Consider the following 122,679-nt stretch of genomic DNA (forward strand, 5'->3'; position numbering starts at 1 on the left):
AGCTGTGCTCCGCCGCCGGCCAGGCTCCTGGCTGTCAGCACCCATGGCCAGCAGGATTGTTGCAAACTCTGTCACTCTAACGGCTGATAAAGACCCACAAACCACTCGCCTGCAGCCTAGGCTCCTGGTCCTGATAAGTTGGGCCTGTCAGCACCGCGTCCACACCTTCTCCTGGCTCAGCTTCCCCAGGCCCATCCCTGCTCTGGGCTTCCTGTTGCCTGTTTACAGCCAAGCCCTGGCCACCGTGCCTAGGCCAGGCCACAATCACCTTGAGATGACCCTAGGGAGTCAGGCTTGCGGCAGCAGATTGGGAAGGACAATTTGCTCCGGATGTGGAGGGGGTCCAACTGTCATGGACACTTTCTGCCCCAAGTACTGTTCGGGCCTCTATTTGCAGACTGGGCCATGTGGGATTCTGACTGTCTGAGGTGGTTCAGCACCCTCCCAGCCAGCTAGACCAGGGCTGTGATCTCAACCCCAGCAAGACTGGGCCACAGCTTCCCTGGTGGCTCAGCTGGTAAAGAATCCTCCTGCAGTGCAGGAGACCTGGGTTTGATCCCCAGGGTTAGGAAGATCCCCTGAAGAAGGGAACAGCTACCCACTCCAGTATTCTGGCCTGGAGAATTCCACGGACTGTATAGTCCATGAGGTCGCAAAGAGTCGGACACGACCGAGTGACTTTCACTTACACACAAGACAGTACTGGTAGTCGTAACTATGGAAGGGGTGCCATCTGCTTCTAGTGGGTAGAGGCCAGGGATGCTGCAAAGCACAGGACAGCCCTGTGACAAAGAAATTATCTGGCCCCAGGCTTCCCTGGTGGCTCAGTGGTAAAGAATCCACCCAGTGATGCAGGAGACATGGGTTTGACTCCTGATCTGGGAAGATCCCTCATGCTGCAACTAAACCTGTGTGCCACAACCATTGAGTCTGTGCTCTAGAGCCTGGGAGCTGCAACTACTGAGCCCACGTGCCACAACTACTGAGGCCCAGACGCCTAGAGCCTTTGTTCAGCAGCAAGAGAAGCCACCACAATGAGAAACCGTCGCATTGCAACTAGAGAGTAGCCCCCGCTCACTGCAACTAGAGAGAAGCCAAGCAGCAAGGAAGACCCAGCACAGCCAAAAAAAAAGAATTACCTGGCCCCAAATGTCAACAGTGTTGAGACTGAGAAACTCTGAGCTGGACACCATAGGGGGCAAAGCCTGGAAGTGGGGTCTGCAAATGCCTCACCCAGAAATGCAGAAGCCAAGCCCAGGCACTTCCTGGGAGCCAGGCAGAGCCCTATCCTCAGGTACCAAATGACTTGGAACAAGTTAGACTACAGCAGCATCTTCCCGAGACTGGCCCCACCAGGTCCTGCCCTTCCCTCAGTCATCAAATTCAGGTACATCCTGACCTTGCAGCCTCTTAGCTGAGTTCCTCCTAGGAAGGACATAGGAAATAATAGCAGCTGTTTTCCTGAACTCCCACTATGATGTGGGCACTAAGCCAGGCATTTTACATCCTCTAAAGTTTCTACAAGGGGCTTCCCTGGTGGCTCAGATGGTAAAGAATCTACCTGCAATGCGGGAGATGTAGGTTCGATCCCTGGGTCAGGAAGATCCCCTGAAGAAGGAAATGACTACCCACTCCAGTTTCTACACAGCAACTCCAGGAGGGAGGGGTTATTACCAACCCCTTATAACAGACAAGGAAACTGAGGCTCAGAGCTGTTACTTGATTTACCCGAGGTCACTGTTATGGCCATATTGAAGCCCCAAACCCTAGTACTTGAGAATTACCTTATTTGGAGGTAAGGTCTCTGTGGGTGCATGCTAGTCATGTCAGTCATGTCTGACTCTATGCTACCCCCATGGACTGTAGCCTGCCAGACTCCTCTGGCCATGGGATTCTCCAGGCAAGAATACTAGAGGGGGTTGCCATTTCCTCCTTCAGGGGATCTTCCCATCCCAGGGATCAGACCTGTGTGTCTATGTCTCCTGCATTGGCAGGTGGGTTCTCTACCACTAGCGCCACCTGGGAAGCCCCAGAGTCTCTGTAGAGGTGATCAGATGTAAATAAGATCTTTGGGGTGGGTCCTGACCCCATAAGATTGCCCTCTTCATAAAAGGGGGAAATTTGGACAGAAATGTGCACAGATGCAGACCTAAAGGCAGAGATCGGGGTGATGCACCTACAAGCCGAGGAATGCCAAGATTGCCAGGAAACCACCAACAGCCAGGGGAGACACGAGAGACTACCTCACAGCCTGCTGACGCTGTAATCTTGGGCTTCTGGCTCCAAAACTGAGACAAGAAACTTCTGTTGCTTCATCCACCCAGTTTGTGGTGTTTTGTACAATAGCCCTCAGGGGACTGATACAGTCTCACAGCTGCTAGGGGTGGGCCCCTGGTGCAGCTCTAAACTGTCCAACTAAAGGCAGCCTCTGACCACGTTCCTATTACTCCTCTGGGCCAGGTGCCCTAGCACCCAGCAGGTCCTTTAAAGCAAGAATTTGGCTGACAAAGGTCCGTCTAGTCAAGGCTATGGTTTTTCCAATGGTCATGTATGGGTATGAACTTTGCACCATAAAGAAGACTGCATGCCAAAGAATTCATGCTTTTGAACTGCGGTGCTGGAGAAGACTCTTGAGGGTCCCTTGGACTGCAAGGAGATCAAACCAGTCAATCCTAAAGAAAATTAATATTCCCTGAATATTCATTGGAAGGACTGATGCTGAAGCTGAAGCTTCAAACTTTGGCCACCTGGTGTGAAGAGCCTACTCAAAGGAAAAGACCTTGATGCTGGGAAAGATGGAAGGAAAAATGAGAAGGGGGCGACAGAAGATAAGATGGTTAAATAGCATCACTGACTCAATGGACATGAATTTGAACAAACTCCAGAAGACAGTGGAGGACAGAGGAGCCTGGAGTGTTACACAGTCATGGAGTTGCAAACAGTTGGACATGACTTAGTGACTGAACAATAACAACAAATTACGATTATTACTGTGGTATGACCCTGTCTTATGGTCCCAGGAAGACGGAGGGTTGGGCTATTGACGATAATTAAATATCATCTCTGGGCCCCTCTGCCCTGTTTCCCAGCAGCCCATCATGCTTCTCAGAGGTGGGAACAAGAGGACCTTGGAGATTCACCATCAGGTGCTGGGGCCTGCCCAGCACACTTTCCTTCACATGGTTCCCTGGGGAAGTCACGTGGTTGATCACACGCAGAGCATCAAGTGCTATCAGCAGCTCTGCCACGTTCCAGGGATTCTTCAGCCCCATGTGGGACCCAAGGGAGCGTGCAGTCTGATGAGAGCCTGGGCTGCCATCACACAGGATAGCTTTGCACCCCACCCACCCCCCATGCAGAATAACCTACCCTCATGTAGGTACATTATTCTTGAATCCTATGTCCCAGCAAGTGCCCTTGCCAGGCCCAGGGCTGCTTCCTCCAAAATCTGCTGCCAGATGGAGCATGTTTGCCTCCTAGTAGGAGGACAGCGCAGCTCAGGATGATCACCTCTAAGAGATCCTCCCAGGTCTCCTGCTTCCAGGAGACAGATCGGGTCCTCCTCCATCTCTGGGACTCAGTAAACATCTGTCAGCACCCACCACGATCCTAACACTGTTGTAAAGGAGCCCCCAAATGCCCCTGATTTCAGGGAATTTGTAGTCAAGAAAGAGAGAATGACCAGTTCATTTCTTTTGGTATTTTTCTTTGCTATGTTATCAAATGCTAAGGCCAGATCTCACAAATTTTCCAGCCAAAATCCAGAAATAAGTGGTAGAAAAATAACCAAGGAGGGACTTCCCTAGTGGTCCAGTGGTTAAGAATCTGCTTTGCCATGCAAGGGATGCAGGTTTGATCCCTGGTTGGGGAACTAAGATCCCTATGCCACAAAGCAACTACACCTGCACGCAGAAACTACTGACAATACACACTCACTCTGGAGCCTGGAACTAGAGAGTCGGTGTGCCACAATAAATAAATAAATATTAAGAAAAAAAAGAAAAATAACCAAGAAGAAATCCCTACACCATAAAATAAAAACTAGAAACACAGGTTGCAGGGAGGGGCTGGATTGGGGAAGGGGTGGCACATGACCAGCCTTTTGTTTTCTTTATTGTTTGAGAAAAAGTAACACATGTTCACTGTAATAAATAAGAAAATTGAGATAACTAGTGGGAACCTACTGTATAGCACAAGGAGCCCAGCCCAGCACTCTGTGGTGACCTAGAGGGGTAGGATGGTGGGGGTGGGAGGGAGGGGACATATGTATGCCTATGGCTGATTCATTTTGTTGTATGGCAGAAATAAATGTGTATGTGTGTTAGTCACTCAGCTGTGTCTCTTTGCAACCCTATGAACTGCAGCCCTCAAGACTCCTCTATCTATAGGATTCTCCAGGCAAGAATACTGGAATGGGTTGCTATGCCCTCCTCCAGAGGATCTTTCCAACCCAGGGATTGGATCCATGCCTCTTACATCTACCTGCGTTGGCTGGTGGGTTCTTTACCACTAACGCCACCTGAGAAACCCAGATTATTAAGCTACTCAATTAGTACATTAAATTACTGGGCTTTGCAGGTGGCACTAGTGGTAAAGAACCCGTCTGCCAATGCAGGAAATGTAAGAAATGCAAGTTCGATCCTGGGTTGGAAAGATCACCTGGAAGAGGGCATGGCAATCCACTTCAGTATTATTGCCTGGAGAATCCTATGGATAGAGGGGCCTGGTGGGCTACAGTCCATAGAGTCACAGACAGTCAGACATGACTGAAGTGACTTAGCACTTATAGACCTAATGGCATAATCATGTAACATAAAGTCCAAACCAAGACGCTTTTGAGCATGAACTGGGTGGAGTTAAACCAGATGGTGGACGCTGATGGAGAGTCTGGACACCCACATCTTAGAAGGAGTCATGAGAGGGGACCAGCTAAAGCTGAGTTGGATATAGATCAACAACTGAATACATCTTTCTGAGTGTTTCATGTATTTCCAAGCAGGTGATGGGAGGCCCTGGGGCAGGAGACACCTCAGGCTGGGATCTGAGCTCCCCTAAGCTCAGAGCCATCAGCCTTCACATCTGAGCAACTCCTGAGGAGACCATGGGGTTTCAGAGGTGACCGAGTTCCCAGGCTTTGGGTAAAACTTGCACATCCCCCTCAAGATTATCTCCTAGTTTTGCTTTGAAAATTCCAGCAGGACCCTGAGCAGTGATTCAAGTTTCACCTGCTTGTTTGCTCTGGTCTTAGAGATTCTCCAGAAATCCAGGCTGCGGAGCAAGGACAGGGTAAGGAAGACCAGGTGGGCTGGCCGGTAGGAGACAAGCTACCCCTGTGAGTGAGCCCAGAAGAAATTGCCCGCTGCCCCACTTCCGTTGCGCCCTCCCCCGCATCCCCTTTCAGCCTTCCTCGTGGCCTCCATCCTCCTTTACCGGAGCCGCCAGTCTGCAGAAGGATGTTCCCCAACTTCCAGGATCCTGCTGTCCAAGAGCGACCAGGACACCGCCCTCTCAGGTTCCACGTCAGCTTGACTGCAGGTGTTTCGAGCACCTATGCTGCGTCAGACGCTGGAATCACACAGCAGCAGCAGCAGCGGTACTATAGCCCAGTTTACCCAGGCTTCCATCCCCATGGGGACCACAGGCAATGGATGTGATGAGCGTTAGCAAGGAGAGAGGGTCACAGAGAGAAAGGAGCCTTGAGCTAGTGTCGGACTTTTCTGAGGAAGTAACGTTGAAATGGAATGCTTGAGGCTCAGCGGGGCAAGGAGGAGAGGTGAGCAGGTGGGCAGGCCTCATGGAAGGAACTCAGGGAGTTGGGGAATGGGAAAGAGGCTGTGAGGTTGGGTATGGGGTAAGAGGTAGGTAGGGCTGGACCTTGTGGGCCTTCTAGACTGTATGCCAAGAAGTGTGTGTGCGTGCTCCGTTGCTCAATCTGAATCTTTGCAACCCCAAGGACTGTAGCCCGCCAGGCTCTGCTGTCCATGGGATTTTCCAGGCAAGAATACTGGAGTGGGTTCCTCATCCAGGGGATCAAACTCGCATCTCTTGTGTCTCCTGCATTGGCAGGCAGATTCTTTACTGCTACACCCCCTGGGATAGGGCAAAAACCACGAGCAGTTGTTAAAGGACTTCAGACAGGTGTGGAGATAGGATCTAATCTGCCACCTTCCCTGCCCTAGGAAACAGCCTGGGACAAGAGCAAAGGCAGGTGACAAAGCCCTGGATCCCAGGCCAGGGCACTGAGGAGGGGGTGAGAGGAGCCATCTCAGAGCCTGGGGCCCACTAGGCCCCATCTCTGGCTTTCTTAGCAGCCACATCACTTAGGGTTGGAGTGAAGCCTCAGGACCGAGAGAGGAGACAAGGAAAGAAAGTTCAGAGTATGGGCTTCCCTGACCTGCAGGCCCAGGCCCTACACTGGTTCATATTCCCAGCCCAGGTCCAGGAGCCCCAGCACCGAGATGGTCACTTCTGAGCACCCCCCAACACACACCCCCAGGATGGAGCAGAAAGAATGCACTGGAGGCAAAGGAACAGTCAAAAAAGGAAGAATGCAGCCAGTTGGAGCTGGGACTGGGCGGTTTATTCCCCCTCGCCTTCCCATACGTGCGCTGGGTGCAGACAGGAAGCAGCTGGAACCAGCTCCAGAATTTTGCAGGCGGGGTGGGTGGGGGAGAGATGCCCGTGACCACCGGCCGTCGGGCGGTGCCGTTGGTCCCGCGGACTGACCTCACTGCCCAGGCCCGCGGAGCCCCTCCTGGGGTCACATTCCGCGCTGGAGAGCCCCTCTCCAAGGCCTTGGATGGCGCCAATGTCTTTTTAGGAACCAAGGGTCTAATTTTAGTGTCCCGGCCTTCGACACCTTCCTGAAATAGCTCCCTGTTTTCCCTCCCGGCCCTGCCCCTTCCTTGGAGAAGGTGAACCCCCTGCATCCCCGTGATCCGGGCTGGTGAGCGCGGGCCCACGGCCTTGTATGGGTCTCAGTAGAGGGACTCGTGTCTCTGTGGTCTGTTCCCAGTGACCCGACCCAGAGGGCTCTCCTGGGGAGGGCAGCTCAGTGCCCACCAGGCCAGGGGTCCCACCCAGCTCACTCCTGCCCTCTCCCTGTCCATTGGCCATGCTCGGGCATGTCACAGACCCGTGTGGCCCAAGCTCAGGTCCCCAGCCCCCTGGAAATCAAGCCTACTGATCCCCAGCCTCTGCCTGTGGGAACGGTGGGTCAGCAGACACCTTGACCCAGGGGGAGCTTCTGTTTGTCATTCTGTATGTTCTGTGCCATCCTTGTATCCATAACACTTATTAGTAGTATTTTCTGAGCACTTACTATGGTGTCAAGTGCTTCTCATGCATGATGTCATTTAATCTTCTCAACCACCCTGTGAGGTGGGTGTTACTGTCCCCAAGGAATGGAGCCACCAAGTCGGGGGGCACCCGAGATTGGAACTCAGGAGATCTGATCTCCAGCCCCCTGCTTCACTGTTCCCATGGCATCTCCACCCAAACACCCCCCTGTGCCCTCACAACAGCCCTCTCTCCCCCACCTTAGCCCCAGGCCCTTCCCTGGACTACTCCATTCAGATCCTTCTAGGCTTCCTAAGCAAGCCAGAAAGGTCGTCTTGCCTGCATGAAGTCACATAGCACACTAGTGGTGGATGAAGATTCAACCCCTGAATTCTAAGAAAAACAGGGTGTTTCCAGAAGGAGGCTGCAGCTCCGCTAAGAGATACAGATGTGTCGGCCACATCCGGACGAACAAGGTGGTCCCAGTAACCGCTGGGTGTGTGCATCTGGGCTGGGATATTTTCACCAGCAGCCCGCTCCCTGACAGGCCCATGTGCTCATCTGCAGAAAAGTTTCCTAAAGGGGCCACCAGCAGGCTGAGTGATGGGTGGCCAGGAAGCATGATTCAGCAGGCATCTGGGGACACGCCCCTGGGGACCCATCATCCTGCTAGGAAGTGGACACATGAAGGAGAAAAGCCAGAGAGGCCTTCCCAGGCCTCATCTTGCTGCATTCAGAGCCCAAACCCCACACCCACGGGTGTCTGCGAGTGGCAGCAGCTCCCTCCTGGGGCCCCAAGGCCCAGCTCCCTCCACGGGCTCCTGCCTGCATGCTGACCAGGCTCAGCAGTGACCAGGGTGGGGTGGGGGGAAGCAGCAGTGCAGTGAGTCAGGCAGGATGAGCTGCTCCCACCCAGGAAAGCACGTCAGGGCCTTGGGAAGTGGGAAGCACCTTCTAACCCCACACCATCCGGCTTTGTCCAAGCAGCCTTTGACTGTCAGAATAGGAAATGCAATTATTGTCTGAGTGGACCTTATGAAACCAATAACTTTCCTTACACGCTGCCACCTCCAGGGTGGGCCTGGCAGATGGACACACATGCAGGGTAGAGGGGGCGATGGGAAGAAGGTGGTCTTTGCTCACATGCCAGACTTTGAAATGGCCAGAGGGACTAATGATCAAATACTGGTAAGTGGGTGATATAAGGAGCATACTTAGCAAGCCAGGTGACAGACAGGACCTGACCTTTGAGCTAGGTGCTAAGGATGCAACAGGGCATGTGGAGAACTGTGGGGACCCAGAGCACCTTGTCTGAAGGAGCAGTTCAGTGAGCCTGCGTGCCATCTTGGGGGCGGACACTTCTATCATCCTGATGCAAAGAGCCAACTCATTGGAAAAGACCTTGATGCTGGGAAAGATTGAGGACACGAGAGAAGAGGGTGACAGAGGATGAGATGGTTGGATGGCATCACCAATTCAATGGACATGAACTTGGGCAAACCCTGGGAGACCCTGGCACGTGGCAGTCCATGGGGTCACGAAGGGTCGGACATGACTTGGTGACTGAGCAACAACAATAACAAGCTCTATTGTCAGGTGCAGAAGTAGATTCAAAGTCTTCTGAAAAATCTGATTTTTTAAAATCTGGGCCAACATAATACCAGTAAATTGTTTTATATTTGTTATATTATTAATAAATAGTATAATATGATAAAGTATTGTTATGTTTTATTTATTTGAAATTGGAGGATAGTTCCTTTACAGAGTTGTGTTACTATACGTATATATATTCCCCTCCCTCCTGAGTCTCCCTCCCACCCTCTAGGTTGTCACAGAGCTCTAAGCTGAGCTCCCTGTGTTATACACCAGTTTCCCAGTAGCTATGTATTCTACACATGGTAGTGTATAAATTATTATCACATTTATTTTACTATATTATTAGTATTTATTTGTAATGATGCCCTGAAAGTCGCTCAGTCATGTCCCACTCTTTCCGACCCCATGAACTATAGTCCGTCAGGCTCCTCTGTTCACAGGACTTTGCAGGCAAGAATACTGGCGTTGGTTACCATGCCCTTCTCCCGGGGAGCTTCCCAACCCAGGTATCAAACCTGGGTCTCCCGCAAGGCAGATTCTTGACCATCTGAGCCACCAGGGAAGCCCATTAGTAATGATAAGAAATTATTATTGTCATTACCATTATTACCACTGAGAGTTTCTAACAAAAGGTGTCTGCAGCCCTGGAGAGGGTTGGGGAGACGGCCTTTGCTGTGAAATTATGCTTTTCTTGTTTACAAAGTACATTGTCTGGTGTAATTGTCATCCCAAGCCTGGGAGCAGCCTGGAAACATCTGTTGTGCCCATCTGACAGATTAGGGAAACCAAGGCCCGAGACTGTAGCACTTTACAAGGGTCACACAGCAGTGGCAAAGCAGATACTTCGACTCAGGTCTCTCTGATTCCCAGAGGGTGAAGTCTGTGTAGTAAGGGAAGGTAGGGGTGCTGCCCATAGAAATGGGGGCCACTGCCTGCACTTTCACACCAGCAGAGCTGACCCCACGCAGTTACCTGAACTCCCGGCTCCCTGCTCTCAGCACCCTGGGAAAAGCTAAGGGTGGAGATAAGGTGGCCGAGGTGCTGATGCGGCATGTGACATGCAGATTTTTGCAGCTCCAAAGCCAGCCCCTACCCTCCCCGTCTGGCCAGAGGAATGCAGACGAGAAGGTCAGGTGATGGACAGGGCGTCCATGATGGGCAGATTCCAGTGTCAATCCCAGGGGCTCCGGACTGAGACCTGCCTCACTTCCGAGGCTACCTCTCCACTTCTGCGTTTCGTGTGTCTGACCAGCCCTGGCTCCTCATCCACTAAAGGGTCCTTCCATCATTGAGGCTCACCTGCCTCTTGGGGTCCCACAACTCTGAGGTCCCAGATGTCTCCCACTGGACTCATCTGTTCTCTACAGCAGGAGCAGAAAACTTGCTGTGAATCCTGCCTTTAAGACCAGATGGCATTATTGATGTCCTAAAGGAGACTCCAGAGCAGTTACTTGGAATCCCACCAACTCAACCCATTGATGCAGGAGACTCCAGCCTCAGAACACCCAGGACATAGATATTCTTCTAAAACACCTGTCTAGTAGTTTCCCTGGCTCTCTGCCCATCCTCCCTAGCATAATCACTCACTGCTGTTCCCCGGGTGGGCAAAAGTCTGTCCCAAGTGATGAGAGTCTGTTTGTCTTGGGTCCTGTCACTATCCTACCCTCCTCCCTGGGATCTCTGACTGGCCCTGGACATTCTGCTGCCCCTGCTCAGAAGCAAGCCCCAAGCCCCATGGTTTACCAGTGGGGCCAAACCCAGCCTTTCCAAAGGAGTGAAACTGAACCCTCACCTCTAGGACTGCTGTTTTTTCAGAAATCCCTCATCTTTTAGATGTTTTAACTTCATATATTACCACTATGATATTTGCCTTAAAACATCAAGGTTTTTTTTCTAGAAAGCAAATATTTTTCAAGTAGAGTTTTTCCCTCCAACCTGCTGTGAGAGAAGCAAGAGTTATTGAATGGGACTTCCCTGGTCCCATTGTACTTGTTTACAAAGTCCAGGGGTTAAGACTGTGTTTCCACCACAGGAGTCACAGGTTCAACCTCTGGTCTGGGAACTAAGATCCTGCATGCTGTATGGCCAAAAAAAAGGTATGGAAGAGTTACTGGAAAATCAGGGTGATGCACCCAGGACTCCCAAAGTGGGGACAGACATGAGTGTGGCCAGTAGTGGGCTTGAGGAAGTAGTTTCTGGGACATTCCTTGCTTGGCCCCCCAGTTCCATCTTACCAGGAGCTCAGTTCTATCCTTACTCAGGGAACGGCATAGAGTAGCAAGAAATATAGACCCCATGCTGGGCTCTGGCTGCTCAAGGGCCACCAACACGAGGCCTGGGAATGCAGAGAGAACAAGCTGACCACTTATTAGGATTTGGTGCTTTTGCATCCTGACCCATTTAATCCGGCCACTAACCTGAGCATTACCTCCATTCTGGGCTTCCCAGGTGGTGCTAGTGGTTAAGAACCTGCCTGTCAATGCAGGAGATATAAGAGACGTGGGTTCGATCTCTGGGTTGGGAAGATGCCCTGGAGGAGGGCATAGCAACCCACTCCAGTATTCTTGCCTGGAGAATCCCATGGACAGAGGAGTCTGGCTGGCTATGGTCCACAGGGTCACAGAGAGTCGGACACAACTGAAGCGACTTAGCACACACACACCCCCATTTTACTGGTAAGAAAACTGGTAAGGCTCAGAAAGATGAAGCAAGTTGCCCACACTCACAGAGCCCATAAAATCAGAGCTGAGATTTGAACTGAGGTCTATGTAACTGCAAGGTCTCTGCCCTTGCAAGGCACCCGGCATGACTCGGGGGAGACAGGGTGAGATTGGTTCTGACTACTGTGCAACTGATCCCAGACCAGAAGAGAGATGGGGCCTCCTGAACTATCTAGGAACTCCCACAAAAGGACTAAAATCTATCTCGCTTTATATTTATTTTATTTTATTAATTTATTTGACTGTGTTGCGGCACATGGGATCTTTTAATCGTGGCATGTGGGAACTTGTTTCCTGACCAGGGATCAAATCTGGGCCTCCTGCACTGGGGGCATGGCGTCTTAGCCACTGGACCACCAGGAAGTCCCTAGAAGCCCTTGTGAGTTTCCCTAGTCGGCCGGCCTTGGGCGGAGCGACTGTCCTATGTTCCCAACATCTGACAGGCCTGCTACTTCCCAAGTTCAGTTCAGTGGCTCAGACATGTCCAACTCTTTGCTACTTCCCAAAGTGAAGCTCAAATAGAGCCGGTGTCACCCAGGTGAACAGAGAGCCTTTAGCGCCACCTGCTGGAGATACAGTAGCAGCATCTCTAGTGGACCCTGCAGCCCCAGAACACGCCGTCCCTGGCCACTGGGGAAACTGGTTGGGGGGGTACGATGGACAGCAGGGAGCAGGGCCAGACTGCTTCTCAGGAGATTAGACCTACTTGATCCTATAAACGGCTGTGGGTTCCTCCTGCCAGAAACTTAGAAAGCTGCACCTGGCGCTCAAAATACACCTGACCTTGCAAATACAGATGGATGGATGGAGGCATGTCAGCTGCTGAAGGCCAGGCTAGGAGGAAGGCTAGAAAATTGCTGTATCATGGAAACAAGGCAATTTTCAGCAATTTTCTGCACAATGCCCTGGCTGTTTAAGTCCAAAGAGATGATTGGAGAGGCCAGCTGGAGACTCATGTCAACTCTATTTCTGATCAGCCTGAAATTTTCACAACAGTCATGACCATTAATGAGCCTATGGCCACTGCCATTATAAACCTCCCCTATCTTTCCTCTCCCAGCCTGAGTGTCTACAGGGTATCCACTGAGCGGGGGGCTGGGGTGATTGGCCCCAGGAAACCGGGAGAAGCAAGCAGCTCAGCTCCAGGGAGGGAAGGGAAGAGATCCAGGCTGTTCCCCACAGCTAACATCTCTCAAGTATGTCCTTTGTGTCAAATCATGCACCTACACACTGCACACGGGGTCTCATTGACCATGGCTGTGACCAACGAAGAAGGGAGGTTCATACCCAGAGGTATCAGTGTCCACACTAGTCTCTGTCTAGATGGAGGTTCCCATGACCCAGTCCTGCTGACCACTTTCTACTGTTCAAGCCACAAAAGAGGAAGCATGATGTAGTGGTCAGGAGGCAGCCTCTGGAGCCAGACTGCCAGTCCTGCTCCTCAGCGACCTGCAGTGTGATCTTGACCAGTAACTGGACTTCTCTGAGTCCCACATACTCTGCCTGTGATATAGAGGTTGTAACAGCACCTACCCAGGTCTTATTCCCTAGCTGGCACAGCCGGTGTCAGCTCTGATTGGTGACTCTGCCATATAGTTGTTACATTATTTTTTTAATGATTATTATTTATGTATTGACTGCACTGGGTCTTCACTGCTGCACAGGCTTTCTCTAGTTGTGGTGAGCAGGGGCTCCTCTGGAGTTGTGGTATGCAACTTCTCATTGCAGTGGCTTCTCTTGTTGAAAAGCAAGGGCTCTAGGTGTGCAAGCTGCGGTAGTTACATTACAACTCCCAGGCTCTAGCGCACAGGCCTTGTATCTGTGGCTCATGGGAGCCATGGCTCCCATTAGCTGCTCCATGGCCTGTGGGATCTTCCTGGGCCAGGGATCAAACCTGTGTCTGCTGCATTCACAGGGGGGGTTGTTTACCACTGAGCCACCAGGGAAGCCCTTCATCCCACGTTTGATGTGTTAGTTTTATTAGCATTGAGACTGCTAAATAATTCCTAATTTCCCTTTTGATTTCTTCTTTGGACCATGAGTTATTTAGAAGGATATTGTTTAATTATCAAATATTTAAGGCTTTTCTAGATAACTTACTGGTTTTGACTTCAAATTTAATTCTCTTGGGGTCAGACAACATATTCTCTAAGATTTTCATGTTCTTCCTTTAGTTCTGTCGGTTTATGCTTCATTGCACTTTGAAAGTCTGTTATTAAATAATCATTTAGGATTGTTATGCCTTCCCAATAAAATGATACTTTTATCATTATGAAATATCTCCCTTATCTCTGATACCATTCCATGCCCTAAAATATACATTGCTTCACATTACTACAATCATACAAACTTTATAATACCTACTAATGCATAATTTTCCATCCTTTCAGTTTCAACTATTTGTGTCCTTATATTTAAAATCTATTACTTACAGCAGCAACAAGCTGAGTCTTACCATTTTCATCCTGTTGGATAACCTTTGGCCTTTCCTTGGAAGATTTCATTCATTTAAATTTAATGTGATCACTGATATGGTTGAGTTTAAGTCTAGCATCTTACTATTTGTTTTCTATTTATTCTACTTCTTTGTTACTCTTTTCTTGACTTATTTCAGTCTAATTGAATAATTTTATATTCCATTTTATTTCTTTTACTAGTTTTTTAGCTATACCTTTTTATTGCTCTAGTGAATATATTATGCATTATTGATTTTCCAGAGTGTACCTAGAATTAACATTTTAGTACTTCAGATAAAAGGTAAATACTTTAAAACAGTATAATTCCATTTAACCTCTTCCTTTGTGCTCCCAGTTTTATATATTTCACTTCTAAATATGTTACAAACTCCAAAAAACAAAATCTCTAGTTTTGTTTTAAACAAGTGTCTTTTAAACAAATTAAGGTAATGAAAGATAGTTTAATGTTTGGCCCTATGCTTACCTTTTCTGGTGCATTCTTCCATGAACCCCAGTTTCCAAGTCATTCCTTTCAGTCTGAAGTACTTCCTTTAGTACATCTTGGGCAGTTCTGCTGGAGACAGAGTTTTCTCAACTCTTTTCTTGTGTGTCTGAAATAGTCTTTATTTTTCACCCCCATAGTTGAAGGATATCTTAGCTGACTATACAGTTTTGCATTCATAGTTTTTCTTCTTTCAACACTTTAAAGAGTCTTCAAGGCTCTGGTTTTTTTTTTTTCTGGTAAGTCCCCAGTTAGCTCCAAAATGACTTTTTATCATTAGCTAGTTCAAATCAAGATATAAAAAGGAACTTCATATTGCATTTTGTCATTATGGGGGTTCTTTTGTCCCTTTTAATCTGAACAGCTTTTTTCCCCAACACTGTGTGTGTGTGTGTGTGTGTGTGTGTGTGTGTGTGATTTTTGAAGGACTGGATCAGTTGTCCTAAGGAATGTTCTCATCATGAATTTGTCTGAACTTTTCCCTCGTGGTAGGTATTTCTCCCTCCAAATTTAATTTGTTCCTGTATCCTCTAAGCTTCTTGTAGACTGGACCTCAGATCTGTAAGATTCTGGACCTGACTAGATTTGTTTATCATTTTTATATTTTATATTGTCTGACATAAAATATATTGAACAACCTCTCTCCATCTATCTCATAAGTTTGGCAGGGGAATTAAAGGATCATAAAGTATTTCTCAGCACCTAGCTTAGAGCAAGTGCACAGAAATGCTAGCTAACGTCATTATTGTTATTCAGTCAGTTATGCCACTGCGTATGCTGCTGGCAGCCCACTGATTAAATGCTGACTACAGATGTATCTGGTCTTACTTTTAAGTTGTGAATTAATTCTCAAATTTTTTAAGTGCTGGAAATTTTAAATCAAATTCTAAATTTATAGCTTCTTTGGGAAAATGAGAAATAGCAACAATAGGTCCCTCTTTCTTCATAGCCTTGATCAGCTAGACCTAAATTGTGGGTGCGACTCTCAGAGGGGGCCCGCTTACTCCAGGTGACATTCATTGCCTCTAAGTCTATGAGGGCTTGTAACTTCTGGTCCAGGTTCATCCCGTGTCTTGTCTGAAGAGCTGGGACTATTTCTGAGGTCCTTCTCCTGTTGTTTCAGTACTCTAATCTTCAGGAAGGCTGTGATTGCCACTGCTGAGAGAAGTTCCACTTCAATTCAGCAAATGCTCATTGAGTCCTTTAACAAATCAATTAAAATAATTAAAAGCCGTTCTCGGCAACCACATTGTCAATATTCCAGGGCTTTCCAAAGGTTACTATCAAGGGCCAAGTGAAATAACCCTTGGGAAAAAGAAATTGATTCTATCAGTAAAGTATTCCATCTCATGCTAAAAAATGGACAAAACTACCAGTTGACCAAAGGTGGAAAAATAGGAAGGACTTGCTATGATTCGTAGAATTTATACTTTTGTATAAAATAAGACCAAGATAGAAGTGGCATCAGCATCATGATGGAGTGAGATGTGCTCTTTGTCTCTCCCCTTCAATGTACAACCAGTAAAACATTCACAGCTCAACAGAGGTACCTCTGCCCAACTCACCTGAGATTTCAACGTATTTGTACATCTAACAGGGGTGGACTGGAACACACAGAGGAGGTGGAACTAGGGGAATGGTAGAGGTGGCACCTGCCATCCCAGACTCCTGGTTGTAACAGCTGAATCTGCAGCCCCAGAGAACCCAGTAGCAACAGGGGAGGTGGTGTACACAACTCCAGCCTCCTGGCCCTATGAAGCAACTCCCATGGCATCCCTCCAGCTGTAGAGGTATCCATAACTCTGGTCCCCTGCCCCCACCCCTAGTGGTAAAGCCTAAACCCAACTATATGACAAGGGATGTGTCTGACTCTTTGCGACCCCAAGGACTGTAGCTGGCCAGGCTCCTTTGTCCATGGAATTCTCCAGGCAAGAATACTACAGTGGGTTGCCATTTCCTTCTCCAGAGGGTCTTCCCGACCCAGGGATCGAACCCAGGTCTCCTCCATTACAGGCAGATCTTGTATTGCAGGCAGATTTTGAACCACCAGGGAAGCCCTAGACATATGCATGACAAGGTATATGCACCCACAACCTGGGTTCCCCCCATCCTTCCCTTTCAAAGGCAGTGGAGCCTGACTCAATGCCCACCATCCCGTGTCCCAGATCCCGTGTCCCAGACAGAGATGCCAGTGACACCAGCAGCAGTAAGGCACCAATAGCCCCTAGAGGCACAAGCAGTGATAACGATGGCGCTGGATACAGAGGCAGTGGAGGATGGAAAGTGCTGACTCTCAAATATAACCTGAGGGAGCGAAGTGAGTGAAAGTCGCTCAGTCGTGTCCGACTGTTTGCGACCCCATGGACTATACAGTCCATGGAATTCTCCAAGCCTATTCTGGAGTGGGTAGCCTTTCCCTTTTCCAGGGGATTTTCCCAACCCAGGGATCGAACCCAGGTCTCCCGCATTGCGGGCAGATTTTTTACCAGCTGAGCCAGGGAAGCCCGAGGGAGAGCACTAACAAAACTCAAAAACAAACAAAAAACCCACCAACTTGTGCTGTAGCGCCACCTGCTGTAAAACAAAAGAAAGAAAGTGAAGTGGCTCAGTGAGTCCCACTCTGCGACCCCGTGGACTGTAGCCTACCAGGCTCCTCCATCCATGGGATTCTCCAGGCAAGAATACTGGAGTGGGATGCCATTTCCCTCTCCAGTAAAACAAAAGAAAGGCCTCTAATTTCTAATCTGTTCCGTTGTTAGAACGATATTTTTAAAAAAGCTTTATGGGGGTTCCTTAAAGCGTCTGCCTACAATGCGGGAGACCCAGGTTCGATCCCTGGGTCGGGAAGATCCCCTGGAGAAGGCAATGGCACCCCACTCCAGTATTCTTGCCTGGAAAATCCCATGGACTGAGGAGCCTGGTAGGCTACAGTCCATGGGGTCGCAAAGTGTCAGACAGGACTGAGCGACTTCACTTTCACTTGGCAGTCCAGTGGTTAAGACTCTGTGCTTCCACTGCAGGTGAGAAGTTCAATCCCTGATTGGAGAACTAAAATCCCACAAGTTGTGTGGTGCGGCCAAAAAAAAGAAAAGAGAGAGAGGTTGAAATGCTGTAAAAGAACCAAACAGAAATATTGGAGTTGAAGAGCTCAATAAAAGAGAAAAAGAATGCATTAGAAAGCACTGGAGATGAAGAAAGCATTAGAAAGCATTGGAAATAAAGCAGACCATATGGAAGAGAGAATTAATGAGCTCAAACATGGAAATGTAGAAGACACAAGTAGAAGAAAAAGTAGACCCACCATAAAAGGGATGTTGAATAACATCCTCTGATCTGAAGAGGAACTTTGAGACTGAAAAAACGGAGCAGGCAACTCCATAAAGAGCAATTATGATGTTTATTGTAGGTAACTGACGCCCAGGCAGGAGATTATCTGGAGGCATTTGCAGCTACACTTTGCACCAACAAAATGGGTACAGGGGGATTAAAAGAGGCCAAAGCTAAAATAGAACCAAGGCTAAAATAAATAAAAATAAACATCTAAAAGTAGAAACACATCTGCAGAGGGATGATTCCTCCCTCCCCACCCCTACCCCCCAGGGATCTCGTGACCTTTATTCCTTAAGGGCCATTAACCATCTGCATCAGTAAAAGGCATTCTTCCTGTTTCCTATCAGATAGACAAGGATTAAACTTGGTGAGGATCTTATCTGACCTAGATGCATTCCTGGTGGGTAAGCCAAAGATCGGGCTTGCAGAAATGGGACTGCGGTTTTATTAAAAAGGTGGAGCTGACAAAATGGAGTGAGAGTGGTTCGGCCACATAGATAGCCACCGGCCATCCGGGGTGAAGGGGCCGAGGAGGCTGGCCACCAGTAGCATGCTGACCTTCAGGCTGACAGTAAGAAGGCAAGGCTGCCCCTAGACCAGGGCCAGGGGAGGGAAGGGTTGGCTTTCGCCCTCCAGGAAGACTGAAATTGCTCAGAAACTGCCAAAGTATAGTCAAAGTGGGTGGTACTGTGGTACCTGGGTTTCTCCCCACCTTGGAAGCAGCTGCCAGGCCTAGGGCAGGAACATCAGGGTCACCACAGCAGCCAAGTCAGAAATATGAGGGGTTCCTGCTGGGTCTTCCAGGAGCTTAAATGGCTCAGGAATGATGCCTGAGAAAGGCAAGTTAGGCTCGGAGTTGTCAGGAGCCAAGGGCACATTGGCAGGGGTGGGTGGGGGGTGCAGGGAGACAGTCCCTGCTGCCATAACCACGTGTTGCTCACAGACTAAGTCTGATTTTTCCCCACCCCAGACATGGTGGGCACACACCCTCCCATCTCCACCTGGCAGAGGGCCTCCATCCTCTGGGCATCAACCTGCCCAGAATCAGGGCTCAGCATCACCCAGGAGGTCCCAGCAGCAGAGGATCTGCTCTGCTTGGAGGAAGCAGATCAGCAAGGCTCAGAGAACAGGCCTGCAGGACAGAGGCCCCAGTGGCCTGGTTCACGGCTGCCATTGGCCCAAGCTATTCTTCAAGTCCTCAGTTTCAAGATGACAGCCCCCACAAAGGTCACTGGAGAAACTACACAGATGGTCAGAATCCACATCTAACTGGCTCCAGGGATGAACAGGAGGCAGCTGGGGATGGAAAGCATCACTGAAATGCCCAGGATGGGCTGCTGGATACATCAATGGGGCCAGGGAGCCAGCAGTGGAAGGAGAAGCTAATGATTTTATAGTATTTTCCAGGGAGGGCACGGATATACGGAAAAGTCAGGAGCCCACATGAGAATCAGCAAAGGTCATGGATCCAGGACTATATCCAAGGTGACGGCCCTGACCAAGTGGCATTTCCTCATCTGCAAATCCCTAATGATGGTAGCATTTATCCCATTAAGTTGTGAGAAGAAAGGAAAGGACATGCGCCATGGGAGCGGCTCAATAAATGGGAATCTGTAGGTTATGACTGAGGGTGGGTAGTGTCATGGTTAGGGGATGGACTCTGGGAGTCTCCTGGATTCACATCCAGCTCTGCTACTTACCACCTGTGGGCTTTCACCACTGTCTGCCTGGTTGCTCGTTTGTAAGGTGAGGATGGTACTGATAGTACCAAACTTGTAGGGTTAGTTTAAGGATTAAAAGAGTTAAAAGAACTCAGGATAATTAACACTCACCTGGTCATCCAAGTGTCAGCTCATTCTCTCTTAATCTGAGGGTGGGAAGTTACCAGCAGCAAATTTCTTTTTTTTTCTAATATTTACTTATTTTACTGAATCGACTCTTGGTCATGGCACTCAGGATCATTGCAGCATCCGGGCCTCTCTCTAGCTGTGGCATGTGGGCTCAGTAGCTGCAGAGTCCCGAGACATGTGAGATCTTAGTTCCATTGACCAGGGATCAAACCCGTGTCTCCCATGTCTCCTGCTAATTCCAGACTCTTAACCACTGGACCACTAGGGAAGTCTCCCAGCAGCAAGTTTCTAATACTAGACCCTCCCTCTCTTAAGCCATCTTCTGAGAAATGAAGAGGAATTCTCTTATCTCTGACTAAACCAAATATAAAGAGGAAACTAAATGACTATAGGGTCACATCATGCACTCCCAAGCCAAGGCAAAACGGTTTAAATTCCTTGAGGTTTTTGTTCTACCCGCTCTGTCGGTGTGGGTGATGGAAAGTGAACTGGGTTAGTAGGTGGGAGCTGGGGTGGGGGCAGGGAGTGGGGAAACAGTGAAGTGGGAGGAAGCCGCCTTCCCCTGGATGTCCAGGGTCAAAGTCATACCAACAAGCACAGGTGGAGCTGCAGAGGAAGGGGGGGGGCCTCCCCTCCCCCGCAGCAGCAGCAGTAGGTTCAGGCCAGAGACTTGAACTCTGCAGGTTTCCTACCCTTAACAGGGTTTTGTTTTGTTTTGTTTTGTTTTTCCTGATTACGAAAATAACTTGGACTTCCCTGGTGGTCCGGTGGTAAAGAATCCACCTGCCAATGCAGGGGACACAGTTGCATCCCTGGTCTGAGAAGATTTCCCTTGCTGCGGGGGCAACTAAGCCCTTGAGTTACCACTACTGAGCCTGTGCCCTGTGCTGTGCTGTGCTTGGTCGCGTTTGACTCTTTGCAACCCCACGGACTGTAGTCGGCCAGACTCTTCTGTCCATGAAGATTCTCCAAGCAAGAATACTGGAGTGGGTTGTCATGCCCTCCTCCAGGGGATCTTCCCACCCCAAGGATCGAACTCAGGTCTCCCGCATTGCGGGCGGATTCTTTACCGCCTGAACCACCAGGGAGGACCAAACTCCAGAGCCCCAGAGTTGCAACTACGGAGCCCCCACGTGCTGCATGTACTGAAGCCGTGAGCATAGAGCTTGTGTTCCACAAGAGAAGACACCACAGTGAGAAGCCCGAGCACTACAATGAAGAGCAGCCCCCCACTCGCTGCAACTAGGGAAAGCCCGTGAGCAGCAATGAAGATCCAGCGCAGCCAAAAATAAAATAAAATTAAAACAACTCTTACTTACCGCCGGAGAAGGCAATGGCAACCCACTCCAGTACTCTTGCCTGGAAAATCCCATGGGTGGAGGAGCCTGGTAGGCTGCAGTCCATGGGATCGCGAAGTGTCGGACACGACTGAGCGACTTCACTTTCACGCGTTGAAGAAGGAAATGGCAACCCACTCCAGTGTTCTTGCCTGGAGAATCCCAGGGACGGGGAAGCCTGGTGGGCTGCCGTCTTTGAGGTCGCACAGAGTGGGACACGACTGAAGCGACTTAGCAGCAGCAGAAGCAGCTTATCGCTGGGAATAAATTATTATTAACATTTTAATGTTTATTCTCAAGCCTTTCATATACACACACACATTTTTTTCTACCTAACTGGAATATACTTTTGTATCTTTCTTTTTAACCGAATAAATGGTAAATATATTCATATATATTCTTTGGAGAAAAACATTTTAGTAGTTTCAGAATGGTGCATTTTATTGACCTACCACAATTTAGTTAATTGCCTAGTGCTAGCTGTTCATGTGATTTCAAATTTTACTTTCATTGTATAAAGTACACTTTTCCCCCAGGTATGATTTTCTATATTTGATTATTTGGGTCCATTTAAAAAATACTTTTGCTTGGCAAAAATGATAAACAGAAAGAAAATATTCTATAGACAGAGGAGCCTGGCGGGGTACAATCCACGGGGTCGTAGAGTGGAACACGACAGAGCACGCATGCCCCACCCCACCCCCGCTTCACACCGAAAACTGTTTTTGTAGCTGGATCAGGCTCAGGTTTCTAACCTTCTAAGTCTCGCCTCCGCTCTGCCCTCTGGTGGTGGTCTCTGTCCCGCACAAAGGGATGAACTATTTAAGGAATTTCCGGAAACGGGCGTGACGACTGAGAGTACATTTGCATACCCACAATGCACTGCACCGAGGACAATTTTTCAATCTAAAAATGGCTATATTCTTCTTTTTTCTTTGAATTATTTTCTCTCAAAAGTGAGAATATGTTCATAGAATTCCTGAGAAAAGACAGGTATGAACGGCTCTGTCAGTTAAATAATCACTATTACTGTGTTAGGAGTAACAGTTACCTGAGCAATGCGTGCCGCGAAGTTGGGGCATACTCTGGTTTCTCTTCAGATCGTATAAATCTTTCGCCTTTTACTAAAGATTTCCGTGGAGAGGAACAATTCTGAGTTTTTACCCAATTTTTTGAGGCCTTGCTTTTGCAAGGCTAATAATGGTGTCAAAAAATAGACTTAACTTGTTGGTGTTTAACTTTAACTCTGGACTACTGGGGGTTAGGTGACAGTTGGTGTTTGTCTAAAACGTCTCAAAGCAGCACCGCTCAGTCGGTGATGCTATTTAATCATACTGACAGATATGGGTGTGTTTAAAAGTAAATTTTAAAAGCTTAGGTGTATGTAACTCATTGACTTTCCTATACTATACTTGTGGAGGTTTTTTTAAAGTGATAGTTTAGCTCAAAAAAAAAAAAGTCCTAATTTTTAGCTTATTTGTTTAAATTTAGCCGTCAAGAAAGAATTTTGATGGTGCTTATAAGATTTGGCAAAACACGGCAGGAAGTGAGTTTTTAACGTGTCTCATTGGCCAGGACTGAGCTTCCTGTTCCCAGTTTGCTTAGCTGTAAGGTAGGTTGGGAAATGTAGTCTTTCCCTTAAGCAATCATGAGTTTTGTGAGATTTGCGCTGGCGGTAATAAACATGCCTGCTAATGCAGGAGAGTTAAAAGACACGTGTTGGATCAGGAAGATCCCTTGAAGAAGGGCTTGGCAACCCACTCCAGTAGTCTTGCGTGGAGAATCCCATGAACAGAGCAACCTGGTGGGCAATCCTTAGGGTCCCAAAGAGTCCGACGCGACCCAATCGGCTTAGCACGCGCACAGGAGAGAGGGGGAATGTTGTTCAGTTGCTAAATGGTGTCTGACTCTGTGACACACACACACACACACCCCGCCCCCGCCCACCCATAACTGTAGGATGCCAGGCTTCCCTGTTCACTGTGTCCCAGGAATTTGCTCAGATTCATGTCCATTGAGTTGGTGGTACTATAGAATCTTCTCCTGTCTGTTCCCCCTTCTTCTCCTGCCCTCAGTCTTTCCCAACATCAAGGTGTTTTCCAATGAGTCAACTCTTTGCATCAGGTGGCCAAAATATTGGAGCTTCAGCAACAGTCCTTCCAATGAATATTCAGGGACGATTTCCTCTAGAATTGACTAGTTCGATGCCACTGCAATCCAAGGGACTCTGAAGAGTCTTCACAATTTGAAAGCATCAATTCTTTGAGGATCTGCCTTCTTTATGGTCCAACACCCACATCCATACATGACTACTGGAAAAACCATAGCTTTGACTATACAGACTTTGTTTGCAAAGTGATGTCTCTGCTTTTTAATACACTGTCTAGGTTTGTCATAACTTTCCTTCCAAGGAGCAAGCGTCTTTTATTTTGTGGCTGCAGTGATTTTTGGAACCCAGGAAAAGAAAATCTGCCTGCTTCTGCTTTCTCCCCTTTTATTTGCCATAAAGTGATGAGACAGGATGCCATGACCTTAGTTTTTTAAATGTCGAGTTTTAAGCCAGCTCTTTCACTCTCCTCTTTCAGTCTCATCAAGAGGCTCTTTAGTTCCTCTACTTTCTGCCATCAGAGTGGTATCATCTTAGAGAGTGAATACTGGAGAAGAAAACCAGCTGTGTCTGCCCCAGTAAAGGAGGGAGAGAATCCATCCTCAAGTTCATTCCTTGGGCTCCATTTCTTTGCTTTCCAGGCTCCTCCCTGTGGTCACGGGCAGGGAGCCTCTCTGAGGCTGGAACAGGGTTGTGGGGATTACCCCTTCCCAGGGCCTTTTGATGTTCTTTTGTAGAGAACCAGAACACCAGGCGCAGGGAGCCTAAGGCAACTGCCCATAGTCTAGCCCTGCTCCACTGGGGAGGATAACTTACTTTCCTCTCCCTTAGACAAACTGCTCCTCTCACAACCAAATCTGTTCAAGCAGAACTAAATGCTAGTGGCCAGTGATTTCTTGGGCTCCGAAGGCCGAGAGTCTACCTAACACAGGGATTTTAACTTGCTTGTTCAACTTTGGCAAACAAACAAACAAAAAACCCTGTTGTAATGAGCACTCCTAGCACCCAGCTTACGTTCTCCAAACACCACTCTCGATTAAAAGCTGTCTCCTTGAAAAAAAAAAGCTGTCTCCTTGGAGAAATGGCCATCTGATTCTTGGGAACCTCTTCAAGATGCTGTTTCCTGGCTCATGGCTGGAGTCAGCCATGCCCAGACAGATCTAGACAATTAGCTGCTAAGATCAGAGAAAGAGAGAACTAGATACTCTATGCCCCCAGGTGAAAGAGCGATCTGCTCCCATTAAGTAATCTTGCCAGGAAAAATTGAAATTGAATCTGATCAAAACTAGATCTGACTACCAATTAACAGAAGAGCAGAGCACAGTGGAGCTTTTCTGCAGCGCTGGGGGGGGATGGATGCAACCAGTAAAGTCCTGACTTCAAGCAGCTGTTTGGGACAAACCACCAGATTTCTTCAACAAATAAATTGCAAGAAGAGAGAGAGAAGAAGGGGAAACTTATATGTTAATAGAGTTAAAAGCAACCTATCTCACTGTGCAGAACTTGATGGGATCCTGGTTTAAACAAACAGTATTCAAACTTTATTACATTTATGAGATGTCTTTGTTTTTTAATCTTAGTGGGTCTTTGATGATTTTAAGGAATTATTGGAGGATTTTGGATATGATTATCATATTGTGGCTACGGTTTTTGTTGTAACCTCCTTATACTTAGAAGTACATACAGAAATATCTACAGATGAAATGAAATTATTATATCTTGGGTTTGCTTCAAAATTATAGGACTACAAAAAATGTGCCCCACAAAAAAAATTATTTATGAAAAAAGTAATAATGTGAGTGGGAGAGAATCAGTTGATGGTTGTTAGACTTGATGATGGGCACACAGCTGCTTAGTCGCTTCAGTTGTGTCCAACTCTGGTGGAACCTATGGACTGTAGCCTGCCAGGCTCCTCTGTCCGTGGAATTCTCCAGGCAAGATTATTCTAGTGGGTTGCCATGTCCTCCAGGAGATCTTCCCGACCCAGGGATAGAACCTGGGTCTCCTGCACTGCAGGCAGATTCTTTACCACTGAGCCACCAGGGCAGACAGAGTTTCTTTATTCTATCAGGTCTACTTATGTATATTAAACATGATTCATAATTTTAAAGTTTTGAATAGATTTTTTAAAACAAATTTGTGATTGGTAACACACATGCTTCTGTATTAATAGATGAAATACTGAGATCTAGTGGCAAATTTCATGACTACCATAATTTCAAAGTCCATAATGAACATGAACAATATTTCAAGATGCTTGCCACCCCTGGGCGTGTCATGAATGTGTCTGTGATTACTGACAATGATGCAAATGCCTAAGTTAATCATGGAAGGAAAGGTTGAATTTCAGTTAGAACTTAGTGAAAAAAATTTTTTTTTCAATCCAGCTTTGCAGATCTCCTGAATGCTATCCCTGGAGCCCATGTATAGAAGCCCTGATTTACATTCCCTGGTCCCCAGGCACACTATACAAACGATTCCCCCTTGTGTGTGGCGAAGGTTTTTTATTTATCAAAGCACTTTCACATAGTCATTTATTTCATGGGAATTCCTAACCGTCTTCCGAAGCTGGAAGGTTTATTAGACCCATTTTACAAGTGGGAACCTAAAGTGTATACACTTAACTCACTTGTTGAAGGTTACACAATGATAATGACAGACCCGGAGACAGAATGCAGGTCCCCTAACTCCCAGCCCACTCCCTACTTTTTCCACATCCAGTGCCCATCCCCCAAGATGCTGCTTAGTTGCTTTTTCTCAAAGTTTTCCTTTGAGGGAAGCCACAGCTTTTCTCTCCTGAACTCACCCACTCACTCTTGTCTGTTTGGTCATCTCTCAGGAGCGTTACCCCGCTCAGCCCCACCCCAGCCCACCCTGCCCTGGCCACCAGCCCTCATGCTGATTCCTCTGGTGCTTGCAGGCAACCGGGAGCTCTGATTTCCAGCACTCTCCTTCACATACTAGCAGAGGTGATAATTAACCTGCCCCTGGGCGAGTGTGTCAACCCTGCAAGGTTGTCAGTGACTTCTGGCAAGTCTCTGTCACTGTGTCTCAGTTTCTGCTTTTGTAAAACAGGGTCATGAACTGTCCTTGGTTTTGAGGGAAGCTGTGAAGACTGGCTAAAGTCATGATGGTAACCAGGTGAGAGAAAGTGATCCATCCATGGGAGGAATTACTGCCTGTAAAGTTATCATTGTCATGGATTAGGGCCAGAGCCCATCTACCCCCTTGCTTTTTACAGATCGGTGAGGTGAACCCTGCCTCCTCTGCCTCGTGTACAATGTCAGGAATCTCTGTTCGTAGTTCTTCAGGCACTCTATCAGATCTAATCCCTTGAGTCTATTTCTCACTTCCACTGTATAATCATAAGGGGTTTGATTTAGGTCACACCTGAATGGTCTAGAGTTTCCCTGGTGGCTCAGACTGTAAAGAGTCTGCCTACAATGTGGGAGACCCGGGTTCGATCCCTGGGTCGGGAAGATCCCCTGGAGAAGGAAATAGCAACCCACTTCAGTACTCTTGCCTGGAAAATCCCATGAATAGAGGAACCTGGTAGGCTGCGGTCCATGGGGTCACGAAGAGTCGGACACGGCTGAGTGACTTCACTTTCTTTCTTTCTTTTGAACAGTCTAGTAGTTTTCCCTACTTTTTTCAACTTAAGTCTGAATTTGGCAATAAGGAGTTCATAATCCAAGCCACAGTCAGCTCCTGGTCTTGTATAGAGCTTCTCCATCTTTGGCTGCAAAGAATATAATCAGTCTGATTTCATTGTTGACCATCTGGTGATGTCCATGTGTAGAGTCTTCTCTTGTGTTGTTGGAAGAGGGCGTTTGCTATGACCAGTGCGGTCTCTTGGCAAAACTCTATTAGTCTTGCCCTGATTCACTCTGTACTCCAAATTTGCCTGTTACTCCAGGTATTTCTTGACTTCCTACTTTTGCATTCCAGTCCCCGATAATGAAAAGGACATCTTTTTTGGGTGTTAGTTCTAGAAGGTCTTGTAGGTCTTCATAGAACCATTCAATTTCAGCTTCTTCAGCATTACTGATCAGGGATTACTTGGATTACCGTGATATTGAATGGTTTGTCTTGGAAATGAACAGAGATCACTCTGTTGTTTTTGAGATTGCATCCAAGTACTGCATTTTGGACTCTTTTGTTGACTATGATGGCTACTCCATTTCTTCTAAGGGATTCTTGCCCACTACTAACTGCTGCTGCTGCTAAGTCACTTCAGTCGTGTCCGACTCTGTGTGACCCCATAGACAGCAGTCCACCAGGCTCCCCCATCCCTGGGAATTCTCCAGGCAAGAACACTGGAGTGCGTTGACATTTCCTTCTCCAATGCGTGAAAGTGAAGTCGCTCAGTCGTGTCCAGCTCTTCACGACTCCATGGACTGAAGCCCACTTGGCTCCTCTGTCCATGGGATTTTCCAGGCAAGAGTACTGGAGTGGGGTGCCGTTGCCTTCTCCGATTCTTGCCCACAGTAGTAGGTATAATGGTCATCTGAGTTAAATTCACCCATTCCAGTCCATTTTAGTTCACTGATCCCTATAATGTCAATGTTCACTCTTGCCATCTCCTGTTTGACCACTTATAATTTGCCTTGATTCATGGACCTAACATTCCAGTTTCCTATGTAATATTGCTCTTTACAGCATCGGACTTTACTTCCATCACCAGTCACATCCACAACTGGGTGTTGTTTTTGCTTTGACTTTATCTCTTCATTCTTTCTGGAGTTCTCCACTGATCTCCAGTAGCATATTGGGCACATACCGACCTGGGGAGTTCATCTTTCAGTGTCTTATCTTTTTGCCTTTTCATACTGTTCATGGGGTTTTCAAGGCAAGAATACTGATTTGGTTTGCCATTCCCTTCTCCAGTGGACCACGTTTTGTCAGGGATCAAGACCATCCCCAAGAAAAAGAAATGCAAAAAGGCAAAATGGTTGTCTGAGGAGGCCTTACAAATAGCTGTGAAAAGAAGAGAAGTGAAAGGCAAAGGAGAAAAGGAAAGATATACCCATTTGAATGCAGAGTTCCAAAGAATAGCAAGGAGAGATAAGAAAGCCTTCCTCAGTGATCAGTGCAAAGAAGTAAAGGAAAACAATAGAATGGGAAAGATTAGAGATCTCTTCAAGAAAATTAGAGATATTAAGGGAACATTTCATGCAAAGATGGGCACAATAAAGGACAGAAATGGTATGGACCTAACAGAAGCAAAAGATATTAAGAAGAGGTGGCAAGAATACACAGAAGAACTATACAAAAAAGATCTTCAAGACCCAGATACCCACGATGGTGTGATCACTCACCTAGAGCCAGACATCCTGGAATGCAAAGTCAAGTGGGCCTTAGGAAGCATCACTATGAACAAAGCTAGTGGAGGTGATGAAATTCCAGTTGAACTATTTCAAACCCTAAAAGATGATGCTGTGAAAGTGCTGCACTCAATATGCCAGCAAATTTGGAAAACTGGAAAAGGTCAGTTTTCAGTGCAATGCCAAAGAATGCACAGACTACTGCACAATTGTACTCATCTTACATACCAGCAAAGTAATGCTCAAAATTCTCCAAGTCAGGCTTCAACAGTATGTGAACCGTGAACTTCCAGATGTTCAAGCTGGATTTAGAAAAGGCAGAAGAACCAGAGATCAAATTGCCAACATCCACTGGATCTTTGTAAAAGCAAGAGAGTTCCAGAAAAACATCTACTTCTGCTTTATTGACTATGCCAAAACCTTTGACTGTGTGGATCACAACAAACTGTGGAAAATTATACAAGAGATTGGAATACCAGACCACCTGACCTGCCTCCTGAAAAATCTGTATGCAGGTCAGGAAGCAATAGTTAGAACTGGACATGGAACAACAGACTGGTTCCAAATTGGGAAAGGAGTACATCAAGGCTGTATATTGTCACCCTGCTTATTTAACTTATATGCAGAGTACATCATGAGAAATGCTGGACTGGATGAAGTACTAGCTGGAATCAAGATTGCCAGGAGAAATATCAAAAACCTCAGATATGTAGATGATACCACCCTTATGGCAGAAAGCAAAGAGGAACTAAAGAGCCTCTTGATGAAAGTGAAAGAGGAGAGTGAAAAAGCTGGCTTAAGACTCAACATTCAGAAAACTAAGATCATGGCATCCAGTCCCATCACTTCATGGCAAATAGATGAGGAAACAATAGAAACAGTGGCAGACTTTATTTTTTGGGCTCCAAAATCACTGCCGATGGTGACCGCAGCCATGTAATTAAAAGACGCTTGCTCCCTGGAGGAAAAGTCATGACTAACCTAGACAGCATATCAAAAAGTAGAGACATTACTTTGCCAACAAAGGTCTGTCTGGTCAAAGCTATGTTTTTTCCAGTAGTCATTTATGGATGTGAGAGTTGGACTATAAAGAAAGCTGAGCGCCTAAGAATTGATGTTTTTGCACTGTGGTGTTGGAGAAGACTCTTGAGAGTCCCTTGGACTGCAAGGAGATCCAACCAGTCCATCCTAAAGGAATCAGTCCTGAATATTCATTGGAAGGACTGATGCTGAAGCTGAAACTCCAATACTTTGGCCACCTGATGTGAAAAACTGACTCATTTGAAAAGACCCTGATGCTGGGAAAGATTGAAGGTGGGAGGAGAAGGGGATGACAGAGGATGAGATGGTTGGATGGTATTACCGGCTCGATGGACATGAGTTTGAGTAAATTCCGGGAGTTGGTGATGGACAGGGAAGTCTGGCGTGCTGCAATCCATGGGGTCACAAAGAGCCAGACAAGGCTGGGCAACTGTACTGAACTGAGGTGAACTCATAAACCCCAACCCTCTAAGTTTATCACTACTTTCTTCCCTTCATGGATTGTATACTCCAGACAAATGGATGTATTACTGTCCACTTGCCTCCCTTAACTTCCCCATTTCTGTATGCTTACCCATGCCCTGCCCACTGCCTGGACGATCCTATCCCACAGATTCACCTAACAAACACCCATCATGCTTTAGGAAGCCATCCCTGAGCCTCTAGTGGAGGTTAGATGTGCCAGCCCCATACTTCACAGCCCCAGTCACAGTTTAATTGTCCATTTTCTTATCTGTCTCCCCTTTAGACTGTCCATTCCATCAGCTCAGGGTCTGTACCTGACCTCTTTCCAATCAACAAGACTGCTAAGGGGATTTAGTCAAATACAGGGATTGAGAGCCCCACAGCAGATAAACGGGATTGGAGGTGTGTATGCGTGCTCAGTCACACTGTTGTGTCTGACTCTTTGCGACCCCATGGACTGTAGGCTGCCAGGCTACTCTGTCCATGGCATTCTCCAGGCAAGAATGCTGAGGCAAGTACCGTTGAACCTAAAGTCCTGAACAGAGAGACTTTTGGATTAGAAAACAAAGCATCCCTGCATAGAAGAAATTTGTGCAGCTCTGAGCAAATACACAAGCAGTTATTTCCAAAATACACCCATTGTGACTTGGCCAACTGGTAGGCGCCTCTAGTTCCTCTAGTTTTGGAGCTGACATCCCAGACTCCACAAATTATGTGACCTAGTGTCTTATCATCTTGGGGCCTCACTTTCCTCGTCTGTAAAATGGGAATAAAATTTGCCTTCCAGGGTAACCAGAGGCCTGTGCCTTGCTGCCAAGCATCTATTTCCTCTCCTTCCTGACAAGAGAACTCCACATTTCCTTTAGCTAACCATTCCTCTTCTGTGGGCTTCCCAGGTGGCACTAGTGGTCAAGAACTCACCTGCCAATGCAGGAGACATAAGAGACAAGGGTTCCATCTCTGGGTCAGGAAGATCCCCTGGAGGAGGGCATGACAACCCACTGCAGTACTCTTGCCTGGAGAATCCCATGGACAGAGGAGCCTGGCAGGCTACAGTCTATGGGGTTGCAGAGTTGGACACGACTGAAGCAACTTAACACACATGCATGTATGTACACATTATTCTCTGTGTAGTGGTTTGAGATTGACCCAGTGCCTAGCTCTGAGGTGGCCTGAATGGTCTAACCTAGTTAACATATCCCTTGCACCCTGGTCATGGTAATTTGCTCAGGCATGGGCTGTCCAATCAGAGGTGAACCTCAGCACTTTGGGTAGAAATGCTGGGACTTGGACTCTGCTGGCCTTGTTAAGAGGGCAAATGGCCATAACTGTGGCCATTTTGTTTCCACAAGCTTGGCCCATCTGAGGATGGAAGCCAATCTACAGGAAGTAGAGCTAAGAGATGGATCCTACTGAAATTATTTGATTCCTGCATCAAGCCATTCCTGAAGTCCTCCTAGACTATCCTGTTAAGGAACCAGTACTTTTATCTTGGTTTAAGCCAGTTAGAATTAAGTTTTCTATCACTTGCAACCCCAAAGTTTTAATTGAAATACCAGGGTTGAATGACATAAGGCATACAAATGTAATTCAACAAGTATTCTTTAAACACCCACCCTATGCCAGGCATTGTGCTAGTCTCTGGTCCATCCAGAGTGAAAAACAGGTTTAGCCAGTGCCTTCGTGGACCTTGAACTAGTGGGGAAGTGCCCAGCATGCAGATGTCTGTCAAAGGTAACCGTTGCCCGTTTTACACCCAAGGGTCAGATATATGCAAAGCCTGCTAAAAGAATCACCATGAACATTTACTGAGTTGAATGATTTTATTTGAAGCTTCCATTGGTCAAAGTCCAGAGGAGAGGCTCTAGGAAGCAGGATTGTGAGACTAGGTAGCTTGTTCATGGTCAGGCTGTTTGCTCAACCACCACCTGCCTGCTGAGATAAGCCTCCTTTCTGCAAGGTGGTAAGTGCCCTCAGCAAGTGGGGTGATCAGCCCAATCACTGGACCCCTAAGCTGATGGCAGAAGGTCAGACCACTGCTGCTTCTTGGGGTTGGTGGGGAGCTGAAAACAAGACCCCAAAGTGCAGAGTATCTTGTTCTTAAGGGTTTTTTTAAAGGTCAGGAATCCTTTTAAGGATCTGAGGAAAGTTACAGAAACTCTCCTCATGAAAAAAAAGAAAATATATACATATACATGTATATGCATATATACATTTTGCAATTCCAGGGATTCACAGGTCCCTTGAAGCCAGGTTACAGACTCTTGAGCAAAACTAACTCTAAAGATTTTTTTAATCTAAGATCCTATGAATGTTTGTATTCTTGGCTTATTATCACTTTGAAAAGTTGCATTCCCCCACTGGAAGAATATGCCTGTCTTAGTCCATTTGGGCTCCTATGGCAGAATACCACAGACTGGGTGGCTCATAAACAACAGAAACCTATTTCTCACAGTTCTGGGGGCTGAAAGTCTGAGACCAGGGTGCCAGCATGATTGGAATCTGATGAGAGCCCTCTTCTGGGCTGAACAGTTGTCTTCTCTCTGTGCCCTCACTCAGCAGGAAGAGGACTGGGGAGCTCTCTGGGTCTCTTTTATAAGGGCACTAATCCTGCTCATGAGGGCTCCACCCTCATGACCTACTCACCTCCCAAAGGCCCCTCCTCCAAACTTCATCACGTGGGGATTAGGTTTCAACATATGAATTTGGGGATCCCCAACACTCAGTCCATAATAGCATTCACAGGAGAACTCAACTTCCTTTTGGAAAAATTGCCCAGAGCTAATCATGGACCTCATGATTAGTGTCTTACTGAAGCAAAACCTTGTGTGCAGGCAGCTTATTTGTAAGAGCTCCCAGGGGACAGCAGAGGGAGACTGGGAGAGGGTAAAATGGAGGGAGTGAAAGCAAATCAAGGGTGTCTTCCTGAATTCTTCACCACTGTGGGCAGCAGGGGCCTGATCCCATCTGAGAAGCAGTTTAGGAAGTCTCTCACAATTGTCCACCCAGGGGATGGTGGAGGGAGCACTGGCTCCAACTCCCAAGGGAGAAGGGCTGCCCTGAGCAGTGTTATCCTTGGCCTGCTTCGAGGCTACACACATGCTGAGTGCAGAACAGCTTCCTGAGGTCAGAGAGAAGCTGAGGCCAGGTGCTGCCAGGAACCCACCTCGGGAAAGAGCTGGTGGCTGCAGGTTCACTCCTGCAACCATGGCAGGAGTGAAAAGTAGCCTACGAGGATGTGAGCTGGGGCATGAGATGCCAAGGAGCCTGTCGGTCTTCAGGGAGTTAATACATTTCCAAGCCAAAATTTTAGCTGCTAGGAAGTGCTGGATAGTATGCGATTACATTTTCCATACCAGGTGTCTGCCCCTGAAAAGCGACTTGACCTAACCTCTTTGGATGGCATCACCGATTCGATAGACATGAATTTGAGCAAGCTCCGGGAGTTGGTAGACAGGAAAGCCTTGCATGCTGCAGTCCATGGGGTCACAAAAAGTTGGACATGACTGAGCGACTGAACTGAACTTTCTCTGGTGCATTACTGGACCATGGGAGGCAGACCCACTAGGGTTATAGATGGCCTGCTCCCAACTGAGGCCAAACTGGAGGCACTGCAGAGGCTCATGGCAGAAAATGCATTATCCCACCTCATCCCACAGGGGCCATCAGAGGAATTCGAAGGGAGAGATGGAGTGTAGGGGCTGAGAGAGGCTGGGCCAATAGCGAGTCCCAGCTTACATCCCTGCTTGAGCTGTGCAGACTTGAGCAAATTATTTTTTTAAATTTATTTTTGGCTGTGCTGGGCTAGGTCTTCATTGCTGTGCTGGGTCTTTCCCTAGTTGTGGTGATGGGGCCTACTCTCCAGTTGTGGTGTTCGGACTTCTCATTGTGGTCTTTTGATGAGGAGCTTGGGCTCTAGAGCGCAGACTCAGTAGTTGTGGCACAGGGGCTTAGTTGCCCCGTGGCACGTGGAAACTTCCCGGACCAGGGATCGAACCCATGTCCTCTCATTGTCAGGTAGATTCTTTTTAGATTTTATTATTTTTGACTGCTCTGGGTCTTTGATGCTGCGTGGGTTTTTCTCTAGTTGCAGCAAGTGGGGGCTTCTCATCACAGTGGCTTCTCTTGTTGCAGAACACGGGCTCTAGGGCACACAGGCTTTGTTGCTCCACAGCATGTGAGATCTTCCTGGACCAGGAGTCAAACCCCTGGCTCCTGCATTGGCCAGCATTTTCTTTACCACTGAGCCACCAGAAAAGCCCTAGCAGGTGGATTCTTAACCAATGGATCACCAGGGAAGTCCTGAGCAAACTATTCAGAGGTCATTTCATTATCTCTTAAATTGGCACCTTAACCCTCAGCAACCTCCTCCCCCACAAGGCTGTGTTGATGTAAAATACCTAACGCCCGTGCTCGCTTCAATGAGACCTATAAATCACAGATACTCGTCTACTGAAATTAAACTTGCTAGGTCAGTATTTTCCAGGCACAGGTACGTAGCTCATTTTTACATGTACAGGAACCCACACCATGCCTTGCTGCAAGTTAAACAGGAGGAAGGGAGCCATGAAGCACTGCTCCTGTGGCCAAGTAGCTTCCAGTTGAATGCAGTGACTAGAGGCCACGTCACACTGTGAACCGCAGTCTACCTCGCCCCCTGCCAGCCAAGGGTCCCCTGGCTGGAATCAGGAAGCATTCAATGCTCTGCACCCTGAGAGCAGGAGAGGATGGTACTCAGGACTGAAGCATCTGGAAAACCAGGGCTACTCAGAGAAGAGCCTGAGGCAGTTTTTTTTTTCTCTCTCCCAGCTGCCTGCTGGGGGCCAGACCCTTGGGACCGAAACCAGGTGAGTCAAGCTGCTCAAAACACACACCTAGGAAGCAGGGTGATGGTCCCCAAGGTGGACTGCCATGCTCGGCATGGCCCCTTTGCTCCATTCTCCCCACAAAGGATTCAGACCTTAGCTTCCAGAACTGGCAGGAGGCCTGCATCCCAGGTGGCTCAGGGGTAAAGAACCCACCTGCCAATGCAGGAGACTTGGGTTTGATCCCTGGGTCGGAAAGATCCCCTGGAGTAGTAAATGGTAATCTGCTCCAGTTTTCTTGCCTGGGAAATCCCACAGGGCCTGGTGGGCTACAGTCCATGGAGCTGCAGAGTCGGACAGGACTAAGTGAACAGCAGCAGCAGTCCTACGGGCAGCAAGACCAGGGCAGGCAACTCCAGGCTCTTCAGGGCAGGCTGGGGGTGAGGCACCGCAGCAGGAAGGGACCTCGGTGACAGTCCTCGAGCAGCCCCCTCTGCCAGGACATGCAGCAAACTCCAAGGAGGGTGGCAGGGGCCACATCCACATGCTCTGAGGGGCTATTCTGAAGGGGAGAGGATGTGGGAAAAGAACACTGTCACCACAGTGGGGCCTTGTGCTTCGAATTCTCCCCCAGTCTGGTGACTGAGGAAGGTCTGATGTCTCCAGAGGTTTTAACCACACACAAACTGCTCACGGAAGTTTGAAAGAGATTTATTTAAAAACAGAACGACAAAAAAAAGCTTTGGTATTCCAAAACCCAACAATCAACAGTCACTGGAAAGTTAAACACCTCCCCTAAGGCCCAGAGGTACAAAACCACGGTCTCCACAGGCTCATGGTAAGGACACGATGTGCAAACCCCAGGGTGATGGAGACCCACCCTCTCCACGCAAGCAGCCTACAGGGCTCCAAACCTCCCGGAAATCACCGCCAAGATTCACTACCGAAGAGTGGATGCAAAAGTCATCTGGCAAAATCTCAACAATAAATTATTAATAAAAATTCATTCAAGAAAAGAACACATTAAATTAGGAAAAGAACACATTTTTTCCCAGACAAATCTTTTCAAAAGAGGGTCTATTTCCTGGGATAGAAGAAAGGGAGAAAGTGGAAGGAGTGAGTTCAATTTCAAGTATTTTCCGTACAGGTTCATTTTATTGAATCAAAAGCTTACAAAAAGTCCATCGGCCCCTCCCCTCCCCTCCCAGATGCAAACTCCTGAATATCCACACGCACTTCTGAGTCACTGGTGTCCCCCAACAAGGCACAAAAGGCTGGGTGCTTTCACAGGATCCCTTGTTCGCAGCAGCAGGACTTTCAGTGCTGGGCATCTTGTGCAAGTGGCGACTGAAAGCAGGACTGATGTCACTCAGACACTGGGATCTTCCTGTTCAACCAACAAGACAGGACATTACTGCACACGCCAACCCCAGTGGACAGCTACAGCAATCTTGAGGGAAGCAGGTGATGGGAACACCCTGCTAGCATCCCATCCTGGCTCCTGGATGACGGTGCTCAACCCAGAGACAGGCTACAGCCATCCTGGACTCAGGGCCTGGGCGTCTCCTTAGGCAGGTGCAGCAAATTCACAGGCTCTGCTCTGGCCAGGCCTGGCTTCAGGGGTGGGAGGTCACTGAGCAAGATCCGAGAAGACAGCTTGGCCTGTCCCCCTGATCAGCTGAGAACCATGGGTGGATGGGGCTAGGCCAGATTAACAGCAGAGAAGTCCACCACCCAGCAGGGAGAAGCAGCCCGCCCACCTGCTTCACTGAGGCTGCCAGACCCATGCAAATGCAAGGCAGCCCGTGACAGCCACCCGGGAAGGCCATCTGTACATTTCTCTTTGATCTGACTTCTGTGTTCCTCACGCTTGACAAGTTCAGACCTGCCTCTGATCCTTCTCCCACGCCTTTAGGTCAAGTGCTACTTCCTTCTCTGAACCAGAAGCCACTGGGAGCACAGACCTGGAGCTAAATGTACCCTCCACCTACCCTCCACCCCACTACAATCTAATGAAAGGAATGGCAGGCAGCCTCCCCGAGGGACACCCATCCCGAACTCCAAGACATGTTTCGATGAGAGTTCCACAGTCACCATGGCCCAAACCATGGCTTCCTGGGAGCAAAGATGTTTCAGGAAACAGGAGGGAAATGATCTTGTCCCGGCTCACTGCATGGGACTGACCTCTGAACTCGGTAAACAGGCTCTCAGGGGTGGGGGTGCAGATCTCATCAGCAGTTTAGGTAGAGGCTTCAAGTCCATCTAGGGGTTTGTGGCAGGTATTTTTAACTGTTGAGATTTAGGATGTGGTGACAGGCCTGCCTACGTCCCTGTGAGGCCAGCAGACATTTATCTACGCATGTCTGGATTCCACAGCTGCCCTTCCAATGGGCTCCTCTAAGAAGGTACTTTTAAATGTCCTCTCAAAGTATACCTGCTCCCCTCTGTGATGAGGACAGAAGACACTAGCTTAAAAGGACACTTCACAGGAGGGAGGTTCAAGAGGGAGGGGATACGTATACCTATGGCTGATTTATGTTGATGTATGACAGAAACCAACCCAACGTTGTAAAGCAATTATCCTCCAATTAAAAAAAAAAGGATATCCCACCATTCCCCCAGCCTCACTCTGTCCTAGATTTGGGACAGAATACAAGGCTGGGGCCCTGGGTGCTGGAGACACAGGGGCTTTCTACCTTATTCCTGAAGAAGGGCTTGGCGCCAGGCCCACAGTACTCATTGTAGATGAGCTTGAAGAGGAAAAGGTGGAAGAGGGTGATGAGGGAGGCCACGCTGAACCAGAAGAGGAAGGGCAGCCCCGGGTCCTGCTGGGCCATGTGCTCGTCGTGGGCCAGGATGGCCTTGAGGTGCAGCGTGTGCCGCAGGTCTTGCAGGTGCGTAAGGTCAGTTGAGATGTAGAGCAGCGGCGTGATGGGCTGTGTCACCATGACCGAGAAGGTGTGGCCCTGGGGCGCCGAGGTCAGCTCCACAGGCTCGTCCAGGCAGCCCGCTTCACAGGCGTAGATCTTGACGAGCTGGCCTCGGGACTCTACAGACACATGCAGGTATGGCTTGCCCTCAGTGTCTGCGAGCACGGCCAGGTTGATGTGGTCGTTCTTGTAGCGGATGCCGTGCAGGGCGTAGCTGTTGTGCAGCACATCAGGGTCGGCTTGGAACTGGAGGTGGTTCTCGGTGAACTGCAGGCCACCAAAGCTGAGCACCATGCCCTGAAGGATGCCGGGGGCACCCGCCCGCACCAGCCCCTTGCAGCCGCGCTTCTGCAGGGTCAGCCTCCACAGGTCCCAGAGCTGCAGGATCTGCTGGACGGAGGATAGGCGGCCTGGCCAGAGGTTCTCAGCGTGCATGGTGGCGTGGCCGCTGAAGCAGTGATCTTCATAGTTGAGCGTTGACTCCATCTGGTCCCGCTCCCTGTGGCTCAGGTCAGGGCTGAGCAGTGGGGCCGGGGAGCAGGACAGCATGTAGTACAGCGTCAGGTTCACGGTCAGGCCAGATGGAGTATGGGCATCTGTGATCTTCTTCATTTCCACACCTGTCATGCCATAAAGGTTGCATGTTAAGGAGGACCAACACTGCTGGGAGGCTGAGGTTATGAAACAAAGATCAAAAGCAGCAGAGCTGGGGACTTCCCTGGTGGTCCAGTGGCTAAGACTCTGTGCTCCCAATGCAGGGAACAAGGGTTTGATCCCTGGTCGGGGAACTAGATCCCACATGCTGCAACTCAGAGTGTGTGCTGCAAATAAAGAACCCACATGCTACAACAAAGATCAAAGATTCTGAGTACTGCAACTAAGACCTGGTGTAGTCAAATAAATAACAAGAGCAACAACAACAAAAAAAGCAGCAGAGACACAAAGTTTTTGTCCTTGATAAAAACAGCAGTTCTAGTCTCTCTAGAGTTCGGGGGAACATTATCCTGCCTGGCTTCCTCACATAACCACGTGGAGCCCCGAGGGCCTAAAACCTGCCAGTGGGGCTCCTGCCAAAGCCCAGAAGAACACAGACTTAGCCAAGCCTATGACGCCAAGTCAAAAGGCCAGTCCCCTGTCTCCAGAACGGTCACCTATGCCCTGGCCGGTCATAGGCTGCTTCTGTTTCCTGGGCTCATAACTTCAAACAACATCTGATCAGAAGAGCTCCCAGATTTGTATGAGCGCTAGCCTCAGGCAGCTAACCGCACATGTGGTGTCTCTACCTGGATGTCTGATAGGCATTTTGAACCTGACAAGGTTTGAATTCTTCCATTCCCCTCTTAATCCTTCCTTAAATCATCTCCAGACACCTGCTGGCACCCTCCCCACAAACTCAGGAGTCACCCTCACGTTCTCACTCTTCACTGCCAGTCCACTGAAAGCCCCAGTGGCTGCAGCTCCGAAAGTATCAGAGTCGTCCACCGTGGCCTCCACAGTCACAGCTCTGGTCCCAGCCACCCTCCCCTCACCTCGGCTCCTGCCAAAACCACCTATCTGGTCTCCAAATTCTACTGCCCCCTGCCCCCACTTACTGTCTATATGCTGAGACAGCAGCCAGTGGGACCCTTAAAAATGTGCACCAGGGACTTCCCTGGTGGTCCAGCAGTTAAGAATACACGTTCCAATGCAGGGTACGAGAGTCTGATCCCTGGCTGGGGAACTAAGATTCCACATGCCACGTAGCAACTAAGCCCGTGGGCTCTGGAGCCCACAAGCCACAACTAGAGAAAACTGCATGCTGCAACAACGACCTGGCTCAGCCAAAAAATAAGTAATTTTTTAAAAAAAAGAAGCCCAAGCCTGTCACCAGCTGAAACTGTGGGGAACTGAGGAAAGACTCTGGGGACGGGCCAGGCCCTTCGTTTATCCTTTACCAACTGATCCTTCCCCCCCCACCCCCAAGCCACTCTGCTCAAACCAGCCTTCATCTACAAGAACAAATAACAATAACACCTGCCCTTTATGCACTTCTCTCATAAGATTCTGCTAAATGTCCTCTAAGGTAGGCGTTACTATTATTGAATACAGGCCGAGAGAAAGTCAGTGACTGGTTCAAGGTCATGCAGATACTAAGTGGTGGAGCAAAACAGTCAGCCCCAGACCCAATGGCAAGCCCAAGTATGAGCCATCCCAGGAACCCTCTTCAGTGTCAGTTCTGCTGACTTTGCAGCGGCATCCCCAGGGTGGGCTGTGCTCACCCTGCTGCAAGGTGTGGACGCCTGACAAAGCCAGACCTCACCTGGACTGAAGAGCTGAGCCCAGAGGCGCTGGTGATCCTGGAGCAGCTCAGCTGCTGGCATCTCCAAGAGCTCCAGCATTTCCTTCCGAGCCAAGTCCTGGAGCACCTTGAGCTCCTTGGCTGCTTTGCTTTTGAGCACCTGGGGGTTAAGGGGGCCAGAAACGTGCACCACCCACAGCACAGTCTCGTCTAGCTGCGCCTTGGGAGCCACCTGGAGACGGTCCACTAACTTCTTGGCGGCCACCACCACCAGATGCACCAGCCCCGTGGGAACAGGCGGGGACCGGCCAGAGTAGAGGAGGAACTGATGGTCTCCGACCTTCTCCAGGGTGCTGGTGAAGGCCCTGGGGGCCGGGCCGGCAGTGGGCCCCACAGTCTGCAGCGCGGCCACGCGTTCCGTGGGGTTGTTGAGCTGGATGCGCTGCAGATAGACGTGGGGTCGGCCACGGTGAGCGAGAAAGTCCTCCTGCAGCAGCACGCAGTCTCGGCCGGATCCCGTGAGCAGGCCGGAGGCCGAGGCGGGGCCCGGGCCGGCGGCCGCAGGGCCGGGACCCGAGGTCCCCAGCTGCAAGCAACGTACTCGCCGCAGCAGCCCTTCCCGCAGAAGCAACACTGACTCCCCAGCTTCAGGGAGCGGGCTCAGCGGGCGCAGCTGCACGAAGGGCACGAAGTCCGGCGCCACGGCGGGCTCCCGCTCCCCAGGGGTCACCCACAGCCGGTTGGCGACCACGTCCAGGGCCAGAAAGCCGTTGGCCACCAGAGATGGCACTCCAGGGCCCAGGGGCACAGCCTCGCCCCGCTCCCGCAGGCTGCGCCAGGCGTGGGTGGCCGCCTCCAGACAGGCAGAGGGCTCGGCAGCGCCCGGCTCGCCGTGGGACCAGGGCAGCAGCTGCAGGCCGCCCGCCGCCCGCCGCGCCCCGGAGCCCGCGAACCAGAGAAGCAGCACCAGGAGGCCGAGCAGGCAGAGTAGGCGGCGGGCCCAGCTGCTCGACAGCAGTCCCGGCAGCCCCTTAAGCCGCTGCTGCAGCCACATCGGGCCGCCAGGCGCGGGCGCGGCGCGGGGGCGGCCGCCGGGCCCGCCGCCCAGCCCACCGGCCCGGCCGCCCGCGCCTCACTCCCCGGCCCGGACCGCAGCGCCCAACCCGGCTCCAGTCGCAGGCGCCGCGGCAGCCACCACAGCTGCTTCCTCCTCCTTCTCGGTTCCCTCCGGCCGTCAAACAACACCGGCCGTCAAGCGCCGCCGAATCTTTTGCGACAGATGGAAAAGAGGCGGGTGGAGGAAGGGGAGCGAGAGGGCCCCACAGGAGGCGGGGCCACAGAAAGGAGGGGGCGGGCGCCGCCGGGGGATGGGCCACCGGTTCTTCTGTTCTGCCAAGTCCGAAAGAGTCCGGTCGGGGTCTGTGGAAGACTGGACGCTTCCAGCTCATGGAAAGGAAAAAAAAAGCCACCGCGCTAGCCAAACCTAATACGTGTCGGGCCCCATCTGCTACTGATGGATTCAACAGCCCTAAGCTTTTTTAAAAATAATTTTTAAACTTTTTTTTGTAAAAATGATCCTCACTGCAAAAATACTTAACAACTGTGCAGAATAGTAACCCCCCCCAAAAAAAAGAGAAAGAAAAAGAAAAGAAAGTAACCATTGTCAATCAGATTTCCTAGGATATATTTTGTAGACACTTTTCCAGACCAGTCTGGCTGCATGTACAGTATGTATGGGACACAAACCAGTTCCAGGACACTCCATTTCTCTACCATACCAAGTCATCTTCTTCTCTTTCTTTTAGATAAGTAACTTTTAATTATTTGTTTGGCATGTGTCAGCATGCGGCCTCTCTAGAGGCTTAACTGCCTCTAGAATTGGAATTTTCCCAGACCAGGGCTTGAACCCACGTCCCCTGCATTGGAAAAGAAAATGAAAGTGATAGTGGCTCAGTCCTGTATGATTCTTTGCAAGTCCATGAACTGTAGCCCACCAGGCCCCTCTGTCTGTGGAATTCTTCAGGCAAGAATACTGGAGTGGGTTGCCATTCTCTTCTCCAGGGGATCTTCCCGACCCGAGGATGGAACTCTGGTTTCCTGCATTGCGTTACTGTCTGAGCCACCAGGGAATTCTTAACCACTGGACCACCAGGAAAGGCCCCTAAGTCATCTTCTTGATGTCAGCTGTGAGTTTTAACTTATTAAATAACATAAAACACTAAAGCTGCATGCTTTGAAAATGATTTTCAATTGTGAATTATCAATGCAGAAGAGAAATTTTGTTTGTGGGGGGAAAAATTCAATCAGAGCACAGGAGAAGACAATGGGACGATTGTTTCCGTTTTAGTTTCAGAACATTCCAAAGTCAGACAGTGTGCTTCCCAGTTGTTGAAAATTATACGGTCATTTGAGGTGGCTTCTTGTGAGCTGTGTGCAGATGCAGATGTGTTTGCTGAGTTCTAGGGCCAGCATCCTAAGAGAAGGTGACTCTCCAGGTGATCCTTCAGTATGCTCACCTTTTTATATTTTTAAGATCATTATCAAAACATACACACAGAATCTTGACTCCCACAAGGATTTCACAAGCCCACAGGACAGCTTCATGAATGTGCAGGAATCCATAACCTACAGTTAGACAGATAGGATCCATCCAACCAACTCAGCAAGGCAGAAGTACTTGGGAGGAACAGTGAGATGACAGCAAAGGACTAAACCAGGCTTGATCCCACCTGTAAAATGGGGATGACCAGAGAACCTGCCTCTCAGATTTCTGAGGAATAAATAAGTTAATACAAGCAAAGCAAGCAAGGTCCAAGTACACAGTACATGTAAACCTATGAAAATGTTTTTGCTACTGTAAACCTCTGTGTGATAGACATATAGCTTGGTCTTTTGAGATTGTTTCTGGGGGAGCAATTTCTGGAAGTAGATTTCTACGTCAAAGAGAAGGGTCATTGTTGGTGCTCTTAACTCCCTTGTTGTTGTCATTATTGTTGTTTAATCTCTAAGTCGTATCCAACTCGACTCTTTGCGACCCCATGGACTGTAGCCCGCCAGGCTCCTCTGTCCATGTGGTTTCCCAGGCAACAATACTGGAGTGGGTTGCCATTTCCTCCAGGGAATCTTCCCCACTCAGGGATGGAATCCCCATCTCCTGTATTGGCAGGTGAATTCTTTACCACTGAGCACCAAGGAAGCCCCCTCTCTCTCTTAACTTCTTACCACTCTCAAACACCCCAGGGGAAGGAATCACAGGGTCAGCAATATAGCTACAACAAAGTCAGAAGGTCAGGAGAAAGGACCTTGGACTTCCCTGATGGTCCAGTGGTTAAGAATCTGCTGGCCAGTGCAGGAAACATGGGTTCAATCCGTGAGCCAGGAAGATCCTACATGCTTCGGAGCAACGAAGCCAGTGAGTCACAACTACTGAAGTCCGAGGCTCTGGAGCCCATGCCCCACAACAAAAGAAGTCACTGCAATGAGAAGCCCATGGACCACAAGAAAGAGTATCTCCTTCTTGCCTCAACTAGAGAAAGCTAGCGTGCAGCAACAAAAACATAGTGCAGTCAAAGGTAAATTAAAAAAAAAAAAAAAGAGTGAGGACCCTGGCTTGAGGCTACCTGGGTTTTGAGTCTTGGCCTTGCCCCTTGCTAGCAAGTCAGCTAACTTCCTTGGGCCTTGGTTTCTCCTTCCATAAAATGGGGATCACAAGACAGCGCTGGATTGGTCTGAGACTTAAGTTGGACAAACAAGTTAAACATTTAGCACATTGCCTGGCTTAAAATATGTTCCCCAGTGGCTCAGCAGTAAAGAATCTGCCTGTGATGCAGGAGACGCGGGTATGATCCCTGGACTAGGGAAGATCCCCTCGAGAGTGGCATGACAACCCACTCCAATATTCTTGCCTGGAGAATCCCATGGACAGAGGAGGCTGGAAGGGCTACAGTTCATGGGGTCGCAAAGAGTCAGACACGACTGATTGACTAACACACACACACACACACACACACTGGCTTAAAAAATAACACTCATTATTTAAATTTCTTTTTTTGACTAGGAAACATAAAACACATATACATGATACAAAATTCAAAATATACAAAAGGGTGATGCATGGGCATTAAGTCTTCCTCTTTCCAGGAGCTCCAGCTAGTTAGTTCCTCTTCCTAGGTGGAACCACTGCTTCTTGTTCCTTGGATACTTTTCCAGAAATTCTGTTCACTAACAAATATATAGACAGAGATCTATATTTTTTCCTTCACAGAAATTATAGCATATGATATACACTTGCATGTTACTTTTTTCATTTAAGAGAAATTCTATTATTATTATTATTAAAGGGAGTGGAAGCCAGTGGGAGTTAGCATATTACTTGCATGTTACTTTTTTCATTTAAGGAAACAGCTTGGAAATTCTATTATTATTATTAAAAGGAGTAGGTAAAAATAAATAAATAACAAACAAAAAAACCAAACCAAAAGGAGTAGGTACTAGTGGGACTCACTGATGGCTGTAAAGTGGGCGGAGGCTGAGAATCGGCGGGTAACAGAAAATGTAGCTGTTAACTGAGACTATCACACTTCCTCCAGTCAAGAAAAGAAATGATAAAAATGGATAAAAGCAGAGAATGAAAGGGAGAACAGCCTCTTGTGGCACCAGACCACCGCCCTCTAGCCCAGCTATCCTTTCTGTACCTTCCAAGAAAAGCAGAATCCGGTTCCTTTAAATGTGCACAACACGTGCAGCACGTACCGGGAGAAACATCTGGGCGGCTGCCACCCCTGGCTGCTTAAAGAGACAGGCCCTCCCTTCCGATGAAGCTTGGACCGAGTTCAAGTTTCAGCAATTTAGTGAAGGGGGTTGGGGGGACAGAAGAATGGATATCCAAATTGGGGAGGTGGGGCAGGCTTCACCAGGGTGATCCTTTCTCAAAGGGAGGCCACCAGCCTCCAAGATTGATTTCCCCTACTAGTTTGCAATGACTCTGGGAACCCCACTGCCCTAGGAATTTTTCTGTCCAGAGTACGTCACCATCATCGAGATTCTTCTTGGGCCCGAGCAAAAGGGAAGTTAGAGAAAAGTTGCCTCCCTTTCTGTGGTCCCACATCAGCTGTGTGACTTTGAGCAAGTTGCTCCACTTCTCTGAGCTCTGATTTCCTCATTTCACAAACAAGGGCAATACTGCCCAACTGGCAGGGCCCTGGGGAATGAGACATGAGCCAGAGCTTTGAAAACTGAGCCAGTCAACACATGCTCCTTCTCTTCCCCTCTGCTTATCCTTCCATTTCCTCCTCGAAGGAGCTGGAATTTCAGCCTGCATCCTCCTGAATTTAAAAAACATCCGGTGGATCCTGGCATCAAGTCCTGTCCCCAGCTGCAGAAACTCCCTGCCCTGGGTCCCAGGTCCCATTTGGCTGGCAGAGGCCCTGGTTGGCACACATGCCTCCCTTCACTTGCCTTTTGACCTTGAGCTTGCTGCTGCGTCCCCTGGGCCTCACTTTTATCATATTTACCACGAGTGAATCTCTGTACAATGAGATGATCTCCCAGGTTCCCAGGGACTGTACTTACTTTCTAAAAGAACATGTGGGATTCCCTGGTAGTCCAGTCGCTAAGACAGAGCTCCCAATGAAGGGGCGCAGGTTCGGTTCCTGGTTGGGGAACTAGATCCCACAGGCCACAAATAGAGTGCACATGCTGAAACTAAAGTGCGTGCTGCAAGGATGATCGTTGAAGATCCCATGTGCTGCAACTAAGACCTGGCGCGTTCAAATAAATACATATATAAATAAATAATATGTTGACTTTGTTTGGATTGTACAAATAGTATATATTCATTGTAAAATGATTCTAAAAACAATGAAAAATATAAAAAAGAAAATAAAAACTACCTGGGAATAACATACACATGTTCCCACAAGCTGGAAATTACGACTGTAAACATTTGACTACCATTTTCTTTTAGCATCGTATCTGTAAGGATATATTTTTGCTGAGTGGAGTCATAGTGTATATCCTGCTTTTCCCTCATGACATCCTATCAATGGTGTATTCCTCATGTGAAGCAGTCCCACAGGCTTGAAGCACTCACTTCTGTGAAAGACCTTAAACAATTTCATTCATTCATTCATTCAACAGTGACCTCAGGGCCAAGACCTTCCTAGGCTCCGAGGTTCTCCGTTACCTCCCAGGGACAAACTTTAGGCAGAGTAAAGTGAGCCCTTATTGTGGGTCGGTGTTGCGCTTTCTACATGGCCAGCAGCCAGGAGGGCCCGCAAGGGTGTGGATGCCTCTGAACACATTCCTACCGGCCTCGCCCACTCCAGGCTCAGACCCTCACGCCCACTTTCGCTTTGAACAAGGACTAAAGAAATCTGAAGGGCTGAGATGTACTGAGAGCTTATCACGGGTCTGTTCTAGGTGCCCCGTTGGTAGCAACGTCACTAACCCGTGCAAGATCCAATGCACAGCGGCCATCGTAAACCCCACTTTTCAAGCGTGGAAACCGAGGCTCACATTGATCGTTACCATCAAGGCTTGGCGCAGGGTCTTGGGTATAGAAACTGTTGCCTCGCCCCTCGCCCCTCGCCCGTCTCGCCTCCTCTTCCCGGTCGGAGTGAAGCCCCGGGAAAAGAGGGAGCAGGGCGGCGGCGGAAGGGCCCAGGAGCCGCGGGAACAGGCCGCAGGGAGCTGCCTGGACTCGGAGATGCAGGCGAGTCTGCAGGAAACCCTGCCCCCAGGCCGCGCGGCGCGACACCGCCCCCGGGGCGGGCCCAGTGCGTGGCAGCGGGATCGCCGACCCCATCGCGAAGTTTCCAGCCTGCGAGCGCCGCTGGACCGGCCGGACGTTCCCAGATCCCAGCCATGCGGCTCCTGCTGCTCCTGGCCCCGCTGGGCTGGCTGCTCCTAGCAGAAACGAAGGGTGACGCCAAGCCGGAGGGTGAGGGCTCCGGGCGGGAGAGTGGGGGTTGCGGGAGGGAGGCAACAGGGGCTGGAGCGGGAGGATGGGGGCAGGAGGGCTGGTCTAGGGGCTGCCTCCGTTAGGAGAGGTCTGTAGGGAAGTCCTGGGCTTCTGAGGGTTTCTGGGTTCAGGTTGCGGGTCCCCTGACTCGCTGGTGACTTGGTGACTTCCCCTCTTAGGGTTGCGGTTCCCACTTTCGTGCCGCTGGAGGGGAGGAACGGCCGAACTCCCGTTCAAGACCCAAAGGGTCAAGGAGTAATAGCACGCATAATAATAAGAACAGTAGCTACCATATATGGAGCGCTGACCACGGGTCAGACATCAGTTAAGCCGATCCCAAGCTGAAGCCCATCGTTCTACTATTCCCATTTTCCAGCTGGGCAAACTGAGGCTCTAGAATTGACTCACTTGCCCAAGGTCATTCTGCTTGTGGACTTTGGAACTTGGATTCTCACCTATGCCTCACAACCCTGGAGTGAGGGGCCCCTGGGCAGGGTCTGGGGTAGAAGGGGTGGCTCAAATGCCAGAACCGTTGGTACTTGCCTGTGTCCTCTGTGGTCTGCTCTGCCCCTGTCAGGTGGGTCTTAACTCTTTCTGGGTTGCACATGAGGAAACTGGGGCCCAGACAGGTTCAGTGACTGCCCAGGGAGGTCCAGCCTTGGAGTGGTAGGTCTCAGATCTGCTGGATTCCAGGTCTAGTGCTCCTTCTACATCCCCAAGGCAGATTGGATTTCAAGGTGTCCCACCATCCCAAGTGGGTGCTCTGCTCCTCCCCAGCTCTACCTGGACCACCTGCCCAGTGAGCATCTGAGAGCCCCCAGGGGGACACTGAAGGCGGGCAAGCCCAGCAAAGCAGAGCCAGACTGGCCACAGCCTCCATCATCCCCATTCTGCTTGGTCCACCCTCCTAGAGAACCTGGGAACAGAGTGGGGGTAGTTTAGCAGATGGCACCTGGGAACAGATGGTCGTTTAGCAGACTTGGGCCAGGAGAAGGGATGGGAACCAGCATTTCTTGAATACTTCCTTTGTGTCAGGTTCTACCCAAGGCCACATGTCTCCCATGGTGAAGCAGTGTTGCTTCATCTCCATGAGGCTTGGTGTTCTCGCCTGCAAAACAGGAGCGAACATACTTCAGTCCCAGAGCTTGAACAGGGATTCCGTGGGTTGAACCCTGTTGGTGAGAGTTCAGCTCAATGCCCAGGCCATCAAGGCATTTTCTTTCTTGGGCCCAGTGCTACTTTCTGGAGTACCCAGCAGGACAGTAAGACCTGTCAAAAAATCCAGTGAGAGCGGTACTAAGCACAGGGCTGGGCTGGTGGTATGTGCAAAGGGCCTGTGGCCGGGGTCTAGTTGCTGGCCTTTTTTCCCCTTGAGTCTCTCTTCCTTCTGCTTCTACTGATGTAGGCTCCCTCCACTTTAGACCATCCCAGGAGAGAAACCCCAACCACCTATGATGAAACTCAGGGGGGTGAGTTGGAGAGACCAAATTGAGGACAAGGCTGCAGGTGCCCTGATCCCCAGCAGGGGATGAGAGGGGGCAGAGTAGGTGCAAGGCAGCCTCCACAGAGTGTGCAGGATTCTGGGCGTTGCTGAGATAATCCAGATAAAGCACCTGGTAGATAAGCAGGTCCCCAGACATGTGGCTAATATCAGGCTGCTCTCAAGTGGCCGCCCTATGCTTCCCTTGCTCCACTCAGACCTTTTTGATAGCATAAGTAATCATTGGGCCCATTTTGCAGTTGGGAAGACTGAGTTCCCTGAAAGGTTAGACCCCTGGTCTCAGGTTGCCACAGCTGGTTGGAGGTGGCATCATTGACTGCAACTCAGACCTTCTGCTCCTTCCTGCTGACTCCTACCTTTGGATAGAGGGGTGTCCTTGTCAGGAGATGCTGCTTGGAGGAGTCTCTCCAGCTCTCCCAGACCCAGCTGGTTGGGACCCCTCAGTCTGCTGGCTAAGAAGACAGTGGAGGATGGAAGTTTTTTCTCTAGGCCTTGCTCAAGCTGCCTACTGGCCTCCTGTCGAGGCCAGCTCCTTCCTCCCCCTGGCTGGGCGGGGCCACCCAGCCCAGCACCAGGTGGCCAGGATAGTGCAGCTGCAGAGGAAAGTTCCATGGGGCAGGCGCAGGGACTGGGCCAGATGTCCCTCGGGGGCCCAGCGAGGCCTGAAGTAGGGCCAGGAACTTGCTGTCTGGGGCTTGGGCGGTAGGGTGGAGATTCTCTCAAGAGCTTGTCCACCCTTCAAACACCCAAGGATTTGACACAGGGAGAGAAAGATGGATGGTTCTCACTTTCAGGGTGCTCCCAATCTAAGGGGGGAGACATGGAGCTCCTCACTGCGGTGGACGCCCAATCCTGTGGGGGAGACAGAAGCCTCTGTGCCCTCCTGTGCCCGAGGGAACAGACACAGGGCTCCTGGGGGAGCCCGCAGACTGATGGGGGGGACCAAAAAAGGCCTTCAATAAAGCAGGATCCAAACAAGCAAATTTGCGCAGAGCTGAGGGAGCAGGGGAGTCCCCAAAGGCAGCCCGGTCCTTTCTGCCTTTCTTCCCGCTCCCTTCTTCCCGGGCTCACGCCTTTCTCTGCAGGCCTTCATCTGGCCACGGAGAGGGGAGGACCAGCCTCAGCCCCGTAGTAGCTGAGATCTGAGGCTCCAGGATTACCAGCTAGGCTTGGGTGGGAGCTTCAAGCCCTGCTGTGAAACAGCAGGAAATGGAGAAGCAGGCAGACCCAGCTGGTTGGCGTGTGTGTGTGTTGGGAGGGGGGCGTCTGAGGAGACCTAAGGGTGTGAGTGGGAGGCCAGACCCCTGAGGAGAGGCAGGGCTGGCTCTGGCCCTGGGAATCCCCATCTCCAGGCTCTGCTTCTGTTCCAGCCCCAGGTGGGCGTTGGGGATGGAGGAGGAGTTTTCATTCATTTCCACCTCCCCAGGGAGCAGATCGGGTGTGTCCTGACCACACCTTGAGATCCAAGGCACACAGACCGTCTGCCCCCTTGCCTGGGCTGGCATTGCTTGGGGCGAGGAGTTGGCATACCACGGAGCACAGCTGAACTGGCCTGAATCCCCAGCCTTCTCTTAGGATCCCAGAGAGATGTCTGCACTCCCACAAGCCCTTGGTGCAGCCTTTCCGGTCATTCTTGCTCTCAGGAAGGCAGCTCCCCTCCATCCTGGTCCCCCCAGCACAGCTCCCTCTGTTAGGGGAGGTTCCCTATGACAAAAATTCCTTCAATCCTCACAAGAGTCTCTGGAGGAAGGTGTTTTTTCTTTTTCTGGCTGCACTGTACAGCTTGCAAGATCTTAGTTCTGTGACCAAGGATTGAACTTGGACCTTCAGCAGTGAAAGCGAAGAGTTCTAACCATTGCTCGACTGCCAAGGAATTTCCTGATAATACTGTTACTACTCCCATTTTGCAGATAGGAAAACAGAGGTGCAGAGAGGCTAAGTTACTCTCCCAGCAGTCTGTCTCTCGCAGTTTGCCACTCCACTCTGCTGTTTGGTTTATCTCTGCTGACCCTGGATCATGGGTCATCATCTCTCCAGGGAAACCACTGCTGGACTTGGAGCAGCAGGTTAGGGGGACCAAGAGCCCTGGATGGCCGGCCTCACATGGGCCTTGGCCTCAGCCCGTGGCGGCTGACTGGACCAGACAGCAAGCAGGTGGGCGGGTCCCTGGTGTTCACGGAAGGCGAATCCTCCACGTTGTCAGCCTGTGGGCTGCCCAGAGCTCTGGCTGCGCGGTGATTTGGGAAGAGAACTCACCGCGTGACTGGAGCCGGGTGCCCATGCTGGGGAGGCCTGAGAGAAGGCGACCAGAAAGGCTGGATTCAGCTGGCAGCTGGGATTCCCAGCATTCCAGGATCTTGGACAGGGAGGTGAAGGGCATGGGCGTGTGGGATTCCAGCTCATTCCTGTCTTATACTTTAAGGTTCTGTGACCTTGGGCAGGTTATGTAGCCTCTCTTTGCCTCAGTTTCCTCACCTGTAGAAGGGGAGTAGAAATGTCACCTATCACATAGGATGGTTTTTTAAAAAATTATTTAATTGGTTGTGCTGGGCCTTCATGGCTGCCTGTAGGCTTTTTTTGTGAGTTGCGGCAAGTGGGCTTCTCCTTGCGGTGGCTTCTCTCGTCGTAGAGCACAGGCCCTGGAGTGCAGGCTCAGTTGCCTTGCGGCATGTGAGGTCTTCCCAGACCAGGATCAAACCTGTGTCCCCGGCATTGGCAGGAGGATTCTTAACCGCTGGACCACCAGGAAAGTCCCTGCTTAAGGTGTTGGTGGTTAAATTCGATAACAGATGTGACATGCTTCAGGCAGTGCGTGGCATTGAGTCAAGGCTCAGCTGGTGCTAGTGCCTAATAGTCACTCCCGACAGGGCTCCAAAGGCCACACGCTGCACATAGGCCCAAGTCACACTCAGTCCCAGCCTTGGGGAGGGACACCAAGGAAATAGAGACATTGGGCTCATCATGATGAAGGGAGGAGGAGCAGGTTTGTACTGGTACTGCACCTGAAGGACACAGTGAGACTGCTCGAGCTGAGGACTGATGGATATAAGGGGATGAGATTGAGGAGAGCTTCCTGGAGGTGGTCTGGGGAAGAAGCAAGTTTTGCAGGCAGGACAAAAGAATAGGGTGCCGGTTGGATTCCTCACGGCAGTTTCATGGGGATGTTGAGAGCTGGTCCCTTAGGGCACGGGCCTGCCTTGAGTTCTGTTGCTGCGAACCACCTCCCGAGCCCCTGCATGGGAGCCTAGAGTCAGAGGACCAGGGGATGGGTGGTCCTATTCAGTCAATCCTAAAGGAAATAAAACCTAAATGTTCATTGGAAGGACTGATGCTGAGGCTAAAACTCCAATACTTGGCTACCTGATGTGAAGAGCCGACTCATTAGAAAAGACCTTGATGCTGGGAAAGATTGAAGGCAGGAGGAGAAGGGGACAACAGAGGATGAGATGGTTGGAGGGCATCACTGATTCAATGGACAAGAGTTTGAGCAAACTCTGGGAAATGGTAAAGGAGAGAGAATCCTGGCATGCTGCAGTCTATGGGGTCATAGAGAGTCAGACACGACTGAGCGACTAAACAACGTCAGCCTCCCAGGCCCTGCATTGGAGCCTAGAGTCAGAGGACCAGGGGAGATGGGTGGGACCAGAGGTTTCTAAACGTGGCTGACATCAGAAATCACCAGGGAAGTGGAGGAAGAATCCAATCCAGCCTCCTGGCTCCATCTCAGATTGCTGGTCCTGGGACCCAGGAGTGTGGATTTCACAACCTTCTTTGTGATGCTAACATGCAGGCAGGTTTGGGACCTCCTGTACTGGGTGATCGTGGCCACGAGAGTGGACATTGTGTTGCCCAAGGAATATAGGATTTGTAAGGTCCCCTTGCAAGACCCTGGCAGGGAAAACTGAGCAGAGACAGGCTGGGCAGGTGGAAGGGGGCATATGGGGATGGCCTGGCTGAACCGTCTCTTTAGATGGAGACGGATGCCTGACCACAATCCAGGCCTGAGCAGGGCATGCAGGGTTAAGAGAGGGGCCTTCAGAGCCAGATGTCTGCGTCCACATCATCGTGCTGCCTTGGGCAGGTTACAGTGTCTGAGTCTTCCCCCCGCCCTGCCCCCTGCCGCCTGGCTTCAGGAGCCCTTGCCAGTAGAGAATCCAGAATCTCACATAGATGCACACACTGGCTTTTTCCATCCATGAAATGTGACACTCTTCCTGTCCCCAGCAGCCCCTGCTCTCGACCAGAGGGCCTCAGAGCTAAGGCTTTGGCTCTCCTATCCTGGGGGCAGAATTAACCATCCAGGCAGGAGTTGGAGGGAGTCCTTCCCCCGAGTGTGAGCCACGCCCCTCTTCCCTGGACCCCAGGGTCAGATGGTGAGGCCTCCTCTCTCCACACCTGCCTAGTGAATCCACCCTTTTCTGCCCCAGGTCTCCGGACCCACCCCCAGTGGATTCTTGCCAATCCTGGCCCGGCTGCCTGGCGCCATGCCCCTGCTCTGGGACCGGCAGCCTGCCTCTAGGCTCAGCCGACTCTGCCAGGCTGGACCCCTTTGTTCTTTTAGCCCAGGCTCCTCCTGACTTCTTGGGGAGGTTAGGGTGGGAGGGCCTGACTTAACTGCGCTGGCCTGGCCACTTGGAAGATCTGTTCATCCATAAAAGTGCTAAGTCCTGGACCCCAGGGAAACAAAACTCACCCAGTGAATCAATGATGAGTGCTGCAAATGATGGAGTCCTACCTCTGAGGGCAGGAGCGGGGTCAAGAGAAATCCAAGAAGGCTTCATAGAGGTGGAGGTAGGGAAGAAGTGAGACTGGGAGGAAGGTTAGAGAAAGGGCAGAGAGAGAAAACCCTGGCAGGAGGGAGGTGCCCAGCAAGATGAGGAGCAGGGCCTGCTTGGTGGAGGGAACGAGGATGTCAAAGGCCAGTGGGCAGGGGCCCTGAATGCCAGAGCAGGGCGTTTGCCTCTCTGTGATCAGCACCACGAATAGCTCTTAGTGTGTGCCAGCATTCCCACAAGGATTTTCCGGGCCTGGAAGTGAAATGGGCTTCCCCGGTGGCTCAGATGGTAAAGAATCCGCCTGCAGTGTGGGAACCCTGGGTTCGATCCCTGGGTTGGGAAGATTCCCTGGAGGAGGGCATGGTAACCCACTCTAGTATTCTTGCCTGGAGAATCCCTGTGGACAGAGGGGCCTGGCAGGCTACAGTCCATGGGGTCGCAAAGAGTCAGACATGACTAAGCATGTGAAAGTGAAAAAAAGTGTTCGTGACTGAGCATAGAAAGTGAAAAAAGTGAAAGTGTTGGTTGCTCAGTCGTGTCTGACTCTTTGGTTCCCCATGGATTGTGGCCCACCAGGTTACTCCGTCCATGAAGAATTCTCCGATCGAGAATACTGGAGTGGGTAGACATTCCCTTCTCTGGGGAATCTTTGCAACCCAGGGATTAAACCCAGGTCTCCTATATTGCAGGTGGATTCTTTACTGTCTGAACCACCAGAACCTGATCTCACTTCATTAGTCTAGCAGCCCTAGGAAGCAGGTACTATTATTACCCCTGTTTTACAAGGGGTAAACTGCAGCTCAGAAGGTCAAGGACTTGCCCAAGGTCACACGGTTGGTAAGGAGCAGAGCCAAGAGCCTATCCAAGCCAGCTACAAAGCTTTTGTTTGTTTTTTTTTCCCCAACCAGCGATTCAACCTGGGCCTCAGCAGTGAAAGCCCAGACTCATAACCACTAGTACACCAGGGAACTCCCAGAGCCTTTACTTCCCAGAGAATGCAGTCTCAAAGTATGGTCTGGGAGCGGTTTGTCCAGGGCTCCCAGAGGTGGCATGTGGGAGAGTTTCCAGCAGGTTCTGTTGTAGAGATAAAGCCACCCTGCAGAGCCCAGAGTGGTTCCTTGTAAAAAAGGTAGCATAAGTAAGTTCATTTATATCACTTCTTTTTAGATTCCACATATAAGGAATTCCATAGAATATTTTTCCTTCTCTGTCTGACTTATTTCAGAAAGAGACTCACAGACTTAGAGAATGAACTTGTAGTTGCTGGGGGTAAGGATGGGAGGAATGGATAGGGAATTTGGGATGGACATATACCTACTGCTCTATTTAAAATGGATAACCAACAAGGACCTACTGTATAGCACAGGGAACTCTGTTCAGTATTCTGTGGCAGCCTGGATGGGAGAGGAGTCTGGGGCAGAATGGATGTGTGAATATGTATGGCTGAGTCCCTTTGCTGTCCACCTGAAACTATCCCAACATTGTTAATCAATTATGTGCTCAGTCACGCCTGACTCTCTGCGGCCCCATGGTCTGTAGCTCGCCAGGCTCCTCTGCCCATGGAATTTTCCAGGCAAGAGTACTGGAATGGGGTGCCATTTCCTATTCCAGGATAATTGGTTAGACTCCAATACAAAATTTTTTTCATTTTTTTTTTTTTTTGAGAAAGGTAGCATAGCCGCTCTCTGGCCAAAGGCCAGGATTTCAAGTGAATTTCTACTGCAGGCCAGCTCTTCTTGGTTCTCACGGTGTTGGGAGAATTCAAGGCCAAGTGAGGCTCAGCACAAAAATGTGTTGAGATCAATTAGCAACGTCTGCCCTAAGTGCAGGCATGGAGAGTGGAGGTTATTCGCAGGATGATGTCTGACATTGGCCAGAGAGGTCCTCCTGGTGTTCAACATTCAGAGCAAATCCTTTCCTCTGCCCTTAAATCCAGAGAGACCCAGTCCCATAATGCAAGGTGCAGACGCTTCTGTTCTGGGCACTTCCAGCCATGTTGGTCAGTTGCCAGATGGACGGAGACCTGGGTCATGTCGCAGCTCTGACATTAACCTGCTGAGTGATCTTAGGCATGCCCCTTCCTCCCTGGGCCCTGGGCCCTTGTCTGTGATGGACTGACGTGAAGATACATCCCGTGGGATTTGACACATCCCTTTGGGCACAGTTACCCACTCCTGATGCCACCTCTCTTCATCCTCCGTTCCCTTCTGTGTTCCTAGACAACCTTTTGGTCCTCACCGTGGCCACGAAGGAGACCGAGGGGTTCCGACGCTTTAAGCGCTCAGCTCAGTTCTTCAACTACAAGATCCAGGTAAGGGGCTTCCTGGGTGGGGGCAGAGACAGCCAAGAGGAAGTGCTGGACAGATAGAAGTCAAGATGCTCTGTCTGTCAGATGCCCAGGTGGGGCTGGAAATTGAGCTGGCCAGGTTTCTCTTTAGCAAAAGCCCATGTTAAGGGGCCTGTCTCTGCAGGCGCTGGGGCTGGGGGAGGACTGGCCTGGGGAGGCGATGTCAGCAGGCGGAGGGCTGAAGGTCCGGCTGCTGAAGAAAGCCCTGGAGAAGCATGCCGACAAGGAGAACCTGGTCATTCTCTTCACAGACAGGTAGGAAGCTGAGAGGTAGAATATTCTAGAATGAGGCCCTGCCGGAACATCAGGGATGAGGTGGGGATTACTCTAGTTAGGATTGTCTGCAGTTCTAAGGGGTCTATGCAGAAAAGACCCATTTCCACTCTTGGTGAAAAGATGGATGGGCGGACCTGCCCAGGTATGATGAGCTATGCTTCTTTTAATGTATATATAATATATATAATTTTATATATTTGTTTTTAGTTGCACTGGGTCTTCATTGCTATTTGCAGGCTTTTCTCTAGTTGTGGTGAGCAGGGGCTAGTCCCTAGTTGCGTTGCACGAGGCTTCTCATTATGGTGGCTTCTCTTGTTGCTGAGCACAGGCTCTAGGGCTCCTGGGCTTCAGTAGTTGTGGTGTATGGGGCTCAGTTTTCTCTTTGGGCTCAGTAGTTTCAGCTCCTGGGCTCTAGAGCACAGGCTCAATAGTTGTGGCATGTGGACTTAGTTGCTCTGTGGCATGTGGGATCTTCCCGGACCAGGGGTCAAACCTGTGTCTCCTACATTGGCAGGTTGAGCCACCAGAGAAGCCCGCTGAGCTATCCTTTGAGTGTGAAATGGATATATATTATGGGGACCATGTCTCTTCCCAGGGAGGAGGTGGAAACTTGGTGGGCAGGGTCAAAGGTAACAGAGCTGATCTATTTGCCAGATGTGGCCCAGGGCGAGCATGGGAGGAGGATAGTGTTAGTTGCTCAGTCGTGTCCGACTCTGCGACCCTGAGGCCTGTAGCCCTCCAGGCTTCTCTGTCCAGGATTCTCCAGGCAAGGATACTGGAGTGGGTAGTCATTCCCTTCTCCAGGGGATCTTCCTGACCCAGGGATCGAACCTGGGTCTCCTGCACTGCAGGCAGGTTCTTTACCGTCTGAGCCACCAGGGAAGCCTGGGCTCCTCCTGCCTGTGCCCTCCTGAGCCCCTGCTCCCCCACCAACCCCGTCTCCTCCCCGTCCTGCTCCATCTTCTCCCGGCTCTGGCCACAGCTACGACGTGGTGTTTGCCTCGGGGCCCCGAGAGCTCCTGAAGAAGTTCCGGCAGGCCAGGAGCCAGGTGGTCTTCTCCGCCGAGGAGCTCATCTACCCGGACCGCAGGCTGGAGGCCAAGTACCCGATGGTGTCCGACGGGAAGAGGTTCCTGGGCTCTGGAGGTGAGGAGCCCGGGTATGCAGCATGTGGCGGATGGGGCAGGCTCCAGAGAGGTCCATCCGCTGCCTTGGGGAGGACCCCCTGGCTCGACATCCCACATGGCTATCACAAGCTACTGAATGCGGAGTGTCCTTGGAAGAACTCCTGAGTTTTTAACCTTTAAATCAGCTCCCCTGCAGTCTTCTTTATCTCATTCAATAGCCCCCCGATCTGCACAGGACAAAACAGGGAGTCACCCCTGATTCCACCCTCCCCTCCCCCTCCTTAGTCCTTCAGCAGGTCACACCACTCCCACTCCGAGAGATCTCTGGAGTCTGCCCGCTCACGTCCACAACCCTGGCCACCGCCTCTCAGCGCCGCTGGAGTGGGCAGTAGTCTCCTGACTGCTCTGCCAGCCTCCAGCCTCGTCCCTTTCAGTCCATTCTCCACCCAGCACAGATGCGAGTCCACACCCATCGCTCAGTGACTTCCTGTTGCATGGAGAATAAAACCCATATTTTATTCTGGATTCCTCTGTCCCGCCACGAAGTGGTGTCTGCCCCAGCAACCCTGTTTTCCTATTGGCCGAGATAGTTAGCGCAGCCCAGATGGCCTGGCCCTGGCCCAGGGGTAGAGGTGTCCTCAGGGGCGGGGCCCTTTCCTGGCTGCCCACCTTTTTCTCTTCCCCTCCCACCAGTCTGCACAGTAGCTAAGGAGCGATGTGGGCTTTTCCCTCTAACGCCTCCTGCACTGTGTGACTTTGGCTCAGCCTCTGCCCTTCTCTGGGTCAAGTTTCCTGGATAACTGTAGAAAAGGGGCTCCAAACCTATGCCCCACCAGCCCTGAACTTCAGTCTAACTCAGTCATTCCCCACCTGTGTGCTGCCCAGGACCTGAGCTGGTGCAACTTAATGGACAACAGTGGTTTTTCTCTCTGGGCTCAGTGGGAACTTGTCACCAAGTGGCATTAACAGATAGACTGTTTTCAGCCTATAGACAGCACCTCCCCTCAATCCAGGAGGGCTTCTGAGAGGAGGCAGGGCTTATGAATAAAGAAGTGAAAGGTGGATAAGAGGGAAGGCTGGGAGGAGGCCCTTGACTCAGAGGTCAGAAGCTGAGTGTCTGTCGCTATATGTCCCCCACCCCCAGGCTTCATCGGTTATGCCCCCAACCTCAGCAAACTGGTGGCAGAGTGGGAAGGCCAGGACAGTGACAGCGACCAGCTCTTTTACACCAAGATCTTCTTGGACCCAGAGAAGAGGGTAAGTGGCAACGGGTAAGGCTGTGGGATCTTGATGCTGGATCCCGCAGATTGGGCTTGCACTGGGAGCAGCCCCCGCCCCCCAGACCTGACCCCCTGGGTTGGGCATTGACACCCCACTTATCTGTTCTTCGATTCACTCATTTATTCAGCAGGTATTTTTAAAAATATCTATTTATAGTATTTACTTTTTTATTTTTGGCTGTCCTGGGTCTGTGCTGCTGCACTGGCTTTTCTCTAGTTGCAGAGAATGGGGGCTGCTCTCTAGTTACGGTGTTCGGGCTTCTCATTGCAGTGGCTTCTCTTGTTGCAGAGCTTGGGCTCTAGGGCACTCAGGCTTCAGTAGTTGCAGCTCCCGGGCTCTAGAGCACAGGCTTAATCATCGTGGTGCACTGGCTTACTTGCTCCACAGCATGTGGGATCTTCCTGGATCAGGGATCAAACCTGTGTCTCCTGTGTTGATAGGCAGATTCTTAACCCCTGAGCTACCAGGGAAGCCCCAGCAGATATTTACTGAGTTGTGTGTGAGACACTGTCAGGTATAGGTAATGAACAAGACAGTTGGGGTTTCTGCCCTCCTGAACCCTCAAACCGGGGAGAGGAGGAATTTACAGCCTCGTGTCAGGTGGTGAGGATGGTCATGAAAGGAACTGACAGCCTGAGCTGCCTCTGTCCCACCCCACTTGGGGGAGTTCTGAGGGACTGATGAAATCTTGACTGGACCTGGGCCCCACAAGCCAGGCCTCTGAGCCTGTGTCAGGGCAGGGATCCTTGAGGGGAGTGGAGGTGGTAGAACTGAGCAAGTGTAGCCCCAAAGCCAGCCAGTGTCCTTTGGGCAGGCAGGAAACTTAGGGAACCCTTGGGGTGAGGGTCAATATTCCTGGATTCTGCCCTACACACCCCCTCAATCCCTATTTATGCTGTGTTGCGTGACAAAGGGTAAGTCACTTTCCCTCTCTGGGCCTCGATTTTTACTGTCCATGAAATAATAAAGTGAAGCAGTTGGACTTGTGCAGTGGAAACTATGAACTTGATCTTTGTTGGCTCAGTCCTTCCTCCTTCCCCTCTGCCTCCCGTGACATTGCCAGTAGAAGCCTATGGTCTGAAACGGTAGTGCTGCTCTCTGTGGGATGAAGGCTGAGCCTAGACTGTCACTTGGCTTGACCTAGGTTCCTTGAGACATAGTCACATCTGCAAGAGGTAGCTTTATGCGGTGAACATGGACCTCAGGGCCAGGCTGCCCATTTCCAATGCCAGCTTAGCCCGTTACGAGCTGTGCGACCCTGAGCAAGTTATCCAACCTCTCTGTGCCTTGTTTTTAAATCTGTGAAATGCAATGATGATACTTTCTCACAAGGCTGTTCTGTGGATTAAATGAGTGTGCATGTAATACTTAGAATACTGATTCGTACACAGTCAAGTGCTAAACAAGCATCTGTTATCACAATGGCTGTTGTTGAACCAGCTGTCCCCTTAGATTCCTTCCAGTTCAGAGAGTCCCTGGTTCTCTGTGAATAAAGGTGCTAGAGCAGTAAATCCCAGGGGTTTGGCCACTGACTGACCTTCCCAGGGCTCCCAGCTGCCCTGATGTGACAGGGCAAAGTGGGTGGGTGGAGGGAGGGCTGGCTCCCCACACTGGGTGATGGAGCCCTGTCCACCGCCAGGGCTTGTTCCTGGTGCAGTCCAATGCCCTCTTTTCTACAGGAACAGATCAATATCACCCTGGACCACCGTTGCCGAATCTTCCAGAATCTGGATGGAGCCTTGGGTGAGTAGCCCCGACAGGGAGGGGGATCCTGAGAGGAGTGGTAAGGAGATGAGGATTCCAGCCAAGGAGGTTCCTCTCAGCTGTTGTGCTGGGATTTTGCCTACCTCATCCCCAGGTTCCAGAGACCACCTGGATGTTCTCTGGGGGAAGAGCTGTGTCTCTTTGGGGTGAAGAAAGGAGGGCCAGGAGGTCAGTCCAGAGAGCCTGCTGGACACCAGGGCTCAGACTGGGAGGAGCTGGGTGATGCACTCAGTGGGTACCCCATCCCTGCCCTGCGTCCCTGGTCCTTTGAGGTGAGCCTACTTCACCTCCTTCCCCTGCTCTCCCACCTCCCCGGTGAAGACTTCCTGAGCTGGGGGCAGGGAGTTGATGGATGACATGGGAAGCAGAAAGATCACTTGTCCCTTGAAACCACAAATGCTGTTGGCCTGGTCCCAAGTCAGTGGCTGGTGATGATGCTGCTTTGCCACTATTTTGCTGGGTGACCTCAGGCAAGACACATACACATACCCTCGGGCGTCTGTTTTCCCATCCTTAGAAAAGAGAAGTTGTAGCAGATCATTGATTGGTGATTTAATGGGGTAAATGGACCCCTTTGAGAGACTGAGGAGAGCTCTGGGTCCCATCCCAGTGAGGTGCAGAGACATCACACCCTTTGGTCTGTGGGTTCTGGGAGTTCATGAGCCTCGGTTAAAAAGCTGGGTCCAGACCACTTCTTGAGTGGGTCAGGGGCTTGCACAGAGGGGCTCCCCTCACATGATCACTCACCACAAAAGGCCTCCCTGCCAAGCATCTTCTCAGGCCTCTGGGAAAAGGCCCGTCTGCATTTTATAACTGTCAGACAGAGCAGTCCTACCTGCTGTCTTATGTGCAGACTGTCTGGGTCAGAGCCCAGAACTTGGCCTCTGGGCCTGATGCTGGACAGGTCTCTGTTTTCTGACCCACAGATGAGGTTGTGCTCAAGTTTGAAATGGGCCAAGTGAGAGCGAGGAACCTGGCCTACGACACCCTCCCGGTCCTGATTCATGGCAACGGGCCCACCAAGGTAGGGAGGGGCCCCAGCCCCAGGAGAGAGTCTGGGCGGAGAGGTCCAGAATCTGGGTTGTGCTCTCACTGTGACCCCAAAGCTTCCCCTTGGGTTTGGGGCCACCTACCTGGGACCCGCTCGCTGCCTCTGACCTCACATATGAGTTCAGGGTGGTGCCTCCTCTCCGAATCGGGATGGTCAGTGATGCCCTGTCCATCTGTGCTGGACCACAGAGGAGGCACTGTCCCCATCCAGGCCCAGGCGGGGCTGCCTTGAGTCATCTGTACTCTGCCACCCCAAGGCAGACTTGTTTCTACATTCAGCAAACATTGCATGTTTGCACCAGGGCATGAGGCCTCGCCAGCCCTGAACAGGACAGAGTGTTCCCTGTTCTCCCAGAGCTGCAGGAGGGGGAGGGGTGCAGGCCAGCCTCCCCTGGCCCTTGAGGGACAGGCCCCTGGACCACAACTGGTTTATAGGAGTGTGGTCCTCAACCACTCCTTCAGAATCACGTGGACGGGAGGGGAAGGGGAGTGTGTTTAAATGCAGATTTCCTGATGCCACCCAAGTGCATGTGTGCTCAGTCACTCAGTTGTGTCCCACTCACTGTGGCCCCATAGACTGTAGCCTGCCAGGCTCCTTTGTCCATGGGATTTTCCAGGGAAGAATACTAGAGTGGGTTGCCATGCCCTCCTGCAGGGGACCATCGCGACCCAGGCATTGAATCAGTGTCTCTTGTGTCTCCTGCATTGGCAGGTGGGTTCTTTACCACTAGCGCCACCCACCTAAGAGCTGTGGTTTTGAAATGTCTGCAGAGGTGGGGCCCAGGAATCTGCATTTTACACACTCCCAGGAGGTCCACAGGGCTCTCCAGGTGCCACTTGTGGTAAAGAACCCGTCTGCCAATGCAGAAGACTTCAGAGACGTGGCAGGTTCAGTCCCTGGGTTGGGAAGATCCCCTGGAGGAGGGCATGGCAAGCCACTCCAGTATTCTTGCCTGGAGAATCCCCATGGACAGAGGAGCTTGGCAGGTTACAGTCCATGGGGTCTCAGAGTTGGATACAACTGAAACGACTTAGCACACACAGGCAGTCCACAGATGAAGCAGCACCAGAGTCTGTGTCCTCCCTCCGCCCCCCTCAGAGCAGCTTTGGTCATCTCCCAGGGCAGACATGCTCTCCGAGACCCACCCCCAACAAAGCCATATTTCTGCCCCCTTTGGGGTGGTGGAGGGCTGGGGTGCAGGCCCCCCAGCTTGGTGGTGGCCGGGGCAGGAGTGGGACTGGCCTGGTTTCGCTCATATCCCTCATCTCCTGACAGCTGCAGCTGAACTACTTGGGCAATTACATCCCGCGCTTCTGGACCTTCGAGACGGGGTGCGCCGTGTGTGATGAGGGCCTGCGCAGCCTCAAGGGCATCGGGGTGAGGCTGCTGGGCCCCAGGGCTCTGTCCTTGGGGTGGGAGACGGGCGGGGGGGGGGGCGGGTTCTGGAACAGACTCTGTCATCTTTGGTGGACAGTAAAGTGGTCACCTTCCTCCTCGTCCTCACCCAGGCACCTCCTCCTGGAAGCCTTCACAGATTGCATATGGCTCTAGCTTCCTAGGAAGCCTAAGTTCTGGTTTCTTCTACCTGGTCCTTCAGGTGGCCTTGTAGCCCTCTCCCCATCCCATGAACCTTACTCCTCATTCATGGCCCATCTCAGACCCCATGCCAGCCAACCTCTCTTGACAACATGTGGTCAACCCGTCCTGGCTAGAGTCTGGACTCATACTGCACCTGGCCCCTGCAGGGACAGCCTCCTGCTGCGTCCCTGCTGGCCCCCTCCCCTGCCACCTACACACCCAGCTCGGAGCTCCTGCCCAGGCCCCTTTCCTGCTGAGTCCTGCAAAGCCTCTGACTTCTAGTCCCTCTGGCCAACCTCAGGGCTCAGCAGCCGCTCAGTGGCTGGACATGGCTGGACCCTTGTGCCGCCCTCTCTTCCTGCAGGATGAAGCCCTGCCCACCGTCCTGGTCGGTGTGTTCATCGAGCAGCCCACTCCATTCCTGTCCCTGTTCTTCCAGCGGCTCCTGCGCCTCCACTACCCCCGAAAACGGTTGAGGCTTTTCATTCACAACCACGTAAGTAGCAGGCACTCGGTGGGGTCACCATGTGATTTGGGTCAAGGGTCCACCTTTGCAAGGCACCCTGAGACCTCTGAGGAAGTGACTGAACCAGGGTTATCTGGGCCAGATGGAAGTGGGCAGTAGGCTATATCCCCAATCACTGGGTTGACTCTGGAGTCAGACTGGCTGGGTTTGAACCCCAATAACGCTGCTTATATTAGCTGTGTGACCTTGGGTATCTTATTCAACCTCTCTAGACTTCAGTTTTCTCATCTGTTAGGTCTATTCGATAGGGATACTATTAGTGCTAGCCATATGGGTTTACTGCAAGGGTTAAACAAGTTGACCTCTGAAGCATGAAGACAAGCACCTGATGAATAGGAAGCACATAGTAGGTGCTCTTAGCTGACATCATTATCATTATTTCCCTCCTTGCTCCAGTCAGTCTTTCATTCTGCACCCCCCCGCCCCGCCTTTTTTTTGGCCAAGCTGCAGGGCACATGGGATCTTAGTTCCCCAACCAGGGTTCAAACCTGTGTCCCATGCATTGGAAGTGCTGAGTCTTAACCACTGGACCACCAGGGGAGTCCCAGTCTTCTCTGATTTGATCTGGTGATAGTTAAATTTATTTTTATTCCTTGAGTATAATACATTCTGAGTAGTCAGTGGGGGGATCCAAAGGCCTGCTGCTTTGTGAATCCAGGCCTGGAATAAGTATTCTGAGCTCCTGCCTTGCCAGCCTCTCCATCCCGGCAGGATAAAGTCCCACATCTCAGCTTTTGCTGAGAGAAGCCAGGCATGCTCTTAAGTCCTGCCTGCTGTCAAGGCTTTTTGTCTTCCATAGAGTCTTCTCAGCTGCCCCATCTAGGGTCACCCTCTTCTGAGACCTCTTGGCCCTGACTGCCTGCACCCCAACTCCAGGGACCTGTGGGCCCCACTCAGCTTGGCTTGTCTGTCTCACAGACATTGAACTGTGCTGCCTGGAAACAGAAGGAGGATGTAGACTCTGCCCTTGGGAAGCTCCCAGCTTCCCTGGAGTCATCAAACCTCACACGCGTGAATTGTGACTTTGTGTAGAAAAAGAGAGAGCTGTCCCAGACGGTCTTCAAGGACCTCCTGTGTGCTCTTGTCTGACTTGTCAGCTCCTCGCAGTGACCCTGTGGGAAGACATGATTGCCCTCCCATTTTACAAAGGAGGAGACTGGAGCTGAGACAGGTGAAGTGACTTGTCCAAGGTCCTGCAGCTCACTGGAGCAGATCCAGGCTTCTCTCTGAACCCTGGGTTTGTTTTTAAACACCCTACTCTTCCTTTTTCCACATGCAAGGGGCTCCAGGTGTAAACTTTTTCCAAGTGCCATTTGAGCATCACCTGGAGTGTTTTATAGCAAAGTAGAACCCTGGGCCAAGGACCAGCAGAACTGGTCATCAGTGACTGGATGTCAGGCCTGTGAGGTGAGGGTCGCTGTCCTGGTAACAGAGGCTTTTAAGAGGCCTGTAGACCTGGTCTCGTCAGGGGAGGATGGTCAGAGGCTGGCTTCCCAGGTGGCACTTTACCACTAGGTAAAGAACCCGCCTGCCTAGGCAGGAGACAAGAAATGTGGGTTCGATATTTGGTTCAAGAGTATCCCCTGGAGGAGGAAATGGCATCCCACTCCAGTATTCTTGCTTGGAGAATCCCATGGGTAGAGGAGCTTGGCGGCTACAGTCCAGGGGTCACAAAGAGTCGGACACGACTGAAGTGACTTAGCATGCACGCACGGTCAGAGGCTGGCCAGGAAGGGCACTCCAGGCAGAAGGTCTGGTGATGGCAGAGTTCCAGGAGCAAGTTGCAGCAAGTGGCTGGGGATGTGCCAGCAATGATAGGGAGCAGCCTGGGGAAGCAGAAGGCGTTGTGGGCCCAGGGGGTAGAGCCTCATCCTCAGCCTCCATCCCTTTGCCCCCAGGAGCAGCACCACAAGGCTCAGGTGGAGCAGTTCCTGGCAGAGCACGGCGACGAGTACCAGTCTGTGAAACTGGTGGGCCCCGAGGTGCGGGTGGCCAACGCAGATGCCAGGAACATGGGCGCGTGAGTTGAGGATCATGGCGGAGGGGCCGTGATGTCAGGAGCCCCAGGCGGGGAGACAGGGGTTCAGAAGGCTATGTGGTCTCCAGCAAGTCCTGCCCCTCCCTTGACCTCGGTGTTCTCATCTGCCAAATGGGGAGATCGTTGAGCCAACCTCAGTGCTCCTGGGGAGGGCTTAGCACTGTCATTTGGGTTCGGGAAGCAAAAGAGAGACAGAGGAAGGACTGGAGGGCCAGAGGAGGTAAATGCTGACAGTTAGAGAAACAGTCTCTGATTTTTTTCCTTTATCATGGAAATAAACAAGTTTAATTTGTGTTGACTATAAAATAGTTAGAAAGTGTAGATCTGAGATTGGCAAACGCCTTATAAAGGACCAGCTAGTAAATCTATGTAAATTGGCTTTGAGGGCTCTGCTGTGACCTCTCAGCCCGGTTATTAGAGCATGAATGAGCATGGCTGTGCTCCAATAACATTTTCTTTATCAACACTGAAATTTGAAGTTCATATGATTTTCACATGACTTCTTTTGATTTTTGTTTTCCCCAGTCATTTAGAAATGTGAAACTGTTCTTACAGATTTGTGATTGCCATGGGGTGGAAGAGGATGGACTGGGAGTTTGGGATTAGCAGATGCAAACTGTTATGTAGAGAATGGAAAAACAAGGTCCTACTGTGTAGTACAGGGAACTATATTCAATATCCTGTGATGAAGCATGATGGAAAAGAATATGAAAAAAATGTGTATATGTATATATACAACTGAATCACTTGGCTGTATAGCAGAAATTAGCATGTAAATCAACTATATGTCAATAAAGTAAATTTTTAAAAAGTTCTTGGGGATTCTCTTAGTGGTCCAGTGGTGAAGACTCCATGCTTCCACTGCAGGGAACTGCAGGGTCAGTTCCCTGACCAGTTTGATCCCTGGTCAGGGAACTAAGATCCTGCATGGCGCATAGCACAGTCAAAAAGAGAGAAAACAGTCAAAACTCCAGGCAGTGGGCTAGATTTGCACTGTGCTCCATAGTTTGCTGAGCCTGGCACCAGTAAACAAAAAGAACATAGATTTTTAAGAAAATTTTAACTATTATTGATTTACAATATTGTGCTAGTTTCAGGATTCTTTTCCATTAAAGGTTATTACAAGGTATTGAATATCATTATCTTGCTGGCATCTGGCATCCAGTGCCCTGAAAACCGTGGCAGTGGGGAGAGCAGGCCCACCGGCAGGTTCCTACCCTGCTCAGTGCTATGGTACTATTTACTGTTCTGGACAGTAAATCCTTGTTTATTTTTTGTATATTGGTGTATATCTGTTAATCCCATACTGCTAATTTATCTCTCCCTTTCCCCCTTTTCCACTTTAGTAACTGTATGTTTATTTTCTATGTCTATTTCTGTCTTGTAAATATGCTGGTTTGTATTATTTTTTTAGATTCCACATACAAGTGATATCATATGATATTTGTCTTTCTCTGACTGATTTTACTTAGTGTGAGATTTTTTTAAGCTTTTGGTATAGGTTGCCAAACTGTCCTTTGGAAAGGCAGAGCCAGTTTACCCATAGCACTGAGCAGTGTAGGGACCTGTCTGTGGGCCTGCTTTCCCCAGTGCCCAGGTTTTCAGGGCACTGGGTGCCAGATGCCAGGCTCTGGGCTTTGTCTTGACAGCTTTGTAGTCCAGGGGTTGGGTCAGAGTCGGGAGGGACCTCGAGGTGGCTGCCAGCCTGCAGCAGGGCTGACCTGAGCTCCCTAAAGACCCTTGGCTGGTACCTGGTGATGACAGATGTGGGCAGTGGTGGGGACTGCAGGTGCAGGGATCCTGGGTGGGGAGGCTGGCACCAGCACCCTGACCCCGATGACCCTGTGTTCCCTCCCCATAGGGACCTGTGCCGGCAGGACCGTGGCTGCACCTACTACTTCAGCGTGGATGCTGACGTGGCCCTGACTGAGCCCAAAACCCTGCGACTGCTGATCGAGCAGAACAAGTGAGGCTGTGGGTTGGCCGCAGCTGGCTGGCAGGCAGGCCCTCAGAGACAAGGCTCACGATGGCCCTGGACCCGAGTCTGGGCTTGGGGTAGGGGGTGGGGGCCCCTCCCCTGCCTGTCTCCTCCTCCACATTGGCCTCACCTGTGACCCTGGGCTTTTCCCAGCCTGGCTATCTTGTTTTTACACACACACACACACACACACACACACACATATTTATTTATTTATTTTTGACCGTTCTGGGTCTTCACTGGTGCACGTGGGCTTTCTCTAGTTGCGGCGAGTGAGGGCTACTGTCTCTGCAGTGCATAGGCTTCTCATTGCAGTAGCTTCTCTTGTTGCGGAGCACAGGCTCTGGGTGCATGGGCTTCAGTAGTTGTACCCCACAGCCTCAGTAGTTGTGACTCATGGGCTCTAGAGCACAGGCTCAGTAGTTGTGGTGCTCGGGCTTAGTTGCTCTGCAGAATATGGGATCTTCCTGGACCAGGGATCGAACCTGTGTCTCCTGCATTGGCAGGTGGATTTCTTATCCATTGTACTGCCAGGGAAGTCCTGGCTACCTTGTCTTAGTCTAGGATGTTCTCCGCCTCCTGGCTCCAAGCTCCAAGCTATCCCACCCCCTACTCCCACTCCTCCTCCTCTGTGCCTTTCCTGGCTGCTCTGTGAAGGTGGGGGGTGGGGAGCTGGCACCAGATGGGCCACACCCCACCCCAGGCCTGACTCCAGGGAGATCCTTGCAGGTTGAAGGCGCTCTCCCGCCCCTTCCCCACACCTGGACCTGCCCCATCCTCCCCTCGGGCAGAGGGACTCCCTCTGAGATGCTCCCTTCCCCAGGAATGTTATCACCCCATTGATGACCCGCCACGGGAGGCTGTGGTCGAACTTCTGGGGGGCACTGAGTGCAGACGGCTACTACACCCGCTCCGAGGACTACGTGGACATCGTGCAGGGACGGCGTGTGTGAGTACCTGCAGGATGAGGGGACACCCTCCTCTGTCTTCCTCCTGGCCTCGCCTCCCCCAGTGTTCCTGTCCCTTTGCTCGAATTCCTACTGAACTGAAACAAGGAAGACTGCAGTCAGACACACAGAGGGCTTCCTGACAATTATCCTGGGGCCACGACGTGCCCAGAGTAGGGGAATCAAATCGGCACCATCCTGCCCTCCCAGCCTGTGACTTCCCCCTCGTCTGATCCCTGACCCCCAGCCTGTGACTCCACACCATTGCCTGTGACCTCTTCCATCTTCCCCTCTCTCCCTTAGGGGTGTCTGGAATGTACCCTACATCTCAAACATCTACCTGATCAAGGGAAGCACCCTGCGGGCTGAGCTGCAGGAGACAGACCTGTTCCACCACAGCAAGCTGGACCCTGACATGGCCTTCTGTGCCAACATCCGGCAGCAGGTTAGCTGAGCTGGGCAGTCAGAAGAGGTCCTGTTGATGGGGAAGATGAGTTACCTTGTTCCCATGGGCCCTGTGGCTTCTGAGATCCCAGCAGGACTGCTTACAGGCTGCCAGGCCCTGGTGGGGGCCTTGGGGCAGCAGGCATGAGGGCTGCCCCTCGGGGTCTGTAGGGTCATTTTAGTAGACCCAGTTATCACACTGTCTTTCTCTTTTTAAAAGCTTTTGTTTATTTTTTATGACTGTGCTGGGTTTTCACTGCTGTGCGGGCTTTCCTCTAGATGCAGTGAATAGGAGCCACTCTCTAGTAGCAGTGCCTGGTCTTCTCATTGCAATGGCTTCTCTTCTTGTGGCTCCCGGGCTCTAGAGCACAGGCTCAATAGTGTGGTGCACAGGCTTCATTGCTCCATGGCCTGTGGGATTTTCCCGGGCCAGGGATTGAACCCACATCTCCTGCATTGGCAGGTGGATTCTTTACCACTGAGCCACCAGGGAAGCCCCACAAGATCTCTTTTATGTACATTTCGACAGAGCCTAAAGAAAACTGAACTTTTCACGTTTACTCCAAGTAATGTGCCCAAGAGATGCCCTTACCTTTTCCCTGTGCCCCACCTGATACTATTTTGTGGTTATTTTTTTTTTAAATGTGACAGTGGGATGATGTTTTCCTTGTGCCCACAACTCACTCCAGGATCAGAACTCCGTCCTTTTCTTTTGCATGTTCATTCTTTCACTCCTGTTCAGTCCTCCAGGAAGTCTTCCTTGATTGGCTCAGGCCTTGGGCACTTGGAAAATGGAGTGACCCACACTGGGTTGTGAATTTAAATATGGTGGGTAGAGCAGGCTTCAGTTTTGCCCACCCCAGGGGTGGGGTGTGCAGAAAGGAGGCTCTCTTCCATCCGGCCTCTTCTCCCCAGGATGTGTTCATGTTCCTGACCAACCGGCACTCCTTCGGCCACCTGCTCTCCCTGGACAGCTACCAGACCACCCACCTCCACAACGACCTCTGGGAGGTGTTCAGCAACCCCGAGGTGAGGCCCTGGGTAGGTGGGCAGGCATGGGAACAAAAGGGACCTCAGTGATCCTGTGACCTGAGGCACCTCCCTCCCAGAACCTGACCTTGGCTGTGACCCCGTGGGTCCCCCTGGCTCCCTCCACCCCAGAGGGCTTGTCAGGCAGGATTCCAGCGTGGAGAGGACAGTGTCTCTAGAGGCAGCGCCATCTGGTGGAGAAGGGACCAGGAGTTAGAGGCTGAGGTTTGTGGTCCATCAGCTGTAACTCAGTTAAGCCTATCCACCTTTGGGGCCTCGGTTATCTTTTTTTTCTCCAGGCAGGGCTTTATTGGGGCCCCCTCTGCAGCAGTAGGGAATGAGAACTAACAACAGGTTCCCTTGCTCACTTTTCCTGAGGAGGGGTCAGCTTGTTCCTTATATAGGGTGAGAGTTGGGTTGTGTCCGGGGGTCCGGCCGGAGCGGTAGCTTAGGTGTTTTGCCCTCGGGTGTTGAGTGCAGGGGGCATGCTCAGTACCCTGCTTTTGCTCCCAGTACCCTGATTTTGCTCTCGGCTCTTGATAAGTGGCAGTGGAGGTTGTTTAGTCTTTCCTTTATCTTTTGTCCAGAATCTGTGGGGCCTCAGTTATCTCAGCTCTAAAATGGGTGTGCTATCCCAGCCTGCCTCACCTCTGAGGGTGCTGTGCTGATTAGAGGAGGAGGAAGTTCTGACAGCATCACTAGATGTGGCAAGCCTGTGGCTGATGTGGGCACAGGCACATATCTGCAGGTGGACCTAAACACACAGCACATACATGTAAACACCCATGCAAACATGGACTCCCGTGGACATACTTGTGCGCCCAAACAGCTCACATGACCCAGTGGGCAGTTCAGTTCAGTCGCTCAGTCGTGTCTGACTCTTTGCGACCCCATGAACCATAGCATGCCAGGCCTCCCTGTCCATCACCAACTCCCGGAGTTTACTCAAACTCATGTCCATCGAGTCGGTGATGCCATCCAGTCATCTCATCCTCTGTCGTCCCCTTCTCCTCCTGCCCCCAATTCTTCCCAGCATCAGGGTCTTTTCCAATGAGTCAACTCTTAGCATCAGGTGGCCAAAGTACTGGAGTTTCAGCTTCAGCATCAGTCCTTCCAATGAACACCCAGGACTGATCTCCTTTAGGATGGACTGGTTGGATCTCCTTGCAGTCCATGGGACTCTCAAGAGTCTTCTCCAACACCACAGTTCAAAAGCATCAATTCTTCGGTGCTCAGCTTTCTTCACAGTCCAGCTCTCACATCCATACATGACCACTGGAAAAACCATAGCCTTGACCAGACGGACCTTTGTTGGCAAAGTAATGTCTCTGCTTTTTAATATGCTATCTAGGTTGGTCATAACTTTCCTTCCAAGGAGTAAGCGTCTTTTAATTTCATGGTAGCAGTCACCATCTGCAGTGATTTTGGAGCCCAAAAAATAAAGTCAGCCACTGTTTCCACTGTTTCCCCGTCTATTTCCCATGAAGTGATGGGACTGGATGCCATGATCTTGAGTTTTCTGAATGTTGAGCTTTAAGCCAACTTTTTCACTCTCCTCTTTTGGAATAGGCGCATACAAGCTCCCTCACTCCCACCCCCACCGCCCCCACACCCCACCAGGCCTGGGGGGCAGAGCTCCCTCTTGGAGCAGCCCATGTGTGTGAGTCCCAGCTGGCCCAGGCTTGGCTCGAGGACCCCAGCGCCCCTTCTCCCCACAGGACTGGAAGGAGAAATACATCCACGAGAACTACACCAAGGCCTTGGCAGGGAAGATGGTGGAGATGGTAAGGCCCCAGCGCCCTCTGTGAACAGAACTGCTGGATTTACACCCTGCAGTGGCTGCAGGGGACAGACGGCAGAGCAACGAGGCCAGCTGACCTGGGGGAGGAGCAGGAGCCACCTTTCTGTGCTCTGGTGCTGCTTGGGGCGAGGGAACGCGCAGTGGGGTGCCCCTGCATCTTGCTGGCACTTTGCAGCTGGAGTCTTCAGGGGCGGAGGGGCCTGAGGCTTCTTCCCTGGCCAGAGCAGGAAAGAAGGAAATGTCCCCAGCTGTGGTCTCAGCTGTGGACTGTGGGCCTAGAGTGAGAAGCAGATGCTTCCTTCTCTGCTTCTCCTGCAGCCTGTGGGCCTCTGCTCCCTGGATTTGCATATTCCTTTCCTGACTTTGGCAGCTCTGTGACCTTGGCTGAGAAGGGCCAGCTCTGAGCTCTGGTTCCTCCTCCCTTCAGCAGCCTGCTGAGCTCCTGCTCCCTGGGGACACTTGTGGGGACACGGAGGGCTCACAGACTGGGATGTGGGACTGCACATAGGCCACATGAGGGGCCTTGCCTGCAGCGCGGTCTGCAGAGGGGCATGGGGACAGTGGGAGGACAAAGTGATGCTTCTCTGGACCCTGTGACCAAATCTCCGCCCTTCTCAGCCTTGCCCAGATGTCTACTGGTTCCCCATCTTCACGGAGACGGCCTGTGATGAGCTGGTGGAGGAGATGGAGCACTACGGCCAGTGGTCTCTGGGAGATAACAAGGTGGGGGTCCAGATGCCTGGACTGCGATGGCAGGATGCTGCCCCTTTCCCATGCCTGCCCTCAGGGCTCTTTTCTTGACAAGCTAGCCAACCTCTCTAGGACTCCTGGAGATGGGGGCATTGGCAGGGGTGCCTGCAGACACTTAGCAGTAGAGGGAGTGAGAAATGGGATGGAATGTTGGTCTTCAAGTTGCCATTGCTGCTGGGTGACTTAGAGCTGCCTTCGTCTTGAGTTGCTAGGTTTCCAGTTCCTGGTTTGTCTTTAGAATGATTTCGCTTCCTTCCCCAGATTGGGCATGGAGATGGGGGAGGAATGAGATAATGTGGGATGCAGAAGGATTTGGAAGCAACAGCCATGTCAAGATCACCAGACAGCAGAAGCAAGGGGCATGGTGCATGTGACAGGCTATGCATTCCCTGAAGGAGGAATTCATACCTGCAAGCCTCTTAGAAAGTTCAGGAACCACTTTTAAAGGCACATGAACCCCTGGGTCTATGTGCTGCTGGGACCAGCTAACATCTGGGCTGGAAGCTGGACTAAGCATGGTTCTGGTTACTGCCCAGTTGACATACTTGGTGGCAGAGCTCATTTGCAGAACCCAGTAACTCAAATAGCCCACATGTGGGGTCTGGTGAACCCTTGTGCTCCAGTGACCCGGTCAGCAATGGGGCTCTAGTACCCCAACTAACCTGTGGCCTCTGCGTTGGTTTTCTGTGCTGTGTAACAAATCACCACAAAGCTTATCAGCTTAAAACAATACCCATTTATTATCTCCCAGTCTCTGTGGGTTGGGAGTCCCACTCAGCGTCTCACAAGGCTGCAGTCCTGGTGTCAGCAGGCACTGGGATCCCATCTGAAGCTTGGGGTCCTTTTCCAAGCTCATGTGACAGAACTCACTTCCTTGCAGCTGTATCATTTCAGGCAGCTTGCTTTATCCCGACCAGCAGGACACAAAATCTGTCTTCCAGACCTTCCTTGAAGGCCCACCCGAGATGATCTCTCTTTGGATGAACCCAAAGGCAGTGACTAGTTACATTACATCTGCTGAACCCCTTCACTTTTGTCCTGTAATCTAACCTTATCCCATCAGGTTCACAGGTCAAAGGGAGGGGATTTAGATAGAGCATGTACACCAGGGGTGGGGCTTCCTGGGTGACTCAGGGGTAAAGAATCTACCTGCCATGCTGAAGACGCAGGAGATGTCAAGAGTTCTATCCCTGGGTCGGGAAGATCCCTTGGAGGAGGGCATGGCAACCCACTTCAGTATTCTTGCCTGGAAAATCACCCATGGACAGAGGAGCCTGGCAGGCTACAGTCCGTGGGGTCGCACAGAGTCAGACACGACTGAAACGACTGAACACTCACTACACCAGGGAGCTGGGATTTCATGGTGTGTGTGTGGGGAGGGGGGGTGGATCTTAGAATTCTGCTTACCATTCTCCTTGGTCACATCCAGGACAACCGCATCCAGGGTGGCTACGAAAACGTGCCAACCATTGACATCCACATGAACCAGATCAACTTTGAGCGGGAGTGGCACAAGTTCTTGGTGGAGTACATCGCCCCCATGACGGAGAAACTCTACCCGGGCTACTACACCAGGGTGGGCGCGCCTGGGGTGCAGCCGAGTGAGGGCGTGGGGTGGGTGTGGTTGGGGCTTGCCGGGGAGGAAGGCTTGGGGGAGAGTTTACTGAATATTTGGTCTCCAGGAGTGGAGTCTCCTCCCGTCGGGGGTGAGGCTAGGCCCCCGGAAGGTGGGGCCTCGGGAGGCGGGTCATGTGGGCGGGGCCTCGGGGGTGCGTTCCATGGGGCGGGGCCTCGGGAGTCATCCAGTTCATAAGGGGAGGCCACTCTTGCCTCCAGTCTTGACTCACTCCTTTGCATCCTTTTCTGTGTACTTAAATCCTGCTCCAGAGGTTCCTATGCTAGTCCACCGAACAAGCCCCGTTAGCTGGCCAGCATGCCCATTCCTTTAGCTCCCTCGTGTGTCTGGCTGCCTCTTTTGGCTTTTGCCCTCCTTCACTCAGTCACCTCCTCCTTGTTTACCCTGGTTTTCTCCAAACACCTGCTCTGAGTGTGCCAGGGCCTTTCCCCCAAGGAATCACCAGCCAGAAAGAGTCCTGAGGGTTATGTTCATTTCCTCTCTTCTCTTCCTCCCCGCCCCTGCTCTCCATCATCATCTTCTCCGGCTCTTCCCTCCCTCCCTCCACGTCCTCCCTTTCTTCACTTTCCCTTCTCTTCCTTCCGTTCCACCCCACGTTTTAATTGAGAACCTTGTCTATGCCATACGCTGGAGAACACAGCATAAGCAGATCTGCCGTCTTGGTCAACTTTACAGCGATTGGATGAGGGGTCCCTTCTGTGCACTCCTGCCTTTCCCAGCATTTGGGGGCCTCTCTCTAACTCCAGTTCTCTTGTCCCGCTTCCTTGGCGCAGGCCCAATTCGACCTGGCCTTTGTCGTCCGCTACAAGCCCGATGAGCAGCCCTCGCTGGTGCCACACCACGATGCCTCCACCTTCACCATCAACATTGCCCTGAACCGGGTTGGAGTGGATTATGAGGTGAGCAGGGGGCACTTTGGGCCAGGGGCAGGGCTGACTGGGGAGTAAGCAGCTCACAGGGTGGTCAGTCAGGGTATGCCTGTGCCAGAGAACCCTAGAGAGAGGGTGCCTGGTGAGTGAAGAAGGCTTCTTGGAAGAGGTGGGCTCAGAGCACAATTTGGTTGGGGGGAGAAGGCTTTAGACACAACAGAGCAAGGGTTTGGGATGTCTGGGAGCCAGACTGGCTGGGCTTGGGTCCTGTCTCCCTCTCACCAGCTCTGTGTAACGTGTAACCAGGCACGTTTCTTAGCATTTCCCTCATATCTCAGATGGGAAAACCTAGAGGACCTCCCCGCTGTAGAATTGTGAGAATTAAATGAGCTCATCCAGGTAATTGCTTATGTGAATCCATAATAAGTAATCAAGGAAAATAATAGCTATTAGTAATAAGAAGTTTAGGGTTTTCATCAGTCTTGAAATAAGAGAACAGCTTTGGGAATGGCAAGACAAGATTAAAACAGGTGTGGAGCACAGGCTTGTGACCAGAGGGGAGGATGGGGAAAACAGGAAAACATGAGAGTTCGGAGGGAGTAGTTGGGGGCCTCAGGGCCACAAAGAAGGTCCTCTAGGTGTGATCAGCTAGGGAGACAGCCATTTATTCACCATTTACTCCTTAAACTGCTATTTTCTTTTAAAAGTCTTTGTGGAATTTGTTAGAATATTGTTTCTGCATTATGTTTTTGTTTTTTTGGCCATGAGGTATGTGGGATCTTAGTTCCCTGACCAGGAATCTAACTCACACCCTCTGCGTTGGACAGCAAAGTCTTAACCACTAGACCGCAGGGGAAGTCCCAAGCTACTATTTATAAAAGCTTCTGGGAACTCAGCCCTGGGCAGGCACTGTGAAGGATACCCATAAAACACCTACCATTTTCTTGAGAGTTTACAATGTATCAGGGGTTTTCATAGGGGACAGTATTGCCCTCTCAGCACACATTGGTGATCTCTAAAGACATTTTCAGTTGTTACAACTATGAGGATACTATTGGCATCTCTTGGGTAGAGGCCAGGGGTACCCAGGACAGCTCCCCCATAAGAAAGAATTATCTGGCCCATGTGGTGATAACTGTATAGCAGTGTCAATGTACTTATTATCATTGTATACTTGAAAATGATTACGATGGTAAAGTTTATGTTATGTGTATTTGCCACAATTAAAAAATAATTATCTGACCCAGAATGTCCGTAGTGCTAAGGTTGAGAAACCCAGCCCTAAGCTAGCTCTTATTTGTATCATCTCATTTAATTCTCACAACCCTGTACAGTTTAATGCCCATTTTCCAGAAGGGCAAACTGAGGTTCAGGTTGGTCACAGAGTCACTGCCCAGTGCTGCCTGCCTCCAAGGCCAGTGCTTCTGATTCCGTGTTCTTTGCTGAGTGTCTTCCTTAGGCTGCTCATGGCTGTCGCTCCATACGGCATCCCCAGGCAGGCTGTACTGAGGGGCCCCTTGGCTGCGATGGCTCAGACGGGAGAATGGGGGTGGGGGGAGGTCCCGGTATCCCGTTGGGGAACTGGCACTTCCTGTTGGGGAATTGACACTTCCTGTCTCGCAGGGCGGGGGCTGTCGGTTCCTGCGCTACAACTGCTCCATCCGAGCCCCACGGAAGGGCTGGACCCTGATGCACCCCGGGCGACTCACGCACTACCACGAGGGGCTCCCCACCACCAAAGGCACCCGCTACATCGCAGTCTCCTTCGTCGATCCCTAACTGGCCGGGATCGGCCACCACAGACCTTTTCCTCTTGGTCAACAACCACTGCCCAGCAGCCTCCGGTGCCTCGGGCCCAGGGAACTGGATCCAGCTTCCAGGCTCTTGACCTCTCACTGCCTTTGAGCCACCTTCGGAGAGACGGGGCCGCAGAGGCAGAGCACAGCTCTTTGACTGGGACCTTCCTGGCGCTCTGGATGTCTTCCCGGGAAAAACTGTTCACTTTCACTGCTTTGTAGCAACTGGTCTTTTCTCACCCATCTTCCTGAAAAACCCAGTCCCACTTCCTCTGCTTCTTCCGGGGGGCAGTGCTTGAGCACAACAGGGGCTGACCCAGCTGCCCAGAGACTCTAGGGGTGAGAAGTTACACCCCAGAGCTTCTCCCCAGCAGAGCTGCAGCCCCCTGGCCTTCTGCTTCAGGGTTTACACTGAGACCTGGGTCAGACTCAAGTCCCCACGTGACCTTGGACTGCAGCAGCCCCATCCTTCCTGGCTCCTGTCATGGGAGCAGAACGCTGTCCCTTGGAGATGGTGACTCGGAAAATCTCCAGGGAGACAGGAAGTGCATGGATCTCGCAGCTCCATCCTCTACTTGACCTTTGCTGGGGGCGAGGCAGAGTGGGGAATGGTGTGTCCTCACACTGCACTGCCTCATCCTGTCCTGGATGCCTCCGGAGAGAGGGACAGACAGAAACAGTGTTCCTATTAAAGGTCATTCAAACCACTGAGTGGGAGATGCTGGGGTAGGCGGGTGTCAGGGCAGGTGTCTGCAGGGAGATGTTTTAATAGCGAGGAAGGCTGGCTGTGTCAGCAGATTGGGTGACTGGTGTCTCACACCGAGTCACATGTGGTCTCTGTCTCACTTCTATATTCCGTAAACCCTCCATGTGAGCCAGGTTCTGCTACCTGGAGCGCATGGTGTCATCTCTCAAGATCCAAACCAGGTGTTTGGGTCCGAAGCCTTTGCTGACCACCCTTCCTACGCACATGAACATCAGGGAACAGAGAACTTCTGGTGGTCCTGCCACACCCTGGGCACATTTGTAGCATCCCTAACACGTCAAGGCATTTATTAATGTTATGAAGTATTAGTTGCTCGGTTGTGTCTGACTGTGACCCCACGGATTGGAGCCTCTGTCCATGGGATTCTCCAGGCAAGAATGCTGGAGTGGGTAGCCATTCCCTTCTCCAGGGGATCTTCCTGACCCAGGGATTGAATCTGGGTCTCCCGCATTGCAGGCAGATTCTTTACCACCTGAGCCACCAGGGAAGCCCATTTATTAATAATAAGTGCCAACCTCTGTACATCCCTGCTGTGGGCTGGCCATCACGCATGTCAGGCACTCAGCATGCAGTCTTCTGGGATGGGGGCTAGCATTGCCTTTTTATAGATGAGGAAATGTAGGCTTGAAGAGGCCAAGTAATTGACGTAAAGTCACAGAAGTAAGTGGTAAGGATGGGGATTTGAATATGATTTCAGCAGAAATCTGGTCCGTGCTCCCCACCCCCACCTCCCAGGTACCCTGTAGTCATGGATGGGGACAGAAAAAAAACCAAATGCAGTTCACTGTGAACCCAGGGTGATAAATGTCACAGTGGCTGTAAGAACTGTGGGGAGCTTAGTTTTTCTAGGTGATTTTTGCCCCCAAGGGCCATTTGGCAATGTCTAAAGGGATTTCAGGTGGTCACAACCTGGGAAGGGAGTTGGAATGCTGCTGGCAGTAGTGAGTCAGGGCCAGGAATGGTCCTAGACATCCTACAAGACATCCTGGCTGCCAACAAAGACTTGCCCCCAATGCCAGTGGTGCTGAGACCGAGAAGCCTGCTGGTGGTGCTTTAGTCATTGTGTCCGACTCTTGAGACCCCATGGACTGTAGTCTGCCAGGCTCCTCTGTCCATGGGCTTCTCCAGGCAAGAATACAGGAGTGGGTTGCCATTTTCTTCTCCAGGGTATCTTCCCAACCCAGGGATCGAACCTGGATTTCCTGCATTGCAGGCAGATTCCTTACTGACTGAGCCATGGGGAAGCTGAGAAGCCTGCTAGCTGATGCCATTTAAGCTGGGCCTTGGAGGGGGAGGAGGTTTCCAATAGGTAGAGACATTCTCCAGGTCAGGAGATGGAGCTGTCAAGGCATAGGTGGGACTGAGAAGAAGGTTGGCTGGTATGGGTGATGTGGAGGGGAATCAGATTGCAAAACCCATTTTCAGTGGCTAAGGAGAGTTGGACTTTATTTCGTTGGAGTCATTCAGAGGTTTTTCATATGTGTCCTGAGGAGATGGTTGTTTTTTTTTTAATTAAAAATGTTGAAGTATAATTTACATGTTTCAGGTATACAGCAAAGTGATTCCATTATATATACTTTTCCACTATAGGCTATTGGGCTTCCCTGGCGGCTCAGTGGTAAAGAATCTGCCTACCAAGCAGGAGACGTCCGTTTGATCCCTGGGTTGGGAAGATCCTCTGGAAAAGGAAATGGCAACCCACTCCAGTATTCCTGCCTGGGAAATCCCATGGACAAAGAAGCGTAGGATCACAAGAGTCAGACATGACTTAGTGACTGAACAACAACAGATTATTACAAGATATTGAATATAGTTCCCTGTGCTTTACAGTCAGTCCTTGTATACAACAATAGTTGTGTTATCTGTTAATCCCAAATCCTTAATTTATCCCTTCTTTCTAAAAATAAATTTTTGTTTTTAAAATAACCCATGTTGAAGGGGCTTCCCAGGTGGCGCTAGTGGTAAAGAACCCACCTGTCAATGCAGGAGACCTAAGAGACCAGAGTACAATCCCTGGGTCAGGAAGATCACTCTGGAGAAGGGAATGGCAGCCCACTCCAGTGTTCTTGCCTGGAGAATCCCATGGACAGAGGAGTCTGGCTGGCTACAGTTTATAGGGTTGCAAAGAGTCAGACATGACTGAAGCAACTGAGCATGCATGCAATTCATGCACTGTGAATTCAAACAGTGCAAATCTTAATCTCTTTCCTACCTCTGACCCTCAGCTTTCTAGTTCTCCCCAGAAGTGACATGTCTATTCAGTTTCTTGAGTGTCCTTTCTGAACTGGTCTGTGCCATACAAGTGTGTGTCATAGGGTTGCTTTTAAGTGTTAACCTTTTTCCAATGCCAAATGCAATTCAGGTCCACTGTGGAAATGTCCATCAATTGTACCTGCAATTGTACCCCACCCCTGCCCTGCGCCCCCACAATCACACCATCAGAAAAGTTGGGGGAGTCTGGTCATTGGAGGCCTCAGAGCATGATGCAATGCTTCAGAAAGAAAGTGGGGGTGCTGGTTGGAGGCTCATGCTAGAAGGCTGGGGAAGGATTCCAAGGCTTCTGCAGTGGCTCAAGCAAGTGACCAGCACCTCGGCCAGAGCTCACAGGAAGGAATGGACAGGACAGATGCTTAGGAGGGAGAATCTTCAGGCCTCCTCAAAGAAGGCAAATGGAATTTATTTCATGCCCTTGGAGAACGGACAGTTCCTTTAGCCAGGGAGTTTGGAGGAGGAAGCAATCAGACAGCTGCTCTAAGAGGCAGCAGTACAGGTTTGGAGGCAGGGTCTGGATGTGGCCTCACAGTCCAAAGTCCAAAGATGACTCTCAGGAGGGGAGGCTACTAGTTCAGTTACGACAGAAAGGGCAGAACAGCTGCCTCTGACCTCACTGGGAGCTGATAAGCTGGTCCAGTTGTTCTTCAATTGCTAAGTCATGTCCGACTTTGCAACCCCATGGACTGTAGCACATCAGGCTTTCCTGTCCTTCACTATTTCCTGGAGTTTGCTCAAATTCATATCCATTGAGTTGATGATGCCATCCAACCATCTCATCCTCTGTCTCTCCCTTCTCCTCCTGCCCTCAATCTTTCCCAGCATCAGGGTCTTTTCCAATTAATTGGCTGTTCGCATCAGGTGGCCAAAGTATTGGAGCTTCAGCATCAGTTCTTCCAATGAATATTCAGGGTGGATTGCCTTTAGGATTGACTGGTTGGATCTCCTTGCTGTCCAAGGGACTCTCAAGAGTCTTCTCCAGCACCACAGTTCAAAAGTATCAATTCTTTGTTGCTTGGCCTTCTTAATGGTCCAATTCTCACATCCATATATGATTACTAGAAAAACCACAGCTTTGACTATATGGACCTTTGTCGGCAAAGTGATGTCTCTGCTTTTTAATATGCTGTCTAGGTTTGTCATGGCTTTTCTTCCAAAGAGCAAGTGTCTTTTCATTTCAACCCCATGAAAAGTATGAAAAACGTTGGTCCAGAGGCAAACAATTTGTCTGTTGAGGTATCTGTGGCAAAATTATACCCTAGAGCAGTGCAGTCCAGTAGAGACAATGTTGGCTTTCTGTTCTCAAATACCTATTTGCACATGGAGCGAGCTGTTCTATGCCATTTTATATAAAGGACTTGAGCATCCGAGGATTGTGGTACCTAGGGAGATCCTGGAACCAATCCGCTGCTGATATTGAGGAACAACTGTATAATATGAACCATAAATCTGAGTGTTTTTCCTTAAACTCCACACAATACTCAAGACACTTTTGATCACCAAATGTGTCTGAGTTTTTCCCACACCAAGCAATCCTCCAATTCTGAGTAGACACAGAAAGGGTATCCTACAAATTTAACTCAATTTTGACACTATTTATAAAGAAGGCTGAGCGCTGAAGAACTGATGCTTTTGAACTGTGGTCTTGGAGAAGGCTCTTGAGAGTCCCTTGGGTTGTAAAGAGATCAAACCAGTCAATCCTAAAGGAAATCAACCCTGAATATTCACTGGAAGGACTGATGCTGAGGCTGAAGCTCCAATCTTTGGCCACCTGATGCAAAAAGCTGACTCATTAGAAAAGACCGTGATGCTGGGAAAGACTGAAGGCAGGAGGAGAAGAGGACAACAGAGAACAAGATGGTTGGATGGCATCACTGACTCAATGGACATAAGTTTAAACAAGCTCCAGGAGATGGTGAAGGACAGGGAAGCCTGGTGTGCTGCAGTTCATGGGGTCGCAAAGAGTCAGACACAACTGAATGACTGAACAACAAAGCATCAGATCCCATAGATTAAGGGCTCAGTCCCACCAGACTGTCCCCACTTCAAATGCCAAAAGCAAGTCCAGGTTGTCACCTGTGCTTCTGACTACTAACCATTTGTAAACTAGAGATCCCCATGATCCCTCCCCTCTCAAGTTTGACTAGATTTACTACATTGGCTCACAGAATTCAGGAAAATAGTTTAGCTACTAGATTACTGGTTTATTATAAAAGGATATCACTTAAAAACACCTCGGACTTTCCATGGGTTTCCCAGATGGCTCAGTGGGTAAAAAAAATCTGCCTGCAATGCAGGAGACACAAGAGATGCAGGTTTGATCCCTGGGTCTGGAAGATCCCCTGGGTAAGGACATGGCAATCCACTCAAGTATTTTGCCTGGAGAATCCCATGGACAGAGGAGCCCAGCGTCCATGGGGTTGCAAAGAGTTGGATACGACTAAAGTGACTGAGCACAGCACAGCCCAGGACTTTCCTGGTGTCACAGTGGATAAGAATCTGCCTGCCAGTGCATGGGACACAGGTTCGATCCCTAGTCCAGGAAGATTCCACATGCTGCGGAGCAACTAAGCCTGTGTGCCACAACTACTGAGGCCGTTCACTAGGACCCAAGAGCTGCAAATACTGAAGTCTTTGTGCCTGGAGCCTGTGCTCTGCCACAAGAGCAGCCACCACAATGAGAATGCTGTACACTGCAACTAGAGAGTAGCTCCCACTGGCTGCAACTAGAGAAAAGGCCTGTGCAGCAATGAAGACCCAGCACAGCCAAAATTCAATAAATAATTTAAAAAATTTTTTAATAAAAAGAACAGCTGGATGAAAGATACATAGGACAAGGTATGTGGGCAGGAGTGATGAGTTTCCATGCTCTTTCTGGGTGCACCCGCCTCCCAGCACCTCCACGTGTTCACCAACCTGGAAGCTCTCTGGACTGTAGTTCAGGGCTTTTTATGAAGACCTCATTATGTAAGTATTAAAGCATGCAGGTAGCTAGATATCAGCACAGAAAGCACGGGCTGGATGGCAGAAAACCACACATCTGTAATGGTCAGACAGAGAAAAGTAGGAACCTCCAGACTGATAGGAAACCACACATTTTGGGGTGATAAGTGTACTGGAGGCAGACAAAGCTGAGAAAAGGCGGGAATCTCTGGTGTCTAAACCTTTTGCTCATTATATTCTCATTACAATAAAATCAGCCTTCCAGACAAGAAGTACCCATTACACACTGATACCACAACACTTTCAATCAAGGCTAAATAAGGACAAAAATCCCTCCTCCCCTCCAGAAGGAGAAGCTGGGATGAAAATCAGGGAATATGACTCCCAAGCCTGCAGTTCCAAATGACTATTCCACCCTTTCATTTGTATGCACCACATAACCAGCTTGCTAAGAAAACTCAGGGCAGCTACTTGCCTGTGTCTGCTCTCCGTTTGAGAGCGTGATTGATGAGCGACAGTCGCTCAGTCATGTCCTACTCTTTGCGACCCCATGGACTGTAGCCCACCAGGTTCCTCTGTCCATGGGATTGTCCAGGCAAGAATACTGGAGTGGGTTGCCATTTCCTTCTTGAGAGCATACTTTTGCTTATATAAATTCTTGCTTTTCTTTCTTAACCTCCCTGTCTCTGAATTCTTTCTGTGACAAGACAAGAATTTTTCTTTTACTGGGAATATAGACACAGTTGATTAAATCATTGACCATTAGTGATCAACTAATCTCCAACTCCTCTCTCAGGAGGTGCAGGAGGGTGGTAGGGCTGAAAGTTCCAACCCTCTAATCAAGTGATTGGGTTTCCCTGGCAACCAGTCCCCATCCTTAGGAACATTCCAAAAGTTGTCTCAATAACATAAATTTAGTTGCGTCTGAAAGGTATGATTCATAAAAGACAGTCATTTCACTTTTATCTGAATAGTTCTGAAGGTATTTCAGAAAAAGAGGACAAAACTAAATATAACAGATGATGCCCCTGTGGCTCTTATATAGGTAATTATCAGGTATTTAGGAGCTCTGTGTCAGGAACAGTGAATGAAGACCAAATAAATAGTTACTATTATAAACCACAATATCACAGAGAGCCAGTTGTGTGATTTTAGACTTTTAGTAGCCCCATTTTAAGCAGTAGAAGGGAACAGGTGAGCTTCATTTCAGTAGTATATTTCATTTAACCCAACTTATCCAAAAATACTATATCATTACACACAACATAAAAATATGAGATCGTTGACATTCCTTTTCCTACTGAGTCTTACATATCTCAGTCTGCACCAGCCACATTTCAGGAGCTTGCTTGTGGCACATGGCTAGGGGCTACCATACTGGAGAGCACAGTCTTGGCGCCTTCTCCTCCGTCTCTGAGGCCACCAGGAGCCTGTTTACTGCTGTGCCCCCAATGCCTGGCACATAATGAGGCCTAGTGAGCTGCCACATGTGAGCTGCAGTAATCTCCCCTCTGAGCCAGCTGGGGCTGCTGTGAAGGTTAAAACGATATACCCTGGGTACCCTGCTCAGGGACTGTTGCTATTCTTACTTCCTCAAAGTCAGCTGAAGGGCGGCAGGCTCAGGCGTGCTTCCTCAATTTCTCTTGAGAGCTCTTCTCTACAATTACCAAACGCAAGCGTGGACTGCAGAGCAGACAGGCTCTGGCTGTTGGGGTCGGGCTCTAGGGCAACAAACGAAAGAGAAGAGCGGGAACCTCTAACCTACGCCCTTGGTTTCTTTTTCCCTTGACAGCTCGTGGCCCCGCCCACCCCAGCCCTGACCGGCGCCTGGCGGAACTACGACCCCCGTGATGCAGCGGGAGTCCTGACAGTACGTCATCGGTTTGGGACGCCCTGGCGGTGAATAAGGGCGCCAAGGCGCCTCTCCTGGAGCTGAGCCAGCTGACCCCTGACCCATAAGGGTTAGCAGGGTGGAACCCGCTGAGCTCGGAGTCCACCGACTCACTGGGACCAGAACGGCGAACCTGCGACGGCTGGTGACGCGCGCGTCCTCCCTCCTCCTTTCGCCTCTGCCGGGAGTGGCGCTCGTTGGTGACGTCGGGGGTATGATGGCCGCTGGGAGGCTAGGAAGGTGAAGGTGAGAGGGCGAGTGTGTCGGGTGGTGGGGCCCGACCCGGCCCAACAAGGCGAGTCCTGGATACCCCAGCGTGGGCCGGTGGGACGCCGGGTTCTCGAAGGCTCAGGATCGGGGCCGGCGGGTGTCCCCACGCTCTCACCTTGCAGCCGGGCCCTCCACGGCCCTTGGAGGAGGGGGCGGGACTCGGGGTTCGGGACTTGGGGGTGGGGTCTCCTGAGGCGTCTTGTCACTCCCCCGTCTTCCCGCTTTCTCACCGTTCCCCGCCAGATTCTGTTCTTGCCTTTCCCCATTTCTTGTCCACTTCTCTATATTTGCCAGCACTTATTCAGCACATGATAGGTGCCCATTTTCATCATCGTAGGCGCCCCAATTTGGGCACTTACTGCCCTTGCATAGTTGTCGCTTTACTTGTTTGGCTTGTGGGTGGACGGTAAGCTCCTTTGAGGGCAAGGGCTCTCAACGGATGTTATTTTTTATCTCTAATTCTAGCGCCTAGCATGCACGCACACATATGTGCTCACACATGCGTACACACACACACACACACACAAAGCAGACAGAAAATGTACATAATTAGCTGCTTGGACGCTTGAAGCCAAAACTGCCCATTCCCATTTCCATCTCTTGTGAGCCTTGGTTGCCCTATTTCTTTAATTTCTCTCTCTGTTCTCTTTCTCTCCTCCCAGAAAGGGCTCTGACTGTCACCCTTACCATCCCCAAGAGTCAGGTGAGGCCCCTCCACATAACTGAAAACAAGTGAGGCTTGCAGTCAATGGGAGGGAGGCCGTATCTCAGTTCCAAGCTTGGCCTCTTAACTGGCAGTCCATAAATCTTTAAATATTCCAAGCCTGTCTTTGCACTGTGGAATTGAGAGTTAAGTAAGACATTTTGCAGCATCTGACAGATCGAGGCCTTCAGTAAGGTCCACTTCTCTGTCTCAACTCCACCTTCCCGTCCCTAATGCTCAGTGCCACAGCCCTCAAGCTTAGTCCTTGAACTGGTTCTGCCCTCTCCTGTGGTCCCTCTGGATGTGCTTTTACCAGAGTCCCTGCTTGTCACCAGCACATGGCTGAACACATGTTTGTGCACACCCAGGCTTGGCCCTGCACCCGTGGGTTGTTTTTCCCCAGGGCACTTCCTCACCTACCACCCCAGTACCTCAGTGAGTAAACTTCCCTCGGGCATGAGTTTGTTTGGCTTTTTAAACCTGATTGGACTTGTTTGGCACCATTTCCCCGCCCCCGCCTGTTGACCTGTCCCTTTGCTTTTCTAGTAACTCAGAATTGGCGGAGTCAATCAGTAGCCGTCTTCAACCTGAGACAGGAGGGAGGAGAACTCAAATTCTTTTCCTCTTTTTGACCCAGCCCGTGTTCATGATGCCTACCCTGTGAAAGTCTCTCACCATCGGAAAAGTAAGTGGTGGCCAAGACATCTGGCACCCTGGAATTGTGTGGGGTGGAAAGGGGTGTACTCTGCTGGCCATCTAGCGCCGAGTCTCTTGGACAGGGGTCTCTTGAACAGAGCTGGATTTTTCCAGCCTGAGTTGGAAAAAACTGTCTCCTTTCACATGATTTTACTGGGTGCCGAGAAAGCCCATTTAAAGGTTGACAGTTAAGAAAATGGCTGGGATCTCTGGGCTGCCTGAAGAACGAGTCTCTATCTCCCTCATTTGTTCTCTGCTGTGCTGGCTCCTCTGTCCCCTTCTCTGCCCGCCGGAAGTTGGGTCACTGGCTCCTTATCACAGTTCTAAGAGTCTCCTCTGCCTGTTTACTGTGTATACTCTTTTGTTTCAATTTCTCAGCTTTTCCTCTGTTCCAGTTGTACTAGCAGACGATCTGTGGATCCATTTTATTTTCTCTGCTAGGAGTCGCTGCGCATGAAACTGGGTAAGGAGGTGGTGTGGACTCAGGGACTGTGCTTGGGATCCAAACACACCTTGGAGTGAATTTTGTGGCTGCTGTCGCTGCACCCATGGCACCTAATCCTCTTCCACTAATAGCCTAGGTTGAGGCTGAGCTTTTCAGTCCCTGCGAGTGCTAGGAGCATTTAGAATTGGTTTTAGTTTAGTATCTATTCCTACTATGCCCCCAGCACTTTTTTGTCACGGGAGAAGGAGACTAGGAGGATGAATGAGGCTTTTCCCAAAGTACGAGGCTTCTCCTGTTATGTAGAAGAAGGTTTTCTTCAGAGAAGTTTGTGAAATGCAGCATTGTGAAATGCAGTTAAGTGAGAGTTGTTACAGCAGGCCTTCCTTCCTGAAGTCTTTGTTGTGCTTATGTGCTACCGTGTGTGGGGGGGACTGTAGAATGTAGTGTCTTACAAATTGATTCTGCTATGGAGCCCTGTGTATATGGAACATTGGCTGCATTAGAGTTCTGTGGACTGCACTTTAGAAAATGCTAGTGTTAATTCTCTGAAACCATGACCTCGGGAAGCGCTTTGAGGCGGTCATAACAGCTTGATGCGTGCCACTTGGTGGATAGCTGATACTGGAGCTTGACTCTGGCCCAGCTGCACCTGGGGGACCGGCTCTACACGTCTGCTATGAGCCCTGTGATGAAGTAGGGGCTATCGGGGCTTTCCGGAGGAGGATCAGGAACCAGCTGCTTCCCCCCACTCTGAAAGCCTAGGAAGCCAGCTGGTGGAACCCCAAGATAGTGGTACTCAGTCTTGGAGTGTGTGTGTATTTGCAACTGTGGTCCATTTGTGCACATATGTATGCCCAGCTCACTCTTCGGAAGGATTACATCCTGGAATCTGACAGATTTGATCAACTCTCTTGACTCATTGAACTCCAAATACTAAGAAACAGATGCTTGGCCAAAGGCTGCTTTTTAAGAGAAAAGTAAATACAAGTATCCCAGGTTTAGAAGGGTAGGAAGGTAATTCCCTTTGGGGCACTCACTAACTCAAGCCATGTCTCTCAGTTGTGGAGGAGGAAAGTAGAAATGGAAATAGGTCACTAGCTCTGTATTAGGCTGGCTTTCTAGAAGCTCACAAATTAGATGGTGAGAAAGTGTGATTTTAAAAATCCTGGAAGTCTGGTAAGGTTGCGTGGGCTCCATGCAGATGTCAAGGAAGGCTTCATGGAGGAGGTCATGCTAGAGTTGGGTCTAGAAGGACAGGAGGTGTAGGCCAAATGGGTGAATAAGGGCAGAGGATTCCAGGCTGAAAGCAGCACGTGTAACACAAACATAGACTCTCAACTCAGGCATGAATAAGGGCAGAGAAATTAGTTTGGAGGGGCTGGTGGTAGGGTGCACCTGGGAGCTTCAGGCGTGTACCTACAGGCTGGGGAACGTGAAAGCAGGGCAGCCCCCCTGGACAGGGTGCCATCCTAGCAGACCAGGTGACCTTAGAGCACTCGGCTTTAACTCACGTGCATGCTGTTGAATCTTGCACTTACTAAGCACTTGACTCCTCTGGTGTCATATCGTTTGGGCTTGCAAAGAACAAGCAGAACTTGAAAGTGCCTCCTCCTAAATGTCCCTCTGATATTTGGGAACTTGCTGCCTGCAAGCAAGTCACTTCTGGGGCAGGGCACTGCTGAGCCTCACCCCTGAGCAGACCTCTGCCTTGATCCCTGTGGCAGCTGTGGGGTGGCTGTGGGCGTGCTGGTGGTGGAATTGCCTCTGCTCGCCCCCGAAGGCTTCCTGTTCCAGGGAGAGTCCTGTGATCTTGCTGGTAGAGTTTATTACTATTGTTGTTTTATAGTATGTAAAACTACCTTTGAGCTTGTGCCGTGTCATCTTTAATCTCGTGGACTCTGCGTGATATCTCGTTTGTACACATGACAACTCCAAGGCTCTGAGGTTTAAACAGCCCAGAAACAGCACAATCACAATTTGAACCCAGCTCTCTCTGATTCCAGAATCTCATCTGCAGCGCCAGCTACCTTGTGAGACCCTGCTCTCCTTCCGTGACTTTCCTCTTCTGCTTACGTGTATCCCCTATGTCTCCAAGAGTCTTTCCTGCTGGGCCACAGGAAGCCCGATATCAGTGTACTCTCCTTTTCTGCTTTGGAGGAGCCAGTATTTTCTTCCCCTTCTCAGAGCGATGCTGTCTTTCTTTTATTTCTTAATTCTATTTATTTATTTATTTTTGGCTGTGCTGGGTTTTCTTTGCTGTGTGACGGCTTTTCTCTAGTTGCAGAGAGCAGGGACTACTCTCTAGTTGTGGCGCTTGGGCTTCTCATTACTGTGGCTTCTCTTGTCGCAGAGCACAGGCTCTAGGGCTCAAGGGCTTCAGCTGTTGCAGCTCCCGGGCTCTGGCTCAGTAATTGTGGAGCACGGGCTTAGTTGCTCCTCAGCATGTTGGATCTTCCAGAACCAGGGATAGAACCCTGTCTCCTGCATTGGCAGGTGGATTCTTTACTGCTGAGCCACCAGGGAAGCCCCATCTGCTGTCTTTCTTTTTTTTTTTTTTGACAGTTATTTGTTTATTTGGCTGCATCAAGTCTTAGTTGCAGCAGTAGGATCTTGGGTGTGTCATGCAGGATCCTTCGTTGCAGCACTGGGACTGTCTAGTGGGCTGAGTTGCTCTGTGGCACGTGGGATCGAAGTGCCCCAACCAGAATTGAACCTGCATCGTCTGCATCACAAGACAGATTCTTAATCACTGGACCACCAGGGAAGTCCCTGTCTTTCTTACTCACGCCCTTGATAGTAGGCACCATGCTACGAAAATCTCACAGCTGTGGTATATTCCTGAGGAGGAAGGCAGAAACGGACACACAGTCACTTCTCTCTCTCATCTCTCCAAAAATCTTGAATATCAAAAAAATAACTTGTAGCTTTAGATAAAACATGTGGGTTCCCATTTCCCTGTGGGTCTCTCTGTCTCCTCACTCTTTGGGATACTTAGTTCCTAAGGGCCAGTTTTCAGTTATTAGGAATGTTTATTTTTTTTCTGCTTTTCAGAAGCTGGTTCAGCTTGCTTTGGCAGTTTCTCTGTAGATTCACTCCTGGGCAGTACCCTGTCATCGCCCAGATAGGGCGCGTGCCGGGTTGGGTGGAGAGCGGGTGGCGCTGTGATTAGGGTCCAGGGGAGGGAGGGGCCGACAGGGAAGTGCTGAGTGTTGAGGAGGGCAGATCCAGGCGTACACAGCTGTGTACACCACCCCTTATCCTTGGAAAGGCCTCTTTCCTGGGACTTACCAGGGTTTTGAGGGCTCTGCTGAAGAAATGGCTCTATGCGTGGTGGGGACTCTGAGGAACTTTGGTTCAGAGACTGCCAGCCTCATCTGGGGACCAGCTTCTCTCGTCTGTCTGCCTCTTTTGACTTTGAGTAAAGATCTCTAGCACTCTGGAGTTAAGCCTCATGGCCCCTAACTTGTTATTGCCATGTGAAAAAACAAAAAACAGGCCACAAAGATGTGCATGTGATTGAGGATTGAGTAAGAGCAAAAGAGCTACCACACAGAAACAGATTGGGATGATAAGCAACTGTTAATAGTGCCTGTTGTAGAACTGTGAGGTTATGGGTTTTTTTTCCCTTTAGTTCCCACATTTTCTACAGTAGACATTTATCATGAAAAGAAAACAGTAAACATTTATAAGTATAAGTTGTAGAAGTAGACCACGTTTATTTGAGGATCAGCCCTCCTTGCCATCCTACCCACTGGCAACCAAAGATAAAAATAAAAACAAAGAAACAAAACCTGATACGATTCAGGGCCGTCAGTGCTGGGCAGCAGAGTGGCCCAAGAGGGTGGTGGAAGTGCCTGACCTTGAGCATCACTTTGCTTTCACCGCTCTGAGTGTTCAGAGACTTTTCTCAGGGGGTGATGTATAGGAAATAAGTGCGATTTCTGTCATTCTTTTCTGCCTAAGACTGAGAGGAGGACATCTCTGTATGTTACCTTGTGCTTCCCCCATCTTTCTCTGAGGTTGGTGAGGCAGGCCTGTCCTTGTTCACCCAGCAGGGGACAACCAGAACTGACCCAAGCTCAGGGCCCTGGGTGCCCACACTGTGTGATAGGAAGAGGGGCCCAGGCAGTCCCTTCCTAGTTTTGAGATGCTGGCTCTGATCTCTCTGTCCGCAATCTGGTCCTGGAGGGCCATGTTCTGGATGGGCCTCTGAGCCAGGCCCAGTGCCCCTGCCGCTCACACTCTTCTGCACCCCAGCAAAAGGTCCCTGAGTTTGCTCACATCTCTTCTCTCTCACAGCGCAATGTCCCTGCTCTTCTCTCGATGCAACTCCATCGTCACAGTCAAGAAGGATAAGAGACACATGGCTGAAGTGAATGCTTCCCCGCTCAAGCACTTTGTCACCGCCAAGAAGAAGATCAATGGCATTTTCGAGCAGCTGGGGGCCTACATCCAGGAGAGCGCCACCTTCCTGGAAGGTGAGACGGGCACCCTGCTCAGCCAAGCCCGCTCCTGTCAGCCTCAGTATTTGGGGGGCAGAATTGGGGGCAGGGAGATACAGCCCTGCCCTTGACGAGCTCACACCCAGGTGGGTTGTCACCTTCAGTGGTACTCTGCTCCTGGAATCACATGGAACTGGGCTCCAGGGAGATGGGCCACGGAAACACGGGACCTATCCTTGAAAATTCTATAGATTCTGCTCCACTTAATCATAAGGAGTGGGTGAATCATATCCTTACCTGAAGGACAAGCAGACTGAGGTTCTGAGAGTCGTTGATACCCTGTAAGTGACACAGTGGACTGTACCCGGGACTGTACTTTGGCTTAACTCCAAAGCCCAGGTGTTTTGCTTGGCCCAGCCTGGCTGCCATCAGTCCCCCACCCTGTGTCTGGGTGTTGGTTATTCCTGACCAGGGTGTTCTCTCTGATATTTTTAGATACCAGGACTTTGAATAGGAAACTTGCATCACCGGCACCTTTTCCTCTAGTTACTAATTTGAGCCCAACCTTAATCCTCCCTCTGTCAGCAGAGAAGGACTGGTTTCCAGGGCCCCACTCAGTCTGAGCACCAACTCCAGCCACTGTCTTCTGAGACTCCCTGTCTAAAAGGCACACCTTGGCTCCAGGCCCTGGGGTTATCAGTGAACAGTCAGTAGCTGAATCTTACTGGTTTTGCTTTCCTCATTTGTGAAAGAGGAGCTTAGGGGAGACCAGGGGTTTCCTAATTCTAGTCTGCAGAACCCTAGAAGTTCAGCGGGAATGCCTCAGGGACATGCTTCTCTCTACTTGGTCCCTTCCCCTGGAGCAGCTTGGCTTCTGGTTGGTGACGCGTCAGGCTGCTCCTTTAGGCTCCCTCTAAAGAAAGGAAGTAGTCCCAGTACTGGGGTCTGAACGTTCGTCCCTCTGTGCTCACGTGTTGGAATCCTCAGGCCCAGTGTGATGGTGTTAGGAGGCGGGGCCTTGGGGAGGGGTTACGTCATGAGGGTGGAGCCCTCATGAGTGAGATTAGTGCTCTTATTAGAGAGACCCCATGAAGCTCCCTTGCCTCTTCTGCCACATGAGGATCTGACTAGAAGTCTCCCACCTGGAAGAGGGCCCTTACCTCACCAGGCTGGCACCCTGATCCAAGACTTCCAGCCACCAGCACTGCAAGCAGCACACTTCTGTTGTGTCTAAGCCTCCCAGTCATGGTGTTTTGTAAGAGCAACCTGAACAGACTAAGGATGGACTCTTCATGCGCTGTCCTCAGCATGGTGCTTAATGCAGGAAAGGTGTTCACAGAGAATTTGTTCAGTTTAAAGATCTGAATTTCAGGGGTGTAGGATTGGTAGTTGAAATGATTCCAGTCTAGTATCTGTTTGTTTAGCAGTAGTTCTGGCATGCAGAGATGGGACAGACCAGGCTGCTCTCCCCTCCGGAGCCAAGACTAATCCTCTGTGATCCTCTAACTCACTCCCATGGTTCTCTGGAGGAACACGTGGTTCATAATGAAGATGTTTGTGCGATGGCATCAGGAGTGGGTGTTTTGATTTCCCTTTTTGTGAAAACAGGAGGCCTCTCATACTGGTGGACCTCCAGGGAGCGAAAAGCATTGGGGTGATCCTGAGATGTATTTGGGATTGTCCCGGCCAGGGAAGGGGAAGGCTACTGCCTGGGACTGTTCTCTAAAGGGCAGTAGCAAAAAATAAAAAATAAATAAAGGGCAGTAGCAAGAGCTTGTCAGCTGATGGCTTTTTCTTTTAAATTTTCTTTCTCCAGTCACAGGCTGGAGAGCCAGCTTCCTCTGGGGGCATATTCCAAAAGCCACACCCTTGTGCCCATTTAAGGGAAGAATGTTGATGGTCTGAGAAGGGATGACCGGTGGACATGGGGAGGCCTCGTTGGCACCAGCTGTAGGGGAAACTCACTGGGCGGCTCCGAAATGCACTTGTCGTGCTCTGGGACCGTTCTCAGGGCTGGGACCTGTCAGCCCAGTGGTTCACAAGCGCCTTAGTCTGTTTGGGCAGCTGTAACAGAAATGCCATAGACTGGGTGACTTGTAAACAACACATATTTATTTCTCACAGTTTTTGGAGGCTGGAAAACCCAAGACCAGGGCAGCAGCAGATTTGGTGTCTGGTGAGGGCTGGCTTCCTAGACTGCTATCTTTTCTCTGTAGCAGCTCATGTAATCACATAGCAGAAGGGGCTGGCTACTTCTCGGGTTTTCCTTTATAAGGACACTAACCCTAGGCATGAGGTTCCATCTCTATGTACAGGTGACCCTCAAATAGCATGAGTTTCAACTGCACAGATCCACTTATACATGGTTTTCTTCCCATAGTAAGTACTGCAGTAGTACAAAATCTATGGTTGAATCTGTGGATACAGACTGTGGATATAGAAGGGCTGTGCATACAGAAGCTGACTAAATTACATGCTGATTTTTGTTTGGAGGATTGGCACCCCCAAGCCCCATGTTGTTCAAGGGTCAGCTGTACCATCACACTGTCATCACACGGGGCACGTAAACATTCCATCCATTGCAGCCAGGGTGTGCTGAGAGGCAGACACCCGTCTGCAGTCCAGCCAGCTCAGGACCTTCTTGGCGCAAGTGCTGGATGGGAAGGGGACAGGGTCTTTCTCAGTTGCTCCCATATGTCATAACATGTTATCCAGCCATGTGGCAAGGGCCCTGGGGAAAAGCAGTGCAGTGATCCGAGGATCTATTCACTTAGCAAACATCGTGTGCCTGCTGAGTGCGGGGGTCAGACAGGTGGGCCCTCACGTGGTAGGTGATGCACACAGGTGAGCGGGGCAGTTACCCTATGCTGAGACAAGGGCTAAGATGCAAGAAGTCCAGGATGCCGCGGGGACACAAGCCAGGAGGACCTGACTCAGGTTGGTGGGATCAGGGCAGGCTAAGTGAGAATAGGCCAGAGCACCTAGAGGTGGTATGTTAGTTCTTCAGAGGGGTAGGGTGAAGAAGCCCCAAGCAAAGCCTGGAGCGGTGGTGAGTGTGGGAATGTGTTGAGGCAGGATGCAAGGCGGAGGTGCCCAAGACCCAGCTGGAGCAGTGAGTGGGGCCAGGTCAGGCAGGGCCTCAGGAAGGTGCATAGTGACCTGGACTCAGCCCTGACCCCGCCGTCTACTATCTCTGATGGGTACATGACGTGGATTAAATGAGGCCATGCTTGACCAGAACAGTACCTGGCATATAGTGAGAACTTGGTGAGTGTACGTTAAGTACAAAACATATAAGTAAATGATGGCAGTCAACATTTGGGTCTTCATCAGATACCTGCCCCATTCTTGGCACTTCAGTGTTTTAATTCAGTTAATCCTTTCTCCAGCCACATGAAGTAGGTGCTGTTGTTATTTCTGATTTAAGGCTAAAGAAATTAAGACACAGGAAGAGTCATTTGTCTGAGGTCACAAAGCCAGGAAGAGGTAAGAACCAACATTTCCACTGGAACCCAGCAGTCTTGCTCCTAAGCCAAGTTCTTTATTGCACTAGGGCCCACAGGAATCTGGACCTCCAGCCGGGGAACAGAGTGCCGCGGGGGTGGGTTCTGCCATCCAGACTGGAACTCTGAAACTCTGACGGTGGGCTGAACTGTTTTCAATCTACACCTGCAGAAACCTACAGGAATGCAGAACTGGACCCGGTTACGACAGAAGAACAGGTTCTGGACGTCAAAGGTTATCTGTCCAAAGTGAGGGGCATCAGTGAGGTGCTGGCCCGGCGGCACATGAAGGTGGCTTTTTTTGGCCGGTGAGTCTCGAAGTCCTCATGCCTTCTTTCTTCCCAGCTGGGAGGGAGGGAGGCATGCTCTTTGTGCTGGATGCGACCACCCCAAGGTGGGGAAGCAGGCAGCACACCGCAGAATTTGGCACTCTCCCCTCTATTTTTTTAAATTTAGCAGTGGTAAAATAGACATAACAAAATTTCCCATTGTAACCTTTCTTAAGTGTACAGTTTTGCTTTGTTAAATACATTCACATTGTTACGCAACTGTCACCACCACCAGTCTCTAGACCTTCTTCCCTGGAAAATGGAAATTTACCTGTTAAGTAACATCTCCTGGTCCCTTCTCCCCCACCCGCTGGTAACCACCCCTCTACTTTCTGTCTCCATGAATTTTCTGACTCTGGGAACCTCATATAAGTGAAACCGTGTCTTTTTGTAATTGGCTTATTTCAGTCAGTATAATATCCTCCAGAATCATGCATGTCATAGCATTTGTCAGAATTCCCTTCCTTTTAAAGGCTGAACAATATTTCATTGCATGTATATTCCATATCTTGTTTATCCATTCATCCCCTATGGACACTTGTTGCTTTCCCTTTCTGATAACTGTGAGCAATGCTGCTATGAACAAATATCTGTTTGAGACCCTGCTTTCACTTCTTTTGGATATATACCCAGAAGTGGAGTTGCTGAATCATTCCGTTTTTAAGTTTTTGAGAAGCTGCCCACCATATGGTTTTCCATAGTGACTGTAACATTTTAATTCCCACCAGCAGTGCACAAGGGTCCCAGTTTTTCTGCATCCTTCCAATACTTATTTACTGGTTTTTTTTTGACAGTAGCCATCCTAATGGGTGTGAGTTAGTAGCTTTTACAGTTTTGATTTGTAATCCCTAATGCTTAGTGATATTGAGCATCTTTTCATGTGTTTGTTGGCCACTTGTATATCTTCCTTGGAGAAGTGTCTGTTCAGGTCCTTTGCCTACTTTTAAATTGGGTTGTTTGGGAGTTTTTGTAGTTGTTTTGTGATTTTTTTGTGTGTTTTTTGAGTTGTAGGAGTCCTGAATTTCCTTACCAGATATATGATTTGTAAATGTTTTCCCCCATTTTGTCGGTTACCTTTCCACTCTGTTGACTGTGTCCTGTGATGCACAGTTTTTTATTTTGATATAGTCCAATTTATTTATACTTTTCTTTGTTTATACTTTTGACATTGTATCTAAGAAACTGCCAATTCCAGTGTCATGATGCTTTCCCCCCTATGTTTTCTTCTAAACGTTTTATACTTTTAGCCCTCAGATCTCTTTGTTAGGCTTTGAGGTCAGGTAGGCGCCTCTGGAATGTCTGCTACAGTGCCAGGGAATTCTTCTCCAGTTCTGAGTGGGCACTTACTGGTGTCCTGCCCAGTGAACTTGGTTCTGACATTCTACCAGGAGGCGGCAGACCCTGCAGGTTAAGAACTTGGTGCACAGATAGCCCCACTTCAGATGCCGTTCGGACCTCTGCTTTTGATCAACTGGCTATAAATCAGAGGTTCCCACAACCTCCTCCTCGAGTTTAATCTGCTTGAGCAGCATTCACTTAGGTTTACTGGCTTGTTACAAAGGATATTGTGAGGGATACAGATGAAGAGGTGCCCAGGTCGAGGTCTGGGCGGGTCCTGAGCATGAGAGCTCTGTCCCCGTCAACTAGGGCACACCACCTTCCACCCTGAAGCTCATCAGATCTCACTGTTCAAGAGATTGATGGGACTTAATCTACAGCCCCCCTCCTTCCTTTTCCTGGAGGTAGGTGGGTGGGGCTGAAAGTTCCAACCCTCTTACCACTTGGTCTTTCTGGTGATCAGATCATCCTGAGGGTGTGGAGGGGCCACCTTAGTCACCTCATGAGTGTAAACAGGTGTGCTCAGCAGGGGCTCCTTATGAGTAACTAGGGACACTCCTATCACTCAGGAAATTCCAGGAATTGCCAGGAACTGGCGACAAAGACCAAATATATTTCTTCTTAAACCACAGCACCTTTAAAAAATTAAAGCCCAATCAGTATGGGTTGCAGAGAGTCAGACCCGAGGGTGCAGCTAAGCACAGCACAGGGGAAGAAGGCCTCGGGGAGGCGGGTGCTCTGCACACAGTGCTGGCCTGAGGCGTCGGCGCTCTGCCCCGCTGCCCCTCTGCGCCTCCTCACCTGGTGATGTCCTTCAGCCTTTGGGGCTGGCTTTTCAGCCCTGCCTCAGAACTGTGGCCCTGGCTGTGGTGAGCTGGAGCTGATGAGTTTGGAGCTGTCTTAAAGAAAAAGAAGGTAGAAAAGCGGGTGGCAGGCAGAATGCTACCATAATCTACCCTGGAGCAGGCCCTTACAATCTGGGAGTGACGGGTGGGGCTTCGTGTTCGAGAGGAACCCGGCGCGAGAAAAGCAGCAAAATTGGCCTTCTGTAGAAAAACTCTGGGGTCATTCAGCTGAGGTCACTTAGACAGAAGAAGCCACCCTGGGGTAAGTCGGTGGCTTCTGGTAGAAGAGGAGGAGTGGGTTAGTCTTCCGAGTCAGACAAGTGGTCTCCTGCGTGATGCTGAGAGCCTCATGTTGGTGGGGGCTCACTCAAGGGCAGGTAGTGTCTGCATGCTGGCATCACACCACGGGAGCCCCGTGTAGTTGGCTTGCCATGATGAACTGGGGCATGTCACACGCACAGGCCACCAGCGTTGTCCATCCATTTTCATAAGCACAGAGCACCCACTCTGCCTGTGTGCGCCCTGATGTCACTATAGAGGACAAGGCTTTGGACCTCCAGGCTGTCCCTTCTTAGTGACAACCTGAGATGCAGATGGCAGTAGCTTCACTGGGTTTCCTTGTAGGACGAGCAACGGGAAGAGCACCGTGATCAATGCCATGCTCTGGGACAAAGTGCTGCCCTCCGGGATTGGCCACACCACCAACTGCTTCCTGCGGGTGGAGGGCACCGATGGCCACGAGGCATTCCTCCTCACGGAGGGCTCAGAGGAGAAGAGGAGCGTCAAGGTGAGAGGGCCCTGCCGGCCTGGCTTTTGGCCTTAGTCACACTGGTGGGTCAAGTCCGGGCTGAGACCAACCAGTGGGTCTGTTATGCCAGGACCCACAGCACCTCTAAGAAGGGGGCCGTGTCCCTGTAGTGGAGTTTGGGGAGCCCTGTCCTAGCCTGGCTGTTTAGGGAGTGTGAGAGCTTCAGGGAGGTTCTGGAGCCTGAAATTCACAGACCTTGTGAAATGCTGGGCAGGCCTTTTCTCTTTGCAATGCAGTGTGTTTGCCTTGTTCTTGGGGGAGTTGCCAGAGAGCCATCCCTGCATTTGCTCCGTGATTCCAATGTTTCAGCTCAGGGTTCGCGTGCTTTCATTTTTCTGAGAGCCAGCTGCACTTTGGGTTGGGACCAGATGCTCGTTTTGGTTCATAAAGAATTAATTAATGCAGAACAACATCCAAGAAAGAAACTTAACGGAGGAGTGAAGGATAGTTGGTTCTTGCTAGCGGCTCCCAACTGTTGACTTTGTATGCATGAAATGAAAGAGGGGTAGCAGATTGGCCTGTGGTCCAGGCCACTGTCCTGGGGCTAGGCTGCACTGGTCTCCAGCCCATAGGCTCTTCCTTGGCCCTGATTATCCTCTGCCTCCACCCTCATCAGACAGTGAACCAGCTGGCGCACGCCCTTCACCAGGACGAACAGCTGCATGCGGGCAGCTTGGTGAGTGTGATGTGGCCCAACTCCAAGTGCCCGCTTCTCAAGGATGACCTGGTGCTGATGGACAGGTGAGAGGGCAGGTGCCTCCCCTGGAGGTGTAGACGGGGAGGGCCCCAGGTTTCCATTTCTGGGTTCTCCAGGCCAGTGTCCCCAAGGTCATGTTGTTGCTCTGCTGAAGTATATTACTTTTTAAACCAGCTTAACCACATGTTCCAGCCTTGTGGATTTCCTTCAGGGTCTGGTTATTGTATCATCTTGGCAGGCATTGACCCGAAGATCTCCCAGTGATGGTCTGTAAAGAGGGATAGGAAGGATGCTCGAAAGTGGGGGAGGTTCTCGGCCTCAGCCCAATGTTAGTATGTTTATTGGAGGAGGGGGTGGAGCTTGTTCTTGATGAGGTCCCTGTTGTGTTTTATTTTTCTCAAGGCAACATTTTGCTCCTGTTTTGTGGACAGGCTATAACTATACCAAGAAATTTGGTACGAGGGTGCTTGCTGGACTCACAGAAATGTAGCATTTCACCTTAATTGTATACCCACAAAGTAAAATGCAGGGGCTTCCCACGGGTAAAGAACCTGCCTGCCAGTGTAGGAGATGCAGGTTTGATCCCTAGGTTGGGAAGATCCCCTGGAGAAGGGCGTGGCAACCCACTCCAGTATTCTTGCTTAGAGAATCCTGTGGACAGAGGAGCCTGGCAGGTTACAGTTAGTCCATGGGGTTGCAAAGAGTCGGACACGACTAAAGCAACTTAGCATGCAAACATGCATGCACAAAATAAAATTCAAATCTTTAGGTTTTTATATGAGTGATAGATGCATATGACAAAAAACACATTTTCAGACAGTCTGGAAGGATATGAGATGAAAAGTAAGAATCCCTCCAATAAGGGTGATTGCCCTCCCCTCTGTAGCTTTCTCTTCCTTTGCCTGCTGCCTCAGGTCTGTTCAGAGCAGGAAGAATAGGGCCCCGGGTCTGATGATGGTTTACCCCTGTCACCCCCAGCCCTGGCATCGATGTCACCACAGAGCTGGACAGCTGGATTGACAAGTTTTGCCTGGACGCCGACGTGTTTGTGCTGGTGGCCAACTCGGAGTCCACCCTGATGCAGACGGTAACCCATCCTCTGCCTTTCCCCACACTCCCAAGATCCAGCCAAGTGGACGGGCCAGCAGGGCCTTGGCTGGCACGACCCCTCCTTCACTGAGGTCTTTCCCCTCATCCAGGAAAAGCAATTCTTCCACAAGGTGAGCGAGCGCCTGTCCCGCCCGAACATCTTCATCCTGAACAACCGCTGGGACGCGTCTGCCTCGGAGCCTGAGTACATGGAGGAGGTGGGCGCCTCTTTTGCTCGGCAGCTTGGGGACTGCCACCCCATGTGTCTACCCAGACTCTCTGCATGCTCTCCTCAGCCGCGTCCCTGAATGAATTTCATCACCAAAGTGTCCCATGAGGTCTTTGGGGTCACTATGGGACCGCTTCACTTCTCCCATTCACTTTCCCGGACCCCTCTCCTCTTTTTTTTTTTTGGAGTGTAACTGCTTTACAATGTTGTGTTAGTTTCTGCTGTATAACAGAGTGGATCAGCTGTATGTATACGTGTATCCCCTTCCCCTCTAATCTTCAGAAGGCTTTCCTTCGTGCTGAGAGGCCTCCATAACACATTAGCCGAGCCCTTACTTGGGACCAGTGCTCTCCTTAGTTCTTGAAGAATGAGTCAGAGGCGTAGCTTTGAAAGACATCCAGGAGAGCTTAAAAGAAGAGCAAAGGATAATTGGTTCTTACTGACAGCTCAGAATGCTTTACTTTTTGTGGGTAACATGAAAGAAAAAGGAGTCACAGGTGCTATGGGGCAGTGATGAAGTGTGTAGTCAGCAGATGCGGTGCAGTGTGACTGATAAACTCGCTAACCTACCCTAACTAACCCAGGTAAATCCTAACCTGTGAGCTGAGTGTAATAGATGGAGTTGTGGAGAGGATGAGATCTGTTCACCTTGAGAAAAGGCCTAGCACGTGGCAGGTGTCCACCGGAGGCTCTTGTCACTTTGAAGTTCCAGCAGTGGAGCCCTAGGGCTTCAGAGCGAGGAGGGATTTTCAGGTGGCACCCACTCATTCATTAAGCAAGGCCAGGGAAGACTCAGCTTGTCAGTACAGAGTCCACGTGTGGGTTTCTGTTTTTTTTTAATATATTTCTAATTGGGGGAAAATTGTTTTACAGTGTTGTGTTGGTTTCTGCTGTACAACAGAATCAGTCATAATCATACATATATCAACTCCCTCTTGAGCCTTCCTGCATGCCCCCCTACAGGTGTGGGTTTCTTGACCCCCAGCTTCCTTTCCTTCTGGGGCACCAAAGGGAGACTTTTGTAGGCTTTTAACAAGGCAGTTTGGGGCATGTGTGAACATTTCTGCTTCTTGATACCTCAGGTGTCTTGGACAGGCTGCACCCCGAGGAACCCTGTGACTTGGGATCTGGGGAGCCTGGTGACTGGAGGACAGATGGTGGGACATGATCGCTGCATGTGTGTTGATACCTTCTGAATCCTGAGCCGTGTGACTAGATTACCTGTGCTCTTAGAAAAGAGGCCACCGGGGGCCATGGGCTCCCTCAGGAGGGCCCCCTCGCACCCCACCTGGTCATACAATACCTGTCTGCTTGGGCTCCAGGTGCGGCGGCAGCATATGGAGCGCTGCACCAGCTTCCTGGTGGATGAGCTGGGTGTGGTGGATCGGGGCCAGGCTGGAGACCGCATCTTCTTCGTGTCCGCCAAGGAGGTGCTCAACGCCAGGATCCAGAAGGCCCAGGGCATGCCCGAAGGAGGTGACGATAGAACCAGCTTCTTGCTTTTCCCTGATGCTTGAGACATTGGGTCTGGTGCTAAGTCAGCCGGTAGAAATAGTCGTGAGAATGAGGTAGTGAGAGGAGCCCTGGGTGAGAAGCTCTTGACTGCCTGAGTTATTTCTGGACTAACGTGGTGCACTTCTCCTAGGGGGCGCTCTTGCAGAAGGCTTTCAAGTGAGGATGTTTGAGTTTCAGAATTTTGAGAGGAGATTTGAGGTGAGCATGAGCCTTTGATCCTGTTGTCTAGAGATTCTGTGCCTCCCTGGCGCTCCCCGGCCACGTCCCTGGCAGTTGAATGCCAAAGCCTGGCTCTTGGTTGGTGGCCCCTGCCTCCCTTGGCACCTCTTGTCTGCTCCAGGAGTGCATCTCCCAGTCGGCCGTGAAGACCAAGTTTGAGCAGCACACGGTCCGGGCCAAGCAGATCGCAGAGGCCGTCCGCCTCATCATGGACTCTCTGCACATCGCAGCGCAGGAGCAGCGGTAAGAGCCCGGGAGCAGACTGGCGGAGGGAGTGTGGCCGTGACCACCTCACCCCGATCTGAGCCCGGGCCCAGGGCCAGCACTCAGCTGGCAGAGCAGGGTCTCAGGGTTTCCACCAGACCATGTCTGAGCCATGAGGAGCAGCCAGTGAGGAGGTTGTGGGGCGTCTGTCTGTCCCACCTGGTCTGTGCAGTGAGCTTCCCCAAAAGTCTGAGCTGGCAGCCTTGGTCTAGTGCTACGCCAAGCACTGCAGCCATTCTCAGGGCTGGAAGCAGAAAGCACTTCTTCAAAATACCTTTTTTGGGGACTGCCCTGGTGGTCCACTAGTTAGGACTCCGAGCTTCCACTGCAGGAGACGCAGGTTCGATCCCTTGGCGGGGAATTCAGATCCCACATGCTGTGCAGCATGGCCAAAAAAACCTTAAAAAGAGAATTAATAGATGCTCTTTTTTGAGAGATTAAAATATATGAGAAAGTACAGAGAATAATATATCTTGTTTCCGTTGCCCGCAATTGACAATATTTGTTTTATTGTCAGAATAAAACAAATAAAACACAGAAAAAACTATTGAATACCCTTTGATTCTTCAGTCCCTGCCCTAGTGTCCCTCTGCCTGCTCCTCAGAGGTAACTGCCATCATGAATTTGGTGTGTAGTCTTGTCATTCAATAAAAAGTACTTTTTATGTAAATCCTGAAGAATGCACAGTGTTGCTCTCCGTGTGTTTCAAATGTACAGGTACGGGAACATGCAATACTTGGCTTCGCTTTCCATTCAGCATTGTTTTTTTTCTCTGTCCTTGTTGATGCCTATAGTTGGAGGTTAGGACTTTTCGTTGAGGTAGAGCAGTTCTCAGTTTCCTGTAGATTCATCTTTAGATTTCATTATTTTACTATTATAGACCCTCCTGCTGTAGACACCAGTTTTTGTGTCCCCTGGTGTGCATCTGCTAGAGACTAGCATTAATTCCTGGAGCTGGAGTGTTCTGTCTTGGGATGTATACGTTTCAACTTTACCCAGTTTTACCCGTGGCTTTCTGAAACATCTGGCCCTGCCTGTGGTCCCACCAGCAGTATATGCTGGAACTCTCATTCCCCAACCCTGATCTGTACTTCAGACTTGGTGATTTGAGCCAGGCTTTTGGGTAGTGTTGTACCCCTTTTTCTCTTTTCCTTGTTTACTAGTGGAGTTTTTTCTATATGAATGGCAGAGCTTGTTCTAAAGTTCCTGAAAAAGCACCCTCCCCTATCTGTCACCACCACATCCTCCGAATTTGGAAAACTTAAGAGCGAGTTGTTAGCACTGTCTCTCCTTCCTGCCTGGGAAGGGGAAGAGCAGGCCTCCGGGGTGTGCACAGAATACCAGGATCACAGCTGTGGCCCACAGACTTCCTGGCACCCCCGGCACCACCTCCTCGGCTTAGTCGGGTAACCAGAGCTCTTTCTCTCAGGGTCTACTGCCTGGAAACGCGTGAAGAGCGGCAGGAGCGGCTGAGGTTTATTGACAAGCAGCTGGAGCTCTTGGCGCAAGACTACAAGCTGAGAATTAAGCAGATTACAGAGGAAGTCGAGAGGCAGGTGAGAAGTGGAGGAGGAAGGACACTGGGGAGATTTGGGCTCCGAGTAGAGGCCAGGCACTCGAAAAGTGAAAACACAGACATCCTTTTCCTTGGGGGCTCCTCAGCCTTCCAGGAGGAAGCCATAGCCCTGATTCAAGAACATGGTGCCTCCCGGGGTTTGCTGTTCCATTGTGTGACCCCAGGCAAGTCCTCCTCCTCTGGGCCGCCTCCTCCACAGCTTAGATGAGTTTCGGTCAGCCGATCTCTAATACCCCTGAATTCAAAAGCTTTAATTCTGCAGGCCATCTATGGACACTGCAGGTTTGCAGGGAGGCAGACCCAGTCTCCTGGAGCCTGTTAGGCGCTCCCGGTGCTGTGGAGTGGAGCCACGTCCCCTCGGGCCACTCACCAGCACACTTCCTCTGCTGCAGGTGTCGACCGCGATGGCTGAGGAGATCCGGCGCCTCTCTGTGCTGGTGGACGAGTACCAGATGGACTTCCACCCTTCCCCTGTGGTCCTCAAGGTTTACAAGAATGTGAGTCATTAAGTGGCAGGGGCTCCCCTTGTTTCCCATTGGCTGTGGATGGGGTCACCACGAGACACGGATTCAGCCCCTGCTGGTCTGAGTCAGGGCCCCTCAGCCAGGGACTTGAGCCTCAGGCTTCATTCCACCTGCCTGCCGCTGTCACCTGCTGGGCCTGAACTGACCAGCCTCTGAATGCCTGGCCCTGGGCTCCCTGGAGGGAACCCCTTACACCTCCAGCGGTGTAAGGCACCGCTTCCTTTTCCCTCTCTTCTTGCTTCAGGAACTGCACCGCCACATAGAGGAAGGACTGGGCCGAAACATGTCAGACCGCTGCTCCACGGCCATCACCAACTCCCTGCAAACCATGCAGCAGGAGATGATGGGTCAGTGCCGCAGGGGCTCAGGACCAGGGCTCTGGGTGCCCGAGATCAGTTTCAGGCCAGCCTGCAGAACTAATGACTTTTCCTTATCTGTCCTCTTTTGTGATGAGTCAGCTCCATACCTTGAGGTTCTGGGCATGTGTTGTGAGTTCATTCCACGCGTAGACTAGGGGTGAGCAGGGGAGGGGGCGTCTTGACTAGCAGAGGCTGAGAGCTTGGTCTGCTCCTTAAATCCACAAATCAGTGGGTACGGAGTCTGAGTCTGCATACCCCACCCACAGACCGGCTCATCCGGGCCTAGTTTCTGGGTCGCACTGCCAGCATCCTCGCCAGCGGCAGGTGCGGTGAGGCTCAGCACTGGCGAGGCACAAGGCTGAGCCACTCTGCTTTCTCCCCACTTCTGTTCCCAACAGACGGCTTGAAACCCCTCCTTCCTGTGTCTGCGCGGAGTCAGATGGATATGCTGGTCCCTCGGCAGTGTTTCTCCCTCAGCTACGACCTTAACTGTGACAAGCTGTGCGCCGACTTTCAGGAGGACATTGAATTTCACTTTTCCCTCGGGTGGACCATGCTGGTGAACCGGTTCCTGGGCCCCAAGAACAGTCGCCGGGCCTTGATGGGCTACAGCGACCAGGCAAGCGGAGTCCCTCACCCTTGGGCATTGAGGGAGGCTAGTCTGCGCCCTGGGTATTCAAGCCATTCTGAATGGGGCTCCCGGAGGTCATGGCTGTGGCATGTGGGCCACCACCATGGTCAGGTTTCTGCCACAAATCAACCTAGTTTTATTGTAGGCACTAATATTTGTGAAATTACAAAAGCAAGCTGTATTTTTTTTTATTAAGCTTATAAGTATGTAATTATTAAGTCTAGATGACCAGTCTGTCCAGATACCGCCGTTTTCATGTTTAAATGTTAACCCCCATCTCTGTACCTCTGGAGGTATCACCTGGGCTGCTCTTGGGCCACGTCTCAGGCTTGGGGACCTAAGCTGAGGCCTTCCAGGGTGGCTGCAGCTCATGATCTGTGGTATCCATGGTGTTTACCTTTGGGCTGGCAGGTCTGTTAGGAAGCTGAAATCCTTGTCTGCTACACGTGGAGCTCATTTTCCATTTTGGAAGGTGAAGTCACGCCCCGTGTCCCTGTTCTGGACTCTTGGCCCTGAGGGTTCCCGAGGGTTTCACGGAATGGGAGATTTGCTGCCTTCTTCTTCTTAGCCGCCCTGTTTCTCTCCACAGGTGCAACGGCCCATGCCCCTGACCCCGGCCAACCCCAGCATGCCCCCACTGCCCCAGGGCTCCCTTACCCAAGAGGAGCTCATGGTTTCCATGGTCACGGGCCTGGCCTCCCTGACGTCCAGGACCTCCATGGGCATTCTCGTTGTTGGAGGAGTGGTCAGTGACAAGCCCAGCACGGGAAGGGTGGGGGCAGGTGGGTGGGACCGAGGGGCAATCTGGTGGGGGTCCCTGCGTCAGCCCGGCACTTTACATCCACGATGACTTTTCGCTATGATCTCAGGAGCCATGCACCTTAGCCCTGAAATGTACATTTCTGGACGGAAGTCTCATTCAACATAAGGTGACACTGAGGTTCCCATTTTACAGAAAAAAATCTGCAGTTGGCTTGCCAAGGATACACAGCTTGGATTTGAGCTCTGGCCCCATCTGACTCCAAGGCCATGTTCTTTCCCCTGTAGGGCCAGTCCTGTGGGTAGGGAAGTGACCTGAGAAATTGACACACCTGGCTTCTAGAGAGGTGGGCGTGACCAGGAATTTCTCCTTTGTCAGTGAGGAAACAGAGCAGAACTTGTGAGGGCTTGAGCCAGAAAGAGACTGGACTGGGCTGTGAACCCTCATTTTGCCAGCTGTGGTTTTATGATCCTTCTCTTCTACCCCAAGGCCTGAGGTCACAGGCTGCCTTCTTGATGGGGTACTCCCCACATCTTGACCCAAGACATGCTGCAGCCAGAGTGACTTGTGCCTTGAATTTTCTTGATGATGTAGGCACGTGCTCTCTGCGGTGGTCATTTGAGTTGTAGAGTGGTGGCAGAATGTAACTGACAAAGCTGCCAGGAGTTGATTTCTCAGCTTGGAAAGCCAGGGCAGGCTGGAGCTGAGGCACCCCACTCCCAGCCTGTAGATAGTACCTACTCTGGTTCTTTTTTTGGTAGATGGTAACCTGGCAGAGGGTCATTAGCTTAGAAGCTGACACTTGACAGTTATGTAACCCTTTTACAATCAGTGTCTCATTTTACCCAAACCGCCCTCGGAATTGAGTGGAAGCCATCATCCCTATTTTGAGAGGAAAAGGGTATAAATAGACTTGCTGTGGGTCACACAGCCAGGATGGCAGGCAGCGCTGGAGCCTCTGTTTCTGGCTCCAAGTCCACTGCTCTTTGACTCTTAACTGTGCTGCCTTGCACCGAAGTGTTACAAAGCGGATCAAAAGAAGCCATCTGCTGAGGACCAGTACTCAGAATTCCACTTGTCATCAGTGTCACCAGAATGGAATGTCCCTTCTGAGGACTCCAGCATTTATGTTTAAGATGTCTGTGTGCCTGGATCTGTGCCTCTTGTGCTCACAACCATAGCAGTGGCCTCACTGCCTTTGCCCAAGTCATGTTGTGTGGGCCACACTCCGTTTCCCTCGTTTTCCAGCTAGAGAGAATCCCTGCCCTTCTGGTGTCGGTGGGGCCCAAGAAGATGTTGAGAGGTGTGTTCTGAGTAGAGGCACAAAGGCCTTTTGATGCTCCTGGGAAAGTCCTGGCAGCAACAGGCTAAGAAGCTGGGTGGTGGGACGGCAGAGGGCTGCACCCGCTGACCGCTGTGCCTCTGCAGGTGTGGAAGGCCGTGGGATGGCGACTCATCGCCCTCTCCCTTGGCCTCTATGGCCTCCTCTACGTCTATGAGCGTCTGACCTGGACCACCAAGGCCAAGGAGAGGGCCTTCAAGCGCCAGTTTGTGGAGTACGCCAGCGAGAAGCTGCAGCTCATCATCAGCTACACCGGCTCCAACTGCAGCCACCAAGTCCAGCAGTGAGTGTCCCCGTCAGCCCGAGGGGCCGGCGCCAGCCCCTGCAGTGCCCTCCTACTCTGACCTGGAGACCAGTGGGACCCGAGCGCTGTCCGACTCTGGCCGTGGGCTATGCAGTGACAACATGGAGGTTGAGGGTGGGAGGGGAGTCTCTGGGGATACCGTATGTCCAGGGCTGGGACTAAGTAGGCCTCTGGTCCCCCAGGAAGGAAGACAGCAACACGAAGGGCATTACTTGTAGCATCTTTGGCAGGTTACCTTGAAGGACTTGCGTTGTGGGCATAGCTTTGATGTTCTAAGCCACAGCCCAGTCTTCATGGCATATCTTTGGGCAGGTGGGAGTGGTTGCTTGATCTAGGTGGTGGTGACTAAGGTGCTGAATGCCTGCCTTTTATTGCTACGTGGCAGGCCCTCTGCTAGGCATTTTGCACCTAATACTTCATTTTCCTCTCGAACACTTTGAAGTAGTTGTTCTTATTGACACTTTCTTTTTCAAAACGAGGAAATTGAGATTTAAGAGGAATCATGTGTCTCCTACAGGCTTCCCAGATGTCACTAGTGATAAAGAACCCATCTGCCAATGCAGGAGATGCAAGAGATGTGGGTTAGATCCCTGGGTTGGGAAGATCCCCTGGAGGAGGGCATGGCAACCCACTCCAGTATTCTTGCCTGAGAAATCCCGTGGACAAAGGAGCCTGGCAGGCTACAGTCCGTGGGGTTGCAGAGTCGGAGATGACTGAACAGCTGGACACACACGACCCTGTCTCTTGCGCTCGACTGATCAGCAGCAGAACTGGGATCTGAGTCCTGGCCTCTTGTGTCCAGGTCGGGGTGTCCTGCCCTATGCTCCTGGTTTTCACACAGTGGTGATGCTGGTATTTGTGGTGGTCGTGATGTCCACGGTCTCAGCAGGAGGTGGGGCAGATGCTGCCAAACCAGGACAGGTGGTGGCCAGTGCAGGTGACCAGCAGGCTAGCAGCTGCCCTGCCCTGAGTCTGGTCAACACAGCCTGGTTGATCCTGACCCTCTCCCCCTTCAGGGAACTGTCTGGGACTTTTGCTCATTTGTGCCAGCAAGTTGATGTCACCCGGGAGAACCTGGAGCAGGAAATCGCCGCCATGAACAAGAAAATTGAGGTTCTTGATTCACTTCAGAGCAAAGCCAAACTGCTCAGGTGAGGTGGCAGCAGGGGAAACCCATCCTGCGGGGTTACAGCTCACAGGCAGGTCCTTAACTGCGGTGTCTCGGCCACCTGACATGTGCTGTCCCAATCTTCAACATCCCTGCAGTAGCCTGTCATCACCTTCACTTTATTAAATGGAAAACTGAGGCCTGGAGAGGTGTTGAGTAACTTATCTGGGATCCCACAGTGGGTGGTTAAGCCGGGAGTAGAAGGATCCAGCCTGCTGGGCACCAGCACCCTCTGAGCCTCCTCATGTTATTTGGCTTCTGTTGTCAGCAGGAACACTGGGCTAGACCCACCCCTCACTTCCACCATTTCTCTGTGAGCCCAGGGATGATGGCCTACTGAAACCCGTGCCCACAGGGGAGCCAGCCAGGTAGCGGGTGGCTGGCCGAGCCTGGCTCAGAACCCAGGTCTGCACAGAGTCTCCATCGAAAGTCAGAGCTTCGGGCAGCAGGTTGCTGGAGAGAGTATGGGTCCCTGGAGTCATGAGTGCTGGCTTCTGGTCCCGGCCCTCACATTCAGGCAAATCTCTGAGCTTCCCCAAGTCTCATTGCTTTTATCTGTAAAATGCAGTGAGATTTCATGACACAGCCACAGAGCTGCGTGCACAAGTGCTCTGTAGAGTCCTTGGCTGCTCAGGTCCAGATAACATCAGCACGTGGGGACTCGGGGCTTCCTGCCCTGCCCTGACATCAGCACAGAGGGGGGCTGCATCCAAGGGCGTCCGTGGGCCTTCCCCTCCCTGCAGTGCAGACATGCACTCCCGCCCACTGCCCAGGGACACCTATTTTCTAGAGATACACCGCTCATCCCCAGGGGAAATCTCACGAGGCGTGGGTCTTGGGGGTGGGCTCCTCTGCTGTGCGTCACCTGCAGGGACAGGGTAAACCCAACAAGGACTGCATATCAGCAGCCCAGCCCCTTGCTGACAGGCAGAACATGGTGTTTCCAACAGATTGGGGCCTTGCCGGTGGGCCCAGTGTGAAGCCAACACAGGGCTTAAGGGTCAGAAAAGCCTGAGTTTATTTCCACCACCAATGTGTCGTGTGACCGTGGGAAGTTATTTAACCTCTCTGGGCCTCATTTTCCTCATCTGTGAAGCGGAGGTTACTAGAGGAATAAAAGAGTCTGTACAAGTCAGGTGTCCAGTAGATCAACGCTTGGTAGGTGACGCCACGGCTAGTTATTAGCTCTTGCCGCTACAAGGTAACCTTTTCTCTGCAGGAATAAAGCCGGCTGGTTGGACAGCGAACTCAACATGTTCACCCACCAGTACCTACAGCCCAGCAGATAGTGGGCACCTGGAGCTGGAGCCCCCGTGGGGAGGACAGTGCTGCCAGCACGTGGGGCCTCCCACCACCAGACCTGCGTGCAGCTCCTGTCCACTGCCGCCACCGTGAGAACGAAAGCACCCACTGTCTCCCACCATGTTGAGCCCCAAAGCACTAGTTATTTTCCCCTCCTTTGCCTGCTATTGCAGGAAGACCTTCCAACTTGTGCCCCTAAAGGAAACTTTTTTTTTTTTAATGAGTCTGGACAGCACGGTACTGGGGAGTTCAGTCTTTGCTTTGCTTTGTCATACTCTCTTGATTGAGAAGCTGCTGATTGCTTGCTTGATGAGCTCTTGGGATCAGCCAGTGTTGCAGAAGGCCTGGTTGGGCCTTTAAGGGTATCAGGCAGACACCGCCCCCTCCTCTGGCCAACGCTTAACACCATCCCCCGCACACTTGCCCCCCACGCACCCCAGCTCCCGCACACCTGCCCATCACGCACCCCAGCTCCCCTGCAGAGAAAGGCCGCCTTTGTCGGGAGGCTGCATTTTCCTCCCAGTGCAAACTGATTCCAAGAGTCCCAGGAGGCTTGTGGCCTTTGTGTCAGTGTGGTTCTTTGGCTTTCATGCTTCAGTCTGTTTGCAGAGCCTTCCAGACCAGCCTTTCTGCATTGGCAGTGGGCTGAGTGTGGCTTGGGTTTTAGGCGGAGGCAGTCTTTCTGCCATGAGGGGCAGGAAGATACCGCAGAGGCAGCTGGAGCGCGTGACCGGGAGGGAGGTGGTGTGTGGAGCCTGTGTCCTGTCTGTGCTGTCTTGGGCGGCCAGTGCCATGATGGGCCGAGACTTGCTCTCCCTTCTTGCTGTGTCCCTTGTTCTGCTTTCGGTCCTTAGCCTTGTAGTCTGGCTTCTTATTGGTGAAAGATGGTTTAGTCCAGATTGTTAAAGGATGTAGTAGAAGGAAAGATGGCGGAAGATAGGGACCTTGGTGGCAGGCTGAGGGGAGTGGACCCCACCCAGGACGGCTGAAGAATCAGTAATTGGCACAAAACAGGGCCTTCTGTTTGACCTCACTCTGGTGGGGGCTCGTGGGGTCCGAGAGTCCACCCTACCAGCTTGAGGTTCCACAAAAAAACTTGTTCCCACCCCTCACCCCTCCTTGGCTCAAGCCGCCCCTGGCCACCAGACCTCTGGACGAAGTCTCTTGTGCCAGCCATGCTGCACACGGCCAGGAGACAGTGCAGGGAACCCAGCACCCAGCCTCCCACCCTCCTGATCCCGGAGCCTCCAGATGACACACGGGGCCTCGCGTTGCTTTTGAGAAGTGTTTTCTGTATTGAGTGTGGGGATTGTTGCTGGTCACAGTGGGGGCAGGTTCCTGTCTCCATGGTGTTAGTCGTCTGGGGCAGGCAGCCTTCAGGTGGCAGCCTCTGCCGGGCAGGTCAGAGAGCTTCCTAGAAGCCAGCAGCACCGCTCTCCCAGAAAGAGGCGGGCTCAGGCAGAGAGGTGGGGCCTGTCCTGCCCTTCTTGAGTCCATCCGCCCTCTGACTTCGGGGAAACGGCTCAGTGGCCTCTGCTTGCTGGTGGGCAGCATGTAGTTGGCGTGCTCTCCAGGTGCCCACTGGTCCTTCAAACCCTCAGTCTACTCTGGTGTGTGGAACAAAGTAATGGACTTAGCCAAGGTTGTTGTACAGCAGAGGATGGCCCAGCTTTTTGCCAGACCCGGGTGGTGGTCACCTCACAGTGTGTCCGGAGAAATGAGTGTTGCACAATTCCAATGAATTTTGTGCTTTTGGGGGGAAAATTATTTAAAATAACTAAACATGAATTTTTTTTTGAATGTATCCCCTGGGATTTTGAGCTTCTTATACAACAAGTAAAATTGAGTTTATACCACTGAGGGCAAGACTCTGAAAGAATTGTGGCAAAAAGCACTTTAATTTAATGCTGCTAACTTTGTTCTCTGTCTTTATGTTCATTTACTGGAGTGCGAGACGTGCTTGACACAGTGAGTTTTTTCTCTGATGTATTTAAGGTGATAAATTTGCCTGAATTACTCCTGTATCAGTGCTGATAATATTGGACACTAAAATAAAACCTAGTTGGAAACCCTTTGTGTTTGTGTGTCTCCTCAGTTTATTCTTATGCAAACTCTCTCTGACATGAGAAAGGCTACAGGCTGTATTTTGAAATGACCTTAACTTTACTTAGGGGAAGTTCCCACTGTAACCTGCCTGTGGGTTCCTCCTGACTCTTGGAAGGAATCTGATGCTCTCAGAAGAACAAAAGGCGTAACTGATCTTTAAGAACCAGGAAATCTAGAGTGATTTCTCTACAGATTTCACCATAACTCTAAACCATTCATTTTTCACTTAAAAAGTAATGACTCAGACTGGTCCACCCTAGTTTGCCTTCTGAGAATTTGGTTGTGACCTTTTCTTTCTTTTTTTTTTCTTTTTCTTTTTTTTGGAAGGGCTCTCAGCAGTGGCTTGGGCATGACTAGTCAGTTTTGCTGACCTTGCACACCTGTCCCCTGGTCTTTGCTTCACCCACTGCCTGCGCAGCTCATCCACGTCAGAGGCCTCCACATGGCAGTGGATGGCATCCTCGTCCTTCCAGATTCCCAGGTCACCAACTTGGGGCATGACCCCGGATTCACTGGTCACTGCCTCCAACTTGTCAGTTTCTGTCTTAAAAATAAACCTCGCCCCTGACTCTCTCGTCTGCTCCATCATGGCTCTAAGCCACGTTACTGCCTCTCACTTCCCTTGCCTTCTCACACTTGCTTCAAAGCAGCAGGCCGGTTGACCTTGATGGAGGCTGGAAATAGAATTTAGCTCATGTTTCTTCCTTGCTCAAAATACAACTCTGGCTCCCTGTCCCACCCAGAATCGAGGCCCAAGTCCTTGCAATGGCCTTTCAGGACCCGTGCTCTGACTGCCCCCTCCCTCCTCTGCTCGCTCTGCTCCGGCCACACTGGTGCTTGCTCTTCCTTGAAACTGCCATGCACATTCCTCCATAAGGCCTTCACCAGGGCTGACCTTCATCCAGACCCTCACCCCCCTCCTCAGTTAAGATCCCTGTCCCCCGGGCTCTCCTCTGGCACTTCTGAGTATCCCTCCCCCCAGTCATTATCTGAGTAATACTGTTTGTGTCTGCACCTGCTAGAGCAGAAGCCCTAAAAACATAAGCAAACTATGAGATTTTTATCTATTGTGTTTATTGATAAGTGCCCAGCATCTGGACCAGTACCTGGCACAGAATCAGAACTCAGTAAATACTTGCTGAGTTAGCAAATCCTGTCCTGATAGCACAGTCTCACACATTTATCAACCCTCAACACTGGTGGACAGAACTAACATGCTACTGAAAACTTCCTATAGGTAGGCATGACTGCTAGGGGCTTTCACGTGTGTTGTGTATTTAGCGATGAGTGTTTTCATCTCCAGTGTGGAAACTGAGGCTCAGAGAGGTAGGAACTAGCTCAGGCCTCAGCAGCTGGAGGGTGATAGGGACTGGGTTGGAGCCCAAGTCCTGATTCCTCAAAGCCTAATGGCTTTTGAACATTTTTTTACCCTGATGCACTATTAGAAATTCAGAGCAACTGAGTACACACATGTGCAAGTGAAACCAAAAAACTTAAAGTCAGTCGTTACCCACCCCCCCTTTTTTTTGTTTTTTTTTTGCAATACACAGGTATTTTCTCACGGAGAAGTGCTAACCCACTAAATTGCTTACCAGCCACTCTTGGGTCAAGACCGGTAGTTTGAAAAAAAGGTGTTCACCCATTTTGCCTCAGTCAGCACCTCCCAGTTCTTTATTCCCAAAGGCCAGACTTATTCCTGTGGTTTCTCAGACTACCTCATCTGCCCACGAAGAGTTCTGGGGAATCAAAAGCCTGAGATTTTTGGCCCTTCAGTAACAATGTCCCCGTTTAATCACAGCATATGTAGCCAGGAATGTACCTCTCTGTTCCAAGCACTGAACCCTACTCACAGATGTCAGCCAAGTTCACTCTGACCTCCAGGACAGGGTTTCCTGTCTCTGAGTCAGACTCAAGCTTGAGATAGGAACAGCCAACTTTTATGGAACAGCTGGCATGTCAGACATGCTTATGCATAGCATCCAATCCTCTCAAAAACCTATTGACTGATTTTCCCCTTTGTACAAATGAAGTTTATTCAGCAAAATATTTGAGTGCCTGCTGTGTGCTGAGTGGGGTTCTGGGCACTGGAGATAACAGCAGTGAATTTTGTTGTTTACCTGCTAAATCGGTCTGACTCTTTTGCTTCCCCATGGACTGTAGACCACCAGGCTGCTCTGTCCATTGATTTCCCAGGCAAGAATACTGGAGTGGATTGCCATTTCCTTCTCCAAGTGAATAAGGTGGATAAAATAGCCCTGCCTTGGTGGAGTTCATATGCCAGTAGGGGAAGGCAGACAGCAGGCAAAACTTGTGTAAAAGACATAGTGTATCAGAAGATAAGAGTTACAGGGGAAATGAGGCAGGGAAGGTCAGGGAGGGTGTAACAAGAGTGTGGCTGGGGTAGGCCTCTCTGAGAAGATGATATTTGAAGAAAGGCCTGAATGAATTTGGTGGGGAATGAAGCCCTGGGGATACCTGGGACAGGGTATTCCAGGCAGATGGAGTCACATGTGTAAAGGCCCCGAGGTGCAAGTATGCCCAGTATCTTCAGGGAACAAAAAGAGACTAGTTTTGTGACTGGAGCAGAGTGAGGAAGGTGGAGAGTAGTCGGAGTTAAGTTGGGAAAAGGACCCAGGGGAGCTTGGGGTCTTGCTAGCCATTGTGAGTACCCTGGCTTACCTGTGAGTAAGGAAGATGCCATGGAGTGTTCTGAGCCAAGGTTCTGGGCAGCTGTGGGGAGAGTAGACGGCAGAAAGTGAGGACGGAAGCAGGGGGACCGGTCAGGAGAAAAGTGCAGTGTTCCAGGGAAAAGAGGACACTGTCTTGGACCTGACCATTGTGATGGAGGCTGTGAAAAGTGGTCGTTTCTGGAGACCTTTTTTAAAATCTTTTTTTAAATGGTTTTTTTTTTCTCTTTCTTTCTTTCTTTTTGGCTGTGCTGGGTCTTCACCCTTGCAGGCTTTCCCTCCTTGTGACGAGCAGGAGCTATTCTCCGTTGCAGTGCGAGGGTTTCTCATTGCGGTGGCTTCTCTTGCTGCAGAGCCCAAGCTCTAGGTGCAGGGACTTCAGTTGCAGCTCCTGGACTCTAGAACACAGGCTCAGTAATTGGGGCGCACAGACTTAGTTGCCCCACTGCATGTGGAATCTTCCCTGACCAGGGATCAGATCTGTGTTCCCTGAGCTGGTAGGCAGACTCTTAACCACGGCAGCCCAAGGGAAGTTCTGGAGACCTTTTGAAGACAGAAATGATGAGATGTGCTGGATGAGTCATGGCTGACTCAAGTTTTGTCCTAGGCACGTGGTAGGATGGGGAAGCTTCAGTGGAGCAGGCTTGGGGGAAAAGATCAGGAGTTTCATTTTGTTGAAATTTGGGTCCCTCTTCCATAGTTGCATATGTGAACTTAGAGTTCAAGGCAAGTCTGGCCCGGAGGTGCACACTGGGGAGTCAGTGTGTGATGGTGCCTTGGCTGGGGTCCCCAGGATGCAGAGCCTAATGCAGAGGATCTGTGTACCCTCATCCTAATGTACAGAATGACCCCAGAGAGATGCGGGTTGGGGGGGAGTTGGAAGGAGGGAGAGCCAGCAGAAGTGTGCATGGTGGTGTGTGTGTGTGTGTGTGTGTGTGTGTGTGTGTGTGTTAAGCACTCAGTTGTGTCCAACTCTTTGTGATCCCATGGACTGTAGCCCACCAGGCTCCTCTGTTCATGGAATTCTTCAGGCAAGAACACTGGAGTGGGTAACCATTCCCTTCTCCAGGATATCTTCCCATGAATCGTAACCTGGATTCCTGCACTGCAGATAGATTCTTTACAATCTGAGCCACCAGGGAAGCCCTTGGCCACCGCCAAATGTGACCCTGAGGAACCATGTAATGAGTCTCAGCACCATTTCTTGGTGGGGAGGAAGGGGCAGAATATAACTGCCATCGCCCTCTTCCAGTTGGTTGAAGATTTGCCCCATGGGAGACTGACTCTGTGCATTTCTGGGTTGCATATGAAATCACCTGGGCACCAAGCTGGGCCCACGGGAGTGGTGAAGTTGAGAGGGGCAGGGTTCAGGCAGGCAGTATGGTCTGGCAATTTGTGTTTGCTTCAGATCACTCAGCCCAGGCAGAGTCAGAATAAAAGACAGGCAAGGCCAAAGAGGTCTGAATGGGTCACCCCTCCAACCACTCAGATCTGCTCTTGCCATCCTACCCTTCCCTGAGAGGGGTGGTTTAAGTCCCACTGGACAGAGCCGCTTCAAGGTGATACAGCCAGTCCCTCATCTGTCCCTATTCTATCATCCTTTACCTTGGCCAAAGCTGCAGCTGGTCTGGTTATTTCCTGGTGGGGTCATCTAGACCTTCATCCCCAAGGGGTCTGAACCTTTGACTGTCTTGCCCTGAGAGGGCTGTGAATGCCACAATTGCAACTTACTGTCATCAGTAAGTGTGGAGACACCAAGAGACACCCAAGGAGATTCTAAACAAACCCTCTACCTCATTTGGTACGTGCAGTCCTGACTCCTCATCTGTGCCATGCTGCATGGCTTCAGCCATGTCTCTCTGTGACTCCATGGACTGTAGCCCGCTAGGCTCCTCTGTCTACAGGATTCTCTAGCCAAGAATACTGGAGTGGGTTGCCATGCCCTCCTCCAGGGAATCCCAACCCAGGGATCGAACCTGTGCCTTTTATGTCTCCTGCATAGGCAGGCAGGCTCTTTACCTTAGCGCCACCTGGGAAACCCTCTGACTCCTCATGGTGATCGAAATCTATCACCCCTGCCAGTATAGAAACTCTTTTTGCCTGCTGGTCCACCAGCAGGGAGGCCTGAAGACCAGGTGATGGTTATGTCTTCGAGTTCATTGGAACCCCGGGTACTCAACTGTATCCCCTGGTGGAAGTTCCCCAGCCCTGGGCACTGGGACCTTCAACCTATCAATGTTTGCAGGGATAGGAAACACACATTTTACCAGGGAGTCACTATGACCAGTAGTAAGTTTGCTTCCTGTCCCCATGTGATCTAGCTTCAGGGGACACAGCAGCATATGTCAACTTCCTGGAGAACAGAGCTGCAGGGTATGGTCCTTGACTGATATCTCATGCCACTTGGGTGTAGGGGTACCTGGTAAGACCAGTGGATCCTTTTGTCAGATGCCCATTGTCCCACCTGTTTTGCCAAGAAATGGGTGCCTTGGTGAGACAATGTGGTGTGGGGGACCATGTCACTGTACCAGGCAGCCTGAAGCCCTCAGATGGTGGTGCTGGTGATGGCCCCAAAGGCAGGTCAAGCAAGCCCATATCTGGAACAGCATCGATTTCAGTAAGTACAGATCACTTCCTTCAGAGTCAAAGGGTTCTGATGTACTTGATCTGCCACCAGATCAGTGGCTGGCTGGTCTCTTGGAGATGCAGTATTGAAGGCTCAGCTTTGGTCCTTCAGACCAGGTGTCCAGCAGCAGCAGGACCCAGCCTTTAGGAAAAGGAGCCCAGGTGCCTTCACACCTTCATGTTGCCTGCTCTGTCCCTGGGCTTTTGTATCCTCATTGGGGAGGCTGAGCAGAGAGGCTGGCTGGCATTTACCAGCCACCTAGTCCCTTCCGGCTGGTTGTGGACCATCTCACCAGCAGTGGACGTTCTCTGACGGACCTGAAATGTGACACACAAAGATTTAATCCTTTGTGCCCCCACATACTGGCCATCATTGACACATCTTCCATTAAAAAAATATTTTTTATTTATTCAGCTGTGCCAGATCTTAGTTGCAGTGTGTGAAATCGCCGATCTTCGTTGCAGCATAGCACATGTGCATGCTCAGTTGTCTGACTCTTTGCGACCCCACTGACTGTAGCCTGCCAGGCTCCCCTGTCCATGGGATTCTCAGGTGAGATTACTGGAGTGGGTTGCCATGCCCTCCTCCAGGGGACCATCGCGACCCAGGCATTGAATCAGTGTCTCCTGTGTCCCCTGCATTGGCAGGTGGGTTCTTTATTGCTGAGCCACTGAAGATGCACTTCCATTGTACAGATTCCACATTTAGTTTGTCCATTTGTGAGCTGATGGACATTTGGATTATTTCCCCTTTTCTGTGACTATGATGAATAATGCTTCCAGGAACATTCTTACGCAAGGCTTTGCATGAACATATGTTTTCATTTCTCTTGGATAGATACTTAGCACTGGAATTGCTGGGTCTTACAATCAATTTATATTTAATTTTTATGATAGTGCCAAACTGTTTTCTAAAATGGTTGTACCATTTTACATTACCACTAGCAGAGCCTGTAGGGTCTATTCCCCATCTTTGCCAACATTGGCATAAAGAGTCTTTGATTTCACATGCCATCATTTTAGACACAGAAAGAGTTATGCAGTGATGTCTCATTGTGGTTTTATTTTATTGGGTTGGTCAAAAAGTTTGTTTGAGTTTTTCCATAAGATATAACTGAAAAACTTGAATGAACTTTTGGGCCAACCCAATACATTTGTCTGGTGAATGGAGCCTAGAACAATAGAAGACTCTAGAAAGCCAGACTGTGATGAAAGCTGGTGCTACAGGTATTCATGGTGGGTAAGGATGCTGTGTGGAGTCTCTGACTAGGCTCAGTAGCAGAATTCTGTGATGTGGAGAATATTTTATGTGCTTAGTTACCATCTGTATGCATTTCTTCTTTGGTGAAATGTCTTCAGTTCTTTTACTCATTTTAAAAATTGGGTTGTTTTTTGGCCCTGAAATGGAAGCAAACTAAGAATCCAACAACAGATGAATGGACAAAGAAGTCCATTTCATACATATATGAAAAAGTGAGTCGCTCAGTTGTGTCTGACTCTTTCCAACCCCATGGCCTGTAGTCCACCAGGCTCCTATATATATAGCAATACTACTCAGCCATAAAAGGAATGAGATATTGCCATTTGCAGCAATATGGATGGACCTAAAGAATATCATACTAAATGAAGTGATATCATTTATATGTGCAATCTAAAAAACAATACAAACGGACTTCCCTGGTGGTCCAGTGGCTAAGACTCCATGCTACCAACGCAGGGGACCTGGGTTTGATCCCTGGTCGGGGAACTAGATCCCACATGCTACACTAAGACCCAGTGCAGCCAAATAAATTAAAAAGTTAATAAATATTTTAAAATGAAAAATAATACAAATGAATTTATATATAAGACAGAAACAGACTCACAGACAGAAAACAAACTGACAGTTACCCAAAGGGAAATGTTGGGGTCGGGGAGGGATAAGTTATGAGTCTGGGATTAACAGATACACATGACTATACATGAAGTAGATAACCAACAAGGATTTACTGTATAGCACAGGGAACTGTATTCAGTATCTTCTATTAATAGGTAATGGAAAAGAATCTGAAAAATATACATATATAACTGCATCACTGTACAAAAGTAACACAGTATGGTAAATTGGGTTGTTTTCTTATGAGTTGTAAGAGTTTTAAAAATATTTATTTATTTATTTGGCTGTATCAGGTCTTAGTTGCAACATGCTGGCTCTTTCGTGGTGGCACAGACACTCTTGTTGTGGTGTACAGGTTCAGCGATTATGTTGTGCAGGGTTAATTGCCCCACAGCATGTTGGATCTTACTTGCCCAACCAGGGATCTAACTCTCCTCCCCAGCAACTCCCCTGCATTCCAAGGTGGATTCTTAACCACTGGACCACCAGGGAAATCCTGAGAATTCTTTATATAATCCGGATACAAATATTTATTAGACATGTGATCCGCAAACATTTTCTCCAGTCTTCTGGCTTGCATTTCCATCTTCTTAACAATGTCTTTCAAAGTACAGAAGTTATTAATTTTGACAAAGTCCAATTGATCCATTCTTTCTTTTAGGGGTTATACTTTTGGTGTCATATCTAAGAAATTTCTGCTTAATCCAGTATCACAAAGATTTTCTTTGAGGGTTTCTTCTAGAAATATTACAAGTTTTACAAATAGATCTATAATTCATTTGAGTTGTTAATTTTTACTTATGGTACAAATATGGTACAAAGAGAGGGTTTTCAGAAATTTGTTTTGTTTTGTGGTGTGTCTGTCTTTGGCATCTGAGTATCCAGTTGTTCTTGTACCATTTGCTGTAATGACTGTAATTTCTCCACTGAATTGCCTTTGCATCATTATCAAAAATTAACTCATCATTTATGGGTGGGACAATTTGTTGACTTTCTATTCTGTTCCATTGATCTATTTGTCTACTTTGATGGCCAATACTGCTCTTTCTTGTTTTCTGTACTTTTACCGTAAGTCTTGAAGCAGGCAGTGTAAGTGTAAGGTAGTGCAAGTCTTTCTTCTCTGGATATGTTGGTCCTTCGCATTTCTGCATGAACTTTAGAAATTATCAATTTCAACAAAGAAATTTATTGGGATTTTGATTGGTATTGCTTGAATCTTTCAAGCCATGAACACAGTTTCTCTAATTGTTTAGTCTTTAGTTTTTCTCAACACTGTTTTATAATTTCTAAAGTATATGTGTACTTTTTGGGTCATATTTATCCTTAAATATTTTATTTTTATAGATGCTATTTTAAATGATATTAAAATTTTTTTATTTCTGATTTCTTATAGAAATAGAACTGATTTGTGTATATTCATCTTGTATTTGACACTTTGCAAAACTAAGAATTCTAGTAGGCTTTTTTGTAGACACCATGAGATTTTCTATTATCATGCTGTCTGTGAGTAAAGACAGTTTTTCTTCTTCCTTCCCATTCTAAATGTCTTTTATTTTTCTTATTGGACTGGCTAGAACTCTAGTGTAATATTGAATTGAAGTAGTGATAACTCTAAACTCCAATGTTTTGGTAATGTTTGGCCTGATTGTATGTCAGGCACATGATTTGCATTTAGTAACACATATAACACACTTTCTGTATCCATTCATCCACTACTGGACACTTAGACTATTTCCACATCTTGGCTACTGTAAAGAATGCTTCAATGAATATGGAGGTGCGTAAATCAGTGTTCTTGTTTTCCTCAGATGAATACCCAGAAGTGGAATTGCTGAAAAATTGGTACTTTTATTTTTTTTAATTAAAAAAATTATTTTTGGCCACATGCCATGCAGCATGTGGGATTCTAGTTCCCTGACCAGAGATAGAACCTGTGGCCCCTCCGTTTGAAGGGTGGAGTTCTAACCACTGGAATGCCAGGGAAGTTCCTATTTTTAATTTTTTGAGGAGCCTCCATACTATTTTCCACAGTGGTTGCATCGATTTTCCACCAACCGTGCATAAGGGTTCCCTTTTCTCCACATCCTTGCAAACACTTGTTATTTCTTGTCTTGTTGATAATAGCCATTCTAACACATGTGAGGCAATAACTCACTGTGCTTTTGATTTGCATTTTCCTGATGATTATTGATATTGAGCATCCTCCCATGTACCGGTTGGCCATCTGTATGTCTTTGGAAAAATGTCTATTCAGATCCTCTGCCCATTTTTAAATTGGATTATTTGGAAGATTAAAAAAAAAAATCAGACATGAATGTTAGATTTTGCTAAATGCTGGAACATTGCTTAAGTTAAAATATTGTGGCACTCCACTTCCAACTACTAAGAAAAAGGGACAGCACTTGGTGGATTTTTCTGAATCTAATGAGATGGCTCTTCTTCTTTTCTTTCCTTTCCTCTGTTAATTGGGGAATTACACTGATTGCTTTTTTAAAAAACTTTTTATTTTGTATTAGAATATAGCTGCTTAATAATGTTTTGATAGTTTTACGTGAACAGCAAAGGGACTCAGCCATACATATATGTGTATCCATTCTCCCCCAAACTCCTCTCATCCAGGCTGCCGCATAACATTGAGCAGAGTTCCAGTGCTATATGAAGTGAGGTGACAGTGGTAGTTGCTCAGTTGTGTCTGACTCTTTGTGACCCAATGAACCATAGCAGGCCAGGGTCCTCTGCTATATAGTAGGTCCTTATTGGTTATCCATTTCAAATATAGTATACTGATTGCTTTTAAAAGTTCTGGGCAAGTTACTTCATCTCTCATGGCCTCGCTTTTTTTTCTTTTTGCCTCTAAAATGGGACAATAATACTCACTTTAAAGCACATTTAGAGGTCGGCATGCATTGGTATATGGAAAATACCTGTCATAAAGTAGGCATGCCATATAAACTTGCCCATATTTCACAGACTGGATCATAGCTATCTGTGTTCATATCTTACCCAAGGGCTACCTCCCTCTCCTCCAGGCAGAGACTTCTCATAATTCTTTCCTGCTTCCAGATGAGCTATTTCAAATCCTAAAAGATGATGCTGTGAAAGTGCCACACTCAATATGCCAGCAAATTTGGATAACTCAGCAGTGACCGCAGGACTGGAGAAGGTCAGTTTTCATTCCAATCCCAAAGAACAGCAATGCCAAAGAATGTTCAAACTACCACAATGTTCAAATTACACTCATCTCACGTGCTAGCAAAGTAATGCTCAAAGTTCTCCAAGCGCAGCTTCAACAGTATGTGACCTGAGAACTTCCAGATGCCCAAGCTAGATTTAGAAAAGACAGAGGAACCTGAGATCAAATTGCCAACATCCGTTGTATCGTAGAAAAAGCAACAGAATTCCAGAAGAACATCTACTTCTGTGTCATTGACTACTCTAATGCCTTTGATGGTGTGGATCACAACAAACTGTGGAAAATTCTTCAAGAGATGGGAATACCAGACCATATTACCTGCCTCCTGAGAAATCTGTATGCAGGTCAAGAAGCAACAGTTAGAACTGGACATGGAACAACAGACTGGTTCAAAATTGGGAAAGGAGTATGTAAAGGGTATATATTGTCACCCTGCTTATTTAACTTATATGCAGAGTACATCATGAAA

At 50.2% G+C, this 122,679-nt stretch overlaps 3 protein-coding genes and 1 non-coding gene across 7 annotated transcripts; 3 read left to right on the forward strand and 1 right to left on the reverse strand.

Annotated features, from left to right (window-relative positions):
* The first annotated feature begins 22,149 nt into the window (after nucleotides 1–22,149).
* On the forward strand, nucleotides 22,150–22,265 carry LOC139037611 (U5 spliceosomal RNA). Its single transcript, XR_011490486.1, has one exon. It is a non-coding gene; the product is annotated as a U5 spliceosomal RNA (small nuclear RNA).
* A 13,241-nt stretch (nucleotides 22,266–35,506) lies between these two features.
* KIAA2013 (KIAA2013 ortholog) lies at nucleotides 35,507–41,275 on the reverse strand. The gene is made up of 3 exons (XM_020895742.2): nucleotides 40,041–41,275; nucleotides 37,508–38,361; nucleotides 35,507–36,198 (listed from the first exon to the last, which is right to left on the reverse strand). The coding sequence occupies exons 1-3, from the start codon at nucleotides 41,071–41,073 to the stop codon at nucleotides 36,181–36,183; spliced, it is 1,905 nt and encodes a 634-aa protein (XP_020751401.1). The 5' UTR covers nucleotides 41,074–41,275; the 3' UTR covers nucleotides 35,507–36,180.
* Nucleotides 41,276–46,524: 5,249 nt separating this feature from the next.
* PLOD1 (procollagen-lysine,2-oxoglutarate 5-dioxygenase 1) lies at nucleotides 46,525–77,201 on the forward strand. The gene is made up of 19 exons (XM_020895851.2): nucleotides 46,525–46,959; nucleotides 55,476–55,567; nucleotides 55,728–55,858; nucleotides 56,862–57,025; nucleotides 58,151–58,263; nucleotides 59,967–60,030; nucleotides 60,978–61,075; nucleotides 62,378–62,479; nucleotides 63,045–63,176; nucleotides 65,105–65,226; nucleotides 67,106–67,210; nucleotides 68,046–68,171; nucleotides 68,473–68,614; nucleotides 69,529–69,642; nucleotides 71,361–71,426; nucleotides 72,062–72,166; nucleotides 73,623–73,769; nucleotides 74,603–74,728; nucleotides 76,322–77,201. Exons 1-19 carry the CDS (start codon nucleotides 46,884–46,886, stop codon nucleotides 76,475–76,477), a joined length of 2,181 nt encoding a protein of 726 aa, XP_020751510.2. The 5' UTR covers nucleotides 46,525–46,883; the 3' UTR covers nucleotides 76,478–77,201.
* A 7,170-nt stretch (nucleotides 77,202–84,371) lies between these two features.
* MFN2 (mitofusin 2) lies at nucleotides 84,372–111,797 on the forward strand. 4 transcript variants are annotated; one of them, XM_020896129.2, is made up of 20 exons: nucleotides 84,372–84,611; nucleotides 85,885–86,023; nucleotides 86,413–86,497; nucleotides 90,779–90,957; nucleotides 94,597–94,732; nucleotides 97,561–97,723; nucleotides 98,361–98,485; nucleotides 99,420–99,528; nucleotides 99,641–99,748; nucleotides 101,082–101,235; nucleotides 101,405–101,472; nucleotides 101,615–101,736; nucleotides 103,187–103,313; nucleotides 103,726–103,830; nucleotides 104,102–104,204; nucleotides 104,615–104,835; nucleotides 105,437–105,592; nucleotides 107,036–107,232; nucleotides 108,270–108,404; nucleotides 109,641–111,797. In XM_020896129.2, the coding sequence occupies exons 4-20, from the start codon at nucleotides 90,783–90,785 to the stop codon at nucleotides 109,708–109,710; spliced, it is 2,274 nt and encodes a 757-aa protein (XP_020751788.1). In that variant the 5' UTR covers nucleotides 84,372–84,611; nucleotides 85,885–86,023; nucleotides 86,413–86,497; nucleotides 90,779–90,782; the 3' UTR covers nucleotides 109,711–111,797. The 4 variants fall into 4 exon arrangements, with proteins under 4 accessions (XP_020751788.1, XP_020751619.1, XP_020751860.1 ...); XM_020895960.2 differs by lacking the exon at nucleotides 86,413–86,497; XM_020896201.2 differs by lacking the exon at nucleotides 86,413–86,497 and having other exon boundaries at nucleotides 85,976–86,023.
* The last annotated feature ends 10,882 nt before the right edge of the window (nucleotides 111,798–122,679 follow it).

The sequence above is a fragment of the Odocoileus virginianus genome, chromosome 11, assembly GCF_023699985.2.
Source record: "Odocoileus virginianus isolate 20LAN1187 ecotype Illinois chromosome 11, Ovbor_1.2, whole genome shotgun sequence".
NCBI classification, from domain to species: domain Eukaryota; kingdom Metazoa; phylum Chordata; class Mammalia; order Artiodactyla; family Cervidae; genus Odocoileus; species Odocoileus virginianus.

What these genes read in the sequence shown, in the direction of transcription:
- PLOD1 (XM_020895851.2), top strand. Translation starts at nt 46,884, where the DNA reads ATGCGGCTCCTGCTGCTCCTGGCCCCGCTGGGCTGGCTGCTCCTAGCA. An exon ending in TCTTCAACTACAAGATCCAG is followed by an intron (nt 55,568 to 55,727) that starts GTAAGGGGCTTC and finishes CTGTCTCTGCAG; the next exon opens with GCGCTGGGGCTGGGGGAGGA. An exon ending in AGGTGTTCAGCAACCCCGAG is followed by an intron (nt 69,643 to 71,360) that starts GTGAGGCCCTGG and finishes TTCTCCCCACAG; the next exon opens with GACTGGAAGGAGAAATACAT.
- MFN2 (XM_020896129.2), top strand. Translation starts at nt 90,783, where the DNA reads ATGTCCCTGCTCTTCTCTCGATGCAACTCCATCGTCACAGTCAAGAAG. An exon ending in CCAGGGCATGCCCGAAGGAG is followed by an intron (nt 101,236 to 101,404) that starts GTGACGATAGAA and finishes CACTTCTCCTAG; the next exon opens with GGGGCGCTCTTGCAGAAGGC. An exon ending in ATTTTGAGAGGAGATTTGAG is followed by an intron (nt 101,473 to 101,614) that starts GTGAGCATGAGC and finishes TGTCTGCTCCAG; the next exon opens with GAGTGCATCTCCCAGTCGGC.
- KIAA2013 (XM_020895742.2), bottom strand. Translation starts at nt 41,073, where the DNA reads ATGTGGCTGCAGCAGCGGCTTAAGGGGCTGCCGGGACTGCTGTCGAGC. An exon ending in GGCTCAGCTCTTCAGTCCAG is followed by an intron (nt 38,362 to 40,040) that starts GTGAGGTCTGGC and finishes ATGGCATGACAG; the next exon opens with GTGTGGAAATGAAGAAGATC.